The sequence below is a fragment of the Leopardus geoffroyi genome, chromosome C1, assembly GCF_018350155.1.
Source record: "Leopardus geoffroyi isolate Oge1 chromosome C1, O.geoffroyi_Oge1_pat1.0, whole genome shotgun sequence".
Classification (NCBI taxonomy): Eukaryota; Metazoa; Chordata; class Mammalia; order Carnivora; family Felidae; genus Leopardus; species Leopardus geoffroyi.
The window spans coordinates 218,528,108-218,670,872 of record NC_059328.1 but is presented as its reverse complement, the minus strand read 5'-3'; the positions used below and the strand labels follow the sequence as shown (position 1 = coordinate 218,670,872).

Genomic DNA, 142,765 nt, shown 5'->3' with positions numbered 1-142,765 from the left:
AGCCGCTCCAGACCTGCCACCTCCCTGCCGTTCCAGCCACACAGGAGTGCTTACAGCTCTGTGCACCCGCCGAGCAGTTCCAGACCCCGCACTCCTCTCGCTGTCCTCTCTGCTTGAGAGGCCCTCTCCCCGACTGCCTCCCCCTTTGGACAACTGGCTCTCCTCGCTGCAGACCCTGTGCACCTGTGCAGTATCTTCTCCTCCGGGAAGGCTTTCTATGGCCCCGCCGTCTTGGCTTCTTGTCAAGGGTGCAGGTCCCCAGAAGCGACTGAGTTAGACATTCAGGGGTGAGAGGTGGCATTGGAGGGGAGCTAACGTTTTTAATAAGCTCCCAGGCGATTCTGACTGGCAGCCGTGTTTCCAATCACTGCTCTGCTCGGAGCAGCCTGCAAAGGCCGTGTGGATTTATGTACTTATTTCTGGGGTAAGCTTCATCTGTGCTTTGTGCTTTCTCCCTGGAAATAAACGTTCAGCCTCAGATGCAGGCTAAGAAAATGCCTAACACATGTGCTTAACGTGAAAAATAGCTACACGGCTGGTTTGACCACAACGTTCTCTAGGGAGAGGACTGAATGGGTGGCGGGTGTGTGACACATGGCTCCGGAAAGGTCGCCTACACGTCTCAGAGTGAACAACCGACTCTCAAAGGTGCTTTCTGTAGGCTGGGGTTTGCCCCAACCTCTTCCCGTGTTCACACACACACACACAAACACACACAATCTGCACAGCAACTGTGTCCCTAATTTATAGAGGAGGAAACCGAGTCTGCAGAGGTTAAGGACCTGGCCCAGGTAAATCTCTGCAGCTGGGATTTCATGCAGATACCCTGGCTCACAGCTGTTTTGGGTCTGGCTCCCTGCATGTGGGTTCAGTGACGCCCCTGGAGCACACGTAGGGGCTGCTCTGGAGTGCTTTGCACCCCTGCCTCCATCACTCTCTGGCTCTGGGTCTCCCCTCTGGAGGGGGCACGGCTGCCAGCATTTCTGGGCAGGTGACTCCCATTCATCGGGGACAAGCCCGCAGAGATGCTGCAGGTGACAACCTTTATGAGCTGTGGCTGCTGCTTTTTGGGTGATGGGCTTCCCCCGGGATCCCAGGGGCTGGGTGGAAAGCCCGATGGTGTGGCTGTCAGAGCCCTTTTCCCTAAGCACTCTGCAGAAATGTACTCCATCCCTATAGATCTAAGCAATTGTGCGCTGGGAATGCTTCTGGAATTTTTCCTGGGCTCCAGCACCTTGACCGCGGCAGCCACCAACATGTCCTATCGCCGGCTGCCTGGAGGGGATCCTTCCCTTGCGAATGAGAAGGTGACAGAAGGGTGTCCTGAGAATCCGTAAGCCTCCCTTGGTGCTGAGAGCCACATACATTTGTCTGTTTTGATTCTCTGGCTCCTGGCAGGTCCCGACAGGTAAAAACCCTCAGGGGTGGCTTGCTGGTATGAAGAACGAATGGATGAGCGGATGAATGAATGAATGAAGCAGCGAATGAGTGGATGAATGAATGAATGAATCAGTGAATGAGTGGATGAATGAATGAATTAAGCAGTGAATGAATGAATGAATGAATGAAGCAGCGAATGAGTGGATGAATGAATGAAGCAGCGAATGAGTGGATGAATGAATGAATGGAGCAGTGAATGAGTGGATGAGTGAATGAATGAAGCAGTGAATGAGTGAATGAATGAAGCAATGAATGAGTGGACGAATGAATGAATGAATGAATGAAGCAGTGACTGGGTGGATGAGTGAATGAATGGAGCAGTGAATGAGTGGATGAGTGAATGAATGAATGAAGCAGTGACTGAGCGGACGAATGAAGCCGTGAATGAGCAGATGAATGAATGAATGAAACAGTGAATGAGTGGATGAATGAATGAATGAAGCAGTGAATGACCGGATGAGTGAATGAATGAATGAAGCAGTGAATGAGTGGATGAGTGAATGAATGAATGAAGCAGTGAATGAGCGGACGAATGAAGCCGTGAATGAGCAGATGAATGAATGAATGAAACAGTGAATGAGTGGATGAATGAATGAATGAAGCAGTGAATGACCGGATGAGTGAATGAATGAATGAAGCAGCGAATGACCGGATGAGTGAATGAATGAACGAGGCAGCGATGCCCCCATCCTGTTGCCACCGGTCTCCCCGGCCATGCGGCTGCTGGGAGTCCTGCTGGGGACTTCGACACCTCCATTTCCGCCCCTTCTCCGTCTGTCCGGGAAACGGGCTTGCAGCCCACCCCCTGCCTCTGCTTGGCTGGCAGCGTCGACCTCCGTCTCCGGTGCTTCTCCAGGATGCGGCTGCGGCAGCGGGGCGAGGAGCCTCCGCTCGGGGCCGGAGAGGTCAGGCGAGGGGAGGGCGCGGTGGGGACCCACTGGCACGGTCACCGTTACTGGGCACAGCACCTAGTCTGTTGCAAACAGTGGAAAAAGGACTTCACCGTTGCTTGTACACCATGAATCAGCGGCCGCCCTTGCTGACGGCGTCCTCGGTGAGTCTCCCATTACCGAGCCCTCGGAGGAGGGCTGGGGTGGCAGCCCAAGAGGGCGTGGCGGTGCCAGCTGCCATGAATGGCTGGCTGGCAGCCTGCCGGCTCCTCTCGGGACGCCTCGTCCACCCCGGCTCGGTGCCCGGCCCCTCCCGGTCTGTGGCTGCGGTGGCCGGGCTGGAGGTGAGCTGGCTCCCCACGCCTGCTTCCACCCTTACTCACTGCCGCGTCATCTTCCGGGAGCGTCCCCACCCACCTGTCACCTTCCTCCCCGTCACCTCCCACCTCTATCCGCCTTCCCCGCGGAGGGTGCCTGGCACCTTCTCCCCCGGTGCTCACCCTCCCCTCCCAGGCCTGTCCATCAGCAGCGAGCCGGGTCCCTTGGCCAGGGCACAGAGGTGACAACGGGGAACGTTGAACACAAACCCACCGGGGTGCCGTGGCGGGGGAGGGGGGGGGCTGCCCTGTCGGGTGCTAAGAGGAGGTGATAGTTGCAGGTGTTCTGGGCAGAGAAGAAGGGAGAGGTAAAGGCACACTTCCAGGCAGGGAGAGCAGTAAGAGAGGCTCTGAAACGCCAAGACTACTTTCCTGTCACTTCTGCTAGACCGAACTGCAGCCTTGAGAACTCCCTCACAGACTCTTGTCAACCAACCTCCACGGCAGCCCTGCGGGACCGGAAAGATGGGCGAATGACTCTCATTTTACCACAGAGAGAACTGGAGCTCAGAGACAGTAACCGGCTCAGAGTCCACGGCCACAGTGGTGGAGACCGGTGCCTACGGTCTGAGTCCCCTCGTCAGGTCCTCTGGTTCTTGCTGGCCCCTTACTTCTTGATTGCTTGGTCAATACAGGGCCGGTTCTATCCTATCCCATTCCATCCCATCCCATCTCATCCCATCCCATCCCATCCCATGCTATTCTATTCTATTCTATTCTATCCCATTCCATTCCATTCCATTCCATTCCATTTGGTTTTTTTGAGGACAGAATATTTTTTTTTTTAATTCATTCATTTATTTTGAGAGGGCGAGGGGCAGAGAGAGAGAATTCCAAGCAGGCTCCACACTGTCAGTGCAGAGCCTGACGTGGGCTTGAACTCACAAACCCTGAGATCATGATCTGAGCCAAAATCAAGAGTTGGACGCTTACCTAACTGTGCCACCCAGATGCCTCCATTCTATTCTATTCTATTCTATTCTTTTTTTATAAGAGAGAGAATCTTGTTTTTTTTTAAATCTTTTAAAAATCTTTCATATAAGTGGAATCATACAATACGTGGTCTTTTGTGATTGGCTTCTTTCATTTAGCATAATGTTTTCAAGCTCGAGGGGTGCCTGGGTGGCTCATTCGGTTAAATGTCCAACTTTGGTTCAGGTCGTGATCTTGTGACTCGTGGGTTTAAGCCCCACGTCGGGCTCTGTGCTGACAGCTCGGAGCCTGGAGCCTGCCTCGGATTCTGTGTCTCCCTCTCTCTCTGCCTCTCAAAAATAAATAAATGTCAAAAAATATTTTCAGGCTTCATCCATGTGGCAGCTTGTATCAATCCTTCATTCCTTTTTAAAAAAGTTTTATTTATTTATTTTTGAGAGTGGGAGAGGAGCAGAGACAGAGGAGAGAGAGAATCCCAAGCAGACTCCACCCTGCCAGTGCAGAGTCCAACCCGGGGCTCAAACCCACGACCTGTGAGATTGTGACCTGAGCTGAAATCAAGAGTCGGTTGCTTAACCGACTGAGCCACCCGGGCACTCCACCTTCCTTCCTTTGTAATGTTGAATAATATTCCATTGTATGCGAAGACCACATTTTATTATCTACTCATTGGTTGGATTGTTTTTGCTTTTTGGATACCATGAATAGTGAACATTTTGTGTGGATGTATGTTTTCATTTCTTTCTGATATAGGGCTAGGAGTGGAGTTGCTGGCTCATAGGGTGGGTAACTCTATGTTCAAGCTTTTGAGGGGATGCCAGACTGTCTTCCCAAGCACTCAGCAAAGTGGTGATGTTTCATTCCCACCAGAAGCGCATGAACATTTCACGTTTTCCACGTTCTCACTTCCTGTCTAAGCCATCTTTGTGGATGTGAAGCGGCATCTCACTGTGGTTTTGATTTACATTTCCAAAATGACTGATGATGTTGGGTCTTTTCATACACTTATTGGCAATTTGCATGCGTTCTTTGGAGAAATGCCTATTCAGATACTTTGCCCGTTTTTTTAAACATTGAATTTTCTTTTTATAGTTGAATCATAAGAGGTCATTATATATTCTAGATACAAATCCTAGTTAGATATATGATTTGCAAATATTGTCTCCCATTCTGTGGGATGGGTTTCCACTTAAAGGTGTTTGTTTTTCAAAGCATGAAGGTGTTTTCAAATCTTTTTTTAAAGATTTTATTTTTAAGTCATCTCTACACTGAATATGGGGCTTGAACTTACAACCCTGAGATCAAGAGTCACATACTTTACAGAATGAACCAGCCAGGAGCTCCTCAAGGCTCAATAACTTTTATATTTGATGAAGTTCAATTTATTTTGTTGTAGTTCTTATTCTTTTAGCGTCATATCTAAAAACCATTGCCTAATCCAGGTTGTTAAGATTTATCCCTAGTTTTTTTTTTTCTAAGAGTTTTATAGTTTTAACTCTTACATTTAAGTCTTTGGTTCATTTTGAGTTAACTTTTGTAATATGATGTATTATGATGGGAGGTAAAGGTCAAATTTAATTCTTTTGGATGTAGATATCCTGTTTCCTGACACCAATGATTGAAAAGATGACTCTTGGGGCGCCTGGGTGGCGCAGTCGGTTAAGCGTCCGACTTCAGCCAGGTCACGATCTCGAGGTCCGTGGGTTCGAGCCCCGCGTCGGGCTCTGGGCTGATGGCTCGGAGCCTGGAGCCTGTTTCCGATTCTGTGTCTCCCTCTCTCTCTGCCCCTCCCCCGTTCATGCTCTGTCTCTCTGTCCCAAAAATAAATACACATTAAAAAAAAAATAAAAAAAAAAAACTCTAGGGATGGGACACCTAGGTGGCTCAGTCTGTTAAGTGTCCTACTCTTGATATCAGCTCAGGTCATGGTTGTGGGATTGAGACCCATGTTGGGCTCTAAGCTGAGCGTGGAACCTGCTTGGGATTCTCTCTCTTCCTCTCTCTCTCTGCCCCTCCTTTCCCTGCTCTCTCTCTCTCTCTCTCTCTCTCAAAATAAATTATTCCTTTAAAAAGTGAAGCCTAGGGGCGCCTGGGTGGCGCAGTCAGTTAAGTGTCCAACTTCAGCCAGGTCATGATCTCGCGGTCCGTGAGTTCGAGCCCCGCGTCGGGCTCTGGGCTGATGGCTCAGAGCCTGGAGCCTGTTTCCAATTCTGTGTCTCCCTCTCTCTCTGCCCCTCCCCCGTTCATGCTCTGTCTCTCTCTGTCCCAAAAATAAATAAACGTTGGAAAAAAAAAAAAAAGAAAATCAATTGAACATAAATGTATGGGTTTGTCTCTGTACCCCATTCAGTTCTATTAATCGATATGTCCATCCGTATGCAAGTTCCATACCATTTGATTACTGGTGTTTTGTAGTTAGTTTTACAATCAGGAAGAGTGAGTCCTCCAGGTTTGTGCTACTTTTTCAAGATTGTGTTGACTGTTCCAGATCCCTTGCAAATATCTATGAATTTTAGAGTCAGTTTGTCATCTTCTACAAAGAAGTCATCCAGGATTCTGATAGGGATTGCACTGAATCTGTAGATCAGATTGGGGAGTAGTGCCTCCTTAACAATATTAAGTCTTCCAATCCATGAACATGGGATGCCTTTCCATTTATTTAATTCTCCTTTGATTTATTTCAACAATGTTTTGTTGTTTTCAGAGTATAAGTTTTGCACTCCTTTTGATACATTTATTTTTAAATATTTTATTATTTTTGTTGCTATCTTTAGGGTTTTCTACTTAGGTACTCATGTCATTTGTAAACAAAGATAGTTTTACTTTTTTGGTCTCAATTTGTATATCTTGTGTTTCCTTTTCTTATCTTATTAGAACTAGCTATCACTTTCATGAGATGCTGAATAGGAATGGTGAGAGAGGACTTCCTTGCCTTGTTCATGATCTTACTGGCAAAGTGTCTAGTTTCTCCCTACAGATTATGATGTAAACAGTAGGTTTTCTGTAGTTTCACATTATTTATAGTTTGTTGAGAGGTTTTTTTTTTTTTATCACAAAGGCTGTTGAGTTTTGTATAATTTTTCTCTACATAAATTGGTATGACAATGTGATTCTCTTCTCTAGCCTATGGATTTTCAAATGTTGAACATGTTTGCATTTCTGAAATAAAGCCTGTTTTATCATAGCACATAATTCTTTTTATATATTGTGTTGGGAATTCTTCATCTATGTTCAGGAGAGATACTGGTCTGTAGTTTTCTTTTCTTGCAATGTCTTTATCTAGTTTTGATGTTAGGGTCAAATTGACTCAATATAATGAGCTCCAAAGTAATTTCTCTGCTTCTATTTTGTGGAAAAATTTGTGGAGAAATGGCATCATTTCTTCCTTAAATGTTTGGTAGAATTCAACAGTAAAACTATCTGGGACTAGCATGTTCTTTTCTGGAACAATATTAAGTATTGAGTTCATTTCCTTAATAGATATAGGCCTGGTTAGAGTCTTTCTTTCTTTCTATGGAAGTTTTAGTAGTTTGTGTTTTTCAAGAATTGGTCCATTTTACCTAAGTTATCAAATCTGTGGGCATGGAGATGCTCAAAGTATTCCTTCATTATTTTTGTAATGTCCATGAGATCATTCCTGATGGCACCTCTTTCATTTCTGATATTGGTAATTTGTGTATTCTCTCTTTTTCATGGTTATCTTGTCTAGAAATTTACACATTTTATTCATTTATTCAAAGAACCAGCTTTTGTTTTGATTTTCCTTGAGTTTTTTTTTTTTCAAATTTCATCAATTTCTGCCCCAGTTTATAGTATTTATTTTCTCCTGTACTGAAAAAGAAAATTAAGTTGTTCTTATTCATTTAATTTCCTGTGGTGGAAACTCAGATGATTGATTTTACATCTTTCTTCTTTTCTAATACAGGCATTTAGAAGAACACATTTCCCTCTAAATACTGTGTTTTACTGCATTGCACAAATTTTTTATAAATTATATTTTCACTTCCATTTAGTTCAAAACATTTTTAATTCCTCTTGATGCTTCTTTGACCCATGAGTTTTTTAAGAAGTATGTTTAATCTCTAAATTTTTGAAGGTTTCCTAGAAAATTTTCTGTTATTAATGTGCAGTTTAGTTCCATACTTGGTACGATTTCTATTCTTTTAAATTTGCTATGGTATATTTATGGCCCAAATAAATGTGGTCTATCTTTGTGAATATTCCATGTGAGCTTGAGAACAATATTTATTCTGTTGTTTGATGGAATATTTTTAACATATCAATTAGATCAAGTTAGTTGATAGTGATGTTCATCTGTATCTTCACTGATTTCTATTACCTACATCTTATTATCTGTTTAAGTGATTTATCAATTACTGAAAAAGGGGCTGTAGTCTTTAATTATGATAGGGGATTTAGTTTTTCTCCTTGCATTTCTATTAGTTTTTGCCTAACGTATTTTGATGCACTGCTGTTGGGTGCATACATGTTAAGGATTGTTATCTCTTCTGGGAGAACTGGCTCTTTTATCATGCAATGTCCCTCTTTATCCCTGAAAATTTTCTTTGTGTTGAAGTCTACTTTGTCTGAAATTAAGATAGGTATCCCAACTTTCTTTTTGTAAATGTTAGCATGGTATATCTTTCTCTATTCTTTTACTGTCAATTTATCTGGATCTCTATATTTAAATTGGGATTCTTACAGAAAACATATAGTTTGGTTATTTTGCAATTCACTCTGACAATTGCTATCTTTACTTGGCACATGTAGACTATTTCTATTTTTTTAAATGTTTATTCGGTTTTTGAGAGAAAGAGATATAGAGTGAGTGGGGGAGGGGCAGAGAGCGAGGGAGACACAGGATCTGAAGCAGGCTCCAGGCTCCAAGCTGTCAGCACAGAGCCTGATAGGAGGCTAGAACTCACGAACCATGAGACCTTGACCTGGCCGAAGTTGGATGCTTAACCTACTGAGCCACCCAGGTGCTCCTAGATTATTCCTATTTTAAGTGATTATTGACAAAGATGGATTAATGTCTACCACGTTTTTAACTGTCTTCTATTTATTGTACTTGTTCTTTGTTCTCGTCCTCTCCCTTTTATGCTTTCTCTGGCTTTAAATGAGCATTTTATATAACTTAATTTTCTCTCTTCCCTCAAGATATCAATTATACTATATAAAAAACAAACAGTGGTTGTTCTAGAGTTTGTCATGCAAATTTGCAAATAATTGGCCCAATTTCAATGAACACTAAACTGTTTCACAGACAGTGGAAGTATCTTATTTCCAATCTTTCCCTCCTGCACCTTACAACTTTGCTGTCATGTGTTTCATATCCACAGGCCATAACCATCTCATCCATTGTTGCTATTATTATTTTGAGCAACTATCAGTTATATCCATGAAGAGTAAGAACAATAACAGATTTTGTTTTACCTTCATGTATTCCCTCTTGGATGCTTTTCCTTTCTTTATGAAGATCCAGGTTGCCAATATCCTGGCCTTCTTAAGCCCAAGGGCTAAGGTCAGGCTGGCACGGGAAAAGTGTTAAGGAAGTCAGGTGCTACGGAGACTGAGGGATGGGCAGGGAGGGCAGGAGGTGATGGACTCCACTGGGGCCTTGGGGTCATGCTTGTTTTGGTTGAGTGGGTTAAGGACTCTGACAACCCCCAGAGTCCAATAGGGCTGTTCAGCAGCCTTTGCTAGAAGTTCTCACCAGTTTAGGACAAACTCATGCTTATTTTGGGGCTGATTGGAGAAGAGAATTTTTCCCTCGACCCTCCACTTATTCTGCCCTCAAATTTTGCACATCAAACTTGGATAACATACATGCTCATCATCTTGGAGGCTTGTGACCCCGAAGAACATTCTTAACATTTGTATGGAAACTTCAAGTTGTTCTAATCTTGGATATGAATCCAGGGCTGGCAAGCTAGCAAGGATGGGCAAAGGAAACGTCTCTCTTTCCCCATGAGGCTTGCAGAGATGTGACTCAGAGCCACTTAAGTGATGTGGGTGACATGAGGAAAAGTCAAGGTTGATTTGTTATGTGGAAGAAAAATCTCATTACAGTATATCTTCCGACAAAGACCAAAAATAGTGAAAACTGCCTACATTTTGAGGCTGAAAATAGACAGACTAGAGAAAAACTTGATGTTCTTTTCAGGAAGATGGTGGTTAGGGGTGAGAGAATAGAGCAACCCCTAGGGGGAACCACAGAAAAATGAGAAGGGCGTTAAGGGAGACCCTGTGACTTGCAGGGCTGGGGAGCCAGCTCGTCCTGTGCCTGATGAGTCATGATCTTTTCCTGCCTTGGTTTCCTCATCTGTAATGTGAAGAGTTTGTACTAGATGCTCTCTCAGGGAGCCTTCGATTCTCAAATTCTCTACTTCTCTGGATTGACACATTCTGACACAATATGAGTTTCTCTTCTTTTGTTGCAGCAGCTGGAACGGACTCATGGGGAACGAGAGGCATCTATTGGACTGAAGGGCAAGCTGACTTAACATTTCTCTCCTTTGCCGACTCACAACATCCAATTAAACCATGAGAGAAGTGGTTTTGGTTGGCAAAGCGTGTGTTCCCTTTGTAGGTGTTGAGGAAGCAGACGTCCTTCGGGTCTCTTACAGAATCAATCAGGGCAGACGTCGTGGTGTTTGAAGAGAAGGGAGAAGTGAGGAGCAGCGGGAAAGTTATGAATGGAGAAGGAAAGCAAAAGCCAGGGCTGGGTTCTTGGTACCGTCTGCCTGTCCCAGTCCCAGGTGCCTTTAGGGCTGAACTCTGGACCCAGCTGTCTTTCTTCATAGCCTCACCTTGCCATGATGTTCAGGGCTCAACTGTCTGGGTTCACACCTCTTCCCTGCCATTTATTAGAAGGGTGAGCTTGGGCAAATGTCTTACCTGCTCCAAGCCTGGGTTCCCTCACCTGTAGATGCCAGAGGTGCCGGGGTACCCGCTGGAGTTGCAGTGAGGTTAGGTGAGGCAAAACATGTGATGCCCTTGGCATTGGGCCTCCATTTGATGGTGGTCATTATCACTTGAGGGTGATGGCAGACGTGCTCAGAGAGCCTATGGCAGATGAGGCTTCCTGACCTTGGGCGCCCCTGTCCAGGGACCAGGCCCCCCAACAGAGACTCAGAAGGCTGAGAAAAGGATGAAGGCTCAGGGAGGCTCCTGAAGGTAGATGAAGAGTTGGCATCATTGGGTGGTGACCAACACCAAGATCAAAACCAAGCTTCAAACTGGGCCTAAGACCTGAAACTCAGCCTCCCTTACATCCTCCATTAACAGGGCAGAGCAGAACAGTCAGGACTGTGTCTTTATAGAAGACTCCCAGCTGTGCTGAGGGCCCAGGAGAAGCTTCTGGCACTGAGAGGGAAATTTGCTTTGGGAGGAGGTAAGAAAGGGGCTCAAGTCAAAGGGATGCATTAACCCCCCCGGAATGGCCAGGAAGGACCACTGTGCCTTTGAGTCGCAGAAGCCGTGAGAGCCAAAGTACAGATGTCACTGGAGCCAAGTGGTAGGGCATGTGGGAGGGTCTGGTTGGCACAGCCTCCCTGGGATCCAGAAGCTCAAGCGTGGGGACTGGCACTGAACGTTGATGAGCTCTGAGTTGGTTTGCAACTCTACATTCTAACTCCCTCGCAGATGGATGGCATCCATGTCTGAGGAGTGGTGGGTCATGACAGGATGACTCCTTGACCTGTCCTCCCTTCGGGGCTCTTAAATATATATGGGATATATGTACATATTGTAAAACACAAATTAAATCAAAAGTTGCTGATCTGGAAAGTTACTATGACATAGAGTGACTGGTAATATCATGTGACAAACCAGGGAGACTCATTTAAAAAAATTTTTTTAATGTTTATTTATTTTTGAGAGAGAGACTGAGTGTGAGCCGGGGAGGGACAGAGAGAGGGCAGGGGGAGACACAGAATCCGAAGCAGCCTCCAGGCTCCGAGCTGTCAGCACAGAGCCTGATGCGGGGCTTGAATCCACAAACCGCGAGACCATGACCTGAGCTGAAGTTTGTTGCTTAACCGACGGAGCCACCCAGGCGCCCCCAGGGAGAATCATTTTCCAGTAAATAAGTTCTTTTTTAAAAAATTATTTGTTTTGAGAGATAGAGGGCAAGTGAGCGGTGGAGTGGGGGGGGGGGGGGGAGAGAGAGAGAGAGAGAGAGAGAGAATCCCAAGCAGGCTCCAGGCTGTCAGTGCAGAGCCTGATGCGGGGCTCGAACACACAAACTATGAGATCGTGGCCTGATCGAATCAAAAGTCGGATGTTTAACTGACTGGGCCACCCAGGCTCCCCCAGTAAATAAGTTCTTTCGTTGGAAGCTTTCAAAGAGCTCACCCAGAACAGGAGGTGCAGAGAAAATGTGACGGGTAACATTTGACTTCGAGGAACATGAAGCCGGACACATTTAAGGAGAAGGGGGCATACGGGCAGATAGAACACTTTTATCTTAGGGAATGGTCTTCAGCCGTCTTTGCAGTACGTAACTGTTGCAGTTACTACTAACCTAGTCTATTTGGCCGTTGTGTTATGATAACAACCCATCCTCAGATCTCAGTGGCTTTCGACACTGAACGCTTATTTCTTTATCATGTTGCATAAAGGTGGCTGTGGGTGGCCTGCCGAGGCTCGGTGCCACGCATTTTGCAGTCTGGACGAGCCTAACCTGGAGAAACGGCAATTTTGGGCCCACCGGTTTTGCAGCAGAAGAGAATGTTTGGGTGTTGCAAAACACACTGATGCGTTTCCGTTCTACCTTAGCTACTCATGCCTAGCTCGTCACCCCCGACAGTGGGGTGGGGGTTACAATCTGCGTGAGAACAGGTGCTATAAGTCAACGGCAGTGGGAGGGAATACACACTCTTCTCGTGGAGAAGAGAATGAATATCGGCGGGGAAAACGATACGCTCTGATGGACCCAGCAGTTTTCCTCTCTTCCTTGTAGACGAGGGAAAAAGAGGAGACTTCTGGAAATTTCAGACTGACTTTGCATATGGCGGAAAGAGTGGATCATTAGCTGGAACCCTTAAGTCAAATGCAGCGTGTCCTCTTCTCTAAGCAGCACCAGTTTCTTGGAACGCAGAAATGGCCGTTCGTTTGGAATTAATGAAGACCAGATATTTTTAGCCATGTTTAGAAGCGGAACTCTTCCCTAAATAAGCGCTTTGTCTCAGAAGGATGATCGAAACCCTTCTGGAAGGCCTAATGGCATGGCTGACACGTCTCTGTCCATGTCAGTGTCAGGCGGGGTTTGCAAACCGCGTCGCTGTCCTGTGCGCACCACGCGCCCCGCCGGTGTCCCCAGCAGCCACTCCCCACACCTGCTTCAGACGAGCCTGAAGTTCGCTTATCGGTTTGTGGTAAGGTTGGAATCTGTTTCACGAAACACAGTCTGTTTGAATCGGGACAGAGACTCGGTGGCAGAGGAAGCGAGGAGAGGAAAGTCTTTTCAATGAAGATTCTCCCCGCGTCAGCCTCCTAGAGGGCAAATCCCCGAAGCTGAGACACCAGGTCACAGTAAAGCATTCCTTGGCTATGTTCAGGTTGTCTCTCACGATTACCTGCTTCTGTTTTGCAGGGCATTATGGGCTTCAAGAAAGGGTGCCAAGCCTTCTTCTCCTTTTCCTTCCTCTCTTCTTTTTTTTTAATGTAAAAACATTTTTTGATGTTTATTTATTTTTGAGAGAGAGAAACAGAGACAGAGACAGAGCATGAGCAGGGGAGGGGCAGAGAGAGGGAGACACAGAATCCGAGGCAAGCTCCAGGCTCCAGGCTCCAGGCTCCGAGCCATCAGCACAGAGCCCGACGTGGAACTCGAACCCACGAACCGTGAGATCATGACCCGAGCCGGAGTCGGACGCTTCACTGACTGAGCCACCCAGGTCCCCCCCCTCTTTTTTGTAATGATGAAAACAAAACAACTATGTTTACATAAATTTATGCCTGGAAGTTTATTTTTTAATTTTATACATTTGAGAGAATCAGAGAAAGTGTGAGTGGGGACGGGGCACAGAGAGAGGGAGAGAGAGAATCACAAGCAGGCTCTGTGTTGGTAGCACAGAGCCCGATGTGGGGCTTGAACTCACGAAACCGCGAGATCATCACCTGAGCCGAAACCAAGAGTCGGACGCTTAACCGACTGACTCTCCCAGACGCCCCTGTTGCCTGGAAGTTTTAAACTCTAAGCCAAAAGATCCCTTTCTCCAAACTGAAAAATCGTGCTTTAGGACGTATCAACTTGATGCTGTGGTTAGGAACCCCCTCCTGCTTCTGCCCTCTCACCGTGTTCAGAAAATTTGGAAGCTAAATCTTAAACGCAGAGCTAAGTTATTTGATTTTCTTTCTGATTTTGTTTTTATTATTATTATTTTCTTAAAAAACGATGTATTTTTTTTTTTTTTATAAATTAAAGTTCTTGGGGCGCCTGGGTGGCGCAGTCGGTTAAGCGTCCGACTTCAGCCGGGTCACGATCTCACAGTCCGTGAGTTTGAGCCCCGCGTCGGGCTCTGGGCTGATGGCTCAGAGCCTGGAGCCTGCTTCAGATTCTGTGTCTCCCTCTCTCTCTGCCCCTCCCCCGTTCATGCTCTGTCTCTCTCTGTCCCCCCAAAAATAAATAAACGTTGAAAAAAAAAATAAAAAAAAATAAATTAACGTTCAGCTACCCTCTGTCCCACCCTTCCTGAAACCATTTTAATTCATCGTATCCTTTCTCGTTCTTCTTTCATCCATCTATCTGTGTGCGATGCCTGTACTGTTCTCAGTGTTTTCAAGACCAAGTTCTGACCTCCTGCTGTGGACGTAAGTGCGTAGCGCCCTTACCCACGCCATCCCCTTTCCCTGGTTGGTAATCATGTCATGTGATTTGGTTCAACAAGTCTTCCATTATTATGAGAGTTATAATGGCCTCTTCTTTGGTTTGCTTCTCTGAGGGCTGATGCGTCTTTCCTCCCCAAGCTTCTTTCAATAACCATCAAACACTTCACTCATCTATGTGTTTTGTAAGTTCCTGGGACCTCCCTTTTGGAGACCCCCCACACTCTCGCTCTGGTCCTGGCCCGCTGGTTTCCAGATGGGCTGCACAAGTTGCTGTCCCTCATCATCTACTTGGAAATGTCCTTTTTCCCGCATCTTCTGTTAGATCCCTGCCTCCCGGAGCCCTAGTTTTCCTCTTTCTTGGTTTTCTTTCTCCACAAGGTAGAGCACATCCTTTAGCAGACTCCTGATAAAGGTACCGGGAAATAAGTATTTGAGATCTGGCCTAATGGTGTCTTTACTCTGCCCTTGTATTCAATTAATAGCTGGTCGTGTGTAGCATTCTAGGAGGGAGACATTTACTCTCGCAGATGTTTGAAGGCATCACCTTGTTTCCAACGTTGCTTCTGAGCAACGTTGACAAGTCTTCCGATCCCTAATGCTTTGTATAAAACTCCCCCCTTTTGTTCATGTTAGCGCTCAGTAAGCTTTTAGGATCTTTTCTCTTTATTGTCAGTGTTTGTGAGATGTCACCGTAAGGTGCCTTGACGAGGGTCCTTCTTCATTCACCATTTCATTGTTCAATCTCTCCGATTCAGGGATTTAAAAAAAAAAATATTACTAATCTGATAATTTCCTCCCTTTGGTTTTCTGTTCTTTCATGTTGTGATTCTGTTCCTCGGATGTTGGACCTCCTGGATGGGCCTGTAGTTTTCTTGTCCTTCCTGTTTTATTTTCTTTCTCTTTGATTTTTGGTTATACTTTCTGAGGGATTTCCTCTAGTTAACGTGCCAACATCTTATATTGATTGTTTTTGAAGTTTATTTTGAGAGAGAGAGAGAGAGAGAGAGATCGGGAGGAAGCACTCGTGCACACGAGCAGGGCAGTGGCAGAGAGAGAGGGAGGCAGAGAGAATCCTAAGCACTGCCAGGATGCAGGGCTCGAACTCATGAACTTCGAGATCATGACCTGAGCCAAGAGTTGGATCAAGTGTCGGATGCTTAACTGACTGAGCCACCCAGGCGCCCTTCGATTTCTTTTAGTTTTGCTATGACATTTTCCCCAGATTTTTGGCAAATAAAAATTGTATATATTCATGGTGTACAACATGATGTATACATTTGAAACGATGACCACAATCAGGCTAACTAACACATCCATCACCGAACGTAGTTACCACTGCGTGTGTGTGTGTGTGTGTGTGTGTGTGTGTGCGTGGTGACAATACTTAAGACCAACTCTCTAGCAAATTTCAAGAGTACTAGACAGTGTTAGTGGCTATCATCACCGTGCCATACATCGAATCGAATCCCCGGGACTTATCTTAAAACCAAGTCTGTGCCCTTTGACCAACATCTCCCCACATCTCCGACCCCCTCAGCCTCTGGTTGCCATTGTTTTATTCTCTGCTTTTCTGAGTCTGGCCTTTTTAGAATTCACAGAGAAGTGAGATTTGTTGTGGTGTTTATAACTTCTGAAAGATTTCTTGTTCAGTAAATATTCTCATTTCAAAACAAAACACCTTTCCTTGTTCTATGGACGCAACATATATATTTTTTTGCTTTCTGTGAGTATTCATTATTACCCCGTGAAAAGTTTCCTCTGCTCCCTGCATTATCTCTGTTTCCGCTAAGTTCCTTAATTAACTAACTAATTAATTTCTGTTTATTATTTAAGTTTCTGCTTCTGGGGTGCCTGGATGGCTCAGTCGGTGAGGCGTCCAACTCTTGATTTTGGGTCAGGTCAGGATCTCACGGTTTGTGGGATTCAACCCCTCATCGGGCTCTGCGCTGACAGCACGGAGCCTTCTTGGGATTCTGTTGCCCTCTCTCTCTGCCCCTCCCCTCCCCTCTCTCTCAAAAATAAAAATTAAAAAAAAGTTTCTGTGTCTTACTCCTGAGTTTCCCTAGAGACCTTGACTGGTTGTCCAAATTTAAGAATGTGACAATCTAGTTGGAGGCTCTATGTTCACAGGTGGGGCTTGTCGAATAACGAGCTTCGCGGGAGACTGAGGACTTACCTATTTCCTGAGGGACTCTATATATTAGCGTCCGAACATATTTCCTTTGGGTCCCTGAGTTTCTCAGTGGAGTCGCTTTCTGGTATCTGCTGGGACGGTGTTATGGGTTGAAATGTGTCTCCCAAAAAAAGGCATGGTCAAGTCCTAGTCCCCAGCACTCAGAACGTGATCTTTGGAAGTGGGGTTGCTGCAGGTGTGATAGGTTAGGAGGAGGGCACACTGGACAGGGTGGGCCGCTAGTCCAAAGTGACTGGTGTCCTTGTAAGATAGACATGTACAGGGACAGGCCATGTGACAACAGAGACAGAGACTGGAGGAACACTTGCCGTCTCTGGAACCTGGGAGAAGAAAGGCAGGATCCCCTCCTGGAGGCTCGAGAGGGAGGGTGGCCATGTGGACACCTTGATTTTGAACTTCCAGCCTCTAAGACTGACAGACGTTAAACTTCTGGTGTTTGGGGCCTGCTGTCTGTGGCTCCTTGTGACGGTAGTCCCAGGACACAGTTCCAGAGAGTACAGACGACTGACCGCTGCTTGCTGCGGAGGCTGAGGGGCCAGCGGCTCGGAAGGGACACGTCCTCAGGACAGTGAAGATCATACTCAGTGGCCCTCGTCCCTTCTGTTGGCACTGTAGGGTCTCACCTTGCCCTATTCTTTTTCTTTGTTTTTTAATAATTTATCATCAAGTTAGCTAACATACAGTGTATACAGGATGCCCTCGATTTCAGGGGTAGATTCCCGTGATTCATCGCGTCCATACAACACCCAGGGCTCATCCCAACAAGTGCCCTCCTCAATGCCCATCACCCACTTTCCCCTTTCCCTTGCCCGCCCTCGGTTTGTTCTCTGTAGTTAAGACTCTCTTATGGTTTGCCTCCCTCTCTGTTCGAAGCTATTTTTCCCCTTCCCCTCCCCCATGGTCTTCTGTGAAGTTTCTCAAGATCCACAGATGAGTGAAAACATATGATCTCTGTCTTTCTCTGACTGCCTTATTTCACTTAGCACAATGGCAGGATTTCCTTCTTTCCCATTGCCAAGTAGTAGTCTGTTTCGCCCGATTCTGCGCCCCGTGTTCCGAGGACCTGCAGTTTCTTTGGTTCCATGGCTTTTGGGACGTAGCCTCCTGGTTCCTCTGGAGTGAGGAAGGGGTGATCCTCACGGGGCTGCCGTCTAGGCACCTGCGTCCTTCGCACTCAGACTCCCAGCTAATCCTTGTGTTTTCAGCCTCAGCTCACTCCTGAAAAGTATCTGGAATCTCCTGTTCCTGAGCGACCCACAACCACATATCAGACGTCCTGTCCTCAAGTTCCTCAGCTGAAGGGAATCTGCCAGGCTTCTGGGAACCCCCTGGGTCTCCCCCACAGAATTGAGGGTGCCCTCTTCTGCCTCCCTCCCCCAGTGTCTACTCCATGCATTCTCCCAGACCTCTTCCTTTGGCTTCCATCTCACTTGGGGTTCATGCAGGGAGGTCCTGGAGGGACGTGTCCGTGTCTGATGCATCTGGGCATCCCCTCTACTTCCCGGCCCAATATTTTCACAAAAGAGCCCCTCAGCACACATGTGTGGAATAAATGAAGGAATTGAGATTGCTAAAAAAAAAAAAAAAAAAAAAAAAAGAACCAATCCACCCATCCTTTCTAAATGGAAATTTATATTTCAAAGTTTAAAAAAATGAGTCAAGATTGGAACTTTGGTGTAGTCTGATAATTGTAAAACCAAACATCTCCTTGCTCAGAGTTTTGAATTCCAATCAACTGCGAAAGTTTCTTGGCTCGTCTCACGTTTGGGTTTGACATCCTTAAAATTAATCGGCTGAGCATGGTTTATAGCTCACAAAATTCTGGGAAGAATGCTATATTTTTCACCGGGCAATTTTACACAGATTTTCCTAGAGCCAGCTCAATGCTGGCGATCTTTGCATTCCCCCTAGACGGAGGGGTCTAACATGCTCCCCCAAAGTTACCTGTTCAAGCTAAATAGAAAACTCTTTCTGGAGGGTGTTTCTTCGCAAGAATGCACATCGTTTCAAGGTATTTCCTGGGCACTGAAAGTCAAAGACTTTCTGGAGGAGTCAACGATCTGCCTCATGTCTCGCTGGGCAGATGCTTTAGTGAATGTCTAGTTTCTATTTTTGGCTTTTGGGTCCATGTGCCATGAGCAACGAAGACTTCACTTCCTCTCTGTTTGATTCAAAAACGGTTTTAAGAAAAATCACGGGAAATCAGGATGGGGCACATTTTGACTATTAGCAGAAGTCGTCATGGAACGACCTTGGTAAAGATGCAGTGGGCCAGACTGATCAGCTAGCCCGGGACTCACATTACAAAGTCACCCTGTGGGGGCACCCGGGTGGCTCAGTAGGTTGAGCGTCAGATTTCGGCTCAGGGTAATGATCTCATGGTTCATGGGTTCGAGCCCTGCGTTGGGCTCTGTGCTGGCAGCTCGGATTCTGTCTCTCTTTCTCTCTCTCTCTGCTCCTTCCCTGTTCATGCTCTGTCTCTCAAAAAATAAATAAACGTTAAAAAAAAAAAAAAAAAAAAGAAAGTCGCCCTGTGAACCGTTTTTATTTCTGCATCAGGCAGGACTCCTTTGATTACAAATGTGGGAAACCTGACTCAAATTAGTGTAAAAAATGAATAACTTTTGGCTCACATCATCAAAGGGAAAGTTGAGACGGATGGGGTGGGACCAAACTGTGGGGTAGACTTGGTTTTAGGACATCTGGAACCGGGAAGCTGATGGCACCCTCCCTCTCTATCTCTCCCCTCTGCTTTGCTCTCTCGGGCTGGCTTCCTCCAATGGCTTCAAATACGGTGGCTCCTGGGCTCATAGCAGAGAAAGCCTGAGACTGGCTGGCTCTGGGCACAAGCTGGAAACCCCTGAGAAGAGCTTGGTTTTGACCTCCCGTGTCCTGTGCCCATCCCCGGATCAGCCAGTGGAGGTGGTGCTGGAAAGTTCTGCAGGAAAACGACAGCTCTCTTTTGAAGCACGTGATGAGAGGGCGCATGATGAGAGCACATGATGAACACAGGGTTTTGCTTCCTAGCCTCACAGCCTGGTGCTCGCTAGTAATTGGAGGTGAGATGTCTTTTCTCTTTAGACCCTCAAAAATTGTTGCAACAGCATCGTTTCAACAGTGGGTTGGAGCAGCGGGAGGGTCGCGTCAGTACGCAGGAGTCAGGTGCATCGGGAGCGCGGCAGGGGGTAGCCAGCCCAGCACATCTTTTCTATCATTGCCCTTGAGCTTGGGGTTGGGTGGGGCTGAATCTGGAGCATCAGACGTTTATGGCCTGGGGCAGGGAAAGAAGTGGAGGCTAGAAATCAGGTAGAGGCGACTGTGGTTGAGAGAGCCCTGGCTCCTGGAGGGTCGGGGCTAGACCTGTCCTGATGTCGCCCTGCACAACTGCCACGCGGTCTGTAGGCGAGGAAACTGGGCAGCAGAAAGCTGAGCTGACTGGTCCAGACCTGTGGGGCGTTAGTGGCACAGAGGGCACTAGGGCATCATTCTCACTTCCCGCGATGCTGCTTGAGGAGGCTTGAAACCGGCTCGGGGTGGACGGAGGAAGCCCAGCTACCGTCCGGCCGTGGGGTCAGTGGAAACCTCAAATCCTCATCTTTAGTCGGTCTCACCATCCTTCTTCTCTTGAAATAATACAGCTGCGTCTCTGGAGCATTTGACGTTAAGCTGCCTCTGGAACCTCACGCACCCCCTGTCCAAGAAAGTAAACTCCAGCCCCGGGGGCAAATCTGGGCGTCTAACTACAGGCTCTTGCCCTGAGCTTCGAAAGTGCAAAGCTGTGCAGGCAAGCCGGGAAGCCTGGACGCTCTCCCTCCATCCACCCTAAGTCCCTTCTAGGAATCTGATTTTTATCTTTAAAAAAAATTTTTTTTTAAATGTTTATTTATCCTTTCGAAAGAGAAAGAGTGTGAGTGGGGGAGGGGCAGAGAGCGAGAAGACACAGAATCCGAAGCAGCTCCAGGCTCGGAGCTGTCGGCACAGATCCTGACGTGGGGCTCGAACCCCCGAACTGCATGATCGTGACCTGAGCCAAAGCCGGACGCTCAACCGACTGAGCCACCCAGGAGCCCGCTGGTTTTTATCTTAAAGGCAGAAATGCCTGTTAACTTTCCTTTTTGTCCTTTTTCGGTGCTTTCTAAGCATTGGCAAGAGCAACATTTAATGCGCAGGACTGTCTGTCCTCAGGAACGCTCGCTTCTCTGGCCGGGGAAGAGGTGCTCCCAGGAGAGTTTTGACGGGAAATGGTCGTCGACTCTGTGCCCTGACCCCCCACCAAGGAAGATGCAACTATTTGCCCCTCTAGTTGATGTCTTTGTGGAGGTGCGTGTGGAGCTGATGGCAATGTGATCATCCTTTCATTTTAGGGATCTCGTGATCTTAAGATCAGGGCAAATTATGCCCAAGTGGGACTCCGCCTGCAAGGCTGTAGTCTTCCTGTCTGCTTGTTGTTCGCCGAATCTATTGATGCTTCTTGGGAAGATCCTTTTGGTCTCGAGCAATATCCTTGGGGCTGAGGAGTTGCGGGTGTGGGCTGTGACCCAGAAAAGGCCTTTGCAAGTGTGGAAGGCAGTGAGGCACCTTGTGACTTGCCAGGGGACCAGGAGCTCATCTCTCAACCGGGGACAAAGGTCATGGTGATGGGCTTCTCTCAATTCCCCAGGTGTTAGCCCGACACGTTTCTTTAAAAAAATTTTTTTTAAGTTTATCTATTTTTGACAGAGAGAGAGAGAGAGAGAGAGAGAGAGAGGGAGTGTGAGCCTGGGAGGGGCAGAGAGAGAGAGGGAGACACAGAATCCAAAGCAGGTTCCAGGCTCTGAGCGGTCAGCACAGAGCCCAAAGTGGGGCTCGAACCCACAAACCGTGAGATCATGACCTGAGTTGAAGTTGGACGCTTAACGGACTGAGTCCCCCAGGCACCCCAGCCCGTCACGTTTCTGAACATTCCCACAAACTAAATGGGTCTCCATGTCAACTGAGATACAGCATTTACCACCTCAGGGTCACGTCCGTTGTGTTATTTACCCTTTCTTCTCCATCGGCATGGACTTACTACGTTGAATTAAAATGGTTTTTGAGGGGAAATCATTTCACATTAAAAAAAGAGAAGAATTACCATTCTACTTAAGGGCATTCTTCCACATTATATTACCGCATAGATGTGATGGTGCGATTCATTATAATAGTCTGGACCTCTGGGCAGATTTTACGTGTTTGCTGGTTTGATGGGGGCTGCAAACGGCAGATGGAACCGATCAGAAGAAATGCCACGGGAGAGGCACCAAAAGAACAGTGAGAGAGGCCGTCTTTTCAAGAGAAGAGGCTCAAAGCCCGAGAGGCAACCAGGACCAGGAGTCCTGTGTGTGACTGAGCTGGACGCTAATTAAATACAATATGGCGTCTTCAGTCCCGTGTGGGTCCAGCAGTGTTTCTTCTTTGTGTCTGTCACACGATACACATAAACACAGCTGTTGGAACTGAAAGAAACTTCAGAGCTGATGTACTAGGTCTGCACTGGTCGGGGGTCTGTACAGGGAAAAGAAACACTTCTAGCTGTTATGGGCAGAAAGGGTTCCATTGTGGGGAAATTTGGGAGGGTCAGTGGAGTAGGCTTGGGGCTGGGCCTCCTGGAATGATTCCCAGGACTCCCTAGTCTCTCCCCTGGCCCTTTCTGGAAGGTGGGGACACAGGGGCTTCCCTGGAGAGCCTGTGTGGCCACCGCCTGGGGTAGGAACGGACAGGGGTTGGGGAGGGATGTGGACACATCTTTGGCTATTGCCTGGAGGCTGGAATGTGGACTCTGTGATGCCCAGCCCAGCTGCCCCTGCACCCCCACCACCCCTTTGCACCTGGGAAGCTGGAGTTTCCTTTAGAATTCTGTCTACCCTCCACACTCTGACATTTCCTAAGGAGACACCTCCCAGCAGCCAAGGACAAGCCTCCAAAATGGGTGCAGGTGTGAGCCATTAACGGCTGACACCCGCTTTGGCTGAGGTGGGGGCCCCAGGCCACGAAGGGTCTGGAGGAGGCTCCCTAGCGCCCGCACACTCTGCTTGCCAGCAGAAAGTCTCCGGTGTGCGTCCCTCCGTTTTTCCCACGTCACACCAGAACATCCACATGGGGAAGCCTAGCTCCCACCCAGAGCCCTAAAAACTAGCAAACCTGGGAATGGGATGTGCAGCTCTCTAACTTGTACCGAAAGGTATGGGGAGAGGTGCCGAGGTCAGTCCAACGCGACCTTCAGTGGGAAACTGAACTGAGAGCTTCTGTGGCTTATGAGGTCCCTCAGGTGGCCGGGACCCAAGACCCTCGATGTTCGGGTCAGTGCTGACATTTGAGATGGTTTCCTCCTGGGACCAAGTGGGGGAGAGCAACTTAGACATTTGAGTGACAATCAAAAATCCCAGTGATTAAGGGAGGAAAAAAAAAAAAACCCATGGAGCCTGGGTTGAGTTGCCATCACCTGCCACCAGCTTCTAGAAGTTTCTCTAGTCACAAGCAGTGTTGGAAAGGGTCTAGATCACCTGAAAGTAATGTAACCTTGCGTGTCAACTATGCCTCAATAAAAAAAACAAAAAGAAAAGAACCCCCACTAATTCCTAAGACCAAGCAATATTTGAAAGGAAATGGTTGTATTCTTTTAAAATTTTTTTTAATGTTTTTATTTATTTTTGAGACAGAGAGAGACAGACCACGAGCAGGGGAGGGGCGGAGAGAGAGGGAGACACAGAATCCGAAGCAGGCTCTGGGCTCCGAGCTGTCGGCACAGAGCCCCACGCGGGGCTCGAACTCACGAACCGCGAGATCATGAGATGAGCTGCTGTGGGACGCTTACCCTACTGAGTCCCCCCCAGGAGCTCCGGAAGTAGTTGCATTCTTAATTGCAAAGAGAGAGTGCTGAAAGGGAACATCTAGGACAGGCTTGTCCGGTTAACCTCTGCGGGGCCACACTGCTTGGGACAGGAAGTCTTAATCTGAGGTCGCCTTATTTGCAGCAGGTGATGGCCTTGGACCCAGGGATCCCCCCCAGTGCTGAACTTGCAGACACCAACCAATGAGGTGCAGCCAATGTCCCCGCAGCATGGGGCCCGGTCCGCGGCTGCCCTGTGCGGTGGGGTCGCAGGTGGGAGCACCGGCGTCCCACGGGTAATGCGGTGGCCACGCTGAGCCTCTGCTCATTTCTTCTTCATCTACAGGCGCCGGGCAGGGAATTGCCACAACCCAGGCCCCCATCCCTGTCCCCTAGGCTGACATTTTGCCAGCTGAACCTTAAGCTGTGGAGGAGAGAGGCTGGCTGTGTGCATGGAGGTCTCTGTTCTTGGATGCCCCGCGGAAGATTTCCATGAGGATCTGGGCTCGAATACAGGCAGCCAGAAGGAAAGTAGCAATTGCACAGCTGCTTATAAAGGACAGTACACTCTCAAGGTGGGAGAGAGGGCAGGTCCAGAAGTGGCCACTGCCCTGAGGCTACAGGGGTCTTTTCTTTTTAGGAAGGTGGGGGTCTTGGGCCACAGGATGGAGTGATGTCTACTGGGGGCTCCTGCCAATCATGAGGGAGAGTTTTGGACCCTACAAGGTTTGCACTGCCTCCCTCCCCACAGCCTTCCCCCACGGAGGGGGCAGACTGAAATACAAATGCATTATAATGAACCTCGGGGGTCACCCTGGGGCAGAAGTTCAAGAGGTGAGCACAGGTTTTGCACCTGTGGCTCCTGGTCTGCCAGCCCCCTGGGGTGTTACAAGCCTCAAGGCCATGATGTTGAAAGCCACAAAGGCAAGATGTTGTACCCTCAGGCTTGTAAAGTGTCGCCCCGGGTATCACAGCCCAGGCCTCCCAGCTCCTGTCTAAGCTGCCTACTCTAAGAGGGGACAGGCTTGGTTTCCTCCAACTGTCTCCCCCTCTTCCCTACATTTAAAGGGGACAATCTGTGGAGAGGAGTTAATGATATCTTTACTCTCTACACTTGGCTGGACGAAGATCTCAAAGTCATAAGTATCTGTTAGACGTTTCTTCATCTTTCCCGTTAATCTCACAAAGAGCCCCATGATGCAGAGCAGGGGAGGCTTGGGGGTGTTGGAGGCCAGGGTTTGGGCTGAGCCCTGCTCTGGCCCCCAGGGTTTTCTCACCGATAAAAGGAGGCCATAATCTCGCCTGACAACAAGAAAAAATAACAAATATCTATTTAAAGGTGGGGCGTGGTGGTGATGTTTGAGATAACGGAGGCAATGTGTATTAAAGTGTAGTGAAATGTGCAAGGGGCGGCTGGGTGGAGGGTGGTGATGGTGGGGTAACCCAGATAATGTGTATCAAAGTGTAGTGAAATGTGCAAAGCCTGGCAAGTTGTTTCTCAAGAATTTTCTTGCAGCTCTGAGCAAGGAAAGCGCCCTGTGTCCCCTCGGATGTGTCCTAGAGTGGCACCATCGGCCGCAGAGTCAGAACCATTATGTGGAGAACTTTTAAAAGAGAAGTCGTCCCATTTTCTTGCCTTTTCACTGGCGAACAGAGCTTTGCTCAGCAGAAGGCCCGGGGGGGGGGGGGGGTGGGGGGGTGGGAGATGTTGATTGCTGGGTTTTCTATTTGAAAGGGAAGTTATTAGGAGAAGTCCCGATTCAGAAACTTCAAGGAGAAACGGGAGGGCGTGGTGAGGGTGGAGGGGGGAGATTGCATTTCCTGTTTGCCTTCCAGATGGTGTTGGAAAACACTGCAGGAAAACCATGGATACCCACGGAAAGAAAAAAAAAATTCCAAAACTCATTCTCTTTGCCACCAGAGGCCCAGCCCTAAAGGTGACGAGTGGGAGAGGTGGATTTCTTTTCGAGTCGGCGTTTGCGGGAGTCCAGCTAGAGGCTTGTAGGGTGAAGACCGCGTTGGGAGGGCAACATCAGCCTGCAGCAGGGGCCAGAAGCAACAGAGCTCAGAGAGTCTGGTTTTCATTTACAGTTGGGTCAGGCCCCGCGGTGGGGAGGGGGAGAGGAGGGGTCGGGAGGAGGGGAGGGGAGGAGGAGGGGGAGGAGGAGGAGCTGGAGAGAGCCCTGACTGTATCCCTGGATCGGGTCCAGTTTGGAGCTCAGTCTTCCACTGAGGGCCGCTGAGTTCTCCTGCACTCCAGCCTCCAGCGAGGACCCGGAGGGCTTTTTCCTCCTCCGCCCGGAGCCCCTCTCCGGCAGAAAGGAGAGCAGACACAGTGAGCGGGAGAAACATGCATCAGATTCGACCATAAGTGAACGCGGGAGCCCAGGGACACACACGTCTTCAGGTTCGCTCAGGGTGAGTGCGATTGCCCCTCTGCTTTCCCGAGTCTGCGGGCAAGAAGGAAATGCTTTAAACCCGGGGATCGTCTCCAGGAGGCTCTCCTGTTCGCTTGAGTCCGTTTTCTGGACGCCTTCTCCGTCTCTGGAAGATTCTGCTGAGTTGCCTTTCTGGCTTGGTGGCCCCTGGGTTTCTCCAGCTTGGGTAGGGCCGCAGCTTGCCCGCGAGCTCTGGGCTGCCGTCGGGTGGCGCCGCGGGCTTTCTCTGCCTGTCCCTCGCCAACCCCCCCCCCCCCCCCCAGCTGTGGTGGTGCCGGGCTCACTGCCGTCTGTTTTTGACGGCACTCGGTGGAGACCTGCTCTGTTTTTTTCCTTCTTTATTTATTTAATTAATTATTTATCTTTAGCATGACATTTATCGTCAGATTGGTTTCCATACAGCACCCAGTGCTCTGTGAGCAGACGTGTCTTGGCTAGAGGATTCAAGAGCTACCTGTTGAGCAGCTCTCTGGGGAGATTCTCTCCGAATTCTCCCAGCTGGGGGTGCGTGTGTGGGGGTGCTTTCCGCCCAGGGCCGGGCGTGGGCGGGGGCTGGTGGAGCACATCTGTGGCCTTCGGGGGTGATGTTGGTGCCCAGGCTCGGGGCGAGTCAAGAGTTCCCCAGCTGGGTGCCGCTGGGCTGACCTCTTTTGAGGAACGTGAGGTCACTATTGCAGTCTTTACCCTTGGGGGCTGCAGAAAGGAGCTGCCGAGGTCGAGGTCGGAGGAGGAGAAAGCATTTGGTGTCTGGGCTGCGTGCCCACTGGATAAGGCAGGTCTCCGGGGGCCGTGGGCCCGGCCCGTGGTGCCCACATGTGCTGCGGGTGCCTGACTGGGACGCCCAGAGGCCTGTTCCCTGGCCGGGAGGGCGGGACGTGGGTCCTCGCTCGCCCACGATGGAAAGTGTTTCCTGAGAGCTGCCAGCCAGCTTTGGGGACCTGTTTCAAGAGCCTGGTGTGTTAGAAAGTGGGCCGGGGTTGAAGCATGGGTGGGGTCCCTGGGCAGGCCCAAGGGAATACTGGGTCTGGGGTGGGGGGAGCGTAGAACAAAAATCAGCAGCTCACAGCCTAGCCCCAGGAGCAAACTTAGAGGCTGGTCCGGACACCCAGACTGGCCTGAGTGTAGGGCTGTGTCCTGCACCCAGAGGGAGCACAGGGGTGCTGACCCGTGCCCGCCCCTCCTTGCCCTGCACACAGCTATCCCCACACGAGAGCTGTAGGATCCGAGAGCCGCAAAGGTGCTCGGAGCTCATGTGGGCAGCTTTTTCCCCTGCCTGGGATCCCCCAACCTCCCAGGACATCCATTCTTAACAGTTGCGAAGCCTGAACAGAAATGGCTTCAAAAACCAAACATTCTTTGTTCCTAACCAGCATTCTATTGGAAAGCAGTTAGCTGTTGGACAGTGTACCAGAACTTCTGAGTTCTTTGCTGGGCGAAAGGTAATGGCAGAGATTCTTGGTTGGAAGCCACTGAGGTGTGGCCCGCGGGTTTTAAAGATGCAGAATCAGGGGCGGGGGCCCTGAGGTGCCAAATTATTGCTTGCAGAGGCCACAGAGCCAGGACGTGGTTGAGATGGTGGGTAAAAGCATCACCATTTCAGGAAAGCAGATGTCCGAGCAATGGAGGATCCCAGACTCACTTAACATCTGAACTGGAAAGGGCTCTTTGATTTGTTTTCCCCAGAGGATAGTGTCCTTCTGTCCTGTTCTGTTCTAAGTAATGGGACAATGGGTTTAGGCCCCCTAAGGCTCTCCCGGCCCAGCGGAGGGAGAAGGAGGTGCTAGGAGCCGGCAGGGACGTTGGCCGTTTGACCTGAGAGCCTGAGGAGGCCTCCTTCATTCAGGTCACCTCTGGGGCTGGGGCCCAGAGGGGTGGGAACTGTATTTTACTTGGTTCTTAATGTGGGCTCGGTGCTGAGGGTGAAGGCACAGGGGTGGGGAGGTGAGGGGCTTTTGTAGGAACTCTACGTAGAGGAATGGCCGTGTGATCTTGACCGTCTATGTGGAGGCAAGGGATTGTATTGCCGTGAGGCTGAGTTTTCTCTTTTCCTACTCCAGCAGGGAGATAGCCATTAAGAAGACACTGGGTGGAGAGCAAGACCTGGGAGGGGATGGCACACAGCAGGGTGGGGAGGTGTGGTCATCCTGCTTTTTTCTTAGGGGGGAATTGGAGGGTGTGGCCGCCCCACCTTCCAGGGAGGTGGCCGGAGAAACCTCTAGACAGTTAGCCTGTGGCCCAAGGTCTTCCATTTCCTGGGAGGAAGTGTGCCCCTCTCCACCATGCCGTGGCTGTCCGCTGATGGCCTGTATGGCAAATGTCCAAACGAGGGGTTGTAAGGACCTGTTTGATACCAAATCTTTCTGAACAGAAAGGTCTTTTCTTTCTGCACCTCCCTTTATAACAAAGTGTTTAGCATTCATACATTTGACTCTGTCCTCAGGAGCCCCTTTTGTCCTTTTTTGTTGCTTAGAACCTAACACGTCACTGGTGATAAAGCAGGAGGAAACATCTCTAATCGATGATCAGTGATTGATTCCTACGAGGCTCCCCCTCCGACCGTAGTTTGGGGTTAGGAGGCCACAGAGGCCACCGCTGTATGCCAGCTTGAAACCAGTCTTGTGTCCCTTTTGAGAGTCGGAGAGGGTTCCCGCCCTGGGAGCTTGCTCAGCGTGTTTGGACAACCGGATGAAGTATGGTCCCTCCCAGCAGCCTGTACCACCCGCCACTGTTATGTGAAATTCCACATTTAGGGTTTAAAAGTCACCGACAAGCCACAAATTCTGCCCCGTGAGACCGTCTCGCAAGGCATGCTGATGGCCTCAGCCTACACTTGTGTCTGACCATTGGTTTTGTCGTTTTGTCACTGTTCTCTTTGGAACAACCTGGGGATCTGTTATCTTTTGGAGAAGAATCCCAGGCTGTTTCCCCATCTGAGTGGGACATGGTGAGGCAGTCCCTTAGGGTTTATGTGCCACGGCTGCGTAAACATCCACTGCCAGAGGCGTGACCTGACATTAAAAAAAAAAAAAAAAAATCCTATTAGTAGCTCTAGCCGAGGAAACGAAAACCTGACATAATTCAAATTTTAAAGTAGGGAAGCATCAAAAAGTTCCTGTACATTCAGACAGCTTTGAGCAAGACAAGGACGGTTCTCTTCATTCCCCACACTTCCAGACATGGCTTCTGTCTTTCCAGTGTGAAAATTCTGGAAGGTTCTATGCTTTAAAGAAAAGATGCTCTTGGCTCTCTCTGCGGCATGGGCAATGGCCCCCGACACCTCACACTCAGCACACACTGTGTCCTGATTGACAAAGGGGGGGGGTCTCTTCATGATGTTAATCTTTGGAAGCACAGTTTTGAACACCTTCTGGTCTCCTGGGTCTGTTCTGGGAGGAAGACGAAATTCTGGCTTAGCACGTTCACCCGGGTGTAGCCTTTCCTGAAAATGCAGTGTGGTTTTCTTTCCTCTAGAGGGCGGTGTATCTTTCCGAGCCCCAGAAAAATCTCGCAAGGGGTGGGAGTCCTTCAGGGTGGGGTTTCTGGGTTTGCAAGGGTTGATAGACATCTCAACAGGGTTCATGGGTAACTTTACACGGTTTAAACACGTATATTTTTAAATGTGCCCGTAATATCTGAAGTAGATACAAAGTTAGAATTTTATTTTATTTTTTTTTCTGTGCTCAGGTATTGAAGTGAGATTATGTGTTGAAACGAGGCATTCTGTACTCTAAAATAATTTCATTACAAGGGCACTAACCATATAAGAACTTACAAAGAAAACATTTTACCCACATCTCCTAAGAAAAGTTTAAATTAACAGTAAGTTGTTTCAGAACCCAAGTGAATTTGCATGTTCGTGCCTTAATGTGCCCACATAGAATTTTTGAACGTAAAACAGGCAGTAATAATGTTAAGGTAGTAAACTGATCCAGTAACTCTCAGACTTCTCATTATCCGCCCTTTGCTGCTTCCCCCCAAAGCGTGACTTGTTTGAACATATTTTAAAAAAATGCACACAGACTACGATAATTATGAACGTCCCATTTTAAATCTTGGTTAATAAAAAAAAACATATATTACTGACTCTCAGACTTCTCATTTGCCGAGCTATCCACTGTTAGGATCCCGAAGGACAGGATCCCAGCTCCGAGAGGAGGAACCTACCCTTGTACTCTGTCCATCTGTTCTCCTATTCATTCAAGCTGGATAAGCCTTGCTGTGCTCATGGCATGGAGCTTTGGGGTTGAGGGAGGGCCCAAGGGTGACTGAGACATAGACCCTGCCCTCTGGTTGGCAAATATGTGATTGCCATTGGGCTATTTTAAATATCATAAAATTGGGCCTCTGGGTGGCTCAGTAGGTTAAGCACCTGACTTCGGCTCAGGTCATGATCTCACAGTCCGTGAGTTTGAGTCCCGCGTCGGGCTCTGTGCCGATGGCTTGGAGCCTAGAGCCTGCTTCGGATTCTGTGTCTCCTTCTCTCTCTGCGCGCCGCCCCCCCCCCTCCCCCCCGCTCGCACTCTCTCTTGAAAATAAAATAAAAACATAAAGGGGCGCCTGGGTGGCGCAGTCGGTTAAGCGTCCGACTTCAGCCAGGTCACGATCTCGCGGTTTGTGAGTTCGAGCCCCGCGTCGGGTTCTGGGCTGATGGCTCAGAGCCTGGAGCCTGTTTCCGATTCTGTGTCTCCCTCTCTCTCTGCCCCTCCCCCGTTCATGCTCTGTCTCTCTCTGTCCCAAAAATAAATAAACGTTGAAAAAATAAAAAAATAAAAAAAAATAAAAAAAAATAAAAACATAAAAAAATTAACAAATAAATAAATATCAAAAAATTACCACCTTGGTGGATACTTTCTCCACACCCTTGATATTTCAGATGAAGGAATGGGGCACAGAGAGGTGAATTACTGGTCTGAGGTCACAGTGCTAAGAGTAGAGCGAAATCAGAATTTCTGGGCGCCCCTGCCCACGGTGATGCACGCCCGTCAGCAGGTGTCTGGGACCAGGAATATCCAGGGAGTAAAAGTTGTTGGAGAATATTCTAGAACATCATGTGAAGAAAGGCACTTCTTCCCATTGACCCGTCTTCCGTGGAGTAGCATATTATCACAAGTTTAGTTGGCAGAGGGGTAATTGTTACTTTAAAAAAAATCTGGAAAGAAAAAGGAGAGGAGAAAAGGAAGACAAACATGTAAAGTCCTGCCAAACCCTTTCCCCAAGGCAAATTATTAATCTTTTGGAGGGGTCTGGCTGCGTCTAGCATAGCATAATCCCTGCCGTCCTCCTGAATTCGAAGACTCAGGAAATAACCGGGAAACATTTGCGGGTTAACAGCGGCCAGGGGAGAGCACAGTAGGAAATGGTTCGGTAACATTTCCCCAGTGTGTGCTGTACATTTAGTTTTCATGGACCCAGAGCATCGAGAGTTGGCCGCTGGACGGAAGAGCCCCCCGGCTGAGTTTAATTTGAAAATTAAAAATCGAACAACAGCTGGAGATGACTCAGGTCTCAAGGGAAGCCATTCCAGGAAACTGGTTTTTCTCTTCTGGAATCTTCATCAGTTGATTCAGCAGCCCGGGGCCAGCCACCAGAGCAAGTGCCAGCTCAGCTGAGGCCCACAGATTGCCCAATGTGTCCCTGGGGGACTCTGTGTTTCTCGTGGGGGCAGCAGGATCCCCATCACTGGTCCCGCCCAGGGAAACAGAGGAGAGGAAATAGTCTCCGAACCTTGTCTGTCAGAGCATCAGCAGTTAGCCTTATTTTACGCCTAAGATAAGTGAGCCTGGAGAGATCAGCTGATCATTACTGATCGAGAGGAAAGGAAGTAGGAGTTTTCCAGGCTCTTACACTAAATCTGGTGTTGAGGATGTCATATCAGACGTCTCAGCTTAAGGTTTTAAAAAGTCTATTTTAAGTGACTTTCTCTTCTAGACTTGATCGTGAGTCGGAGTAGAAAACAAACAATGTTGAACTTTTCCTTTCAATCTGAGAGTGCTTTAGCCACTTCGAATAACCCAGCAACAGAACGCCATGGGTTTGGAGAGGCCAGTAGCCTCAAAAGTCCGTGGCCAAGAAAGGAAGAGGCAGATGGAACCCGGCACCACGCTTCACGGGGCTGGAATGAGATGGGTGTTTGCACAATTTCTTCTGAAGCAATTTCTAAGGCATTCTCTTCCTTAATGTTAAATCCAACCTAGTCTCTACTCAACGTTTATAATTAGCAGTATAAATGGAGAAGTCTCGTCTGGCTGCCTTCTATGTTTGCATGGTGGTGCCTAGCTCTCCCATCTACAGCAGATGTAGAACCTTCTGCTTCACGGTTATTGCCTTGGACCCTAGGAATATGTCTTCAGATACATTTCCAAGTATCTGGCACTTAATCTGAAGGATCTTCAAGCTGCCTTTATGGGGGGAAGGACGCGAACCCTGACGGCACTCAGCACATGCTTGCACGTGACCTCCATGAGGGAGGAGGCTGCTTGCAAGGGGATGTCCAAACCCCCTCCCGCTTCCTCTCTTGCTCTGTTTAGAATTCTTTAAATATTTTTTCAAATTTATTTTTGAGAGACCGAGAACGAGTGGGGGAGGGGCAGACAGAGAGGGAGACACAGAGTCTGAAGCAGGCTCCAGGCTCCGAGCTGTCAGCACAGAGCCCGACGCGGGCCTCGAACCCGCGAACCATGAGATCGTGACCTGGAGCCGAAGCTGGTCGCCCAGCCGACTGAGCCACCCAGGCGCCCCTGTCTTGCTCTGTTTAAACACAGGAGCTGCGGAACGGGTATCGTTTTACTTGATTTTGCCAGGAGGGGCCAAACATCAAAGATCTTGAGTTGGCTCTTCAGCGTCTGGCAAGGACACTGTGGGTGGCAGTGAGGCCAGGCCAAAATACATAATCAGAAGAGTTAAAATTTTGCTATCACAGGAAACATGTTCAGAGCCTGGGTCAACCAGATAATTGTTTGCAGACGTGGATGCGTGGCTGATAATTCTCTTCTCTGGTGCATTTTCATAGAATGGAAAGAAGAGGTTCAAGAGGTTGTAAAATAAACAGTGAAAAAAAACCACCTCCTGAGTTAGAGGGGCCTTCTTAGTGTTCTCCAAATCGCTTGAGGATCCCCCAAAGCTCTTTTAAATGGCAGGCATATAGTAAATTCTATCCTCTTCCTTCTCTGGGAACCTAATGAATCCTTTCAGTTTTCTCCCTGGGGACAAGGATGGGGACTCCTTTCCCAGGATTCAGGCAAGAAGGGAAGGGGAGTAAGGGAAAGAGAGAGAACCAGGGTGGCAGCCAGCTCAAGGTCCCTGGGGTTTCCTGAAGTGTGAGTCACGGCAGATAGGATGCACTCCCGCCCCCGCGTCCTACACTGCTGTAGCTCCCCTGTGAAACGGGACACCAGGAGTTAACAGAAGTCCTAGGACTCGTAGGAGCACCAGCCTGATTTTAAAAAGCGGTAGTCGGAGAGGATGGAATAAATGCCCTCAAAATGGAGCCTCTGGAACTCTGGAAGTATTTAAGCCTTTGTTTCAAAATGATTTCCTTGTGTGCATGTGTGTGTCTCTTTCTTAAAAAAGCTTTCCAGACATGGAAAATGAAACAGCTTTTGAGTAGACTTAATGAAAACGAATTTCACGGGGTTGCTAAATAGCTCGGGAGAGTCTTTGGAGTATGACGGAATACGATTGCAAGTCGGAGGTCCGGGGAAGGCAATCTTTGTAATAAGAGCTATCTTTTTAAGTTTCAAATGGGCAGCTACACAAAGGAAAAAGGCACCTTGAATCTTTTTCAGAATGAGGCGGAGTGAAAAAAGGAATTACTAATGCTCAATAGAAAGATGAGAGTGAGAACTTAATGAAATTCTATTATTGAATCTGTTGCCCTTTGGACACAGACTCTCTGACCCGAAGGAGCACCTCACTCCACCCAACCCAAGGGGCTCAAGCAGCCGGTTGGGACTTTTTTTCATATTTAAAAGAATGGCAACAGTCAAATGGATTCTGTCGACACAGAATCTGTTACCAGAGAAGTCTATTTTTGACCCCAAAGGGATGGGGAGTTTCCTTGAGATCTGGGCCAGGCCTGGCTCAGTCTCTCCGGGTTTCCTGGGGTCCTTTCCATGGGCTTTGCAAATGTGGACTTTGGTTGGGATTCTGGGTCTATCTTGTTGTATCCATGTGGCCTTGGGCACATCGCTTTGCCTCGCCTGGTTTTAGTTTCCCAGCTATAAAATGGGGTCAGGGTAGGGGGGAAGCAGCCACTGGGCCATTGGGAGGAGGGCATGAAATCCTACCGTGAGACAGACAGACGCACAGTAAACCTTACTTGTGCTCTCTTGTCTCCATTTCCTGGGGGGTGGGGAGAGGCTGGCGCAGAGAGGGGTGGGTAATGAGGGCGTGGCTGCCTCCTTCCCCCTCATTGAAATGAGCAAGCTTGGTGATCACCGGAGGAGACGACGTTTGATGTCTTTCAAAAACTTCAGTTTTAAAAATTGGGACTCCATGGCATGATAAATAGAATAGATTTAATTGCAAACGAAAATATTAACAAATACTCAGCAGCTGGGCCAGGAACACTTGAGCCACGAGACTGGCTCCCAAGCGTGATGGCAAGAAAAAGTTTTCCCACCTGGGAATTCAGCTCAGCCAAGCCACGTGAGCTCATCGGTCACGAGCGGAGCTTGGATGACTCCTTATCGTGGCCCAAGCATCGTCTCCAGAGTGGGAAGAGCTTTTCCCTTCTGCCCTCGCTGCCCTCCTCTCCCCACCCTTCCCTTCCCTTCCCTTCCCTTCCCTTCCCTTCCCTTCTCTTCCGTAACAGGGCACATTTTGGAAAAGAGAATTCCTATACGCTGTACTTTGTGTCTCAATTGGGTAGCACTTTGTTTAGGGGGCTTCTTACCCTTAAAGATTAATATCTTGGAAATAAACATTTTTACATGTCACTTTCAACCAACTTAAAATTCCTTTTCCTTAGAGAACGGGTGAAGTAAGTTATGCCTCCGGAAGATATTACAGATTTCATCCCATTTCCATTTAGATGTTATGAGCTTTATCAAAGATGAGAAAATTATATTTTAGAATTTCTCAGTAGAGGGCCCACTCAATGTTTACCCTATGAGAGGACTGGTGGATTCCAAGAAGTCAGATGTGAGGCCCTGTGAGATACAGAGATGGTTAAAACGCCATTAGCAAACTGCTGACCGCACAACACATCCCATGGGTCCAGGTTGCCTGCAGGGGCCTGTGGCTCGCCCGTCCAGCACCCAGCAGTGGGTGGGCAGATCTTTGTCTCACGTCCTGGTTTTCTCGGCATGCATTACACAGTCTAGTGCTTTCCAACGAGGCCCTGTGATATTCTCTCGCTCTAATTCTTGAACAGAAGTACTCCTTAGAATGTTACGTCTTGTGCATGGATCAAATCTTTCAAACCATTGAGCTGGACTCCCCAGAAGATTTGCATCAAAATTTTTTGTGGAAACGGTACTGGTTACACTTTAGGGGGGAGGTAGGATGGATGCTTTTAGAGTCACACGCGAATGTGGATCCTACATGTACACAGATAGGGTTTTGTACACATTTGTGGGAGGTTGACAGACCCGTGGATCCCATATTTAAAAAAAAGTTCTCGACCAATTGTAATATCACAGGTTTTCTTTTTTTTGAAAGGACTTTATATTTTTGGAAAGAATCCAGTAAAATTTAAATAGTGTGGACAGTTTTCCCACAAAACAGTTTTCTAGTAGGATGCTTACTGCTGATAAGAAAATCCAGTGTTTGCTGTAATCAGGAGACTCACAAATAGCATGTGTGCAATGTACTTTTACATTGTTCTAAAGCGTGTATTCTCAATTTATTGAGAACACACATACACAAATGACAGACATTGCGTTTACTTCCTCCCCCTGCCCCCAAAACTCAGGAATAGACCTAGCAGAGTGTGGGGGAGGGAAAGTATGGCTGGATGGAAAGATCTGGAAGATTCCCAGGGTGGAGCATGGGCTTGAGGGATCTCTAGAGCGCGGAGGCGGTGATGCTGAGGCTGTGTTAGAGGGTCATCCTCAGTAGAGAAAACAGACCGACCAGCCAAGCGGTGCCTGTGGGGACTGTCCTGAGCACCAGCCAGGACTCAACTAGGACTTGGGGACATCGTGGAACCAAAGCACTGGGCGCTGGGGACTGCCCTTCTCGGTTGTATCAATCCGTGTCTAACGTGTGTTCACCGTTTCAAGCCAAGGTGGTTGGGCTGTGCCTTTGAAATGTTGCCATTCTCACCACTCGCTGTCACCTTCTTGTAAGAGAGAAAGATGTCCTCTTGATGACTGGCCTTCCGATCATCGTTAGAACATGTCCTTGGCAGCTGATACATTTCCAAGAGAAAGCTGGATCGACAGGTGGCTCTATTTTAGCTGCCGAGAATGTCTTCAGGCTCTCAGGATTGGAGTCACAGGGTGGTCTTGTCACAGGTGATACTTTTTGTTGACTTTCCTTGGAAATGCAGAGGCACAGTGGATCTTGGAATCTCCTCTCTTGTTTATGGTTTTATCTTTCTCGAGTCCTCCAACTTTTGGCAGGCTGGCCTAGGGCCCACGCTCTGTGTCTTGCTGTTCCTCCCAGCTGGGCCATAAGATTTGGACTCCAGCTTCTCCCTCTGGGCCTGACCCCTGGCAGGCACGACCGTGGGCCTGAGCTCTGGTTTTCTTTGTGCCCCCTGCACCCATGTGCTTAGGTGGCAGACTGCATAAGGGGCTGTCTCTTTGTTCCCCTTGGCCCTCGATGCCGTCTCGCTGAGCAGTTCAGTCGGACATTGGTCCTCTGCCAAGGCCGCATCACTAATCAGTCAGACTTCCCTCTGCTATCGTGAGTTGTGTTGTTCTGTACGACAGCATTGACAATACCAGACCGTCCTTAACGTTGGCTTCATTAGCAATGTGGGGAAGGGGGAGCTCCTGCCTTGTACAGCGGACAGCTGTGCAGAGAATCTCTGGGCCCATGGAGTGCCTAGGGGCAAGAGGAAGGTCACGCTAGAAAGGTCAAGCAGGTGCCAAAGCTTGGGCCTTAGGTGGAGTTCATTTCATAGCTCAACTGGGACTTAGGGCAGAGATAATTTTTGCACCAGGTCTCCGTGTTACATCAGATTTTTTTTTTTTTTTTAAGTTTAGAGAGGGACAGAGTGTAAGCTGGGGAGAGGGGTAGAGGGAGAGAGAGAATGCCAAGCAGGTTCCATGCTTAGCACAGAGCCGGATGTGGGGCTCAATCCCACGAACTGTGAGATCGTGCCCTGGGCCGAAACAAGAGTCAGATGCTTGACCGAATGAGCCGCCCAGGAGCCCCTGTTACTTGTTTCTAATCGTTGGCTGTGTCCCGGAAGTGGAGTCTCGCGGTATGTGTCTTTTTGGAACTGGCTCATTTCATTTATCCCAGCGTCCTCAGGGTTCATCCACGTTGTAGGGATATGATAGGATTCCCTTCTTTTTAAAGGCTGCGTGAGATTTCATTGTATGCGTACGTCGTCTTTATCCGTATCCATTCACCCGTCGATGGGCATTCATGTTGTTTCCACCGCTTGGCTATTGTGACTCGTGCTGCAGTGAATTGGGGTGTTGATGTATTTCTTTGCAATCCTGTTTCATTTATTTTGGCTATATGCCCAGAAGTGAGATTGCTGGTTTATACAGGAATTCCATTTTTGATTTTTTGAGGAATCTCCATGTAGTTTTCTCTAGTGGCTGCATTGTTTTACATTCCCACCAACAGGGCACCAAGGTTCCAATTTTTCTGCCTCCTCATCGATAATTATTGTTTACTATTTTTTTTTCATAGCCATAGAATAGTCATTCTAATGGGTGTGAGGTGATAGCTCATCGTGGTTTTGATTTTTTTGCATTTCTCTGATGATTAATGATGTTGAGTATCTTTTCATATGCTTAACGGCCATTTGTGTATCTTCTTTGGAGAAATGTCTGTTCAAGCCCTTTTCCCATTTTTATTTATTTTTATTTTATTTATTTATTTTTATTTATTTTTTTGAGAGAGCGCGCGCACACACGTGCGCACGTGAGTGGGGGAGGGGCAGAGGGAGAGACGGATTCTTAAGCAGGTTCCATGCTCAGTGCAGAGCCTGACGCGGGGCTGGATCCCACGACCCTGGGATTGTGGCCTTAGCCGAAATCAAGAGTCAAGACGCTCAACCCGCAGAGCCACCGAGGCGCCCCTGGCCCTCTTCCCATTTTTTCAGATTATTTTGTTGTTGTTGAGTTGTGGGAGTTCCTTATATATTCTGGATTTGAACCCTCATCAGATATATGGTTTGCGAATATTTTCTCCCATTCTGCAGGTTGCCCCTTTCACTCTGTTGGTAGTTTCCTCTGCCACACAGAAGTTTTATACACTTGCTACAATCCCATTTGTCTGTTCTTGCTTTTGTAGCCTGTGCTGTTGGTGTCATATCCGAGAAATCACTGCCAAATCCACCATCATGCAGACTTTTCTATTTTCTTCTAGGAGTTTTATAGTTTCAGGTCTTACATTTCGATCTCTGACCCCATTTTGAGTTCATTTTTGTGAGTATTATAAGGGAAGTGTCTAATTTTGTTCTTTTGCATGTGGAGATGCACTTTTCGCAGCACCATTTGTTGAAGAGACTATTCTTTCTTACTGTGTCACCTAAACACCCTTATGAAGGATCATTTGGCCATATAAGTGAGGTGAGAGTTACTTCTGGCATCTCTGTTTTATTCTATCGGCCTTCATGCCTGTCTTTGTTCTATTACCATACTGTTGTGATTACCGTAGCTTTGTAATATGTTTTGAAATCAGGAAATGTGAAACCTCCAGCTATATTTTTCTTAATTTCTCAAGATCACTGTGGCTCTCTGGCTCTTTTGAACTTCCAAATGATTTTAGGATGTTTCCCCCCGGATTTCTACAAAAAAGGCCATTGGAATTTTGACAGAGGAGGGCGCCTTCTGGTTTGGGGTGAGGAGAGGGTTTTGTTTGTGGGGCAAAGATCTGCCCATCTGAACATGAGCGTGGCTGGTTGGAAGTCACGCTTGCGGCCACCAGCTGGTGCGTGGGGACGGCGGTCCGCCCTCAGGTCTGGCTTCACAGGCTTGTTAATTCAACGGCCCTGGGCTTCTTTCATGCTGAGATTGGTGGTTGGCACACAGCAGGATTTTGCTGGGAAAAAAGTGCTAAACGGGAACAAGGGCGGGGCGCCTGGGTGGCTCAGTCGGTTAAGCGTCGACTTCAGCTCACAGTCCGTGATCTCACAGTCACGTGAGTGACTGTGACATGATCTCACGGTCCGTGAGTTCGAGCCCCGCGTCGGGCTCCGTGCCGACAGCTCAGCACATGCTCTGTCTCTGTCTCAAAAATAAATAAAAACATTAAGAAAAAATTAAAAAAAAAAAAAAGCAACAGGAACGAGGGCAAGATTTGCAGTGGTCCCAGAGGCCATGGCCGTGTTGGCACACGCTCTGATTTGGGCAAAGCCCATTCTCTCTGTGAACTGAAGATTTCCTGGGGGATTCTTTCAGACACGAGCTACAGTTAAGCTGGGTGTCGCAGGCCCACCACTTTCTGCGGCCACAAATACCTTTACCCTTGACTCTCTCTCTCTCCCTCTCTCTTTCTCCGCCATTTTCTGGGTGACATGCTGTTGGGGCCTGCCTCAGTCTGAGAGGAACGAAGGTTTAATTACCCATTTTGTTTGGTTTTGTTTTAGGTACGACCAAAGGAGTACCATCACGGGATTCAAAGATTTTCACTGACTGTGTAGTCAGCGCTCCTTTTCGTAGAAGGGCTAAATCCTTGGTGCAGTGGTTTGTAATCTGAGCACCAGAACTGATCGTTTTGCCTCCACCCTCTTTTCTTGTTTAGGTTCCCACTTGGTGCTTAGACACGTTCAAAATGAGGAAACATCGACATTTGCCCTTGGTGGCCACCTTTTGCCTCTTTCTCTCAGGCTTTTCTCTTACCCGTGCCCAACAGCAGCAAGCAGGTAAGATCCAGAAACACTTCTTACTTTTACTCAGAGGAAGGTGCTCTCTGATGTTTTGATCTTAGACCTCGTGAGTTTGAGCCAGAACTTAGATGTGACGTAGGGGATGGTGGAGCCCTTTGTCTCAGGATGTTCGTTCAATGCACAGACTTCTCCAGATGCTCTGTATCCAGTGAGAGATGGCCTACTTTTACTAACCCTTGGGTTGATATCTTGGAGTTGGTTCGCAAGTGGTTTGTTTTCACACTGGGTATGAGCAGAACGTTTGTGTCACAAACATTTCACCAAAATGAAGGGCTTTTCCGCACTCCTGGCCCTGGTTTGATCTCACGGCACCTAAAGCCAGGATGAGACAATTATTGAGAGTAAGCATTATTTTCCTTGAAAACAAAACACCCAGATCACCCTCTTTGTGTAATTCTGGATACAAAAAGACATTTTTCATCTGGAATCAAGTCTGGAAAAAAAACATTTCCCCAAATGATGAAAAAAAAAAAAAAAAAGATCCAAATGAACCCTCTTAAGAATTTGCTTGCAGAGTTTTAGAAAACTTAGAAATGCTTCACGCACTATGAGTTTGGAGGGATGGCCTTGAGTCTCTCTCTCCTTTGCCTGGAGAGTTGGGTCTTGGGCAGGGATTCTCCCACTGGACGCGGTGGTCCTTAGATGGTGGGAGGCGAATGCCACCTCAAGGAAAGGGGAGCATTGCTTGGGGCATCAGGGAAGCCTCAGGTAAGTAGAGTCTGGGAGCTGGCTGCGTACAGCCAGCCTGGCCCACAGCTGCAGAAGGGCCCTCCTCGGGCACCCCCAGCCTGGCGCCCTGAGCTTCCTGCTCCCACTGTCTTTGAGAAAGATAAATGATATCCCACATCTGCAAAGACCCTTCTGGCCCTGAAACATATATAGTGACTAGTTAGGGTGCCTTTCTTCATGCCAAAAAGTCTGGGAACAATGAGACCTTTCCTTTCTCTCCAGTTATTGAAGTCTTCACGTAAGGAAGACATACTTGCCATGTGTATTTTTCTGGCAAAGTACGCCAAGCATCGGACGCTAGTTAATGTAAAGCGGTCATTTTCACTGTTCCTTCTTCTCGAGGCCCCGTTTCAGAGCCAAAAGTGAAGAAGGAATTTTTAAAATGGCGGTTGGTTATCTCTGATGGAGTAGTCTGGTCTCATCAGGTGGGTGTCGGGGCTCAAACTGTCACAGAGAATCACGCTTGAGTTAAGAGACACGCCAGGGAATGTTTTCTCCCCCATTCTGGAGCCTGCTACTGGTTCATGGATGGGGTTCATTGCATATGGAAGTTGGGCCAAGGGTTGCTGACCAACAGCTGTCCCTGTGCCCAGGTCCCTGCCCCTCAGGTAAAGTCCTCCCGCCTGCCCGTAGTGCAAGCGAGGTGCGGGCTGCTCAGTTAACAGCACAGCGTGAGCCGAGTTAGGTTAGGAAGGCTTTGCGCCGATAGGAAGTAATTGCTGAACAGGAGAAAAATCTAAACCAATGTCTTTTTTTAAAGATGTCAAAAATGGTGCCGCTGCCGATATAATATTTCTAGTGGATTCCTCTTGGAGCATTGGAAAGGAACATTTCCAACTTGTTCGAGAGTTTCTATATGATGTTATAAAATCTTTAGCTGTGGGAGAAAATGATTTCCATTTTGCTCTGGTCCAGTTCAACGGCAACCCACATACCGAGTTCCTGTTAAATACATACCGTACTAATCAAGAAGTCCTCTCCCACATTTCCAACATGTCTTACATTGGGGGAAGCAATCAGACTGGAAAAGGATTAGAATACGTAATGCAGAATCACCTCACTGAGGCTGCTGGAAGCCGGGCCAGTGACGGAGTCCCTCAGGTTATTGTAGTGTTGACCGGTGGACACTCGGACGACGGCCTTGCTCTGCCTTCAGCGGAACTTAAGTCTGCTGATGTTAACGTGTTTGCAATTGGAGTTGAGGATTCAGATGAAGGAGCGTTAAGAGAAATAGCGAGCGAACCGCTCAATATGCATGTGTTCAACCTAGAGAATTTTACCTCACTTCACGACATAGTAGGAAGCTTAGTGTCCTGTGTGCAGTCATCCGTGGCTCCAGAAGGGGCTGGAGGCACAGAGACCCTTAAAGACATCACAGGTAATGGCACCATTGCCAAGCTGCTGCCTGCCTCGCTGTTCTTTGGAGATAAGCTTGGCAACTGCTGGCATTAGAGCAACACTGTGGCTAAAAGACGGGGGGGTGGGGGGGGCGGGACCGGGAAGAGATGGCTGTTCACAGGTGTAAAAACAAAGGTTTGACCACGCTGTGTCGCCTCCTTCTAAGGTAGCGTTTTCACCTGCATCCAGGAAGGTGTTTTCTGAAACAATTAAATTTTATTTTATTTAAAAAAGGTTTTTTTTTTTAAGTTGACTTGTTTTGAGAGAGAGAGAGAGAGAGAGAGAGAGAGAGAAAGAGACAAATCGAGCAGGGGACGGGTAGAGAGAGAGAGAGAGAGAAGGAGAGAGAGAATCCCAAGCAGGCTCTGCACCGTCCGCACAGAGTCCGATGTGGGGCTTGAACTCACGACTGTGAGATCATGACCTGAGTCGAAACCAAGAGTCGGACGCTTAATTGACTGAGCCACCCAGGCACCCAGAAACAGATTTTAACTCTAAAAAACCCCATTCTCATATTATGACCCCACGGGAGGGACTTCTATGATCCTTAGCCAAGGAAGCCTCAGCGTGGCCAGGCGGGCAGCTCACAAAGATCCCTCCCATCTGTTATTGGGACAGAGAACCCGTGTCCTGGAGAGAGAGCACCGTGTTGTGAACGCACGGCAGGGCTTGCAAAGAGAGAGTGATGGAGGGGCAGGAGGACCTTCTTGGGAAGGAAATCCAGAATGGTGGCAAGTGAGTTCCTGCAGCAGCCCACGAGGGGGTCCTGCCCAGTGGGGAGGAGGGGGACGAGCCCACGGGAGCTGGGAGGGGGAGGAGTCCTAGAGACCGCTGGTCATGGGACCTGGGGGACGCTGCCACCACGGCGTATGGAGGGAGACCAAGGGCACATCATGGGGGTGCAGTAGTTTTGCGAGATGCTCACGGGGTGGCCCTCACGTGTGTAGGGCACGGTGGACAGGGGGCCGCTGGGGCCCTGGGAGGCCGGTGCTCAGGAAGGTTAGCCACATAGACGTTAAAGTCTCTGGAGAGGAGCACAGGTGTGCCGTGTGGTCGCAGGCTGAGTGGGATATAAGGGAAACCCAAGGAAGGCTGGAGGTCCCTTCAGCGCGCTTAGCTGGGGAGGCGGGTGATTGTCTGAATGCAAGGGGGTGGAGGGGACAGGCAGCCTCCGCACCGGCCCCAGGAGGTGATCACAGGAGCGGGATTCACAGCCCGCTTTTCTCCTACGCTTTCAAAAGTGGTTGCCCCCAGAGGGCTCAAAAACAGGAGGCGGGAGGCAGGGTGACATGTTGGATGGGGCAGGGAGAAGCAAGACTGGGGATTTTGAGACATAAATTGGCCAATCTAACTTTTTAATGTCTATTTATTTTTGAGAGACAGAGAGCATGAGCTGGGGAGGGGCGGAGAGAGAGGGAGACACGGAACCCGAAGTGGGCTCCAGGCTCCGAGCTGTCAGCACAGAGCCCGACGTGGGGTTTGAACCCATGGACCACGCGATCATGACCTGTGCCGAAGTGGGACGCTTAACCGACTGAGACCCCCAGGCGCCCCTAAATCGGTCAATCTAAAGGGCCACACAGGAGGGGCTTGTGGAAAGACAGAAGGGGCACGTGGAGTCTGGAGAAAGGGAGGGCTTTCTGGACTGCAATCAGGATAACGGGGGAATTGTAGGTAAGCGGTATGGACGTCAGGTTTTTGTAACAGATTCAGAAAGCAGGGGTTAGGGAACAATATGACTAGAGGTCAGGAGAAGGAACCAGTCGTCCTGGGCAGGCAGAGCTTGGATGGGAGAAGGGTTTCAGAACTAACCACCCACAAGGCGTGTCAGGAGGCTGTTCATAAAATGGTCCGCCCAGTGGTTGCCCATGATTTCAACTCTGACAGCGGTGGGAATGCTAATGTCCTGCCAGCGGCTCTGCTTCTGACAGAGGAGCGGGTGACAGTCTGGATTCTGCCCGTTTAACCCCAAAAAGTGTTCTCTGCTACAAGTGACATGCCTCACCCGTGTTTCATGATACGTGTGTTGATCCTGCCAGATTATAGGAGAAGAAGGTGGGACCCCCCCCCCCACCCCCAGAGCATCCCAAACCAAAATCTCCGGGAAACAAGGGGATGCTGTGAGGCTGCCTATACTGACTTTTCACCGATCATCACATTTCTGAATATAGGGATGATAAGTGATCCATGTCAGAAGGGTGAAGGGGTCAGTGGAGACATAGGACATCTTTTCTTTATTGCTGTTTTGGCCAAGTGAGGGAAAAGAGCGGACGAGTTTGCTTTTACGTTTAAATGAACAATCGTATTCTTACATGAATGCTAACTGAGCCTTTCAAGATGGTACGTTTCCACACAGATGAAAAAAAACCTTTGTTTTTATGCCAAGAAAGCATCTCTGTCTTCTAGTGTCCAAGCCACTAGCAGCTCCGCGGTGGAAAATTAATCCGTTTATGTTGTCTTTTCTGATTAACTTCACTCTGCAATTCCTCCGGTATCACGTACCATTGCATGTTCCACAGCATAAATGTAAAATAATAATAATCCTCTGCTTCCAGAGGGCATTCTAGAGATTGCTAGTGAGTTAGGGCCATTTCTTCCCATTACCTGTCCGCCGGGTAACTCTTCCCCATAGAGTGTTCTTGACCGAAATCTATGGTGTGTATAAAACGTTAATGGTCCCCCCTGTTCTAAATGAACTCTACTCACATAATCAGTCTCTGAAGGTGGTGTTCTTTAAAAATCTCTTTGTCATCCTTTTATAAATGCATATCACTAAAATGCATATCACTAAAATGTGCTCTGAAGTGAAAGCCCAAAGTGGTCTGTATTCGGTGAGGATTTCAGTGTGAGCCTTCTCTTCTTTGCAAAAGATGAACATTTAAAGCACTCATGAAATCAATCTACAGTTTTGTGTTTGCAGAGGAAACACACATATGATCTCTTTAATTTTTCTTAAAAAAAAAAAAAAAAAGGAAGCATCCCACGAGCTGAGGAAGGCATTGTGCCCACATCAGTATGCTCCAGAAAAGAATGTTTCCAACAGTGTTGAAGGAGCCTGACTTTTCCATGGACACGGTGAAAGTTTTCTATGGAAAATGCCACAGAAGGGTGTGTGTGATACGTTAGCCATGAAAGCGGAAAACCAGGCAACTTCACGTTGTAAATTTTAGTTAGAGCTGATTATCCTTAGACTTAAAACTGGTCATCGGTACGCCTTGCTGTACACAAGAACCCACAGCTCTTGTGTCTGTTTGAGGCTTCAGCTCACCTGGATAACACAGCATGCCAATGTGTGTCCCATCATTGTGTGCGTAAGAGGACAATGTTGTTTTTTCAGTGATGACAAATTATCCAACATTTTTCTATGACCTGCTGCAGTTCAGCCTTTAGGAGGAGAAAGGGTCAAGGGTTTTCCCACAGGGTTTCTCTTAATTTGTACACTATTATAAATTGCGACCAAGAAAGATAATGTAATAAATTAATTAAAAATTAATAAACGAATAAGGAATGTGTCATCCTATGTATTAGGTTATCGTTTCTCTCTTCCCGAGGACCCTAGGCTCCTAGCTAATCCTTCGTTTATTGGTATGCACATCTTTTCTGATCTCTCAGGGTCATTGGTTCACGCCTGGGAGAGGTTGAGGGATACAGTGGTGTGATGGACAGAGCCTACGGCTCATATGATGATGCGGGCCATTTCTATGGCACTGCACCCTCCCAAAGATCCTTCAGGAATCTTATGTTTTGGCTAAAGAAAAAGCAGATGCGTTGGGATTCTTAGCAAAGGCCCACTCTTATTTCATACTTTTGTGTGACACTTATTAAAAACACAAGATCTTAATTACCGTAGCAAAAAATTGTCCTTATCATTAACCCTCATATTTCCAAGTTATTATCTTTCCCTGTGCAAGGGATTCACCTGCAAGAACGTTGTCAGGGATTGTGTGTGAGGGGAGGAAGAGTTCTTCTGATTCAGGCAACCTCTGGCTCAGCTTTCATATGAGGGAACTTGAGTAAGAACATAGTTTCACTGTAGCAGAATTCTTTAATTTTATGAGATAAGATTTGTATCCTGTTTCCACAGTGAAAATGGGAGCAACTTTTTTTGGCACAAGGAAAAATTAATTTTAAACATAAAATGTTCACTGTCACGAGAAAGATCAGAACTCATGGTCTTACATACAATGTTGTGATTATATCCCAAATATAGCTTCCTAAAATCTCAGAATATAAATATCACATATGCTCACATACAGTCTTTTCCTGTTCCTAACACACACTTAAGTTATTAAAAAACATTCACCAGAATAATTTTTCTTTTCCTCTAGTTTTAAATCAGTCAAATTTAAATTTTCTAGAGGAGCCTTTGAAATATTTCACTCAGGCTTATAGATTATTAATTGCTACTCCTTACCCAATGCTTCTGTGAAGTCCCCATTTTCCATAGTGGAATGGAAGTTTCTAGTTTGCCATCGTAAGGAGGAAAGAGGCCAAGGTCCCCGTTTTTTTGTCCATCTGTATAACCCCAGAACTAATTCTGATCCAGGGTTTATTAGAGGCTCATGGTCTCGCTAGGCAGTCAGTTTAGGACGTCATAAAAATAAGGTTGGATAATTATGTCATGACTGGTTTCATATCACTCTGCTTAACATTGTTCTGCATTATGTGATTGAATACAGAGGCAATAAGAAAAGTACGTGAACAAAACATCTAGCCTAATCCTAGACCTGCATGTGAGTTCCACGCAACTCAATATCCTATGAGAAGAGAAGATCAAACCAAACATTTATCAGATATTTTTAAGATTAAAACTTGAAGCATAGCTCGAGTTCTTCCTTTCAAATTCACAAAGTTGCATGCAGGCCGCCATCTTGGTTTTTAAAGAGAAGAAACAGTAGTCATTCCAGGAATCAGGTGCTCAACACGCTGGGATGATAAGTCACCAAACCCTGACTCTGAGCTTCTGTTTCGTAGCTGTGGATTTGGGCAAAGAAAATTCCTATAAGCACTTGAGGATTATGAGAGAAACATCCAAAAATTAGAAATCATGTTTGGACCTCCTGTAGGTATGGTAACGCACGATTCCACGTAACAACATTTCCCTCCAAATTTAGGAGAAATTTCTAGAACACGTACTCATGATTCTTCCCCCGGAAAAGTGAATATGATGTTTTGAATTGTAACTACAAAGATGGTACAAATGAACATTTGATATAAATGTTCCTATTTTACGCCACTGTTCCTGAGGAGTTGCCTCTTATCCATTCAGAATGCAGAACTAAAAGAGAATTTCACATTCCTTAATCAACATGTGTTTTGTTTGTCTGTATTTCGTGTTTCTTATTGGTTTCCAAAGAAACATGTCAGAACACTGAACAATGCATGTGGTCACTTGTTCTAACGCTTTCACATTTTTTGCATTTCTTTCTTTTAAAGCACAAGACTCTGCTGACATTATTTTCCTTATTGATGGATCAAACAACACCGGAAGTGTCCATTTTGCAGTCATTCGCGACTTCCTTGTAAATCTCCTTGAGAGACTCGCGGTTGGAACTCAGCAGATCCGAGTGGGGGTGGTCCAGTATAGCGATGAGCCCAGAACCATGTTCTCCTTGGACACCTACTCCACCAAGGTGCAGGTTCTGGATGCAGTGAAAGCCCTTGCGTTCACTGGTGGGGAGCTGGCCAATATCGGCCTGGCCCTGGATTTCGTGGTGGAGAACCACTTCACCCGGGCAGGGGGCAGCCGAGTGGAGGAAGGGGTTCCCCAGGTGCTGGTCCTCATAAGCGCCGGGCCTTCTAGTGACGAGATCCGCGACGGGGTCATAGCACTGAAACAGGCTAGCGTGTTCTCGTTTGGCCTCGGAACCCAGGCCGCCTCCAGGGCAGAGCTTCAGCACATAGCTACCAGTGACAACTTGGTGTTTACTGTCCCGGAATTCCGTAGCTTTGGGGACCTCCAGGAGCAATTACTGCTGTACATTGTTGGCGTGGCCCAAAGGCGCATTGTCTTACAACCGCCAACCATTGTCACAGAAGGTACGTATGCTCTCCTCGCCATCTGTGTGGGAGTGGGGTGTTTTGTGTGTTGGTTTTTGTAGAAGCAAGGCAGGCACCTCCAGAACGCTTCGCCTCAGGAGAACCTGTAAGTACCCACGGCGGGGTCCTTCTGAGATAGGCTAGCTCTCGGGGGTGCAAAACAAAAGATCCATGAGTGAGTGGAAAGCTCTCGTTACCACGTGCGTTGTCGAGGAAGTGTGCTTTTGAGGTGAATTCAAGAAAGCCGGTACTTGGAGACTATTCAACATCGTTGTATTATTCACTTGCGATCCAGTCATCTGAAAAATGGATCTCAGGGGCTCATTACAATTCTGAGAAAATTAGTCCAGGACGATGGCACGGCCTCTAAGCCCGCGTGTTACAAGCGCCCTTGCAGGTAGGTGAGGGCTGCCCCGTGGGGCCCTTTCTGTGCCGGGTATTGAGAGCTGCGCTTCTGAAGGTAAGAAACCACACGACGCTCACTTGGTGGGATATTTACGAGAAACCGTTTTCCTGTGCTTCTCAGGTTTCGGAGTAGTTGCGTTGAGTCGCGAGGTCATGACGTACATCCATTCAAACTGAGGGCCTTTGGCAAAAGAGCCCAACGGGACTCGTTTATAAACATCAAACGAATCGCATCACGTAACGAATACGCATTTAACAAGTGTGGGAGGAGAATGTGTTTTTCAAAATGGAAATAAGAATACGGTTTTGCCTGGCGCTGAGGCAGCTGAGCCTCAAGGCAGATCCGGTTGTGCCAACTTACATTAGTTGGTGATCTCCCCTGTCTGCCAGAGGTTACCAATGGCCTTCTGCATTATCACCGGGTAGGGAAAATCAGAATTGATGCAGAATTACATCCTGAAAATTCGCTTGATATTTCTAGACCTCCCTCTCATCGGACTACAACTTACCAAGGTTGCTCCAGGCTCATGTGCGTGTGGACACACACGGATGGTTTCCATAGCTTTTGTAAACGATGAGGGAGCAACAGGGCTGTAGCCGGGAGACCTGGCCTTCGGTCCCCGCTCTTACGTTAACCAGCTGTGCGATCCTGGGCAGGCTACGCAACCACCCTGGGCTCTGATTTCTTGAATGTATGAGAGAGGAGTTCCCCTGGATGAAGAGATTTCTGTTCCAGGAGAAGTTGCAAATTCTTTCTCCTTTTTATTTGTGGCAACACGTTGCTCCCATTTCAGTTTTCCCTAGCTAACTCGAATATTACCTCCTCACGTGCAGACAGCATCTTTAATCCTTGTGACCGATTTGTAATAGTTAACAAATGTTCCTGGCGATCTGGTCTGAGCTGGATACACAGTGCTTGCTGGTGGACGAGAGAGACGAGGCCGCCGGCCTGTTGCGGGATAATGGGGAGGTGGTGGAAATGGGGGCCAGTGTCCAGACGCAAATATTCCGAGGGTCAGAAGTTGTGTGGGCTGTACACAGAAGAACAGGGGGAGAGAGCTTTGGACAGGGTGGCCGGGGAAGGCCAGTTGGAGAAGCTGCAAGATAGAAAGGGGGCAGCAGGTGAAGAACAAAGGGACGGTGTTCCAGGTGCCATGGCTCTGGGGCACCGAGGAGCCTGGCTGCTTTCCAGAACTTTCAGCAGGCCGTGGGGCTGGAGCTCGTTTGATACATGGAGGCTGGAGAAGCAACCAGTTTAGGGGGTGAGCGTGAAGCCTAGTGCCGACGGCGTGTCTCAAGGGCTGGAGAGGTTGCCAGGGCCCCGAGCTGCTAAGAAGCTGAGGAGAATGAGACCAAGAGCCCCACTGCGTGTGTCCACACGTGCAGGTCACTGTGGCCCTGGCAGATCAGTGTCACTGCAGTGCCGGGGGCGCATGGAGAGGAGGGGCGGGAGAAGCGGGTGAGGGCAGAGGACGCACCCTGCAGGGGGTAGTGGTGCAGGTGAGGCCAGCAGCCCACTGACTGGCAGGACCTTCAGTTTCACCTCCCAACAAGGGTGTTTCAAACCCAATCCGAGCAGAAGACAGCTCTGTTTGGGTTGGCATCACATGCCAGGAAGGGGGATGTCGCTTACTGGAGGTGGCGGGGGGGGGGGCTGCCACTCAACAGCTGAGTGAGTCAGCCTGCTGGCCGGGGTGACAGCTGACCTGTCTTTTTATTCATCTCCCATGTATATTGCATACATATATGTCTATACAGGCATGGGATGCCGGAATCTCAGTAGCACTTCTACATCAATGGTGTAGGAGGGCTGTGTGTGTGTGTGTGTGTGTGTGTGTGTGTGCCTCCAGGCAGGTTCACTATCCATGTGTGCATGAAATGCCACACATGTGGTTAACCGTGCATACACGCATATGTGTGCATATATGTATGTCTTTTACGTACATGTTGAGGGAAGGAGAGGGCAGGGCCGTGTGGCATTCCGTGTCTTTCGCACGTACATAGAGGGAGAATCCCGCGTGTATGCACGTCTCTACGGAGAGCTTAAGGACTTGGAATTCATTCTTTGTACCACAAGCTGATGTCAAAGCAGTGGTCTCCATGTGCCTGTCCTTGTGTGCTTTGCATCTATGTGTGCATTTACGTGTTTTCTCTTTTCGTAAAAATTCTTTTGATGTTTTATTTATTTTTGAGAGAGAGAGGAGAGAGAGAGAGAGAGAGAGAGACTGAGCACGAGTGGGGGAGGGGCAGAGAGAGAAGGAGACACAGAATCTGAAGCAGGCTCCAGCCTCTGAACTGTCAGCACAGAGCCCGACGCGGGGCTTGAACTCATGAGCTTTGAGATCATGACCTGAGCTGAAGTTGGATGCTGAACCAACTGAGCCACTGAGGCGCCCCTACGTGTTTTCTCTTAAAGAGGAGAGTTTGGACTAGTGATGTCCGTATAGTCAAATGTCAAGGTATATAATCCATCCGACAGTGTGGAGTATTGGAGGCCTCCTCACGTCCAGATACTTAATAAACCGTAAGCACTCCTCCCTCTGTATCCTTGTGAGTGTTGGAAGTCCTGGCAGGTTTTTGGATTGGGTGTCATGCCTGACACGGTGCTTTGTGCCCACAGCTCAGGTGGGCATACGGCAGGTGGACACAAGCTTAGAGTCACAAGCTAGTGACCTTGCCCAGCTGTCTTTGCTTTGTAGTTTATCGCAGTCCTGATACGTAAGTTGCACCTTCATGGTGCAGGTCTCTTAAATGAAAATCCTTCTGTGTCTCTTGCTGGTTTTGACATCGATTTCCTTTTTATAAGTTTTACGATGTCAAGGAATTGTTTTTTTTTTTTCTCATTGCCTGAAAAACCCAGGCACGGAGAAGAGAACGGAAGGCAACGGGGGTGTGCCTGCTCTATACTTTTGTACTTGGCAGTGGGTGTTTATGAAGTCGTAGTTGTGAGATGAAGTGCCCTCTGTGTAGACACTGATTGCTCCTTTAAGTATTTAAGATCTAGCTTCATTCTGGACCCTAAAATCTAACCTACAGACTTTTGGCAGAAAAGGGCTTCCTGGCTTTTTTACTGAGAACATGCTGCACAGGTGGTTGCTAAAGCTCATTTTGTTTTTGTGCAACTATTTTGTCAAAGGTACTAAGGGGGTGGGGGTGGGTGGGTCAGGACCCTACCTGCCACCCCATAGGGAGGATGCAGCTGTCACTGATGTGTGTTATGACTGGTTCTTCGGGGACTCCCGCTGACCTCACACTGGCCAGAGCAGATGGGAGTGCCCCTTGAGTAGCGTTAGCTGTAGAGACGGTCATAGTTGAATGTGACAGGTAAGGCCATTGTACTCACCTTATAACGTTGCTACCTACAGTCATTGAAGTCAACAAGAGAGACATAGTTTTCCTGGTGGATGGCTCATCCGCACTGGGACTGGCCAACTTCAATGCAATCCGAGACTTCATTGCCAAAGTCATCCAGAGGCTGGAAATCGGACAGGATCTTATCCAAGTGGCAGTGGCTCAGTACGCAGACACTGTGAGGCCAGAGTTTTATTTCAATAGCTACCCCAGTAAAAGGGAAGTCATTGCCGCCGTGCGGAGAATGAAGCCCATGGAAGGCTCGGCCCTGTACACGGGCTCTGCTCTGGACTTTGTTCGGAATAACCTGTTCACTAGCTCGGCTGGCTACCGGGCCGCCGAGGGGGTCCCAAAGCTTCTGGTGCTGGTTACAGGCGGTAAGTCCCTAGATGAAATCAGCCAGCCTGCCCAGGAGCTGAAGAGAAGCAGCATCATGTCCTTTGCCATTGGGAACAAGGTTGCCGACCAGGCTGAGCTGGAAGAGATTGCTTTCGATTCCTCCCTGGTGTTCATCCCCGCCGAGTTCCGAGCCGCCCCTTTGCAAGGCGTGTTGCCCGGCTTACTGGCGCCTCTCAGGACCCTCACCGGAACCACTGAAGGTATGGTGGGGAGCAAGTCAGACGCACAGCAGGGTGGTCTCCAGGCAGAGCCTTTGAGCTTAGATGAGAGATGGCTCTTAAATGATGGAAATGAGAGTGATAAACAGAATTTATTTCGGGCTTCCTTTAGTTGGGGATTGTGTGACTTAAATGCCATATGATACGGATGTGTGTTTTAAAATGCCATATGATAAGAATTGTATGAACTTTCCAAATCATCAAGTAGAAATCTTATGACGGAAGCTATAGGACCAGGACCACTCGTCCTTACTGCTTCTGGCCTAGGAGGTCACTTCTCAGTTGTCACCTCTTGTCAGATCCCAGGGCTCTGTGTCTCCCAGTGACTCCTGTCCAGCCTCCTTCTGCCACCACCAAGATGTGGCCTGGCTCTTGCTTTCCTGAGCTGACAGTCCCCTCTCAGTGGCCCAGCCCCGAACGGTGCAGAACATTAACCCTCTCTCCTTTTTCTAAGGGCCTTTCCTTCAGTCAGTGAATGGGCATGGAGACAAAAAGCCCAGTGGTTTCTAAAATCTTTCATTTAAGATGATTGTCAGGGAAAAGTTATTTTGAAAGACACGATAGCGGTCTATGAGCTTACAAGTGGATGAGTACAATTTGCCGTCCTTAATGAAGATGAATATCATGGCAACCAGCTTTTCCGCCACACAAGTGCACCACTCGAGGACTGTTGGATGCATGACTCACGTTGCATGATGCATGCTTTCTCCCCAGGCTCTCTGCTCTTCCGAAAGCCTCCTTCTCTTCTCCTTACCTCCTGCACACTTCCGGTCCACACTTTCATGGCCAAAGTTGATGGATAGACCGTAGGATGAAATTAGTTGTTAGGTTTAAATTTTAGTGAGACACCAGGGAACAGAGGGGAGATCATTTTCCTAAAGGCATGTTGTACTAAATGTGTTGCTACGTATCCTCTAATTTGAGCACTCTACTTGTGATTCATCGTGTGTATAACCTCAGCCAGACGTGGCAGCTAGTCTTTTTGTACTTTAATGTGTTTCCACGATGCTATTATCTCACCTTGGAGGAATTCCTACGGGCTCTCCATTGGCTTATTGCCCGACAATGCTGTGACTCCCCACAGAAGAAGGGTACCAGTAGAGAATGACAAAGGGCTGGTCCTAGGAATGCTTCAGGATGAGAACGTTCCAGTTTTATTATTTTTTTAAACCTTCAGGATCTCATGTTCTCAGGTAGACTCGGGCTAACACTCGTAATCTATCTGTAAGTGGAAATCTCCCTGCAAATACGTAGAGGTGAATCCCGGGGACCCCCATCTCACACACGTAAACCTGACCGTGACCGTGGTCATAGATAGGACTGAGGCAGAAAGGCACAGGTCCCTGGTAGCGTTCGCTTCTAGGGAAGGAATGTTCCACTTGGAGGATTCTGATCATTTTTGTTGGTTGCAAACGTCCTAACTTTGGCACTGTATCTTTCCGCGAGCCAACTTGGTTTCGTCAACTTGGCTATCGATATGCCTCACAAACACCAGCCGCCACCGGTGGAAAATATGCAGCCCTCTGCCATATTTTACGAGATGGACGTGCTTTGCCTCACCGACTGTCTGTGTGTTCTGAATGTTGGCATGTGTGCCCCGTGTCGTAGGCACACATGGCATGCCCTCCGCGGTTGTCTGTGTCTCACTTTGTTTTCTGTGCTCCACTGCAGTTCACATAAACAAAAGGGATATCATCTTTCTTTTGGATGGATCGTTCAACGTTGGCAAGACCGATTTCCCTTATGTGCGGGACTTTGTAATGAACGTAGTTAACAGCCTTGATGTCGGCAGCGACAATATCCGTGTCGGTTTAGTGCAATTCAGCGACACGCCAGTAACAGAGTTCTCCCTAAACACATACCAGACAAAGTCAGATTTGCTTGCTCATCTGAGGCAGCTGCAGCCCAAGGGGGGGTCGGGCCTGAACACCGGCGCGGCCCTGAGCTATGTCCATGCCAACCACTTCACCGAAGCTGGCGGCAGCAGGATCCGCGAACACGTGCCACAGCTCTTGCTCCTGGTCACAGCCGGGCAGTCCGAGGACTCCTATGGGCAAGCTGCCAACGCCCTAGCGCGCGCAGGCGTCCTGACCTTTTGTGTGGGAGCTAGCCAGGCGAATAAGGCAGAGCTTGAGCAGATCGCTTTTAACCCGAGCCTGGTGTATCTCATGGACGATTTCAGCTCCCTGCCAGCCTTGCCTCAGCAGCTGATTCAGCCCCTAACCACATATGTTAGTGGAGGTGTGGAGGAAGTTCCATTCGCCCAGCCAGGTAAAGCTCCCCAGCTGCGCGGGGCTCCCTTCCCCCAACACGTCCCCGGTGGCAGGTGGCCCAGCCTGAACTCCAGCGTGCGGTGAACTGTAGAAGGAAGACCGGATTTCTGTGCTTGAAGTAATTTGGGGGCTTGAGACGCTGTACCAGCAAGTTGAGGTTCTCTGTCCAAGGTTCATTAATGAAAGAAAGGTCTGGGAAATGCAGCTTATGTCCCTCCCATCTTATCCCGGCTCCCCCCACCACCTTTTTTTTGCCCCAGTGCCCGTGAAGTTTCTGGAACACACATCCAGATGGAAGGGAGAGCGCGAGGGATTGACGCCCTCTCGTATCGGAGAGTGCGTTGGGGCCAGTTAGAAATATTAACTAACTCAAGTATAGGAAAAAAAACAACAACAACAAAAAAAGACACTGACATTATTTTATTTATGTGATTCTTTCATGTTCAAAATCTGCTGTATACACAAAGGTTATTTTTTACAAACCCAACAAGGGCTGCATCTTTATGTGATGATAAAATGATTTCCAAAGGAAGTCGGGAATATTACTGTTCTTGCAAATTAATACGGTGCTGAGGCCCAGATGCGTGGGACCTGCCAGCTTGTGGACACCACACAGATGGGGAGCAAGACTGAGCCAGTTTGAAACCTAATCAAATATCTCCAAGAACCGTTTGACCTGAAAGTTATGTTCCCGTTACATGCTACATGTGGTGGCCCCCGTGGGCCTTCAGCCCTGTTTTCTGTTGGCTTAGTATAGCAGATTCGGATGCACTGACAGACAGCTTGACCCACAGAGCAACGATGGGTGCTATTTGGGGTCCTGGCCCATAACTTCAAACTTCATGAAAAGAAAATCCATTTAGAGCAGATATGTGTCAACTCAGTTATCTATGGGTGGCTAACCCACATCAGCCTCTGGCGCTAAAGACTGGTCAATTTTTAAGACAAAGGACAACAAGGACCACATTTTCCGTAGCTTGATTTATAACGGCTTGAAAACACTGTTCTCTTACAGTGATTGCCACCAAGAATAGGACCCTCTGGGGCTTATGGTGTCTTGCTTTGTGGAAGAAGCACGATGCGGGATCGGGTAGACCCCTCCGGTTCTAGGCCTTGGCAGATATGAACTGCTCTGAAATGGGGCGTCTTCATGACAGCTGGTGCTTCAGGCTTTGACAGCAGGTTTTCTCCCCTCTTGCTGGTACAGTGATCATCAGATGAATTATGTGACCCCCCCCCCCCCCCATTACCAAATGCTAGTGGCGCTGGGCTGAAGTCACTCTGGTGCCTGTTAGGTTCTCATGCCTCACTGTGTCCTAACCTACTTCTGTTGTAGAAAGCAAGCGAGACATTCTGTTCCTCTTTGACGGCTCAGCCAATCTCGTGGGCCAGTTCCCTGCTGTCCGCGACTTTCTCTACAAGGTTATCGACGAGCTTGACGTGAAGCCTGATGGGACCCGGATTGCGGTGGCTCAGTACAGCGATGATGTCAGGGTGGAGTCCCGTTTTGATGAGCACCAGAACAAGCCCGAGATCCTGAATCTCGTGAAGAGAATGAAGATCAAGACGGGCAAAGCCCTCAACCTGGGCTACGCGCTGGAGTACGCCCAGAGATACATTTTTGTGAAGTCCGCCGGAAGCCGGATCGAGGATGGAGTGGTTCAGTTCCTGGTGCTGCTAGTTGCGGGAAGGTCCTCGGATCGTTTGGACACGCCGGCACTCAACCTGAAGCAGAGCCAGGTGGTGACCTTCATACTGCAGGCCAAGAACGCAGATCCCGCCGAGCTGGAGCTGATGGTGCCGTCCCCCGTCTTCATCCTGGCCGCGGAGTCACTCCCCAAGATCGGAGACCTTCAACCACAGATCGTCAATCTCTTAAAATCCGTGCAGGATGGGGCGCCGACACCAGGTATGGCATGGGAATTCTGGTTGCTTCTGCGGCCCGGTACTGGAGGGTATGAGTGACAGTAGGCCGCTGACTCTTTCCCCACTTGAATTGTCTAACGGTCCTCAGGGCAAAACAGGAGAATCCGGGTGACATGAGAGTATTTCATAGTTAGGGGCACCTGGGTGGCTCAGTGGGTTAAGCCTCTGACTTTGGCTCAGGGCACGATCTCACGGTTCATGAGTTTAAGCTGTGCGTGGGGCTCTGTGCTGACAGTGCGGAGCCTGCTTGGGATTCTCTCTCCCTCTGTCTCTGCCCCTCCCCTCCTTGAGTGCTCTCTCCACCCCCCCCCCCACTCTGTATCTCAAGATAAAACTTCAAACAAATTAAAACAATAAGTTAAAAAAAGAATTTCTCATAATTAGGTACATGATAAAGATTTCGACCTATCAGTAGTTAAAAATCCATTAAAAAACACTGTTTTTACTATAAACACAATAAAAGCCACACCCATGGATACATTATAGCCAAAACTGTGTTCATTTGTATGATCTACCAATGTCTTCTTTTAAGCGGGTCTCACCGTGCTGGAATTCATCCACAGTCCACTTACCAAGAATACAAGGTGTGATGAGAGGGGGATAGATCCGCACCCTAACTGCTGACCTAAAATTTCCAGCTGCTACTCCACGTTACCATGACTTGGTGTTTAACCGCTTTCCGTTTATTGGTAAAAATGCGGTGAAGAAAGTCGTTAATTGCACCTATAACCCTTTGGAAAAAAACCCGAGAATTTCCAACTTCTACATTGACTATGGGGCCCACACGCTGTTGGCTTTGGATGGTAACCCAGACATCTGGTCTATACGTTTCCCTGTTGCTCCGCTGTGACTTACAACAAATCATTTGAAACCCCCATCTGTGCCACATGCTAATGGGCAGGCAGGATGTACCGTCCTGTTTCTCCCCTGCCCAACACCGTTTCTTGAGGACACCTTGGAAAGTTGACAATGCTGCACAGGCACCGAACGTTCTAAATTAAAGGCCTGTCCTTCTATCTACCTACCTGTCTGTATTGCTGTATTCATTTTTGATTTCCTCTCTGCCAAATTACCATAAGTTTAGTGGCTTAAAACAAAATGAATGCATCGTCTTCCGTTTTCGAGGTCAGCAATCCGAAACCAGTTTCACTGGGCTAAAAGCAAGGTGTCAGCCAGATTGCACTCCTTTGGGAGGCTCTGGTGGGTCATCTGTTTCCTTGCCTCGTGCGGCCTTCGCTCCTTGGCTTGTGGACCCTTCCTGCATCTTCAAAGCAGCAGCGAACCCTCTTCTCTCTTCTCTGATCTCTGCTTCTACCTTTAAGTTCTTCCTTGAACTCTCATCGTCTCCTTTCCCTCTTATTTTATTTTATTTTTAAAAAAAATTTTTTTCAACGTTTATTTATTTTTTTTGGGACAGAGAGAGACAGAGCATGAACGGGGGAGGGGCAGAGAGAGAGGGAGACACAGAATCGGAAACAGGCTCCAGGCTCTGAGCCATCAGCCGAGAGCCCGACACGGAGCTCGAACTCACGGACCGCGAGATCGTGACCTGGCTGAAGTCGGACGCTTAACCGACTGCGCCACCCAGGCGCCCCATCCTCTCCCTCTTAGAAGGACACGGGATTGCTTACACTGGGTCTGCCTGGATAATCCAGGATGATTTTCTCATTCCCCAAGCACTTAATTCAGTCATACCCGCAAAGTCCCCTTCACCAGTTCTGGGGATTCTCGATCGGCTACCTTTGTGGGGCCATTCTTCAGCCCTCCATGATATGTAGGAGATGGTCCCTCTCGGGTCCTGTGTGTCATAGATGGTGTCTGTCTCCCAGTTTCAGGTGAAAAGGATGTGGTGTTTCTGATAGATGGCTCTGAGGGTGTCAGGAGCGGCTTCCCTCTGTTGAAAGAGTTTGTCCAGAGAGTGGTGGAGAGCCTGGATGTGGGCCCAGACCGGGTTCGTGTGGCCATGGTACAGTACAGCGACCGGACCAGACCTGAGTTCTACCTGAATTCATACATGGACCAGCAGAGTGTGGTCAGTGCCATACGCAAGCTGGCCCTCCTGGGAGGGCCGGCCCCCAACACCGGGGCCGCCCTGGACTTTGTCCTGAGGAATATCCTGATCAGCTCGGCCGGAAGCAGGATAGCAGAAGGTGTCCCCCAGCTCCTGATCGTCCTCACGGCTGACAGGTCTGGGGATGACGTGAGGGGCCCCTCCGTGGTCCTGAAGAGGGGAGGGGCAGTGCCCATCGGCATTGGCATCGGGAACGCCGACATCACAGAGATGCAGACCATCTCCTTTATCCCCGACTTTGCCGTGGCCATTCCTACCTTCCGGCAGCTAGGGACTGTCCAGCAGGTGATCTCCGACAGAGTGATTCAGCTCAGCCGGGAAGAGCTGAGCAGGCTGCAGCCAGTTTTGCTCCCCCCAACGAGCCCAGGTAAGGAGGGGATTCCTTGGGTCATTGTTTCTAGAAACATCCGGGGCTACTCGTTTGGCCCGTGGGCTCTGAGTGTTCTCTGTTGGTTTCCTCTGCCTTGTGGGGTGGGGGGCAGGGACTGGCTTTTCATGAAGAATTAGGAGCCGAGTGCCTTTGGTCTCAGTGGCCGGAGGTGGCACAGGCCTGGGGACATGCTGAGATTCATGTTTGGGGCCAAATTAAAGTTTCAAAGAGGGGCAGGTGCATGCTTTAGTGCAGACCCCCCACGTCTGTGTAGAGGCTTCTGCCCAGATATCAGAAGGGATGGGGCCATCTAGCTGGTGGCCCCAGTTCAATGTCAGTTCTATGCTGCCCCTGGCAGGTCCGGTTGGCAGCCTTCTGTGATCAGGGAGGGAGCTTGACCATAGGGTCCACCCAGCTGGGGGCACAGTCTCTGAAATATTGGTGTTTCTAGAGCCCAAGAGTGATGATTGCTTTTGACTTGCCTGGTGCTAAGAAGTAAATGGATTAACTGGCAGTATCCCAACTTGCTCTTATGACTGCAAGATTTATTCTATTTCGTTGTTCCTGTGCCCCTTTTCTAGGCCTGGTTACAGTAAACTAGAAAACAGTGGGAGCCTGGCCACTGAAGGGGCACTAAGATGTGTCCAACCCCCTCAAAATACCCACTGAGGGCCTGCCTCCCCAGGGTACTCAGGTGGGGAGGCTCACAGTGGTGGAAAGCCAGCAGCATCCTTGTTCCCTGTGGTTTACATCCTACAGAGTGCCATCTGAAGCCTCATGGCATGGAGAGGGGGAAAAGGGAAAGGCAGGGGGGAACAGAAGGAAGCCAAGAATAGCAGAAGCAAGTGAGAGAAGAGTCAGATGCCAGATACGGTGCCCTTTGGGTGAATGAAGGAGGTGAGGGTGACTGACGTAGTGTTGTTAAAAAGGACCGGCGTTTCCTCGCTGGTGTCCAGGACAGAGTGCGGCAGGCCCCACAGGCCTCCATGGCATGTTCTAAATGGTTTGTGATCAAATAAGTTTGGGAAACAGAGAGAGAGGTTCCCCCCTCTAATTGATGTGTTTTGCACATCTCCAGTCCAAGAATGACACGTTTCCAAAACTTATTTGGCTGCAGGGTCCTTTTATCTATGATGCCTCCTGAGGTACCAGTGTTCCCAAGAATGCACTTTGGAAATCTTGTCGTAGTGCATATGCAACTTCTTTATTTTAAACACAAACATATATGTCTATAGCATGGCTGCTCTCCCACACTTCAAAATGAGTATTTTCTACTTTCGCCTTCTTCCTTTCCCACGTCTTCTACACTCTTCTTCTTACCAGAACTGCTATCCATATCTCAGCCCTGACCTGTTCCCAGGTGAGCTGTCTCTGCCTCCAGGGCACCTGCCCCTCTGAGCAACCCAAGGGCGCCATTCACCATTCTCTGTCCTGCCTCACTGGCTCTCCAATGAGGATGGGAAGGATGATTCCCTTTACGATATAGACATACCACTTTTTCTTCTTTCTTAAAAACTCTCTCTTGATGCCTGCTCCCCTCTCCAATAGTGCCTGAATCTTTTAAAAGAATTCTCTCAATCTTTACAATTCCTCTCTTAGCCCACCCCCATCTGTCATTCGCTGTAGCCACTCCACAGAAAGTGCTCTTGTCAAGGTCTTTACATCTGGAAAACCCAATGGTCAATTCTCAGATGCCCTTCTGCTTGATCTAAGAGAACCTGATGCATGTCACAGTTAAGATCACCTCCTTCCTGAAACACCATCCCTATTTGGTCCAGACATGGCTCTTGTGTATCTACTCTCTGCCTCCCTCAGAGTTTCTCTTCTTTATCCTTTTCTGGTTCTTCCTCTTCTCCCTGGCTTGTAATCACTGCAATGCCAGGACTAACTACCGGGACTGGTATTTTAGCTATAATAGCCAGAATTAGGATACTTTTCCCATCAGGTGGTGATTCCATGACAGACTGGGAGGTGGTTCGTGAACACTAAGAATTTGGTGGCAACAAATGTGAAACCCCTGGTAACATGTGATTTGCAGGTGTCGGAAACAAGAAGGATGTGGTCTTTCTCATCGATGGGTCCCAAAATGCCGGCCCTGAATTCCAGTACATCCGCACCCTCATCGAGAGGCTGGTTGACTACCTGGACGTGGGCTTCGACACGACTCGGGTGGCAGTCATCCAGTTCAGCGAGGACCCCAGAGTGGAATTTCTGCTGAATGCCCATTCCAGTAAGGATGAAGTACAGAATGCAGTGAGGCGGCTGAGGCCCAAAGGCGGGAGGCAGATCAACATTGGGGGTGCCCTGGAGTACGTGTCAAGGAATATCTTCAAGAGGCCACTGGGAAGCCGGATTGAAGAGGGTGTCCCTCAGTTCCTGGTCCTCATTTCTTCTGGGAAGTCTGATGACGAGGTAGACGATTCCGCGGCAGAGCTCAAGCAGTTTGGTGTGGCACCATTTGCGGTTGCAAGGAATGCCGACCAGGAACAGTTGGTTAAGATCTCCCTGAGCCCCGAGTATGTGTTCTCGGTGAGCACCTTCCGGGAGCTGCCAAGCCTGGAGCAGAAACTGCTGACCCCCATCACAACCCTAACCTCAGAGCAGATACAGAGGATCCTAGCCAGCACTCGCTATCCTTCTCCAGGTAAGATGGGGTATTTATTGTTGCTCTCTGAGTATTTTTGATATAAAAAAATAACAGGTTCAAAGATCCCTAGTACTCATGATAAGTTAAATTAAAATAAAGGGACACCTAATATTGAGCCAGTTATGTCAGTGGCTTGTTGCAAGGAGGGAGGATACACATGACGGTGAACCACGGAGCATCTCAGTAGAGGGTGTTAGGTCTTAGGATAGGATCAGAGCCTGTGGTAGGCAATTTTGTGGGAGGCTTAAGGAAATACGATTTGGCCTGTCAAAGAAGTGGAAGTAATTCTATGATTTGGTATCTTTCTTCATCTTATGGCTAAAGCTGTAATTGGTGAAGAAGCAGTAGTCGTTCCTATTAGCAGGGAGGGCAGGTGTTTGGGTATTTTCGTCTTCTTTTTGTCAGTGTGGACCTATGATTCTGATGTTCTGTGAAATATTTTGGGTTCTACAGGAGAACCCAAGGCCTGGCGCTGTGTGCTGGGCCAGCTTTTCTCTTTCTCAATGTAAATGGCTGAGTTCTATGACTTGCTCAGCTTTTGCTGTGCTGTGTTTCCATTACAAGTAGCCCTACGATTTTTGAAGCAAAAGACAGGCCGAACTTGTTGCGTGGCAACATAGGACTAGTTGATAAAATAGCCTCCAAGAAGTACCTAGAATTCTAACGAAAAGGAAAACATGGCTTATCTTTCCCAGGACTTTTGGATTAGTTTTGCAGCTAAAAATAGACTCGCATAAAGAAAATAGGGGAAATAACAGTGAAAACAAAAAAATTGTATAAATGCTAGGGATATGTGGGCAAGAAGAAATACCGTGAGTCAAACACCTGGGGAGCTGTTGGGGCACACTGGGACACATTTGGCATTCTCCAGGTGTCACTACCTAAGTGGTAGCCTTGGACAGAGAGGACTTTTGACCTTAGCTGGCTCCCTCTTCTTGTACACCAGTGATGTTCTGGGAGATCTTGATCCCTTCTGGTAGTAACAGCTCATGATTTTGTAGATTCTGGTAATCCAGTTGCTAAATGCTGTTTACATTTTTAAAACTGGTTGTAACCCAGACTTCAAAGACATAATTAAAATAGAGTAAACTTAGAAACTTTTGGAGAACTTTGAAGATTTTAAGAAGTGGAAATTGTTTTGGTGAAAACTCAATTTTTAATGAGGAGTTAAAAAAATTTAATGCTTATTTATTTTTGAGATACAGAGAGAGAGAGAGAGCAAGCAAGCAGGGGAGGGGCAGAGAGAGAGGGAGACACAGAAACCAAAGCAGGTTCCGGGTTCCAAACTGTCAGCACAGAGCCCGATGTGGGGCTTGAACTCATGAACCGAACCGTGAGATCATGGCCCAAGGTGAAGTTGGATGCGTAACTGACTGAGCCACCCAGGTGCCCCTTAATGATTAATTTTAAAAAGCTCAAGAGATAAACACATGTGCGTTAGCTTGTAATTTTAATGCTAGTTAACACTGTGCAAGATAGTGCAAGATAGTTCCGAGTTCAGAAACAAAAGCAGAAACAAAGCCAAAGAAACACCAGTCACATACTGAGTTTTCCTCTTCCTTTCTTTCTATCCACAGATGTTGAGAGTGATGCTGCAGACATTGTCTTCCTAATTGATAGCTCTGACAACGTCAGGCCAGATGGCATCGCGCATATTCGGGACTTTGTTAGCAGAATTGTTCGCAGACTCAACATTGGCCCCAACAAAGTGAGGATTGGGGTTGTACAGTTCAGCAATGAGGTCTTCCCAGAATTCTACCTGAAGACCCACAGATCCCAGGCCCCTGTGCTTGATGCAATACGTCGCCTGAGGTTCAAAGGGGGGTCCCCGCTGAATACCGGCAAAGCTCTGGAATTTGTGGCAAGAAATCTCTTTGTCAAGTCTGCTGGGAGCCGGATAGAAGATGGCGTACCCCAACACCTGGTTCTGTTTCTGGGTGGAAAATCCCAGGATGATATTTCCAGGTTTTCACAGGTGATTAGCTCCTCAGGGATTGTGAGTTTAGGGGTAGGAGACCGAAATGTTGACAGAACAGAGCTGCAGACCATCACCAATGACCCCAGACTGGTCTTCACGGTGCGAGAATTCAGAGACCTCCCCAACATAGAAGAAAAAATCATGAACTCTTTTGGACCTTCCGGGATCACACCTGCACCTCCAGGAGTGGACATACCATCTCCCTCACGGCCAGGTATGACCTCTGGGACACATAACCACAGAGTGTGACATCTGTTATTTTTTAATTGAAAAAAAAATGCAATTAGCATGTATTTTAATAGTTTTCTTCTGTTATGGTCGTTGCTGCATATAATATTAGAAACTAAATCCTGGAAAAATGACTTAGTTGAAACTGTAGAAGGAAACATAACCCGGAAAGCATACGGTCATTAATTCTTCCGTGAGGCTTCTATGAGGCTAGGTGTAGCCCCACTGAAAGGTTCTATGAAGGTGCATTGAGGACTAACCACGGATTCACTGGCTCTCAGAATAGGACAGCATCTTTGAGGTTGGCCAATCCATACCCCTCTTTTACTCCAGTCTTCATTGTTTGATTATAATTAGGAAATTACCATCAAATGCCTTTCGTTTTTGGCGGGCTTCTATGGAGCTCTTAGCATGCTGGCAGGCAGCCCTCCAAAGGTGTGTAGGGTCTACTTCCCATTTCCAGTCTATTTCTCCCAGCCCTTTCTCGTTCTGCCTCTAGCATATCTCTCCCAACACCCGTCAGACACCATGGTTTATTTCTGACCAGAAGGATCGTGTTTAGTGGCATTTCCTAAAACATCTGAGCTCATGGACCGTTGAATCTGCCGTAATGCCATTTTGCATGGGCTAACCAGGACTCAGTTCTCGGTTTCCCTGAGTCCTCCTGCCTCCTAGCTTTTTGTTCAGGTGATTTATCATTTCTCTTCTTGTTTTTAGCATGATGGTGGCTGTGAATTTGGGCCCTGTAGAGGCATGGAATAAAGCAAAGGTGTCTGCTGTGAACGAGTTATAAGAATGCCTTTTTCCAGTTACTTTACACTTTGTGTATTTGTTCTGGATATGGAAACCAAATTTCTCATTTCCATTTTAACCGCTTTTAGAGAAAAAGAAAGCAGACGTTGTGTTCCTGTTGGACGGCTCCATCAATTTCAGGAGGGACAGTTTCCAGGAAGTGCTCCGTTTCGTGTCTGAAATTGTGGACACACTGTATGAGGGGGGCGACTCCATCCAAGTGGGGCTGGTCCAGTACAACTCGGACCCCACCGATGAGTTCTTCCTGAGGGACTTTACCACCAAGCAGCAGATTATCGACGCTATCAACAAAGTGGTCTACAAAGGGGGGAGACACGCAAACACCAAGGTGGGCCTCCAGCACCTGCGGCTGAATCATTTCGTGCCGGAGGCGGGCAGCCGCCTGGATCAGAGGGTCCCTCAGATAGCATTTGTGATCACGGGCGGGAAGTCGGTGGAGGATGCCCAGGAAGCCAGCCTGGCTCTCACCCAGAGAGGTGTCAAAGTGTTTGCCGTGGGCGTGAAGAACATCGACTCAGAGGAGATTGGGAAGATCGCATCCAACAGCGCCACGGCGTTCCGTGTGGGGAACGTCCAGGAGCTGTCTGAGCTGAGCGAGCAAGTTTTGGAAACTCTGCATGATGCGATGCATGAAACCTTATGTCCGGGTGTGACCGATGTTTCCAAAGGTAACCAATCCCCTTTAGGTACGTTTTCATCCTGTCATGCCAATGCGGAGCATCTGTTGAGAGGGAGAGAGAGAATCCCAAGCAGGCTCTGCACTATAAGCATGGGTACCAATGTGGGGCTTGAACCCATGAACTATGGCATCGTGACCTGAGCTTAAGTCGGACACTTAGCCGACTGAGCCACTCAGGTGCCCCTGGACCTAGTTTAGATATTTAGATGCCCGCTGCTGGCCTGTGGATTCCTTGAGCCTTTGGCTGCTTCAGGCATTCTGCTTACCCAACTGTGTGGGTTGGATCCTGGTAACCACTTAGCCCCTGTTATTGATAAGGATATCTTATCTTTCAGGGTAAGAGTGGAAGTCTGTATTTTCTTGATCTTATAAGATGTATTTTCCCCCTCTATTCTTGAATTCCCCAAATTAGTCAGACTTACTGATCCCTGTTTCTGTTCATGGGCTCCTTAGATCAACCATTTGAGTTCAGAGTATTTGAGTTCTCAAGTGCATTTCATTTAAAGCACAATCTTGAGATGGATGTAAACACCTGCTGTAGAGCAGGCCAAAAGTGATGAACACTCCAGAAAAGCAAACACGTTAAAATGGTCTATGCTTTCAGTTCCTAAGAGTCAGCACTGGTGTTCCCTGAGAGAGAGGCAGACTGAAGTGCTACTCAAAGCTCATACATAGAGGATCTCGTTTTGCCCTCGAGCGTGATGCCCGGTCCACATCCCGGGGCTGTGCCTGTGTATTGGACCCATCTCGGCCACCTCGACTTAGAGCTCACTGCCTCCTTTCCTTTTTGCAGTCTGTAATCTGGATGTGATTCTGGGGTTTGATGGGTCAAGGGATCAGAACGTATTTGTGACCCAGAAGGGCCTTGAGTCCAAGGTGGACACCATCTTGAATAGAATCAGCCAGATGCAAAGAATCAGCTGCACCGGTGGCCAGATGCCCACTGTGCGCGTGTCGGTGGTGGCCAACACACCCTCGGGCCCCGTGGAGGCCTTTGACTTTGCCGAGTACCAGCCGGAGCTGTTTGAGAAGTTCCAGAACATGCGCAGCCAGCACCCCTACGTCCTCACTGCGGACACGCTGAAGGTCTATCAGAACAAGTTCAGGCAGTCCTCAGCAGACAACGTAAAGGTGAGCATGGGCTCCCCCCTTGTTCCAGGTTCCTGTGCAGTTTCTGGACTTGTGCTGGTCAGGAGGAGCACCTCCGTGTCCAGAAGCCCCTTACCCCCAAGTGTTCTTCTAGAAGCGCTTTTCGTGCTTGATGGGGTTGGTGGTGCCTGAATGTAAAAGTGCTTTATCATCAACTGGTCATAAAAGTCCAAAATGTGATATCTGTCCCATTTCAATAGTTTTACTTATGCTCTAAAAAAATCCTGGAAATCAGTAATTAAGCTTGATTGAGCTGAATTTATGATTAATTCCTGTTTGATTATTGTCCTACCCGTTGAGTACATCACGCTCTCTTCTCTCATTCTCTCTGCGTGTATGTGTACCTACATACAGATACATACATATATAGCGTGAATACGCACACACACACACACACACACACACACACACACAGCAGTAGTCTTCTAGAGCTGACAAGACATATTACTACAGAATGGGTGGCTTAAACAACAGAAATGTATTCTCCCAGTCCTGGAGGCTGGAAGTCTGAGATCAGTCTCTGCTGGGTTGATTTCTTTGGAGGCCTCTCTCCTTGGCTTGCGGATGGCCACCTTCTCCTTCTGTCTCCATTCGGGCTTCCCTCTGTGTGTGTCTGTGTCCCAGTCTCTCTTAGAAGGAGACCAGTCACATCGGATTAGAGACCACATGGTCCCAGTGGCCTCACTGAATTTAATGATGCTTTAAAAGCTCTATCACCAAATACAGTCGTATTCTGAGGGACTGAAGTTTAGGGCTTGGACATATGACTTTTGGAGGGACATGGTTCAGCCCGTAGCATGCACGCACACACGCACGCGTGCGCACACACACACACACACACATTTCTAGAAACTACATCACATACGTAGGAAAATGAGATGAATACTGTTTTTATTTTTATTGTAATTTTTTTTTTAGTAAATCAAACACCACCATATACCCACTTCGTTTATTCCTCCTTTAGTGCATGGTATTAAAGAACCGTGAGTGGGGGTGATTGTTTCTCAACGTTGGCCCCAGTCTCCTCAACTGTGGATGGAGGGTTTGAATGGGCCTATCTCCCCGACCCCCGGGAGGTCATTTCCTTGTAATTTTGGCTGGGGTTTGACACCTCTTTAACTTTCAGGTGGTCATTCATTTTACTGATGGAGTGGACGGAGATCTGGCTGATTTACAAAGGGCGTCTGAGGATCTCCGACAAGAAGGTGGGTCGTGGGCTTTCCAAACAGGAGAAGTTGGCCTGGGTGAGGCAGGGACACCACGCTGCTGGAGTCCTCTGGGGGACCCGGGGGACTCCTCTCCGCAGCCTGGCCCTCTGTCGCCTCCCTGGGGCTACCGCGGTTCTCCTCGTGCCACAGTCGGCTTCCTCACCAAATCCTGACCCAGGACCCTCAGGCTCTCAGACTCATTCGGGTGGTAGAACGTCTTGAAAGCATGATGCTTTTGCAAAAGAACATGACTTTGTGATTACCGCTTGAAAACATTACAACTTAAAGCAGAAAATGCACTTTGCTCTAACATAAACAATGAAACCACATCTTCCAGATTTAAGGTAACTAGACAGACAAGGATGCCTATTATCAGATGTAATATCTGTTTATTTGGTTTGGAATCTGGTCGCACCGATTATCACAAAGTGAATGCCAACACCAGAGGCTCACAAAAAGCATAACTTATCCTAAGAGTGTTCTCTTTATTAGCTGGCTTTTCCTGAGCCAAGAGGACGAGATTGCTATTATCTGGTGTTGGGGGTGTGGTATGGCAACTCTCCCCAAGCACACCTGAGTTTTGTCAGAGTTGGAGAATCTACGTATGAATGTGTTTCATGGTGTCACTTCCTGTATTTCTGCTGATCAGTTTAGTTACTGACATTCCTTGAACAATTGCTAGAGAATTCCAAAGTTCCAGTATTTTAACTCTTCAGAGAAGCTAACTGGTTTGATTCAACATGTTTTAGGTAAAGGTCACATTTTATACTGAAGTTTTCTTTAAAGCAGTTTTTTAATGTTTATCTTTGAGAGAGAGCGAGAGAGTGCGAGTGAGCATGAGCAGGGGAGTGGCAGAGAGAGGGAGACACAGAATCCGAAGCAGGTTCCAGGCTCTGAGTTGTCAGCACAGAGCCTGATGCGGGGCTTGAACCCACGAACCGTGCGATCATGACCTGAGCCGAAGTTGGACACTTTACCAACTGAGCCACCCAGGCACCCCTGAAGTTTTTTCTTAAAAAAAAAAGTTAGGAGGGAAAAGCCATGGTGGTTCTGGAATGCCCAGCTGAGCCGCACCGAATGTGCCTCCCCCTGCAGGCGTCCAAGCTCTGATCCTGGTGGGCCTTGAACGTGTAGCCAACTTGGAGCAGCTGATGCAGTTGGAGTTCGGGCGAGGTTTCATGTACAACAGGCCCCTGAGGCTTAACCTGCTGGACCTCGATTATGAACTGGCCGAGCAGCTCGTGAGTTTTTGTGTCTCTACACACAAAGCGGTCAAGACACCAATTTTTTCTGTCATTTAAGATCACGAAGGCATTTTTGTTTGTTTGTTTGTTTGTTTGTTTGTTTGCGAGGTGAATGGCAGAGGGGCCCTTTGGGTGGGTAATTTGGTTTATTTAATTCACTTGGGACCTGCCTTGCGGCCATCCCAGGCGTGAGTCCAGAACACGGAGGTGTCCAAGAGCTGGGAAAGCAGCGAGCTGGAAAATGGGTCTCTAGGCATGCCGGTGGTGTTACCTGACAGTTTCCTCTGCACCCTTTCGTGAGAACCTTTCCGTTCATAAGATGGCTGGGAAGGCAAGACATCAGAGTGACTGTCCCCAAACAGGAAACTGTCCTCAGCATCCAAAAGTTACATGTGAAAATAAGACGATGCAGGAAAAAAGTCCATTTCTGGGCAGAGAGGCACCTCCCTTGTCTTCTCTCCTAATTTCTTTTGGAGCAAATAAAGTTGCCCTCATGAGGCATCCTAATGCCGGGGTTCAGCCTCTCTCAGCTGGAGGTGCTAGCCCTGGCGCCGGGAGTGGGTGGGCTTTTTGGGGGACGTGGGGCTGAGTGGTCAACTCGGACGTTGCTTTCTGGTGGCAACAGTGAGCTGGAGGATAAACTGACTGTTCCTTCTTCCCTCCTGCATCCTTCCTAGGGCTGGAATTGGGATTTTATTTTTTTATTGGGTGGAAGGAGGTTGCGTTAGTTGATGCATCCGGGCCATGGAGGAAATGAAAACTCTAGGAAGCTCGCTGTGAGAAAAGTGTTTGAACACCACGAGTTTAGCAGATGGAAATGTTGGTTGGGCATGCGCTTTCCCAATAAGGTCAGGGGTTAGGATGGGAAGGGAACGTCGAGGGTGTCTGATGAGTGTGGCCGCACTGGTGGCCCAGAGTGGCGGTGCTGGTGGCCAAGAGGCGGGGACCACTTGTGTGTCGGCCCCACACCGCGGCTGTTCCCAAGGTCTCCTCCCAGCTGGAGCCACAGTCTGTGCTCTGACCATGGTCCTGAGGAAGGGTGTATGGATCTCCATTGTGGAACCGCATTCTGTCCCGGCCGTGTGCAATTTATTTGTTAGGTTTTGCTCTTCGGGGTTTTAAAAATATGTAAGTTATGCTTAACATTTGAAATTTGGATACGTGTGTTGGAAACTTTTAGAAATAAGGCCGAGCCTGCGGTGACACCGTGAGTATGGTCTGTGTTACTTTGGTTGCAGTCCATGCTCCTACGTTGGTGGTTTCCCTCTGCCACCCTGACTGCTGAGCAGTCTTGGAGGAAATGCTCTGCGGGAAAAAGATCATCTCTCACCGTGAAATCCACGTACATCGATTTTGACCTTCACGGCATATTTATGCTTTTTTTTTTTTCCTAAGCATTTGTTCAGACTTGAACTTTCTTTTCCTTTTGGTAGGACAACATTGCTGAGAAAGCTTGCTGTGGAGTTCCCTGCAAATGCTCCGGGCAAAGGGGAGACCACGGGCCCATTGGCAGCATCGGGCCAAAGGTAGGGTGGCTTTGCCCTTCTCTGACGTCTGGGACTAGATTTCAGGAGAGTCCAAAGGGGTGCAACATGAGGCCTGAGGGGTGCTGAATGCCTGCTGCCTTCTCTCTTTCCTTGGGGTGAGGGGGTCTGTTTATCATTTTATAAAATAATGTTAAATTCAGGGGCCCCTGGGTGGCTCAGTCGGTTGATTAATTGTCCGACTCTTGATCTCACGATTCTTGAGATCGAGCCCTGCATCGGGCTCTGTACTGACAGGGTGGAGCCTGCTTGGAATTCTCTCTCTCCCTCTCTCTCTCTGCCCCTCCTCTGCTCTCTCTCTCTCTCTCTCTTCAGATAAATGTAAGTAAACTTAAAAAAATAATGTTAAAATTAGTGGGCATCACTGACTGGCATCCTCATTGTGGATGGTCAGCAGGGATTCTTAGTAGGTGTGTCTAAGTTACAGGAAACTGGCAGGATTTCTTGGTGGAGACAAGCCTTAAAGATTCTGATAAATTATGCTGTAACAATAAGAAGAAACCCCAATTCAAGGGGACACCTAAAGCTGTGCTACATGGTGGCATTGCTCTACCAAGAAAGGGGGGCAGGGCGATACTTGGAGAACAAAGAAAACTACGAGCTTTAACTGAGGCATGAACTTACTTTGTTCTAGGGTATTCCCGGGGAAGATGGCTACCGAGGTTATCCTGGTGACGAGGGCGGACCCGTAAGTACAAGATAGCTTGTTCTTTAAGCTTTTATTGCCTCCTTGTTCCTCACTCATTGGGGTTGAATTGTGGGGCTCATAATCTGTTCCATTTCCAATGACTTTCCTGCTGGGATAACATCAGTTTCTAACCTCCGTAGCAACTCCACTCAGATTTCTACACTGTGGAGAACAGTGTGACGTCCCCAACAGGACAGATATGGACATGAAGTGCAGGCACTCTGCTGGTCTTATTTCAGAGGGAGAGACTTAGTGGCTTCTGAGACTGGGGGCCACCGAGTGGGGCATACCCAGCAGACCCAGACATCCAAGCAGAGAGGGGAGTGAGCCGGAGCAGGGGCGCCTGGGAAACCCAACCAGGGTGGTCGTCGGGGTCAAGCCCTTTAAGGGAGGTTTACTGACTTGGGTCATCAGTAGCCAGAGGGTCCGGTTGGGGGTTTGAGAAGCAGTGCCTGGGACAGATGTGGTCCGAGAGGCTTTGAGACACTAGAAGGAAGCCCAACCCTGGGACGGGGATACAGGGTCCATGGGGAGTGGTGAAGTCACAGGGTCCCAGCTGGCAGTGCTGGGTGTCAGGCTGGCCCCAGGACCCACTGGAGAGCCGGGAACAAGGGACCATGCAGAGGAACTGTCAGGCCCAGGATTCTGTGGGCACCCGACACTCACGCACACCCAGGACCCAGTGACCTGTTCACCCTGGCACCCTTTTGAGCTGCAGACCCTCCCTGGTCCCTCCAGGGGCAGGAACTGCAGGTTCCGGGCCAGGCCCAGGGCCGGGGGGTGCAGGAATGCTGGAGGCCCCACCGGGATGGAACAGCATCCCCGCCAGCCCAGCGAAATCCGCTTTCTAGGCCACACCCTCCCGGGGCTGCGCACTCAGTGGAGGCGTGGTGGCCCGGAGCTCCACCTTGTAACGGCCTTCGTTTCTCCCGCAGGGTGAACGGGGTCCTCCCGGCGTGAACGGCACTCAAGGTTTCCAGGGCTGCCCCGGGCAGAGAGGAATAAAGGTACCCCCTGCGTGAGCGTGGGGACCGCAGTACCAGGGCCCCGCAGGCAGAGGCTTTCAGTGGCACGTGCAGAAGTGAGGCAGTTTCCCCAAATGCCTCCTTGGGGAGGAAGGCCCCCGGGGCCTTTGTGTCATCTGCGTGCAGCAGCCAGTGGCCTCGCATCGTGGCGAGCGGGCGCAGTCTGGCGGGTCAGCGGCACTGGCTGCGCTGGGAAGGGAGCCTGGGAATGAAGGAAGCGTTTTCTTTTTCTCTTTCTTTTTTACTTTATATGTCTTTGTATTTTTTTTGTATTTTTTTAAATATGAAATTTATTGTCAAGTTGGTTTCCATACAACACCCAGTGCTCCTCCCGGCAGGTGCCCTCGATGCCCATTACCCACCCTCCCCTCCCTCCCACCCCCCATGAAGGAGGCATTTTCTACGGCATATAGAGCAGCCAGGAAGGAGTCACAAGGACAGAGAACACGGGCCGGGGGTGGGGGGCAGCGGCTCCAGCCCCCGGGGCCCCCCAGAGGAGCCAGGGTGGTGTCCAGGCGGGGTGGGAGGAAGCAAGAGGATGGCTCGTGCTGGAAAATTCCTTGTGTGGAACACTTGAATGTGCTTTCTCCTCTGTTTGCTGAGGTTTGAAAGCAGGTGCTGAAGGGAAAGGGCCAGCATGTGGCAAAGTCACAAAGGGGTCTTGTAGCCAGGTCCCTGGCTTTCAGGACCCACCCCTCCTGACCAAGGAGCCAAGAAGGCCACCTGCTCAGGGCCAGGGCAATTAGCCTCAGGATCCCCCACGGGATGGAGAGGGGACAAGGCAGACAGATGAATCTCCGGCACTGAGTTTCAGACTCAGGGCGTTCAGGTGGGGTGCCCCGTCCCCCTGCTGCTCTAGCCTCTTCTCTTTGGCCTTCAGGGAGGAGCTCATGTTTCCCCTTTCCTCTCCCTTCCAGGGCTCTCGCGGATTCCCAGGAGAGAAGGTACCTACGCTGGTTTTCGTTTTTGAAATTTATTTATTTATCTTCAAATTTTTTTGGTGATGTTTATTTAACTTTGAGAGAGAGCAAGAGAGAATGGGTTAGGAGCAGAGAGAGGAGACATAGAACCCGAAGCAAGCTCCAGGCTCTGAGCTGTCAGCACAGAGCCTGATGCGGGGCTTGAACCCACGAACCGGGAGATCGTGACCTGAGCCGAAGTCGGACACTCAACCGACTGAGCCACCTAGGTGCCCCTCGTGTTTGAAATTCAAAGCGTTCCCCGTTTTGATCATTTTTCCTTTACCAGATGGCTTTCTCCCCTCACCGTGTGTCTTGTTCCCGTGCAGGGTGAATTAGGAGAAATCGGGCTGGATGGTCTCAACGGCGAAGATGTAAGCAATTTCATACTCTTAAGTCCCAACCGTGTCCGGTCCCGAGCATCCCTGTGACTCCTGCTTCAGTCTACGGTGGAAATTGTGCCAGGAGTGACGTTTTCTTGTTGTCTTTGACAGGGGGACAAAGGATTGCCCGGTTCTCCTGGAGAGAAAGGGAGTCCCGGCAGAAGGGTAAGTATGTTTTCCATAGTGTTTCCACTATGGAAAAACTAAAAACTTTTCACCTAAGAAAATTTTTTTTTATTCTTGTATGTAGAGACTGCTTCCTCCAGGCAGCCTTCCCTGATGTCCTCTGGGGGTGCTTCCGTGGCGTCTCCTGTGTCCTCTGTCCGTTGTGACAATTACATCGTATCTTTTAGTCTGAAGAGTATATCTCCTAGGGCAGGGACTGACTGTGTTCTGTTTAAATAAATCCCTGGTGCCTCATCCAGAGTAGGTCCTAGTAAAGATTTGGGATTACCTGAACAAATTGGAAATATTTGGAAGTAAATTTACCTTCATGTAAACGAGTAAACGGGAGATACTCTTCTTTTTAAGATTTATAAACTGAAGAACGTGATTTTTAAGGGGGAGATACAAATTTGAAACCTTATCTAATTTTTGTCTCTGCTGGTATTTTTTATTTAGGGTGACAAAGGACCCAAAGGGGACAAAGGGGAGAGGGGAGACGTTGGAATTCGAGGTGACCCGGTAAGGGAGCTTTCTCACGGACAGTTTGGGACCCAAGTCTGGGGAGGGGGGGGTCGTTGGGAAGTGAGTTGGGAGGAAGAGCTTTTAACCAGAGTTTTGAAATTGCTTTAGAATGTGTTGATAATGTACATGGCTTGTCCTCCTCCTACAGTTTTGGAGACACGTTTGCTCTCTAGCTGCAAAGATAGTGTTTGCAAGGCCGGTCATTCGAAGGCCTCAGGAATTTCCCTCAAAGGTGGTCTCGAGGCGCTTTAATCTAGCGGGGTCAGGTGCTCAGAAAAGTATCAGAGGTGACAAAAATGTAGGACCCTGAGGGGCCACGCCTTGGCCACATCCCCCATAGCCCACCCATCTCACTCTGACAGCCTGATCGTGGGGACCCAAACCACTCTCAGCCCTGGGCAGTGGGCAGCGGTCCTTCCTCAACAGGGAGAATAGTGCCTCACCGTCCCTCTTGCCTTGTTCTGGCCCTGAGGAAGGGGGCTGGCCGGGTGGGGAGGAGGGAAGCTGGCCCAGGAGGAGGCAGGCTGGCCCAGGAGGAGGGAGGCTGGCCTGGGAGGAGGAAGGGAGGCTGGTGGGGCGGGGGGGGGGGGGGGAAGGGGGGCGGTGGGGAGGAGGGAAGCTGGACCAGGAGGAGGGAAGCTGGCCCAGGAGGAGGGAGGCTGGCCCAGGAGGAGGGAGGCTGGCTCAGGAGGGGGTTGGCCTATAGGTTTTGTAGAGCCATAGACTGAGAAGGGTGGCAAACTCTTCTGTTTACCTAAGGTGAATTTGAAGTGCCTTTTTCTTGCACGCGTGGCTCATGTCCCTGACCTGTGTTGTCTGCAGGGTGACTCAGGACGGGACAGTCAGCAGAGAGGGCCCAAAGGAGAAACCGGAGACATCGGCCCCATGGTACGGTGCTCTGCATCCCCGGACCCCCTTTGCCGAGGGCTCACCCCCAGCCACAGGGGCCACAGAAGTGGTCTCCATGGCTATGGACACACGAGGTCGGGTGTGGACTGTGTGTCTGTGAAGGCAGTCTCCAGCTGCTACCCAGAGGGCCTCCTTTTCTGCAGAATTTATGCCCCTTAGGTATTTACGGAAAGCGCTTCTCAGGCTTGTGCGGATGGCATGACCCCCGTCTGAGGGGTCCCACCAAGCATCCCCCCGCCCCCTGCCATGCATACAAGCAACCCCCTTTCCCGTGGTCTCTGGCACAATATGCCAGAGTTGGATGAGAGTCTTACGCTGATTTTTTTCTCCGTGTCAGGGTCTCCCTGGGAGAGACGGGGTATCTGGAAGGCCTGGAGAAACCGGGAAGGACGTGAGTGCCTCTTGGGGCTCAGGGGGCTTTGTGGGGAGTCCCAGCAAGTGCCTCCTGAATCACCAACACGATCTGGGGCAGCGTTACTCAGCAACTTTTTACTTGGGGGCTTTGAGGGGGATTTTGAACATGTGGCTAGGCTCTGTCCCGCTAAATATTTAAAAAATCCAAACAGAAGCACAAACTCAGGAGGGAGTGAGGGAGTGAGGGGCAAGAAGGCTGATGGGTTGTATGCTTGTGGGTTTAGTCCTTGTTTGTTGGTGCGGCTGTAATTCAAGCGACGACACCAGATTGTGTTTTCTAGTGAATTGCATCAGGCGGTTGCCTTTTCGAGACATTTCGCGAATGTCTGTTGCAGGAGAGCTCACTGCGTCCCTAATCTCTGAGTCCCCTCGAAGAGCTGCTAAGACCAAGGCTATGTACACGACCCTTGGGAAACCCTTGGCACCTCCCAGGGCCCCGGGGAACACAGAGCGTGGCTCCAGAGGGGGAAGAGGGTCCCTGCATGGGGGAGGAGTGGTCTGGAAGTTTGTAAGGCGTCAGGGGCAGTCAGGATGGCTCTGCTCACAAGCTGAGAGAGCAGAGCGGCAGCAGGCTGGGTCTGGGCGGCCAAAAAACGGTACCTCCGCCGTTTCCCCAGCACCAGCCACGCGGTGAGGGATCCATCAGTGGCTGGACCCTCAGGGGGCTGTGCCCTGAGATGGGGGCTTTTGGAAGGGATGACTCTCACCCGTGATTACATGGTATGCTAGGGGCGTAAGTTTTAAAATTGTGCCTTTAGAATTCAGAAGAAAAACAAAATTTGAAAACGCCATCTTAGAAGTTCTGAGTGTTACTGCGAGCGAACTGCAAACTGACCAATGAGGAAAGACCCCGCTGTTATAATGAGCCACCCGCTCAGCGTGTGACAGAACCAAAACTTGTTTTCACGAAGTGACTTAAAATAGAGTCCTGCTTGCAGTTTGTTTTATTTCTGCGCGCAAGGTGGAGACTTCGGTTCACCCTTGATGGAGTCCAGGGCTCTTGTCGACCCGCTTCTTCCCTTGCGCTAGGGTGAGGCCTGGCCGGGGGCCTCCGGTTCCTTCCCTTTGGACCTCGCTGTGCCCGGCTCAGGCCAAGGTGAAACGTGTCCTTCCCGCCGGGCCACCTCACGTCTCACACAGCCACACTGGGGCTTCTGCGGGCTGCCTCTGGCCTGAGCACTGTGTCACTGAGCACTTAGCCTCTGGTCGTACTCCTAGTTGTGGCCTTTGGGGGAGGCCAGGCAGATTGTGACTCTGAAGGAGCCGCCTGGCCCGTCTCCTTCTCCACTTGTCCACGTGTCATCCGTAGAAGGAGGCCAAGGCCTTCCGTTAAAGAAGTTTCCACCACCGTGAATAATGTTAAAACAGTCACCCCAGAAGGTCTCTGGGCTGGCCCGTTGGGAGTGGAGAATGTCTTTCTTTGGTTGACGCCACAGATGGGCCAAGCCCCATAACAGAGCAGGTGCCTTACAGTGTCCAGAACACTAACCCTTCACCTCACAAAGATACACCCAGGACCTTCATGCGTTCCCGTCCCAAACCTTTCCGATGGAGAGGAAGCCATCACAGAATCGGAATGAAAGCATTGCTTATGCGATGGGCCCACATTTATTTGAACGAAGGGTCACCTCTGGAACATCGAGGAAGATGTTGCCAAGCCATGAGCCCAGACTAAGTACGGTTGGGCTTTTTTAGGTTCACGTATGTGCACTCCCGGTGCTTTACTTAGCTGAGTGTGTGTTATATTTGGCCAGGAGCGTGTGGAGAGTTTGGGACTCCCTTCCATTATAATTGACGTATTTCATTACTTCTGCCTGCCGTTAGGAAAATGGTTGAAAAACAGACAGGTTGACATTACCATTTTTACATCCTTTTTTGAAATTGGCTGGGATCGTGCAGCCAGAAGGAGTCATTATTTTGCTTGGCAGGTTGGAAGTAACTCTGAAAACTCCCATTTGGGTGGCTAACAGGGCAGCGTGGAAGCAAAACTTGGCGGAGAGGAGGGCAGGAGGAAGGGTGTCTCTCTTGAGTCTGCTCAGGGCCGGCCAGGCACATTGTCTGGCTCGTGGCGACTCATGTTGCAGAAAGCCCCGGGCTCCGTCCCCAGGCTCCCTCTCAGTTTGTGTGACTCCTCCACAGGGCGGCTTTGGCCGAAGGGGACCAGCGGGAGCTAAGGTAAGTCTCTAATTTGGTGCCTTTCTTCTGCCCTCACACCATGACTCACCACGTGCTCTCAAAGGGCAAGAATGCAATCAGCCTGGGAGCCAAAAGCTTTGTCCCTCTGCCTTCAAGGCGTGGGGCTCAAACACCAGCCACCACCTTCTGTACCGACTCCGTGCGTTTAGCCTCTTCCAAACGACTCGTGAAACCGCGTGGCTGTGGGGACCAGGGGCAGAGACTGAGGGGAGGAATGGAGCAGGGGGCGTCCGAGCGTCCCTCGTCCCTGACGCGCCCGCTGACCCGCTCGTCGGCCGGTCTCCGCGTCTTACTGTGTCCGTCTGCCCAGCTGCGCAAGGCAGGTTTGGATTCAAAAATCCTGGTTTCACAACCATCCTGAGCAGAGGTGAGGCAGATGTGGGGAACCATCGTAAGCGTGCAGAATGGCACCGGCTGTACGGGCTGAATGTCTCATCCTGGGGCCACTGCCCTGGTGGCCTCCAATCCCCTGTGGGGCTGCTCCCCTACCCCCTTTGTCCAGACGTGACTGTCGAATACACAGCTGACACTGGCCTCAACCACTCTGACCACCACCCCCCCCTTCATCTTCTTTTGTTTCCAAGGGCAACAAGGGTGGCCCGGGCCAGCCGGGCTCCGTGGGAGAGCAGGGCACCCGAGGTGGACAGGTCAGTACTCCCAGCGCGGCCGTGCGCCTTGTGATGTTTGCCCAGGTGCTCCAGTGTGTGTTTTTAAATTGTTCCACGTGTTTATTTTTAAATGTTTATTTGTTTTGAGAGAGACAGAGACAGCACAGGCAGGGGAGGGGTAGAGGAAGCGGGCGAGAGATAGAATCCCAAACAGACTCCACGCTGTCAGCACGGAGCCTGACCCAGGGCTTGAACTCACGAAGCGTGAGATCGTGGCCTGAGCTGAAATCAAGAGTCAGATGCTCAACCGACCGAGCTCCCCAGGAGTCCCCAGATGGTTTTCAATTTAAATGAGGTGACAGCCAGTTTTATATCATCGAACCCAGAATCAACTACTGAAGAGTTCAGTGGCACATAATACATTCACAGTGTGGTACAACCATTAGCTCTACATAGTTTGAAAACATTTTCATCATCCCCAGAGGAGCCCCCGAGCCCTTAGGCAGTCATTCCCATATCCTCTCCTGCAGCTCCTGGAAACCACTGATTTCCTTTCTGTCTTTGGCCTGATGTGGGGCTCAAACTCACAACTCCTGAGAGCATGACCTGAGCTAAAATCAAGAGTCAGACGCTTAACCGACTGAGCCCTCTGGGCTCCTTGTATTTTTCTTAAGCTAACCTCCCCCTTAGTGTCCTGGGTTGGAGCTGCTGTTAACAGCTGAGACAGAAGCATGGTCTCTAGCGGTCTTTTTGGCCGGCGGGAGCGAGGCTCTGGGCTCTGTGCAAAGTGCAGGTGTCACCCCGACGTTCCTCATGGAACGCCACCTCAACGCAGCACTTATATTGGCCTTTTACTTTTTCAGGGTCCACCTGGTCCCACGGGTCCCCCAGGCCTGATCGGTGAACAAGGCATTTCTGGGCCTCGGGTAAGTCCGCTTGATCCCACCCCTGTCTTTAGCTAAGCGGGAGCACGGCCCGCACAGGCTGAGGTCCTGCGGATGGTGTTACTGTAGACAGACTTCTCCCTTCGCCTCCCCCCTGCCAGCACAGACCCCGGGTCAACCTCAGTCCTCACGGCGACTGGCCAGTTTGCCTGAGGAAGTAAGAGACCCTTTCTGTTGGTGCTCCAGGGGCTTCTGAATCCCAGTGCTGGCTCCTTCCAAACATTGGCCAGCTGGGTGGTGAGGCCGTCCTGCACTTCCAAAGCCTGAGGCTGGACCTTTGTAAACTCTAAATCTGCCCCAATTCTCGGCTTATGCCAAATTGCTTCATATGTGGCCCCTGGAGTTTGCCTTGTGGTTCGGTATTCGGTGTAAGGCATTCCCCACCCTCAGGTTCAACACCGAAGCCGCTCCTTAAACTTGAACGACCACAGGCGTGGACATGCATCTCGGGGCTCGGTGACCATGAGCAGAAATGAGTTAGCTGTGTGGGGCCCGGGTCCCCAGCACTGCACACTTGGTGTCCGTCCTGTCTGACATGCTGTTCAGGGAGCCACCCTGTCATGTGTTACAGAAAACAGTAATAACCGAAAAGTGGCAAAGAGTTGGCTTGTTGTTACAGAAATGGACAAAAAGGTGTTGCAACCAAGTAGGAACTTTGTGAGATCCCTTGTTGGCTTAGACATTCCTTTCCTGGTTCGCCGTCTGATAAATAACCTATTTTCAAAGCTTTTGTGGGTTTTATTCAACATTATTTAAGTTCTCGTTAGTCAAGAGTTTAAGGTGGAGTGGGGGTGAGGTGAAACTCTTCTAATAGTCCCCAATGGCAAAGAGCTCCTACCACCTGTTTCTCGCGTGTTCGTGTGGGTCATTTCTGGGCTCTGGAGGCTGCACCCCGTTTTAAGAGCTATGTTTCTTCATTATTTACTTACTCCCTCAGGGGATACGTGTACAGGATTCTGCACCTGTATAATCAGGTGTCACTGTGGAGGTGTGAAAAGGGAGAGGAAACAAAGTCCCACAAAATCTGGGTTCTTCTCTTCTAGCCAGGGGCTCGGGATATTAACTGCAACACGGGTTGGTTTGTGGAGGCTGGTTCCGAGCGGTCACACGGATGTGTTAGATTTGCACAAGCCATGTCTGTGTGCGTTTGGGTCTCCGGCACCGCACTTGGCCCTGAGTGCTGCGGGGTGGGGGCCGAGTGCAGGACCTCTGGCTGGAGGGTGAATATTTCATTGACGTGCTCCTCTCCCTGCTCCAGGGAAGCGGAGGGACTGCGGGTGCTCCTGGAGAACGTGGCAGGGTCGGTCCCCTGGGAAGAAAGGTTTGTCTTAACCAAAGTAGAGCTCATTTCCTGAGGTCGGGGCCCAGCCATACCCTCTGTGGCCTTCCCCTCATCTGTCCGTGTGCTCACCTGCTTAGTCTGCATCCAGCCTCCCCAGCTGCCAGCCCGGCTTGGCCAGTGGGATCCCTGTCCTGTCCCACCTGAAGGGAACTCACGGGCTAGACTCAGCGGGTTGGCTTTCTTGCGGCCAGAACCTGCCAGCAGCCGGTGGATTCCCTGATCTGTTCGTGCCTGTGTATGTGACGGGAGTTTGGCCTCCTTGGAGTCATCAGAGCAGATGGGAGGCGCTTAGCACGGCCCCAGTGTTGCATTGAACACACATTCTGTAAACACTGGCACCGCACGCACAGAGCTCTGCTGGCCATATTTAGCTAATCCAAGAGGCCCCGCTCCCCGACTCTTTTGGATAACAGCAGCCTGTCATACAAAGACTGTCTGAGAACCGACTTTCCATAAGCCTTAAGAAAAAACACAATTTATCAGAACGGGCCTCAAAGGGCAGCCTTTTCTCAGTAAAGGAAATGTGTTCGTGTGAATCCACTGTTGTCTCTCGGTCTCTTGGTGGTGGGGGGGCGGGTTTCCCTGCTGTCGTCAACACCCACTGACTTTACCTTACCGCCGGCATCACGTAGAACAGAAATTGCTTGGAATCATGTTTTAAATGGTCTCAGCCCCACAGCTGTCTCAGCCTTGTTTCTCGTGTGTAGGGCGAGCCTGGAGAGCCGGGACCAAAGGGAGGAGTCGGGAGCCGGGGCCCCCGAGGGGAGACGGTAAGATCAGGATGTGCTGTGGCCAATCCTTTGCTGGAAGGTGCGAGGCAGGGGAGATGGGGCCTTTCTTTGGGCTAGCCTTTCTCTTGCAAGTTGGGTTGGTCCTAAACAGGTAACTGGATAGTTGCCCCTTGTGTCTTGGGGATGTGACCGAATGCAGTGAGACTGACTGCTTATAAATAGCAAATCAATTTCCAAATAAGTTTCATTACATCGGGGAAGAGTGGGGAAAGACATTTTTTTTCTTGTGTTTTTCCTGGTAAGTGAATGTGGGGACTCACTGAAGCTTGAACCGCCTTCATTATCGTCCTGCAAATGGTTTGTGACCGTGACTAGATGGAGTTTTTCTGCCGAGAAATAAATGTCCTTTGGTTAAAATGGAATCATACCTGATCAGGTCTCAATCCAGATTGAAACTGTTTCCTTTGGATGAGACATCCTAGGAATAGAAGTTATTACCTTGATAACTCATTTTTTAAAATATTATCTAAAGACAATCTGACTGCTCACGAACGATACTTTTTTTAATATACACTTCTGTACAGGGCAAAGAAATCTATAGACTTGTTTTTTTTTTTTTTTTTAATTTATTTTATTTATTTTTTTTTTCAACGTTTATTTATTTTTGGGACAGAGAGACAGAGCATGAACGGGGGAGGGGCAGAGAGAGAGGGAGACACAGAATCGGAAACAGGCTCCAGGCTCTGAGCCATCAGCCCAGAGCCTGACGCGGGGCTCGAACTCACGGATCGCGAGATCGTGACCTGGTTGAAGTCGGACGCTCAACCGACTGCGCCACCCAGGCGCCCCTCTATAGACTGTTTTAAGAAAGTTTTGAGAGCCCGGTTGATCTGATTTATAATCCCAAACTTTAAAATATTTTTGTGTGTGTGTATGTAACCTCTCTACAGAAAACTGAAGTTTGAAGGATCCGTTTCTGTTACTTTCAGTTTCAGAAGCAGAGGGGGGAAAAAAATCAGGCTTTAAAATCTGTTCAGACCAGAAGGAAATCTCTTGATGGTGTGTCCATAAATTTGGGGGCAATGGCTCTTTAGCTGTTGATGTTTGCTTAAAACTTTAAATTAACTAAATAGCATGCTCTGCGTATGTTTTAGAGATACCAGTGTATATATTTCACACATATTGTTCTGATTCTTTTGGAATAGTCAATGGAGTGCAGTTCTGAAAGTCTCCCGCGAGGGTGTGATGGGACAGATTGGAGAGCGTAGGGAGGGGGGGTGTTTGGAAAGAAGGCAGTCCAGTCGCATGACCTGGAAGGAGGGGGGGAAGCCATGGGGGGAGAGGAGAGAAGGTCTGAGCGCAGGAGACTCAGGAGGGCGTGAGAGACTGAGTCCTGCGTTCCTGCTAGAATCAAAGAGTCAAGGACGCACTTTGGCAAGGTGACTTTTGGGAGTCCTTTCTGCTCTAAGAGTCTCAGAGATTCCGCGGGCCTTTGATTCCACACCCAAGTGCTGTCTTTCCCGGTGGCTGTCAGATGTTCTTTTTATTGGTGGCGCACCAGCACCATTTTCCCGAAGGAGTCCATTAAGCCCGCTTACTTGCAGACGGCTGTCTTGTTTACACCTGGAGGATGGGGTGGGAGCAGGAACACTTCCTTGATCTGGGAACCCTTCAGGGACCCAACGACCCTGTGCTCCGGGATCTAGACAGAGTGGTTGTGGGGTGCCCAGCGTGGCGGCCTGCAGTAATGCTCCCTTTCCACCCCCAGGGCGATGATGGCAGAGATGGGGTTGGCGGTGAAGGACGCAAAGGCAGAAAAGTGCGTATCTGCTGAGGATTCCTGAGCTTCTGGCGTCTTGTGTCTTTAGAGAAGTATTTCTCAAAATTTTGTTGGAATATCATGAGTTTTTTTTTTTTTTTTTTTTTTGTCTTGGTGACTCCGTGGGTGTATTCGTTTCTGCTCAAGAATAATTTCTTTTAGATGCATGTGAAGTAGGACCCAAAACTGAGTTATTTATTTGTCTCTTACAGGGAGAAAGAGGATTCCCTGGGTACCCTGGTCCAAAGGTAAATAAACATTCCCCTGGTGGTGAAACGTCACCATTTTGGGGGGCTGCGTCTGGCATGTGCATGGGCTGAAAATCGGAATATTGTGGTGTCAGTGTGGGGTCAGCCGCTTACGAAGGCCCCGCCCTCTCCGAGATACTCCCTCACCCGTTAAGTGGAGGTGACAGTGGACAGTGTACTTGCCTTGGGCCTTGCGAGGGTTGGATCAAATGACACGGCAATCACACACTTTGTAAACTCGACGTGCTCTGATCTGTATGACATCGTCATCGTGGGGGCGGTAAACTAAGGCTGCATCTGTGGAGGACACGGACGTACTAGTAACCCAGTGGAATGTAAACCAGAGGTAGCCATTGGGCTGCCCTGGGGAGTGTGGCCCAGATGCCCGGGGGCCCCCTGCTGGACCCTCCGTTTCAGAACTTAATGTGCCTCTTCCTGGCTCTCTTTGCAGGGTGCCCCTGGCGAGCCTGGGACGGATGGAGGACCAGGACCCAAAGGCATCAGGGGCCGAAGGGTGAGTCTGCCCGCACCTGGCTGCAGGTGGGGGATGAGAACACGTGTGGTGAACATTCTCCTTCTTCACCGGCAACCTGGCTGGTGGCATGTGGGGTACAAGAAAAGGAGTCCTAGGCCCCAGGCCAGTGTCCTGAGGACAACCTTGTGGTTGTCTGCACTGCCTTCTTCAGCCGTGCTGCCCTTACGGGGAGGCCCCAGAAGCCCTTCTGCTAACACATCTCAAGGATCACCAGACCCCGCGCTCCCCGCCTCCAAAGCATAACAGTCCTCTTCCTGAAGCTGCTTTCGGCTCCAAATGACTGTCTTCAGTGGATGTTTACTCATCCTCTTAAGATTGCGCCGAGTCCTGAATTAGCATGTCGCGGTCTCGATGTGGGAAACAGTTATTTTTAGCTTGAAATATAGTTAAAATCGTCATACGGTCCTGTTAATTTGCTCAGTGGAGACAAACTGCATCATTTACTTTTCCAGGTGGTTTTACCACGTTGGATTGGTTATCTGCACCGAGCGCTGGTCTCACTGATTGCCGTTTATTGCATTCTTGCCCATCCGTGGATCGTCTTTTTTTTTAAATTTTTATTTAAAAATTTTTTGACGTTTATTTTATTTTTGAAAGAGAGAGAGAAAGAGAAGGGGGGGGAGGGGCAGAGAAGGAGGGAGACAGAATCCGAAGCGGGCTCCGGGCTCTGAGCTGTCAGCACAGAGCCCGATGCGGGGCTCGAACTCACAAACTGTAAGATCGTGACCTGAGCCGAAGTCAGGCGTTTAACTGAGCCCGCCAGGCGCCCCTCCATGGATAGTCTTCTTGATCGTTCTTGGGCAAGCATCTCACTGTTTGTTCTGCCTTTTCTAGGGAAATTCAGGACCTCCAGGGGCAATTGGGCAGAAGGGGGACCCTGGCTACCCAGGACCATCTGTAAGTACCCACCCACGCAGTTCCAGTCCAGCCATGGGCTGGAAGCTTCACATGTGTCCCTTTGTAAACTTCCTACAGCCTCCTTCCCTCCCAGAAAAGACGTGCTGCATTTTTGTTGTCATTGATTTTTTTTTTTATAAACCACTTTTCTTTTGATGTCACAATGGAGAAAAGAGCTTTTGAATTTGAGACTAACCAGAAACGTTCCAAAGAAGTTTCTTGTGGAACCTTGTGGTCTAGGGTATATTGTAATTTGCCTTTATAATTTCCTGGGGTAGGTTTGAGGTTTGTGTACAGGACAAAAAAAAAAAAAGAGAGAGAGAGGACAAGTTCTAATACCTCTTGGTTGCATCTTGTAGAAATAGTATAATTTATGTCAGACGTCGGTTTGCGAACTATTTCCTGTGGTCTATAAAATCCCCAAGACAGCTTCTGATTTATGGTTTAAAACCCACGAGTGCTGGGCCACCTGGGGCCAAGAGGGCGACCTTCTGCAGCTTTTCCCTTGCATTTCTTCATTATGAATATCTTCGTTTCCTTACTTGAATTTCTCCCTATCTTGTCTCCCTACGTTAAATTTCGTGAGGTTCAAAGAATGATGGACAATCACTCGTATAAGGAAAGGTGGAGGGATTAGGCTGGTCAGACTTGGGTAAAGGCTACGTCAGCTGACTTCTGCCTTTAAGAAAGTGAAGCATTTAACGGAGAAAGTTAAGGCAGTCTGTAGTCTTGTGGAAACGCACCTGACTGGCCCAGGAGACAACTGCTTGGCTGTCAGGGCGGCTGTGTATTGTGATAAGACCCTGAGAGCAGCCATGGGTCTGTCCTTGGACCTCCTCTGGGGTGGTATCCAGCCAGTGTGCTTTAGATCTGGAGCTGAGGCTTAGCTAAGTGACGCGTCGCTGTCCCTTCTGTGAACAGGAGAAGATCGCAGGTGGAAAGAAAGCTCTACTCTCAGGAGAAGTCATGTTTAGACTCGAGCCCAAATGTGTGATCCCTTTGATTTGTCACAACCTTCCAGGTTTTCGGGGTGTGGAGCTTTTTATTTTGCAGGGGAAACACTTCTGTCCTCAAAGTTTCCCCTCTCTTTTGTTCCTTGAGCAGTAAAGTCAGATTTACAGGGAGAGCCTGAAAACGGTCAAGGGCAGCCCAGACCCACCTTTGCTCCCTCAGCCGTGTTTCTGTCACGTTGCCGGTCCCGCGCATCTGTGGTGCTTCTCACCCTCTCCTTCTCGTTCCACAGGGTCCCAAGGGCAACAGAGGTGACTCCATGGATGTAAGTTGCATGTGTGTATCACCAGTCGTTGAGCTGTAAGCCTCTTGTCCGCCCCCCTCACGCTTCTTTCCTTTCTTTTTAAAGCAATGTGCCCTTGTCCAAAGCATCAAAGATAAATGTCGTAAGTACATGATCTTTGCTGTCTGTGACGCACGTCTGCTCTCATGTTTGAAATGCTCATGCGCTACCTGTGTTTCACTCCTCTCTCTGTTTCTTTTCTAGCTTGCTGCTACGGTAAGTTGACTTCAGCCGTCTGACTTTCTCCTGCGGGAAGAAGACCCCTTTCCCGGTAAGTAAAGTTTGTCTTTGAAAACCCACCACTTCCCACAGGGCCCCTGGAATGCCCCGTCTTCCCGACGGAACTGGCCTTTGCCTTAGACACCTCGGAGGGGGTGACCCAAGACACGTTTAGCCGGATGAGGGATGTGCTCCTGAGCATCGTGGGCGACCTGACCATTGCTGAGAGCAACTGCCCGCGGGGGGCACGCGTGGCCGTGGTCACCTACAACAACGAGGTGACCACGGAGATCCGGTTTGCCGACTCCAAGAAGAAGTCGGTCCTCTTGGACAAGATCAAGAACCTTCAGGTGGCTCTGACGTCCAAGCAACAGAGTCTGGAAACGGCCATGTCCTTCGTGGCCAGAAACACGTTTAAGCGTGTGAGGAACGGATTCCTGATGAGGAAAGTGGCTGTTTTCTTCAGCAATAAGCCCACGAGGGCGTCCCCACAGCTCAGGGAGGCTGTGCTAAAGCTTTCGGATGCGGGGATCACCCCCTTGTTCCTCACGAGCCAGGAGGACCGGCAGCTTATCAGCGCGTTGCAGGTCTGTACCCTGTGGGCACGGTTGACATCTCCTTCGGCTCTTCTTGGGCTCTGAGAATGTTCTCGGGCACCTGGTGCCTGCTTGATGGATTCATGCACCATAGTTTCCAAAAACCCCTGGATGAGGCTGTTGTGATTGGCAGCTACTTGAGCAATATTTCCGGGACAGCCGAGTGGCTCTGGCTCTAGAGCGACATCCACATGCCTGTGATTTATTCCCACTGGGTCCTTCCTCACCTGCTGGAGGAGACTCTCCCAGGGCTGACCCTGAGGCCGCCAGTGCCCTAGGGAGGTCCCCCAGACGTCCATGCACCCCTGTTCCAACCTTTCTTCAGCCAGGATGGTCAGCCTTCGCGGTGAAGCCGCAAAGCGCTCCCTTGTCGTTTGCTTAAATAGCTGGTTTAATTGTGACAATGATATATATCATAATTGGCTAATTCATCACTTAATATTTACTCAGTGCCAATGATGGCTGCATTGCTCAGGCCGAGTGGGCAGTGGGCATGATGGGAAAGAGCCCTTGTTCCAGCCTGCCCACTTTCTAGCTTGAAGTCACCGAAGTAATATGGTCATGTCACTTAACCTCTCTGTGTTTTAGGTTTCTCGCCTGTGAAAGGCAAAGTGGGGGAGGGATGGTCCCTACCGTCTTCCCTCCAAGACTGGGTATTCTATGGTTTTACCCCTGCCCACGTCAGCGAAAGACGGTCTGGTCATTGGTACCGTCCCTCAGGGTTTATTCTGCCAAACCACAGGCCCGTTTGAGCACACAACGCTGGGCCTGGGAATCCAGCTTGGGCTTTCAGCTGTCTGCCCTCATAAGGGGCTCATTTATGTACATTTTCCCTCGTGTGGGCTGAGTGACCCAGAACCACTTGTGTTTCTTAACAGCAGTGTCCCAGCAAGTTCGAAAAGTCAATTATTCATTCATTAGTTAACTTTACTTTTACACGCAATGAATACTTAGTGATGGGGTCCCAAGGCACCGTGATGAGCAGGGCTTCTTGAACCTTCTAGAAGCGATTTCACTACCTGCCTTGTGGTTAAATCCCCTTCTGGGAGAATTTGGAGCTAACGTGTGTCGGTGGCTGTTATTGTGGCTGAGAATAACTGTGCCATTCCAAGTGCCCACTATTTTCCTAGAGCTATAGCAGCCATTTCCCACGCATCATGTAATTGGACATGGGGAATTTAACATTACCCCCATTTTCGGCTCAGGAAATTGGACCTCAGAGAGGTTAAATAATTTTCCTTCGGGCCCAGCGGAAAGTGCAGGAGAGGGATCTGAACTTCAGCTCAGCTCCACAGAAGAAAGCCTGTGTTTTCCTATTAAGCTCAGCACCTCCTCCCAAACCCCACCAACACCACCCCCGAGAAGAGGGGGTGATCTGTTGGGAAGCTTATTTTATGGACACGACTCGACTCCCCTGCTCCATTTTCAAGTGGTTACTTATCACGGACACTCCTACCAAGCATTTCCTTTTGTTTGAACCAGATCAATAACACCGCAGTGGGACACGCGCTTGTCCTGCCCCCTAGGAGAGACCTCACCGACTTCTTGAAGACCGTCCTGACGTGTCACGTTTGCCTGGGTAAGGGCTTCTCGAACAGGACAGTCTGTTACAAGATGTACTGTACTCTCCACGGGGCGACATTGGAACGAATATTTGTCATCCATGTAAAGGGCCTGAGTTGCATGAAGATTCATCACGCCTTGCGTTTGCCAGTGTAATTCCTACATAAGTAGTTTCCATATTTAAAGTGGAACCCCTCAGGCAGAGCTTCTCTTTGATAGACAGGAAATAAAGGAGAAAGTAGGCTCTGCTTACATTTTGACCTTGGAGTCCAGATTTCAATGATCTGGCTTTGTGCCTTTCTAGAACACATTTCTTCAGCGTGGCAAAGAAGTAGTTTTCTTCCCTCCCCTCCCCTCCCCTCCCTCCCCTCCCCTCCCTTCTCCCCTAATTCTTCTTTCTCCCTTCCTCTCCCCCTCCTCCCCATCCTTCTTCCCCCTCCCTCTCCCCCGCTTCCTTCCCTTCCCCCTCCGTCTCCCTCCTCCACCCTTTTTTCCCTTCCCCGTTTCCCTCTCCCTCCAGCATCTCCCCTCCTCCCTCTCCCTCCCCCTCCTCTCCCTCCTCTTCCTCCTTCTAACACCAATACCATAGTATCAGAATAAGGATTTCAGCTTACTGATCTGTTTGGTTGAGTGTTAGGTGATGAAAACTGAAATCTGGCCACAAAAAGGCAGCAAGCTATGAATAAGCTTCTGTATTATGTGACGATTTAATTACCCCCGACTCCCAACAGATTAATGTACAGTCTTGCAGTGGGAGTCACAGAATAAACGGGCTGCCTGTCTTCTTTCTAGACATCTGCAACATTGACCCGTCCTGTGGCTTTGGCAGCTGGAGGCCTTCCTTCAGGGACAGGAGAGCGGCGGGCAGCGACGTGGACATCGACATGGCTTTCATCTTAGATAGCTCCGAGTCCACCAGCTTGTTCCAGTTCAATGAGATGAGGAAGTACATAGGGTACCTGGTCAGACAGCTGGACCTGAGCCCAGACCCCAAGGCCGCCCAGCACTTTGCCAGGGTGGCGGTGGTGCAACACGCGCCCTATGAGTCGGCAGGGAACGCCAGCGTGCCCCCCGTGAAGGTGGAGTTCTCCCTGACGGACTACGGCTCCAAGGAGAAGCTGGTGGACTTTCTCAGCAGCAGAATGACACAGCTGCAGGGCACCAGGGACTTGGGCCGCGCCATCCAATACACCATAGAGAACGTCTTCGAAAGCGCACCCAACCCACGGGACATGAAAGTCGTGGTTCTGATGCTGACGGGAGAGGTCGACAAGCAGCAGCTGGAAGAGGCCCAGGGGGTCATCTTGCAGGCCAAGTGCAAGGGTTACTTCTTCGTGATTCTGGGCATTGGCAGGAAGGTGAACGTCAAGGAGCTGTACAACTTCGCCAGTGAGCCAAGCGACGTCTTCTTCAAACTGTTGGATAAGTCGACCGAGCTCAATGAGGAGCCGCTGATGCGCTTTGGGAGGTTGTTGCCATCCTTCGTCAGCAGTAAGTCCTTCAGGGGACAGCATGGGCCCGGGTCAGGGTCTTCCTGCCAGCCCATACCCTCGGGCCATCAGGGACGTGGGGCCGCGGGCGCGGAAGAGACGTCTAGCGCGCTGATGCTGACTTGTTCGTTCATTCGACACACATACGTATGACACCTGTCGTGTCTCAGACGCACTTTAGGAGCCAAGGTTGACAGTGAACCCACAGCTGGACATCCTGTCCTTGTTGACTCCTATATTCAACCAAATTTGCTTGGGCGCCTCCCAGCCATAGACCCTGCGAGTATACCGCGGATCAAGTGCCCACTTATTATGCATGACATAATAAATAGGGAAGCTCCTAGAAGGAGTTGCATGGATCTGGGCTTAGCCGCTAGCCCCATACTTGGAAACTTCTGGGCCTTTGCTGATGGGACTCTCCTCCCTGGGATCTCTCTCCACCTGTGCTTTAGCGGCAAACCCACAATCATCCTCAAAGCATATCTCTAGTTGCCCCTACTCACCGTGAATGCTCCCCACTCCCAAGGCTTTCTCATCGTTAGTCTGGATGCTAATTACCATATCTATCCCAAGGCCTGCTGGTTATTCATTTGTGTGATCTGTGGTCCCAGTAGAATGCATGGTCCCTGAGGGAGGGTATCGTTCTCCTGATGCCCCAGGGCCCGGCCGCAGCTCATGGCCCCAGGTCAGCGCAGTTCATGGCCCCAGGTCAGCAGAGGAGAGTGTCTCATAAGTGAGGGAGCTGTCCTCCACGCATGTGTGGAGAGTTTACTATTCAAGGGAAAGGTGAGCTCTGTGAAAACAGCGTTCCGGTTTGTGAAGGCCTGTCCCTCCAGAGTCTCAGAGGAAAAACATGCAGCAAAGGTAGGCCAGCAAGTTCACACTGGGAATGCTGTCACTGCCTTCCAAAGATTAAAAACAAAAGTTTTATTAAACACAGCATTGAGAAAATATTACAAGTAATTCGATCACAATTTGATGTTCAGGAGCTGGGAACCTGTTAAACTCTGTGATTTTTCTTTGATTCCTATCTTCCCTTCACACTGAGTGAATCTTTTCTTCAAACCTCATCACCCAACTATTGCCAAACAAAAGATTTTGGCTTGAGATGTTTTATGGATCGAGGACCGGTAGGCTTACTGTTTAAATTGATTGGACTTAGCTTGTCTGGGGGAATGAATGAACTCAACAAATACACACGGACTGCCTGCTGTGGGCTCCACTGAACTCGTTAGCAGATTAATTTTAATTTGCATGTGATCTACAGGCACTTGCAAGATATTTTTTTCCCTCTCTTTCTCTGCAGGTGAAAATGCTTTTTACTTGTCCCCAGATATCAGGAAACAGTGTGATTGGTTCCAAGGGGACCAACTGACAAAGAATCCTGTGAAGTTTGGTCACAAACAGTTGTAAGTATCGTCACGATTGTCTTAAAAACTACAGTGCTAGAGAGAGGGCGGAGGTCCTCCAGACAATGTCTAACTTCATGACGGGGACATTGAAATCCAGAGACTGTGACTTCCAGAGACGTGGAGCATGCTCTGCAGAGAATCTGTTGTATCCCTTCGCTTTGGCTGCAGAGCAGACTGCCCGAAACGTAGTGGCTTAAAACAACTGTTTATTTAACGCGCGGTTCTGTGGGTTAGCAGTTTCTGCTTGGGCTCAGCTGGGCTCGCTCACATGTTTGTGGTCATGTCAGCTGTCGGCTGTGGACGGTGGTCAGGATGGTCTCGGCCAGTTGGCTCGCCTCGGCTCCACATGGCCTCTCCTTCTCCAGGAGGCAGTGTTGGGAGTTGGCTCCCAGGTGGATGGGAAGGGTTCCGTGAGAGAAGGCAGAGGCCGTGAGGCCTCTTGGGGCCGAGACTGGAGCCAGCGAACGGTTACTTCTGCCGCAGTCTGTTGGCCAAGGCATGTCCAGAGAGCCAGCGGGTCCAGTGGGCCAGCCGGGCTAGATTCAACAGCGGGGGACTAGACTCCATGGGAGGCCCTGTCACATCACACTGTGAAGGGCATGGGGACAGAGAGGGTGGGGAGTTGGGGCCATGTGTTTAAACAGTCTACAGCACCTGGTGTGAAATGATCTCGTATGGAAGGACTGAATACATTAACCAAGAAATGGGCTCCAAGACTTAAAACGATTAGTGCCATGATAACATAGGTGATGGTGGTGACATCGGGAGGCGACGTGCGTGTTCTTGCAGGAAGGCAGACGAGAGGGTGGGGGCTGGGGGGCTCGTACCCACGGGGATGCTGGCTCAGCTCTGTCTTTGGTGCCAACTCCAGGAGCGGAGAGGAGGGCCGGGTGGCCGTGTCACAGAGGGCTAGGCGATGGCCACGTGGTGGCAGGAACTGAGCCCGGCCGATGTGCCAGCAAGTTGTGCCCCTAAAGGGCGTGCCACAGACTGTCACGCTTTGTCGGGGAGCAGAGGGTTCTGCCTGTAGCCCCCAGAGGAGATGCAGACCTGACTTAATCCTTGAAAAATGAGTATGTGGCTTACTCCCGGCTGACCACCAGGGTGGGGACAGAGAACCGCCTCCCTCTACCAGCCCTTCTGTCCTTCAGCTCTTGCCCTTGTCCCTGGAGAAAGGTACTCCGTTCTCAGGCTGAAAATCACCGCTGAGGGCGCTGTGACCCTTTCTGGTGTCGTGCTGTGTGTCCTGCTCTGTCCAGGTTCAGGGGCTCTCTTTCCCTCGCCTTAATTGTCTTTCGGATTCCTCTCAAACATTCGTAACCTGATCTTTAGGAAGACAGAATGGGCAATATAGTATTTGAGGTTTTATGACATCAACTGAAAAATCTACTGCCGAACACATGGCGTGTGACAGCTCTAGGAATTCACGAGTGCCCATCTCGGGGCCGGAAGTGGACACAGGGTTGATCCGTGCAGCTGTTGGTGGATCCGTATCTCCTTATGTTGCCGTTCTTTCTAGAGGTTCATAATAGATCAAGACATTGTGAAAAAAAGAAAACAACCACCACACACGCGAAAATTAATGCAAACACACACACACAATAAGGTCTGGGAGTGAAAGTATACACCGACCTTAAAATTTTGAGCTCAGCACAGCATTTGGTTGAATGGATATTTTCTTATCATGAGAGTAGCTGTTAACGGGTTTTTTTTTTTTTTTTAATTCTTGGTGTATATGTTTCAGTTGGTCAATTTTTACATTTCGAATGTTGTTCGAGTATTATTACTGTAATTTTGCTAACAAGAATAATAATTAAAGTATTTATTATTGTCTCTTTACATTCTCCTGCCCTTATTGTATAAATTAGAATTAAGATGACAGATGTACGTATAGTACAATATAGGCTTCACTTTTTTTTTTTTAATTTTTTTTTTCAATGTTTATTTATTTTTGGGACAGAGAGAGACAGGGCATGAACGGGGGAGGGGCAGAGAGAGAGGGAGACACAGAATCGGAAACAGGCTCCAGGCTCTGAGCCATCAGCCCAGAGCCTGACGCGGGGCTCGAACTCACGGACCGCGAGATCGTGACCTGGCTGAAGTCGGACGCTTAACTGACTGTGCCACCCAGGCGCCCCTAGGCTTCACTTTTTAAAGGAATAATTTATTTTGAGAGAGAGAGAGAGAGAGAGAGCAGGGAGAGGAGGGGCAGAGAGAGAGAGGAAGAGAGAGAATCCCAAGCAGGCTCCCCACTGTCAGCACAGAGCCCAGCTCGGGGCTTGAACTCACCAACCGTGACATTACGATCTGAGCTGAAACCAAGAGTCAAGATGCTTAACTGACTCAGCCACCCGGGCGCCCCTGTGGGCTTCATTTTTAATGATTCTATTACTTTATATGCTTTTCAGTATCTTTTCTGTGGCACGATTCTAAAAGGAAAGAGTTTAATATAAGCAACACTGATGTGTAATATCAGAACTACTGCGTGCATTTTGATAAAGCAGCAAATTTCACATAGCTCGTGGGATTGTGTTTTTGTAAAGTGTAGATAGCTGGCAAAGACATGTAATGTTTAACAATAGTTAAATATTAAACAATATTATATTATATATTCTATATTATTACATTTATATATAATATGTATATATGTAATATTATAGAATATATAATATACATATTTTACATATGTATTATGTATATGTACATATGCATATTATAATATGTAATATTATATAATATATAAAATATTTTATATATTATATATTTATAATATATACTACTATATATTATTATTATATATTAATATATATAATTGTATTATATATTATTATATTATATATTATATAATTATAATATAATTAATAATATATATTATACATAATATAATATATTTATATATATTATATATTTATATTTATATATTTTATGTTATATAATATTACACTAATTTATATAAATATATAAATATACTTATATTACATGATAAATTAAATAATTAAATATCAAACAACAATAATATTAAACAGTACTTAATTTGTCTTAACAGAAATATTCCGAATAACGTGACTTCGAGTCCCGCATCCAGACTAGTGACCACAGCGAAGCCAGTGGCCTCCACAGAAGCGGTGACCACCACGACGAAACCAGTCACAGTAGTAAACCTGCCGGCCTCTAAGCCGGTCGCAGCAAAGCCAGCTGTGCCTAAACCGGCGGCCTCGAGACCGGTGTCTGGGAGACCCGTGGCCGCCAAGCCCGAGGCCACCAAGACGGCCACGGTCAGACCCGCAGTGGCTGCGAAGCCAGTGGCCGCGAAGCTGGCGGCCGCGAAGCCGGCAGCTGTGAGACCCCCTGCCGCAGCCAAACCAGCGGCCGCCAAGCCCGAGGCCGCCAAGCCCCAGGCCGCCAAACTGGCCACCAGCAAGACAGACGCTGCTAAGCCCGTGGGTAAGAAAGCACCGTGAGGGCCCAGCTGTGACATCCTTATTCCCTGCGCTCAGGGCACGTCCTTCGAAGCCTGTTTATAAAGCAGTTGAAATGCCGACACTGAGTTGGGATTTGTACATCTAGATGATGATGCGTTTTAGAAGGTGCCGGTCAGAGCGTGCGATTGTCAAAGCGTTGCTTTTTTTCTGTTAGGAAGCCACCTGTCTCTTAGCTCTGTGAGGCTGGGGAGCTCCTCACAAAAAGCAGATGAAATGGGTCTCCCGCCCTCTGCTGCCTCCTTCCCCCACTGCCCACCCCGGGCCCCGAACCCCATCTCGGGTTTTCCCGCGGGAAGGAGGCCCCAAGATGCACGCTGTGGCAATATTGGGATGTTTGGTGAATATTGCCAATATTGGGATGTTGGCAATATTGGGATGATTCCAATAGGGCAAGTCACAGCCTGGACGATCAACCCCCCTGCCCCACAAATGCCGTCCATGGGGAAGACACCTTCCAGATGGAATGAGATATGAGGGTGGGTGGGCTTAATGAGACCCAGAATTTGTTTTATTTTTTCCTCTGATGCTAGAAGATACTAGAGAGTCACAAACCATATAGAAAGGTGAAGGCGGAATGAGTGTGTCTGTGAAAAGGTAGAAATTGTCTTCATTTGATGAACAGAGAGAAAGCAGGGATTCCTTTAAAAGAATTTCCTGTCACGCCCTGGAGTTTAACACATTCTAAATTACGGAGCTCATTCTGTTTTGGATGTCTCGTTTCAGATTAGCACACTGGACTGTGTTTTCTTTTTCCTTTTTTTATGTTCATTTATTTTTGAGAGAGAGAGAGTGAGTGAGAGCAGAGGAAGGACAGAGAGAGGGAGACACAGAATCCGAAGCAGGCTCCAGGCTCTGAGCTGTCAGCACAGAGCCTGACGCGGGGCTCGAAGTCACAAACCGCGAGATCGTGACCTGAGCCAGAGTCAGATGCTCAACCGACTGAACCCCCCCAGGTGCCCCTGGACTGTGTGTTTTCAAAGTTTCTCCTTAACAGCACAGATTCTCCATAGAAAAGAAATAGTGATGCATCTTGCTGATGAATAATGAGATTATGAATTCCACGTTTCGTGTATGTCGGTAGCTTACGAGACTAACAGTTCTCAGGAGCTCAAACAAGAAATTAGTTCCTTGCTCCCCCGAATTCCCACCCAGTTGCCTGCTGATACATCGCTTCTGTTCTTCTGCTGCCTGTGTGCTACAGTCACGTGGGGTTTTAAGTTTTATCCCCACATTCTGCTTCCATCTGTTTTCCAGTTAAGGCGTCCCGGGAGGTCCAGGTGTCGGACGTCACAGAGAACAGCGCCAGAATCCACTGGGAGAGGCCCGAGCCCCCCAGTCCTTACTTTTATGACCTCACTGTCACCTCGGCCCACGATCAGTCCCTGGTGCTGAGGCAGAACCTGTCGGTCACGGAGCGTGCCATCGGGGGCCTGCTCGCTGGGCACACGTACCACGTGGTGGTGCTTTGCTACTTGAAGTCTCAGGTCAGAGCTGCCTACCAAGGAAGTTTCACTACAAGTGAGTACGTGAGCCACCCTGAGCAGCCAGTACCTGATTTCCGCATGGACTGTCAAACAGGACATAAAGGGGATGGTTCTTATTCACTGGATCTGAAATGATGAGGTTGTCCTGGGTGTTTTGGTTGTGCCCCGTTTCGTAAATTAATCCCGCGGAAGATGGGTTCCTTGTGAACTGTTGTCCTGCCGTGGGGGTCCTGGGATGCTTTATGGGGGGAGCCAGATCCGTTTGGCCTAAGGTGAAGTCCCTTCTCTGGGAGAAAGAAATCCATTCGTGGACCCTGACTGGGGCCTTGACTGCCCACCATAACCGTGTTTCTAAAGTTTGTTTGCAAGTTCAGTGAACAGAAAACACCCCCCAGAGTCACTGCTTCTCAGAGAGGAACCTAGGAGTCCATGCTTCTTAGCACCCTAAGACCAGGGGACACGCACAGCCAGGCGCAGAGGGCATCACATTCCATCCCCGGTGCAGCAGGCTGTGGCTCTGCCTTCCGTGGCCTCTTGTCTCCCTGGCTCCGCCTCGGCACCGAGGCCCTCGACCTGCCCTTGCATGTGTTTCCTGGCTCTGTTAGCTACAATCCCACCATCCCCCTCCCCTTTGAAGCTTCTCCCGGATTCCCCCACCCCCATGCCTTTCTATTTGGGCTAGCGTAATTCAGGTCAAGGAATTATACCTGAAGAAAGGGAATTCCCATCAGTCACCATGTAATCTGTGAAGATGTGGGTGCAAAACGCCTTCCACGCTGGGGCTCCATTTTCATGGACGGAAGCATGTGGATGGAAGAGGTTACCTGGGAAATGGGAGGATTTGTTCAGAGTTCAGAGATTCCCTCCATTTGCCCAATGAGATGAGTGGACCTCGGGAGTGTCTGCAGAGACTTGGCCTGTCTCTGTGTGTCGGAGGCTCGCCCTTGCATGAGATGGTAACCCAGAAAGGCAGCCTGCCTCAGTTGCTGAGAATTCCTAAGCCCTTCCGTGTCTGTGTTTCTTACCAGTCGCGTGTATTTTCTCTTTTCTAGAGAAAGCTCAGCCTCCGTCTCCACCACAAGCAAGGTCAGCTTCTAGTTCAACCATCAATCTGATGGTGAGCACAGAGCCATTGGCTGGTGGTGAAGCAGGTGAGTTGTGAAGTATTGGGTCCATTAACAACACTAAGAAAGCATTCTACCAGACATTAAAACAAATTTTGTTTATTTTTTTTGAGAGAGAGAGAGGGAGAGAGGGAGAGAGAGAGATGGAGAACATGTGCGTTTGCCAGGGAGGGGCAGAGAGTGGGAGAGAGAATCCCAAGCAGCCTCCACACTGTCAGTGCAGAGCCAGACTTGGAGCTTGATCCCACGAACCATGAGATATGACCTGAGCCAAAACCAAGAGTCAGATGCTTAACCAACTGAGCCAACCAGGCTCCCCTCTACCAGACATTTCAAAGCCTTTGAAGCCTCGACTCTGGGTCATCCACTGGGATTCTGATTCTCAGGCAAGTCTGACTTCTATGGGAATGTTCCACCTCGGCTCTTGTGGCCCAATGTGGTGTGATTCTGCGTAGTCCAAGTTGTAAATAGTGGCTTTCCTTTCCTGTCACCAGACTCTTAAAAGAAAGCCAGATGGTCGTTGCTTTGGGGCTATAGCCAGGAGTTCATGTGTCTGTTCATCAGGTTCCCCTGAGCCTCCTGTTGGGACTAGAGTTGATTTATGGTTCATGAAGCTGGAAGCATAGGGATTTGTCCACTCGGTGACTTAATCTAATGACAGCTGCTTAAAAGAACACAAAACAACCAAGATTAGAACCCGTGAAAGGCATGCGTTTGGAAGCGAACCACGGGAGGGATGTTCTGGTCCTCATTCCCTAAGCACACACCCTGGCTTACCCTATCATCCCACTGTCCGTGTGCCTGAGCCCAAGTGTGCGTACCCTTACGTGAGTGACAAGTTCGACCTGTTTCTGGAACCGACAGCTGATACGTGCTTTTGTTCCTGGGCAGTGGGATTCCGTGATCCTTCCAGACCTTCACCCTTGTCCAGTGGACCCTGAGCTTAGACTGTTCTCCCTTGAGAAACTGATTATTGATATAGTTGGTGTGCTTTGCGTATATTAAGTGTTCTTCAGAAGATGTTGGCACCGGTCTCCGAAGTCAACATTCCATGGGCATTTACCTATGGTATTGTTTTATAGACCCCCCTCGCTGTGAAGACAAGTCCTGATTCTTTGATATGCTGGCCGCCATCCAGAGAAGGAAGGCGTCCCTCTTTACAATGTTTATTTCTGCCGCGGACTCTGATAGAAGGCATTTGCCGAGGCACGCTGCCTTTGTTCTGGATTTAAAAGCTCATTGCTTTCTCAATACTCACGGCATTGTCAGAAGCAGCGACACATTGCTTTCTGAGCCATTAGTGAGGATTCTTCCTTCTTTTCCTCTTTCTTTCTCTTTCTTTCTTTCTTTCTTTCTTTCTTTCTTCCTTTCTTTCTTCCTTTCTTTCTTTCTCTTTCTTTCTTTCTTCTTTCTTTCTTCTTTCTTTCTTTCTTTCTTTCTTTCTCTTTCTTTCTTCTTTTCTTTCTTTCTTTCTTTCTTTCTTTCTTTCTTTCTTTCTTCTTTCTTCCTTTGAGAGAAAGAGAGAAAGAAAGTGCACAAGCTGGGGAGAAGGGCAGAGGAACAGGGAGAGAGTCTTAAGGAGGCTCCGTGTCCGGGGCAGAGGCCGACACGGGGCTCGATCTCATGAACCGTGAACTGTGAGATCATGACATCGAGTGTTGGACGCTTAACTGATGGAGCCACCCGGGCACCATGAGGATCCTATCATTTTACTCTTTGCTCTGCAAGTTTTGAAGATGATGTCTGTTTCTTCACCTCCAGTCTCCACCTTTCTGTAGAGACTGCATCCCATCTCATCTGTGTGTAAATAATATTGGATGATTTCTGTCTCCACACCCCCATCTCTTTGTGGCCCCTCGGGAGGAGAGGCCTCTTGATTCTTTTAGTTGTTTCTAGAGAGAATCTTCTCTATTGCTGGAATATTTTATGCCATCAGTGGACTTGCCCTATAGCCGTGTATCTGTGCACACATATATCAGTGATCTATATCTGCACCTTTATATATCTGTATCTGTATCTATATATGTATCTATACTGTATTATGTCTATATCCATCTATCTCTCTCTCTTTCTGTCATCCATTAGGACAGCCACAACCCCTATTGACAGGTGGCATTGGGAGTTTACGAGAAATAAAGTAACTAAGTCAATGCAGGAATTGTGGAACTATCATACACATAGGTGTGTAATTACTGTAAAGAAATGAATTACATATAGAACTGGAAAAAGTTTTAAAAAATCCGCTTTTGGAAGCAAGTTTAGGAATTGGTCTATGTTAGAGGCAGCCATGCATTTTTCAAACTCTTGCAGCCTTCTCACTGGAAAGGTTGGCTGAAAAATAAGACGTTCTCTCCTCTCGATATAAATTTATAAGAAAAGAGATCTCGAAGGAGATATCGAAGAGAAAGAGATGTAGAAAAGAGGCATAGAAAGAATTCAGGAATTCAGGGTAGATAGGGTAATTAAACTTGAACTTGTTCGAGATTGTATAAAAGGATTTTATAAAAGCTTTTAAGGTTGTAATTTTCAACTCAAACAAAAGGAGAAGTATGTGGAGAAGACATCTGTCTTTGCCTCTTTGATTTCTGCACATAAGGCGTCTTCTGAGTCTTGCATGAAGACACCATGGTTGAGCCTTTGTCCCTTGCACGGGGGTCCTTTCAGCTCCTGTCCCCCTTCTGCCCCCTTCCTGGGTCACCTCCATGGTGACTTGGTTCCCAGCATGGTGCTCGAGCTCAGAGAGAAGCGGCAAAGAACTCACTAGGATTTCCCCAAAGATTTGGGTCAGGGAAGATGAAATTCTGACTTCAAAGTAATTGAAATCTGTCTGTTATTTCCTGGTCACTGGTAACTTTACCCCTCATAGAGAGTAGAGATTGTAAAATTCCTGCAAATTCGGTGCTTCATTGAGAGAAAATGACTGAGAGTAAATTCCATGGCAAGACTTGGGGATGTTTTTGGTTCTTTTTTTGTGTGGCCCAGAAGGGACAGGAATATATAAACAATGTTTAGTTGATATAAACAACATAATCGTTAAACAAGAATCTGACTGGGCTGTTGTGTTTGTTGCTTAAGACTGAGTCATGGGTTCAGAGTTAGGAAAGTCCTTTTAATCCAGATATTTAATTTTTTTTTAATGCTTATTTATTTTTGAGACAGAGAGAGACAGAGCATGAGCAGGGGAGGGGAAGTGAGAGAGGGAGACACAGAATCCGAAGCAGGCTCCAGGCTCCGGGCTCTGAACTGTCAGCACAAAGCCCGACATGGGGCTCGAACTCACAGACTGCGAGATCATGACCTGAGCTGAAGTCAGACGCTCAAATGACTGAGCCACCCAGGTGCCCTAATCCAGACCTTGAACCCTTAGGTCTCCTTTCACCATGTGGCAGAGAAAAGGGATTTTGGTAGTGCCTGTGAGTCTTTGAGAACTCTTTTGAAGGAAATCGTTCAGATACTTACTTTAAAATGTTTAAACCTCCGAATGGGAAAGAAGAATCAGGAGACAAGAGCTTCCCCTGTCTCCCAACCTCCTCCCTCCCCTGTCCCCTGCCATAGTTAAGTCATCTTAGGAATTTTCTCCAGGGGGGTAAAACGTTTTTATGATACTCCTATTTTTGCAGGTAAAAAAAGAGAGACAGTGAATCACTTTATTAAGTAACTTTTAAAAATATATTCACTGTATTCTTACTCAGTAGCTGCATCTAAATATCAATTACTATGCATACTATAAATGATCTCTCCAAAGATGTTTTTTCTAGGCAGCGGAGGCAAAGTTAAGTTTAAAAACTGGTTTTTATAGGTAGTTGTGAGTACAGGTTAATTTCTCTTGTTTTTCGCAGTACCAGTTAATTAGAAACAAAGATGTGCCCCTTTCTTCGTATTAAAGGTTAGAGGGGCGCCTGGGTGGTGCAGTCGGTTAAGCATCCGACTTCAGCCAGGTCACGATCTCGCGGTCCGTGAGTTCGAGCCCCGCATCAGGCTCTGGGCTGATGGCTCAGAGCCTGGAGCCTGTTTCCGATTCTGTGTCTCCCTCTCTCTCTGCCCCTCCCCCGTTCATGCTCTGTCTCTCTCTGTCCCAAAAATGAATAAACGTTGGAAAAAAAAAAATTTAAAGGTTAGATACTTTTCCTTGCCTTTTTTTTTTTAACCTCCATGAATAAAAGATTCACTGGGGTTTGTTACAAGGAACTGTATTTTGTTACAGTGTAGCACTTTGGATTTAGAACACATGGCGATCAGTGTTGGAACTCATGAACCGTGAGATCATGACCTGAGCTGGAACCAAGAGTTGGATGCTTAACCGACTGAGCCACCCAGGTGCCCCAAAGCTGATAACTTTTAAATGCTACTCATAGACACTATAGAAATCTCAAATTGGGGGTGCCTGGGTGGCTCAGTCGGTTAAGCGTCCGACTTCGGCTCAGGTCATGATCTCGTGGTTCGTGGGTTTGAGCCCCGTGACAGCTCGGAGCCCGGAGCCTGCTTCGGATTCTGTGTCTCCTTCTCTGTCTGCCCCTCCCCTGCTCATGCTCTGTCTCTCTCTCTGTATCAAAAATAAATAAAACATTAAAAAAAATTCTAGAAATCTCAAACTATAAAAAAGGCAAGATTTTCAGTTGAACCCTTTATGTGTTTCAAAGAGTAGTATCTCTTTCTAATTATAAAATCATAGATATTCGTTGTGGAGAATCCAGAACTTACAAAAAAAAAAAACCTAAGAAAATATGACTCCTGTAGTTGAAGCATTGATGACCACTGTTAATGACCCCATGCATAGCCCTCCTAATTTTTTAAATGAATAGAACGCGTGGGCATGCACGCACACATGTGCACACGCACACATGTACACATGCACACGTCTTTCATGTTTCTTAGGGCACCTTCCACCCTGTGGTTGCTGTTCTAAGACTCCTAGGTTGGCTCCCATGGCTTCTGTGAACAGGTGGATTCCCTGGCAGGGTTTTCCAGATGCCCTTGCCTCAGTTTCCTCTTGTATTTGGATGCTCACTGGTGCCCATTGACCAGTTCATATTTCACCGGCAAGTGTCACCAGAGAGTGATCTGAATCCACAACCTTTCAGCTCTATCTTTTCAGATGGAACCTATTAAGTGGTTATTCTCGGCAAAAGTGAATCAGGAAAGGTTATTGAAAATGTCGCTCCCTATTGGCCTTCAGGCTCCTGTTGGGTTCTCAACAGAAGGAGGAGAAAGTTAGTGAGTATGCAGCCTGACCTTCCTCTCACATCAGAGGGGACTCCGGGCTTCTTCCAGGCTTGTGCCCAAAGGGCACACTCATTTTGGAGTGAAAACCTGGGCAACTGTTGTGTCCAAACACTTGTTCGGGGGAAAAGCTCAGTGAGGTCCATCTAATCAACACCTCTTTGGACAATAAGACATTTTTAGTTTTGTGTCTTTAAGATGGTTGTTTTAGCACAGACACAGCTGAGTCCTGTCTACATGGCACGTCTCAGAAGTCAGGATGATGGGAATGAAAACTACAAGGCTTCTTAGGACAAAACCTTTCATTTCCATGCTTTACGAGGGAAGAGTCCCATGTTTTTGTCTTCCAACAGTGCAGGGCCCTCATTAATATGTTTCTCTTGGTCTACCAAATATCTGTGTGCCCACGGTGCCAGCGCCCCTATGTCATCTTGGTAAAGCTACAGGATCTTAGCAGCGACTGTCACTGGCGTAAAGGTTGTGGAATTTCAGGAGTGATAGTTTGGTGATGAACCATTCCGATGAAAACCCTAGGAGGCTGGAGAAGCCAACCAGTCAGGGGACAGAGTGTCCTTCTGCAGGGCGGCCCCTGGGCTGTGTGGCTTCAGGTCTGGGGAGACTTCCCGTGTCTGCTTCAGAAGAGCACGGGGGAATGGGAACAGAATAGCTAAACAGAGGTGGCAAGGACTGATGACATGTGGAACAAATTAGATGGAACAGACGTGAGCCATGTGAGGGATGCTCAGGGGAAGAAGGAAGGGGGACGAGTCAACCATTTGGCCCAAGCCTCACACTCAAAGGGGAACCCACTGGCAAATGAGGGATAAATTTCGGTGGTTGAAATACTCTTGCTTTGCTCACTTCCCCGCAGGACATTTCTTGAAAGCCAGGCATTTTCCTTTGGTGGTAGGCACATTTGGGAGGAAGAAAGTTGTTTTTGTAATTGCCGTCATTTTCTTCTGGCTTCGTTGGGTCTTCCAAGGCTCTTGGTAGGGCCACTGGCTTTCTGGGCCCTTGAGAGGGTCTGCAACGAGGAGAGACTGTGGAGCCACCAGTCTGTGCCTAGGTGATGGCCTCTCCCATGTCCCCAGGGAATGTTTTGGGCCAATTCTGAGCCTAAATCCTGTGTACCTGAGTCTGGTCCATGACGGTTGACCCAAGCTTTGGTTTTTTACCTGAAGATTTAAGTTTTCCTTTCACTTCTTGGTACAATCAGACCTGCACGTGCTCACCAGCTCTGCCGCCGTGAGCAACCCACGGGGGTGGGGACGTCAGCCCGGGGTGGGGACGTCAGCCCTGCGTGGGGAGGGCCCGGTGACTCAGGCGTGTTGGCTACTCCCGCAAACATGTAGCACTGTCCCCTCCAGGGAGTTTTATAGAAGGAAGGATTACGTTTTTCAAACTTACAGAAGATGGTTGACATTAATGCTCCTCTTTCCCAGCATGACCTGGAGTTTGCCAGAAGACTCTGTAAACAGATGTTTTCCTGTGGAAGGGCTGTCAACTTTTCTTTGCAGGCGTTGTGCAATGGGTCTGACGTCGCCATTACTTTGCAGCTGGGCCACACCAGAAGTATGCATTGAAAACATAAACTTCCTTAACGGGACAAAGAATGCCTCCATGTCTTCAAAACAGCTTTGCAATGTGACATTTTTGCCATCGTGCATTTTACAGCAGCGGTAGCACTTTGCTTTGCTTGTTTAATTTGGCTGCTCTCGAAGGCTGCCAGCACACACACACACGCACACACACGCACACACGCACAGGCATACATGCACATATACTCAGAAAGATGTTTCTTTTCCACGTTGAGTTTTATTTCCCCTCTGCTCGTCTTGTAACGAGATATACAGCCTTCTGTTTAAACTAGAATCTGACCGAACTTACGTGCCATTTGGCCGAGGAGTAGAAAGTGCCATAGTTTTAAGAGGTAGTTTCTTAGCTGGGCTTTAGTGTTGAAGGAATTGGACGGTAAAAGGCCCCATGATGGGAAAAGGGGAAACAGTTCATTCCATCTGAAATTATCCAGTAACAGTGGCTTGCATTTGGGGTCCAAGTAAAATTGGCGAGGCCCTTTCATCAAGGCGACTGCATTATTGCTGTGGGTGAGATTCATGTGCGTCCGACAGCCAGAAGGTGGAGGCGTGGGGAGGGTGACAGGTTTCCCTTCTCAAAACTCTCCTGTTTGCCTGGTCAGCCTTGTGATAAGACCTTCAGCCCCTCGCGCTGGGAGCAGAGTCCTTAGCGTGTCCTAAATGATGCTCTGTTTTCATCCCGTTATTAAAGATATATGTAAGCTACCCAAAGAAGAAGGGACTTGCAGGAAATTCATACTAAAATGGTACTACGACGCGGACACCAAAAGCTGTGCGAGATTCTGGTACGGAGGTTGCGGTGGCAACGAGAACAGATTTAATTCACAGAAAGAATGTGAAAAGGTTTGCGCTCCCGGTAAGTGATTGCTTGTTCTTTTTGCGTTTGTGGCTTTTGCAAATCAGACAAGAGGTCCGGGCCGATGATTCACCTTTTTTAAGATATAAGAATTACAATGATTATGGTGGATAGGACAAAGGGGGTACGTTGTATCTTTAGATATGGAAGATGCTCAAATAGAACACGTGAAATTAATTTTCTGAATTATTACTGTTTCCTAAAAACATTCTTGTGTACTTGGGTTTTTGCCCACGAAGAAACACAAGACCAAACTATTCTTTCCTGCTCATCTTTAAATAATTTTGCTTCGTCTTTATACTGATGTGGACACTGGGGCCACCCAGTATCTCCGTTACGTTGGGCAACTCGACTGCTAACACAGAAAGAACAGCTTCTCCGGGTGCCCGGCTGGTGCCAGAATGGGAAAGTATAGGGTGCCCAGGGGCCTGGCTGGTGATGCAAGGTAGCAGATGGGCTCAGATTCCACACGCAGACCCAGATCCCAGGCCAGGGAGTGCCAGGGGCGCCATTAAAGGCACTGAGCGGGGAAGAAAGACTGGGGAGGAAAACTAGAAGCCGTGGGATCGTTTTTGTGTCCTTTTGGGTCAGTGATGTGGCTTTTTTCCCTCCTCTTCTCTCCCACCTCACCGGCCCGCCCCTTCCATCAATGCTCAGCGCTCGTCAACCCCGGAGTCATGGCTGCCATGGGGACCTAAGCGTGGCCGACCAGCACCACATACCTCTTGAAGAAGGAGGCAGCCATTTCCGAGTCGTCTCTGTAGAAGCTCTGGGTATAGACATCCTTGCACTGTTCCATTTCCCGCTTTGATGTACGTTCGAACTTGGGACGAACCGTTCTGCCGCATGACCTATCAATATGGTGCTAAATGTGTCTGTGGACCCAACGCTCTCTGTCTCCAGGCAGTTATATCATATACTTTGAACGTTGTGTAATAGTTATCCACTGCTGGTGTTTATGTGGACATGTCTGTAAGCTCAGATCCCCTCTGGAGTTTCACGCTATGCCTGTGTCGGGCAAGTGTAAGATCTAGAACGGAACTCCAAATTTCACTGCTACTCTATATACTTCTGCTTGGTTCATTTCTTCCCTCTTGCTTAATGAGCATGACTTAATGAGCATGCTTAAAGAGCATGACTTTAGATGGAAAGCCTGTGTACGGTGAAGAAACACGATTCCGACTTTTTAATCTCCCCCCCAATTTCCTAGATTAGACGTCAAGCTAATTTTCTTTTCCTAAAGCCTCTAACAAACGACCTAGTTAGAAGGAAGCAAAATCCCTGAATTTTGGTGCACTGTTGTGGGACCAATGCCTTCATTAAAGAATGAAGAAAGTCATAATAGAGAATATTTTTGGCATTCCTCTAATGTTGTGTGGTTTTTTTTTTTTTTTATGCAGGGTGGGGGGGTGGGGAGGGGGTTTAATTTTAATTTTAAAGATTTTAGGAAATTTATACAAAGAAACTTTTTAATAAAGTATATTGAAAGTGTTGTGGGCTTGGTGTCATTGGCCGTCTGGTTTTCTGTAGCACTTACTGTCACAGTGACCCCGGGCCGGGGAAAGGGGGCCCAGCCCAGGCCCGTGGTCCTGGGCACCACCCTGTGTTTGCAGTGGGGGATCAAGACTGCCCTGTCACCAAGTGTGGGGACACCGGGGGCTCAGCCCACTGGCACTGCAGTGCTCTGGGACCCGGTGGATCACCTTCCTTGCTTAGGCCCCCTTTCTGGAGTCTGTGATCTTTTGTAGCCCGGCTGACATTTATCCTCTGTTCTGACTTCTGGCGAGACCCAGAGTCATGGCCTCCTTCCCTGCCTGTTCTTTTTATTTATTTATTTTTTAATTTTAAGTTTGTTTACTTATGTATTTGTTTCTGAGAGAGACGGAGAGAGTGAGCGGGCAGGGGCAGAGAGAGAGAGAGAGAGAGAGAGCATCCCAAGCAGGCTCCACACTGCCAGCATGGAGCCCGATGCGGGGCTAGAACTCACAAACCGTGAGACCATGACCTGAGCCGAAACCAAGAGTTGGATGCTTAATTGACTGAGCCACACAGGTGCCCTCCTGCCACCTCTTTAAAGTGACTGTTTCTGGGGTTTCAGTTTGCTCTCACCCCACAACGACTGAGAGATGGGACACAGTTGGTCAGGACGACTCATTTCTGGTCTCAAAGACAAAACCTAAGCTTTCTTTCCCTTAAAGACCTTTTTCTCCCGTCTTCAGAAAGAACACGAGACCCAAATAAATACATATTTCGGGGGCACCTGAAACCCACTTAGGAGAGACCCTGGATTCCTTTGCCAAAACACATCTGCTCTGACAAGTGCTCCTGACACATGGCAAGGGCTGTGGGCATGGGCCGACAGGGGATGACCCTGTCACTTAGTCCACGGAGAGGAACGGGAGGTCAGAGAGTGTGCAGAGTTCCCTGCGAGCCACTCCCTGTGACTTCCACCCGGGTCTTTGGGTGACATCTTTAAATTCTCAAAATACGCTCCGAGTGGCCCCATCTGCCTAGAAACTGGTGGAAGAAGTGAGCTGTGTGCCCGTATCGGGGTGGTGGACACGTAGAAGCAGAAGGAAGGGGGTGGGCAGAGGAGACCTCTGTTGGGAATTTGCAGGAATTTGAGGGAGGACTCAAGACTTCACAGGACATCCGGGCTGTGAGTTTACCTGCCTTCTTTGGGACTGAGAGGGCCTGGATGGACACCAGGGCGGCTTCAAGGGAACCAAGAAGCTTTGGGAAGCCCTCGGACACTCTCACAGTCAGGGCATCCCCCTGACACCTCTACTCGCGTCCTGTGCAGAAGCCCCGTGGGGTTCCTCTCATGCAAGCAATGCACCACACCAACCCTTCCCTCCCATGGGCCCTCTCTGCCCTCTAGGTCATGCTGACTCCCCCCCGCCATCTTTAAGGACCCCTTTTTAGGATAAGGCCATCCCAGGGGACTTCCGAAGGAGCTCCCTTCACATGGATGTTCAACCTGGGTGGGAAATGTGCATTCTGTGACTTTCTCGGGAACAGCTGCCCCCAAAGTCCTCAACCTTAGAGGAAGAGCCCCCCCTTCCCTATAAATAGGCCCATGTGCCTCCCCTTGGGCTGCGTGTATTCGTCAAGTTCGTACCATCGGAGCAAAGAAATATTTGCAGTGGGGCCAGGGAGAGGGGACGTCACAAGCGCAGCGGATGGAACATAAGCCATGAGACGGTCTGTAATCGCTCGCTGGGGCCCCCGCACACTGGGCAGCTGACACAACAGAGATGTATTCTCTCACAGCTCTGGAGGCTGGATGTCCCAAATCAAGGAGATGGCAGGGCCACGCTACCCCTGAAATCTGTAGGAAATCCTTTCTTCTTCCTACTTTCTGGTGACCTCCTGGCTTGCAGCTGTATTGCTCTGGTCTCTGCCTCTGTCTGCACAGGCCGTCTCCTCCTAAGGACACCGGTCAGATGGGATTAGGGGCCCACCCTACTATGGTATGACTCACCTTAACTTATTATGGCTGCCATGACCCTATTTCCAAATATCCTAAGGTACTGGGCGTTGGAGTCCTGGCATATCTTTTGGGGGGAAGGGAGTAGAGAGTGCACGACTGAGCCCATAACACAGCACTAGCCGTTCCTGTTCCTGCTGCCAACCTGCTTGCTCCAGGGTCTAGCTAGCCCTCCAGTGAGGGCTTTCCGCTGAATCCGATCACTTCCTTTAAAAAAACATTTTTTTAAATGTTTTATTTATTTTTGAGAGACAGAGAGACAGAGCATGAGCGGGGGGAGGGGCAGAGGGAGAGGGAGACACAGAATCTGAAGCAGGCTCCAGACTCTGAGCTGCCAGCACAGAGCCCGATGCGGGGCTTGAACTCACGAACTGAACGGTGAGATCATGACCCGAGCTGAAGTTGGATGCTCAACCGACTGAGCCACCCAGGCACCCCTGAATCCTATCACGTTCTAGTCGCTTTTGGTTATGGAAACCATCGCTACTGGATCTTAAGGCTGGGTCCCATCCTTTTTAAAACTTAAAGAATATGAGTGGGGAGGGGCAGACACAGAATCCGAAGCAGGCTCCAGGCTCCAAGCTGTCAGCACAGAGCCCTAGTGAGGCTCGAACCCATGAACCATGAGATAATTACCTGAGCCGAAGTCAGAGGCTTAACCGACTGAGCCACCCGAGGCACTCCAGGACTTAAATATACACTTCACAGCCTTTCGCTGTGAACCCCGGACAGGCTGGATTCACCGCCCTGCGTGGAGTCAGGGTGGAGAAGTCTGTGGCTTATTCTCTTCCCCCATTCGTCTTTGTAGCCAGGCTTGTGAGGTTCTGTGCCGCAGCGCCCTCCTGGCTCCCGGGGCGAGGCTGGCCCTGGCTCCCTGCTGCTGCCCTGCTAACCCGCCCTGCCCTGCCCCGGCCTCCCTCTGAGTCAGGGTCCCCAGTCTGGCTTCTTGAGGCATATATTGGTTCTCTGGAGGAAACTGGGGGCCTACCTTGGGCAGTGTGGCTTCTTGCCACCCAAGGAAGTGAGTCCCTTCCCTTCCCCGTGGAAAGTGAAAGAAGCAAGCACTGCTTTGCCCTCTCAGGGCAACCATGACCTTGTCCCATCTATCTTGTTCTATCTCAGCAGTGACTCGGGCAGTGTGCTTTGAGCTGGGCCCTTGGCCGAGTCTGAGAGAGCAGGACCTAGCAGGTAGGTAATACCCGTCTTGTGGGAACTCAATGAGCAGAGAATTCTGGGCCCTGGCCCCCTTCGCGACAGGCTGAATACTGCACTCCCCCATTCTTGGCCTTCGGGGCATCAAGAAGGAAGACTTGAACCCAAGACACTGGAGAGAAGCTTCTCACACATTCCATGGCTTATGCCATACAAGTGCCCTTTAACAAGCTGCCTCTGCCCACCTCCAGCAGCTGCCTCACGTCTCCGCCTCCTCTTCCCTCACCCAGATGCTTAGAGCCCTTTGTGCCCACAGTGGTGCTGGCCCGCCTCCTGGCGTGGGCACTTCGTCTGGGAACGCAAAACCCCAAGAGATGGGGAATGGTGGACATTGTGCTTCCTGCGCTGTTCCCAGGACGTCTATTCAGCCCCCACCAAAAAAAAAAAAAAAAAAAAAAAAAAATCAACTTTATGGGGCATCTGGGTGGCTCAGTCGGTTAAGCATCCAACTTCAGCTCAGGCCATGATCTTGCGGTTCATGAGTTCGAGTCCCGCGTCGGGCTCTGTGCCGACAGCTCAAAGCCTGGGCCCTGCTTCGGATTCTGTGTCTCCCTCTCTCTCTATTTTCCCCCGCTGGCGCTCTGTCTCTCTCTCTCTCAAAAACAAATAAGGTTGCAAAAAATAAAAAAAATCAACTTTGCATACAAGAAAACACATCCATTTATGCATATTGTTTGCTGAGTTTTGACAGATGTTCCCATGGCATCCCACCCATACTCATGATATGTAACATTTCCCCATGTGCACCTTTGCTCCCAGTAAATATCCATGTGGAAATTGATCCCAAGGAAGAAATCAGGTGCACACAAATTTTTGTCCAAGGATATTCCATGCAGCATTATTTGCGATGACAAAAATGAATTTGAGGCCATCAAAATGGGTAACGAGAGGGGGATGCTGAAATTCATCATGCTTTGCTGACAACAGAAAAGGAAAAGTAACCATTAAATAGGTCATAATGTTGGTAAGTGGCCCAGGCCGCTAGTCAGTTGCAGTTTATGATAGAATATTAAAAAATGATACAAATCTGTATATTTAATACAATAATAGCACACACACACACATACACATGCACACACACAAATATCTGTTTCTTTCTAACAAAGGGAAAATATATTAAATAAGCAAATGCGGCAAAATTTTCCTGGCCAGCTACTGCGCTGTCCCTTCCCTCACATCCAGACCCTAATCTTCTAGATGTTTCTCACCCCCATATGAATTACAAGGTAGAGCTGAGCAGTCCTCAATGGGCTCAGCCACACCAGATTTCCCATTTTAGCACAAATATCTCCTTTCCAGATGATTCTGTTTTGTTCAACCAACACTTGGTTATGTTCATTCATCTTACAGACACTGAGCACATCGTGTGTGTCCCTGGGGGCTCACGTTCTCATGGCGGGAGACAGACAAGAGTGGAAAGTGGGACAAGAAGCGAATGCCAGCCAGGCTGCTGTGGGAGCTGGACCTGCTGGGGCGGGGGGGGGGGCACCCAATTCCGGCAGGGAGACCTGGGGGCCTGGCTGGGGAGTCCGCTGTGATGGAACACTTGGGGATGTTGAGGGAGGCGGCCAGGTGGCTAACTGAGGAGGGTTCTGGGAAGAGGGGACCGTAGAGCACAGAGTCCTCCTCTCAAGCAGAAGGAGGACCACTGGGGAAGACCATGGCAGGGCTGCGGCGAGGCAGGGGCGGGCTGGAAGGCACGCCAGTGGCCCCATAAGCCCGCTGGCCTATACTCTGTGCCACAGGAGGCGCCGCTCAGCAGCTCCATCAAGGGGCCTGCGTGCTCTGCTATGAATTTTAAAGGGTCCCCTGGCTGCCTTGCATGGACGACACATCCAAGCAGCGAGACGGTGGCAACGGTGACGATACTATGGCAGAAACTCAGGTGACAGTGAGAGGCAACAGTGGCCAAGACCGAGAAATAGTAGAGGAGGCGAAGTGTGGGCTCTGGGTAGCTTTTGATCTGAAATATGCAAGAATGGATGTAATTTCTGTGTTCCAGTTTTTCACATTTATTCCCACCAAGGAGCTAAAATAAATTCCTGCGTTAGATCATCTGTCCTGAGCTTGCGTTCAGCAAAGTGTGGTCTGAGCCGCAGGAGCCCTGACCCCTGACAGCTGTGGACTTCTTTCCAAGACCCATCCTTTTGCCAGCCCATGTCACAGACGCTGCGTCCTTCCTCGAACCCTGGTGGGCCCCAGATCCGAATGTCCACATGGTTCTTTCTGGGGTAGCGTCAGAGAACTGCCAGATCGGCCGTCTGGAGGTGGCTTGCCACACCTGTTTTGGATTTTGTGAGCAAGGACTAAACTTCTACAGGTAACGCACTGAGGTTTGGGGCTGTCCTAGCAGCTCGTGTGACATTAATAACAATGCGTCTCTATCCAGGAGCAGTTGTGTGTCAGGCAATGTATGAGGTGTTTCACACACACTAACTCACACACACTCCCTCGGGCAGTGCTGTCTGGGTGTGGTCATCACTCCAGTTTTCATAGATGATGCAGCAGGGGGGTCCCAGTGGTCCAGTTCACCCAGCTAATGATCTAATGGAGGCTGAATCTGAGCCAGACGTCGTGACCCAGATGCGCTCCAGAGTTTCTGAGGACATATTGGTTCCTGCAGGACCCTCGCCGTCTTCTCCAGGGGCTTTGGACTGCTTCCCTGGGGGTTGGATTTCGGCCGTGGCTCTGTCTTCTCCCAGCACAAAGCAAGCCCTACCCAGCACCCTACTCGAGACCTGGTGTCACTTTCCGTGGACAGAGGTTCTCTCTCTGTCCTGCCCTCTTCTTTGTGTTATAGTTGTTCTCATGTCTTTCTCATTATCCAGAGCTTCTCTGCTCAGGGAAGGACTCAGAGAAGCTAGACGTTCAGCTCAAGTTTAGGGCCTGAGTAGGGAGGATGGCCTGCTCAAGCCTCTGCGGCCAGGTCACTGGGACATCTGTTTGGACCCAACTATTAGCACGTTTCAGTCCGTATGTCGTCATCTTGGCTGGATTTGTGAATATAAGTGCCTTCAACTACCCTTCTCCAACAACTTTCTATATAACTTAAAAAAAAAAATCACAACAAGCATGAATGGAAGCCGGTCTTTTTGTAGGAAGCCAGTTATCATGAACTCGGAAGAGCAATCTTAAATTTCGTCCCCCATGGTGATTCATTTTTAGGGAACAGTTCAGATTTCCCTGCCAATTCCTTGTTGTCGAACTTCCAGCTGGACCTGGCTGCTCCTCAGGAGCCAGGTCGTCCGGGCCCACCCATCTGGGAGCAGCTTCCAGAGAAGCTGGGGGCTGTTGGTGGAGTGGTGCCACCGGCCACGGTCCAGGCTGCCCAGTGGCCTGCTCCTTCTCCAGCTTCAGTTTGCCGGTCTGAGCTTTAATGCCGTCTGGGCCTCCCACCTTCCCCCGAGCTGACATGATGGGCTGTTCTTAGCGCCACTGGGCTCTCGGAGGGGTGGGGGTGTCTTTCTGCTTGTTTGGAATCACGACTCCAGAGCTGGACAGTCCTTCAGAGGTTCGGAGGCCCAGTGTGGAGCCAGTCCACAGATGTCTTTCCACATTGTTCCTGATCTTGGAGGCCCACATGGGCAGGCCAAAGAGCGAAATACCGAAGGAAGGGTATTTTATTTATTTATTTATTAAATATTTTATTTGTTTTTGAGAGAGAGAGAGAGAGAGAGAAAGCTAGGAAGGGGCAGAGAGAGAGGGAGACACAGAACCCGAAGCAGGCTCCAGGCTCCGAGCTGTCAGCACAGAGCCCGACATGGGGCTCAAACTCACAGACCGTGAGATCATGACCTGAGCCGAAGTCGGACGCTCAAGCGATGAGCCACCCAGGCACCACAAAGAAGGGGTATTTTAAAGTTCAGTTGTTTTAGCCCAGAGACGTTTGGGGGGGCGGGTAATGGGGGAACAGCAGGGGAGAAAGGGCCAGTCTGTGCATAAGGGCAACACCTTCCAAGTAATACTCAACCTGGAAAGTAGATACTCTTTTCCTGCCTTAAGTCACGGGTGTCTGTGAAAACCCTCAGGCCACGCTGTTGCAAAATGTCATCTTGTGGAAGGGGCTTGGGCATCTGTAGATGGAACTCGCCAAGCAGGTTTGAATTCGACAGGAATGCTGAAGTACCAGGAGTGGCACTAATTTTCCGGGAGATGTTAGAAACAGAAATAGCACGATACAAAACAACAACAACAAAAAACAGTGAAGTCGCACTCGAGGAAGAATACTTCTCCTTGGAAAGACCCAAGTTAGAGCAGTTGCGCTTGATGGGAGCAATTCTGGTTTAAGAAGCTCGTGGTCATTTGTGCACCGGTCTTTGTTCAGGTGCCTCTAAGAGCAGGCCCTGACTGCTGGGTTGCAGGTAGTTGGTTCGGGAAAGGATGTGGGAAACGCAGCTGAGGGAATTGAAAGGAAGTACAGAGAAAAGTCAACAGAAGGTGCGTTAATTTTGGGCAGGCTCCCCCTCTGGGTGGGGTGGCCATAGACACCTGGGGCTTCATCTTGCCGGGGAGCCGCCAGGAGCCGGGGAGAAGTGTGATGAGGGAGGGGGGATGGGTGCTCGTCTCTCGACTCTCACCTCTCGTGGTTGGGGCTACGATGGGGGCATTAAGTCCCAGCACTTCTGGGTTGCCTAGGCCCGCACTGTTGCTACAGAAAGTCCTCAGGCCAAGAAGCAGGGAGACGTGGGCCCTTGGGGTGGAGAGCTGTTGGCACAGCTGGACCCGTCCACCGTGGCTGCGGGGGAGCTCACAGGTGGGCTGAAGAGTGTGACATAAACAGCAACGGCTAGCAGCCTGGTTGGACACGAACCCATGGGAGCTCAGTGGAGACAAAAAATCGAGCCGATGAGAGAGGATTGTCAGAGAGGACGGAGGGGATGCTCTATTCCTGGCTACTCTAGTGGGAGCAGTGATTGGGCACATACTCTGAGCTCTCCCCATGGACCCACATGGGCCCGGCACTCCACCGGGCTGGAGGCGGCAAACTGTCTCGGCGAAGGCCCATGTGGTGTCCCTCGGTGCGGGAGCTCTAGAGAGAGCCATGGTGCTTGTGGTCTGCATTCTGGCTGTGGCTCGGGCTGTTGGGGCTCCTGTCCGTTTTGGGAAATGAACTGGTTTTCTAAGTCTTCCCGTTGTTGCTGCTAGCTACTCGATATCCTTCTAAGAAAGTAGTTTTCTGTGTGTGTTCACCAGAGTGAGTTTCTGGCACTTGCAGCCTAGAAGCTGAAGTGGGACAGACTTTTGTGGAGTAGCTACCATGTGCCAGGTGCTACGCGAGGCCTCCAGACGCGGGACGGACGGTACACGCTCCCTGTCTCTGCAGCAGTCAGACTGTGTGGAAGTAAGGATGCATCACGGGGGGCCCAGAGGGTCTGTGGGGTTAGGGCAAGGCTTCCTAGCCGTTGGTTTATCAGCTCAAGCCCAAAAGGCAAAAAGGGAGCCAGCCATGGGAGGACCTGGAAGAACATTCTAGGTGGAGAGAAGGGCTGGGCCAAAGTCTCTCCTGAGTCTGGTGCCTGGACTCTGGTACTTGGGAGAAATAGCAGGGTGGCTGCTGTGGCTGAGGCAAACACGGGAGCGGGGGTCTCAGGAGCCCTTGGCCCCGGTTTAGAGAAAATGGAGGCTTGAACCAGGCGTTGGCCATGGCAGTGGAGAAGAGAGGATGGGTTCGGACTTATTTGGGGGATAGAATCCACACGACATGCTTACGACTTAGACACATGGGTCGGAAAAGAAGCTAAATGGTTGGTGATGCCTTTTACTGAGATGAGGAAAAACGGAGGGGGAGGGGGAGCATCAGTGTTGGTTATCTTCAGAAGTGCGGCTGGGGAGTCAAGAATTGTCTCAGGTTCATTTTATTTTATTTTCATTCCTTCCTTTAAATGTTTATTTATTTTGAGAGAGAGAGAGAGAGAGAGCGCATAAAGGGTGAGCGAGGGGCAGAGAGAGGAAGAAGGAGAGAGGGAATCCCAAGCAGGCTCCACACTCTTAGCGCAGAGCCTGACTCGGAGCTCCGTCCCATAGAGCCGCAAGATCATGACCTGAGGCGTAGTCAGGAGTTGGACGTTCAACCAACTGAGCCCCCCCAGGCACCCCCCCTCATGTGCATTTTAATTCAGGAAGCCCACCGATCTTCGAAGTGGTGTCAGGAAAATAGATGCAGCTCCAGGGAGCGGTTGGGGCGAGGGGTATAAATGTTGCAGCTTGGGAACGTAAAATCCTTTGAGCCATGAGTCCCGATAAATGGCCTGGTCTGCAAGTAGGTAAGGAAGGGAAAGGGAGTCAGGAGAGGTCTCTCGGCTCGTTGACAGTTCGGGCCGAGCGGAGGAAACAGGCCAAGCCCAGGAGGGACGGGGGTCATGGGAAGCACGAACGCAAACTGTTTCAAGGACACGGAGACTTTTGTTGCACTGAGTCCTGCTGAGACCGGGCAAGTCTGGAGAAGACCCGTGCGGATGCTGACGTGTGCAGTACATGTTCTCAGCGGCCGGGAACTGCAGCCCTGTCTCGAATTGGCTTGGGCCCTAGGAACAGCCTCTGCCTCCGCTGCACAGAAAATCTGGAGCCCGGACTGCGCGACTGGCCAGTCAGGTGGCTGGATGATGCCTCTGAGGGTCCAGGCTCTGTCCTCGTTGCGTGCTATTTTCAGTTTGGGCTCACCCTCAGCCTGGTACCAAGATGCTCTCATTTGGACACGGCACCATTGCAGGGAAGATCAGGACCCACGCTTCTGTGGCTTTCTCGGGAGCGAGGGAGTGTCTCCCCACAGCCCCCAGCAGACATCCCCAGTCATTGGCGGGACGACTGGCAAAGAAGCCCCCCACCCTTCAGGCCCAGGAGCCTAAAGATAGGTGGGATGGCGGTCAGGAGGATGTGGGTCGACTGTATCCACTACTGTATCTATCCATCATGGTGCGGGTCTGCGTGGATGCATCCACGGCTCATGACGGTACGTGCCATTTAAGAAACCGCATATAGTTCACCCACTAGTACGGTAAAACCTTGGTTTGCGAGCATAATTTGTTCTGGCAACATGCTTGTAATCCAAAGCATTTGTACATCAAAGCGAATTTTCCCACAAGAAATGATGGAGACTCAGATGCTTTGTTTTGCAATCCAAACATAGTTGTATAAAAATGATTACAATACTGTCATATAATCTGAAGTAAAAAAGAAAATACAAAATATAGAGAAAGACACAAATTAACTCACACTTTGAAAACCTTCGTGGCTGGCACGAAGGAGGCAAGAGAGAAGAAGGTTGTTGTGTAGGACGACTTTCACTATCACTAACTGATGTTGACTACAGAATTGTATTAATAAACTCGTGTCCTACTGTATTTAATGTAATTGGGAATAAAGCAGGAGAGAAAAGGGTCTGTGTCTGCTGGAAGCCTGACCTAGAATGAAGCAAAGCCTCGCTGAACTTACTCTCACGTGGAAAAGCAAAGGAGTGTCCATAGGTGTTTTGAAGTGACAAAAAATACACTCGTGCCAGTTATGGGCACCTTCCAACGGTCTGAAAAATCACTGATTTCCACCAAACACCGTGGCCTGAGACCAAGCATCTGAGCACGGGAGACGATCACCTACAGTCTTGGAGAGAGAGAGAGATAGAGAAGAACCATTGGCTCAGTTGTGATCATGTGGTGTTTGATGTCACATACTACTCGATTGCAAAAGACGTCACTCGTTTATCAAGTGAAAATGCATTAGAAATGTTTGCTTGTCCTGCGGAACACTCGCACAACAAGCTACTTGCAATCCCAAGGTTTCACCGTACAAGGTAGATTCTTCTCGATGAACTCTCTTGACGTTTTCCAAAGGAAGAGCAGAATAGCAGAAACAAAGCTTTATAACTTTTGTTAAGGAGGAGCACTTGAGCTAATGGGACTTATTGACATTTAGTTTATTGTGGCTCCATCACGGTGGCCCAGGAGAACTCTGGACTGTCAGCTCCACTGCCTCCACGAGGCACCTTTCACTGCAGGTCTTGATTTGGATGTCGGGGGTCTCTGCCCAGCACTCCAGACCACACCTAACTCCCCACCCTCTCAGTTTCCTGGCAGCCTTCACTAACTCCTGGGCCAGGTTTAATGCTTGTGACCTACAGCTAGGTTTGGGCAAACAATATGGTGGTTGAACAGGAGTCTAGGGCTGTACAAACGACTTCAAACATTTCCCCATCTATGTTTTTCTATATCTAGTGGGGCAACAGAGGGCTTGGCCTTACGCACAATAAATGGTTTGTTGAATTTCCGACCTCATCAAGGGAGTTAATACTACTCACGAGAAGACACAACTTCAGGATATCAAAAACAAAGATTAACCACTTCCAGAAACACAAACTTAGGCAGATTTCACTGTATTCAGAATTAAGGTAAAAAAGTTAGAAATACTCTAATCCTTGGACGCCTGGCTGGCTCAGTCGGCTAAACGCCTGACTCTCGATTTCAGAGTTTCTTGGGTCCGATCATGATCTCATGGTTGGTGAATTCAAGCCCTGCATCAGGCTCCGCCCCGACAGTGTGCAGTCTGCCTGGGGGATTCTCTCTCTCTCTCTTTCTCTCTCAAAATAAATCAATAAAAATTTAAAAAGAAAGAAATATTCTAATCCTAATTCTATTCTGTTTCTATTCTATTCTATTCTATTCTATTCTATTCTATTCTATTCTATTCTATTCCATTCTATTCGTCTTGGAACATATTCTGAAAACTATTTCCTTCTGTGACATTGCCCTGGGAAAGGCGTGAGCTGAGGACTGGGTCTGTTTAGCATCAAGCTCTAACCAACTGGCCGGGTGAACAGCTTTGATTTGTAAAGTAAATGTCTGAAGGGGATTTATGTGAGTGACTCTAAAGTGTCTGCCACAAGTGAATCACACGAGGATTGTCTTTCCTCAGACTGTCAGAATGCAACGTAGCTGTCGGCTCAACTCTTCCTCCGTATCTGAGTTTCAGAATAAAAACCTATTTTCACGTAAAGGATGCTCGTGCCCGGGCTCCCTTCCTGGGCCCAAAGATCCCTCTCGGATGGAAATCCGTCCTCTGCGCGGGGTCCGTGCTCCTGTCCCTGTGGCCACCCGATGTGACTTTCTCAGGCCTTTTAAGGAAATGGACTCAGCGTCTGGAAGCATTTCAGCCGCTCCGTTCCCGTTTGCACACATGGAACCCATCGCCTGCCTTTTAGCAGGAGAACATCTGCCAGCGTGGCAGAGAGGGGGGGCTAAAAATAGCCCGGGGTAGATCACTAGGCTTTGCGGCCGCAGCCCATTTATATCTACTGCGAAAATATAAGAACTGTCTCCTGGGTCTCGTTGGGACCCTAATTCCCTCGTTTGGCAGAAGCTGTTACTGAAGCCCCACCCCAAACTGATTTTTGTTTTTCAGAGAGGGGCCCCACCCCAGCATGGAGCCCCTCAGGTCGGTCGGGTCTATAAGTGCCCTGGCAGTGAGGGGGGTCATGCCTCCTTGGCGTCTGGGCCCCCAAATTCCTCCCCTTCCTCACTACAGGGTTTCCAAGTGGGCAGAAAAGACCAGGCCACAGCAGCTGCCGTGACCGCATCTCAGAGACCACCCTCAGGCTCTGCCCCTGAGTCTGGAGCTCACGGGGTGTGCCAGGTTTAGGCGTGGTCACAGACCCCGACCAGGGTCACAGATGACTAAGGTCAGAGGACAGGCAGATGGGGGGACTCGTCTCTCTCACAGGCACGCAGGTTTGATGACTTTAACACACGACTGCCGAATAAATGTCCTCTAGGCAAGAGTGGCCCTTGGGCCACCAGTTTTCAATCTCTGGTTCAGAGACACCGAGTTAAAATTCAGTTTTGCTGGGTCCAGTCTGTCGTATACGGACCGTGCAACATTTTGCAGCCGTGGCCTGGAAATGGAGTCCCCTCGACCTTAGGGTCACTGCATGTGACCCCAACAGAGGTACAGAACACATGGCAGGGCCTGGAGGGGTTCACCCTGTGCCCGACTGGGACGGTTGCCAAAGTTGTCCGAGAACTCATTACATTCGGCAACGCTGCTTTCCTATAGGCGCAGCAGGGTACCTGAGGGAATCCCCTGCTCGTCCTGGATGTGCTGGGCTTCGGGGCCCTGAGGAGAGAGAAGAAAACGCCCGCTATGGGAGCCAAATGCCGGAGACATTTTCATAAATGAAATTCCCGGAGGAAGAAGTTTCTGGAAACAAAGCTACAGACCAGGTCCCCCTTCTCAACCGGGCCTTGGGTTTCGTCTCCTTCGGTCACCGTCACAGCTGGCAGCTATAAAATCCATTCGGATCTAGGACAGTCCTGCTAGAGCACGCTGGGGGGTGGGGCGGGGGGGAGGTGTGAGTTTCACTGCCCGGCCCCTATTGCGGCTCGTGTCTGTGCTCCGTGCCGTGTGCCGTACGTGTGTCGTTCTGCTGGACTCGGCGTTGACAGCCTTGGACATGACAGAGCCTTCTGTGTCTGGTCTAGTCGGGGCGGCAGATAACGCACACGGCAGTCGCAGTTCCGTCTGCAGACCCCCTGTGAGCCAGGCCCCGTGAAAGGCAGCCGGGATAAGAAACAGAAAGTCTCGGCTCTTGCCCCACGTAGCCTTCAGAGGTAGACACATCGGCGAGTGAACACAGGTGGGGTTTGCTCTAGTCGAGGTGACAATGAAGAAGAGAGGAGCTAAGGAGAAGCGCGTCTGAGTCTGCCCCGGGCCCCAGGGGCAGGTGACAGCAGGGCTGGTGGCTCCAAAGGCCACGAAGGACGCAGCGTGGGCACCTGAGCGCCAAGCAATGCTTGGCTTTGGAGGGAGGACGGTGTTCAGGGGGACATGAGCTTTGTTATCACTGACCTTCTCGAGATGGTGGAGATAAGCCGGGACTGAGAGTCTCAGAGTAGGTCTTGAAGGGCCCTGCCTGTCATGCAAAAGAGTGTTTAATACGGAGCAGGTGAAGGGACGTCGACTAAAAATTTAAGCGGGCAAACGACACAATTACGTTTCATGATAGCAGGACAGTCTACTCCCCACCGGCTGTCATCATGAACTGTTTGGTTTCCGTCGAGGGAGGCAGGAAAGGAGGCTATGAATGGTCTGGCTGGAAATGACGAAGACCCTGATAAGGGCCTCGTGCCAGGGAGGAAGGAGTGGTGGATGGAGGAGACGCGGGGCTGGAACGAAAGGGCCGGGTGGCTGCTTCTATGGGGCTGGTGAGGACAGCGGCAGGGCCGATGGTGGTTTCCAGGCCCGGGTTACAGAACGGGATGCGAGGTGGAGCCATTCCTCGAGACGGGGAACACATGATGGGTTATGGAACGGTCGGGAGAATGACGACTCATGGTCTTGAGGCTCTTATGGTGCACAAGCTGCTAAGCAAGCATCGGCCACACAAGAGAAGCAGAGGAGGGAAGTCAGTTGGACGACAGATTCAGGAGAATCCCTGTGCAATGGAAACCTTGGGCACAGATGCTGTTGCCCAGAGAGACTGTGGATCGAGCAAAGGGAAGCAAGGCAGGTTTCAGGCGCTGGGCAACTGGGTGGGTAAGGAGAGACCTGGACCCAGAGGCGGAATCTTTGGAAGGCTTCACCGGGAATGGGGGATGGGAAGCAGAAGTCAGGGGAGTGGATTCTGCAAACGAAGGGTGACGGACGAGAGAATCTCAAAGGGAGAGAATATTTAGTTGTCACCTACTAAACAGACCACGATGGTGTTTCTGGTTACTGATCAGGACCCTGGAGCCTCCTTTTGACGCACCTGTGACCTTTCACACCTGTGTATGACCCACAATGATACCAGCTCACTTTTCCTTTTTTATGTTCAGTTATTCTGAGAGAGAGAAAGAGAAAGAGAGAGAGCGAGCATGAGTCGGGGAGAGGCAGGGAGAGAGGATCCCAAGCAAAGTGAGGCTCGATCTCACGAACCATGAGATCGTGACCTGGGCTGAATTCGAGTCGGATGCTTAATGTACTGAACCACACAGGAGCCCCCCTCAGCTCGCTTTTCGAAACACCCACATTGTTTCTGCTTTTTCATGTTAATAAATAACATGGTGGCAAGTAACCTTGTGCATGGATCTTAACCCAGCTCTCTTTTTGTTCCTGCAGAATATATGGTAAGAAATGGAATATATGGTCAGAGGGCCATTCTCCGTCTTGTTGTTTGGCATGCATCCCCAAATTGCCCACGAGAAAAGTGATACCAATTTGTACTCCTACTTATGGGCTTTGAAATGTTCCATCCGTCCGTTAAGGCTATGTTGATTTCATGAACTCTTTGCCCATTCGATGTATGAGAATTTATGTTGCATAATTTTAATTTTAAAATTATTAGAGAAGTTAAAATTTTAAACATTTAGAATGCAGTCTAAACAGTTGCAAAAAAGTCTAACAGTAACGGACACAATGGCTTTTCCAGGCCAGAGACTGTGCTCCATATCTGGAGCCCATTGCATTGCATTCTTCCAGTAAAAATGCAAGTTTTTCAGGGGCACCTGGGTGACTCAGGTGGTTAAGCGTTTGACTTCGGCTCAGGTCATGACCTCACGGTTCGTGGGTTCGAGCCCTGCATCAGGCTCTGAGCTGTTAGCTCAGAGCCTGGAGCCTGCTTCGGATTCTGTGTCTCCCTCTCTCTCTGTGCCTCCCCCCCTCGCACTGTCTCTCAAAAATAAAATAAAAACATTTAACACAATTTTTTTTTATTATATGAAATTTATTGTCAAATTGGTTTCCATACAACACCCAGTGCTCATCCCAAAAGGTGCCCTCCTCAATGCCCATCACCCACCCTCCCCTCCCTTCCACCCCCCATCAACCCTCAGTTTGTTCTCAGGTTTTAACAGTCTCTTATGCTTTGGCTCTCTCCCACTCTAACCTCTTTTTTTTTTTCTTTTTTCCTCCCCCTCCCCCATGGGTTTCTGTTAAGTTTCTCAGGATCCACATAAGAGTGAAACCATATGGTATCTGTCTTTCTCTGTATGGCTTATTTCACTTAGCATCACACTCTCCAGTTCCATCCACGTTGCTACAAAAGGCCATATTTCATTTTTTCTCATTGCCACGTAGTATTCCATTGTGTATATAAACCACAATTTCTTTATCCATTCATCAATTGATGGACATTTAGGCTCTTTCCATAATTTGGCTATTGTTGAGAGTGCTGCTATGAACATTGGGGTACAAGTGCCCCTATGCATCAGTACTCCTGTATCCCTTGGATAAATTCCTAGCAGTGCTATTGCTGGGTCATAGGGTAGGTCTATTTTTAATTTTCTGAGGAACCTCCACACTGCTTTCCAGAGCGGCTGCATTAACACAATTTTTTAAAAAATGCAAGTTTTTCATTTTGTAGGCAGGGCGATGGAGGCTCAGAGAGGTTTTGTAATTGCCCTGAGTCACATAGCCGCTATAAGGACAACCTGACTTTTGAATTCAACACAGTCTGAAAGTCTGCCTTGCTATCTCTGCTATTTTTCTTTTGGCTTATTTATTGTTCTATCTTAAAGATTTTTTTTTTTCACTCGTTGAAGGACTTTGACAAATATTGCACATTTTCAAAGTGTTCACCCTTTTCCTGATATTTTCATGGCTTTAAATTTTTATGAGCTCATACCTACTGTTTTTTTCCCCCTTGCAAACCTCATCCCTGCTGCCATGCATATAAACGTCATCTCTGTCTCCAGGTTAGAACACCGTGTAGCAAATGCTGTCTGGGCATCTGCCCAGGCCCCTGGCTTTTCTCCAGCAGCTGCCCCATAGCCCCACCTCCTAGTGTCAGAAGCCATGTCCTACTCAAGGAACCCCAGCAAAGGGCAGACTCCCTGGGGTCCGTTGTTAATCGTAGAAGCAAGGTGAGTTTCAATTGTCACATCCGGCAGGCAAGCGTTTAAGAGTGGTTGATTCCTAGATCTCGGGCTGTGGCCTGAGATCACCACGCGTATCGCAAACCGAAATTGAGAGGCAGCTCACCAAGGTTCTGTTGCCAGGGAAACCCCAACCAAATGGGGGCCTCGGGTTTCTTAGCATCTCGGGGCATCCTTGGGCCCCAGAGCCAATGGGCCGACCGTGGCTCTACGTGACTGCTAGTGGAGAAAGAGCAAGGCCTCTGAAAGTGGGGACCCAGCACAGGAGTGCCATGACACAACACCGCACCTGTGCCCAGCCCCGCCTTGCTCCCGGCAGGATGCCCAGACCAGGTGCCTTTCTTCCTGTCCTCGGTGTGAGGCATGGGAGAAATGGCCACTGGTGCCACTTCCGTCTTGTGTTTCTTGACAACATCCCAGGGTTTATTTCTTCGCCTTTTGTCAGGGTCTGGAAGAGTCCCTTATTTGGCTGAAACATGCAAAGGCTGGGAGTATTGAGTTTGGCTGCTTACAAGTTCTACCAGATCCCAGGAGCCATGCGGCAGAGGCCCTGGGCTGCTTGGTGGGAGGTTGACAGCTCGGTTAGTGGGAGGTTTGGTCATTCATCACTGCTGGAGACTCCTCCCACATGCTCTCTGCGCCTCCTAATTAGGCTCCAACCCCTATTTCTTCCCTCTTTTCTAGATCTTTCCACTGTGCCTATTGGATCACCTGTATCATGGCAAACTCCCCTTGTATTCTCAAAAAGTTTTCAGAATCTTTTTTTTTTTTTTTTCTCTTACTTGCCTTACCCTAAAGCTGGTTTTCTGCTAAGGGGAATGCTCTCTGCCTCCGTTCTTTCAAGGGTTTTTCTTTGAATCCCAGCCATACCAGGGCCAGTAGGATGGGTTTGCCTTCTCTGCTCCCCATCACCATCTCCCAGAGCTGCCCCCCACAACCTCATGAAAACCACTCCGTTCCATTTGATTGCCGTCATCTGCCCATGTCTTTTCACTCCCCTCACTGAAGCCTCCCCCACCCCCAAAACTCTGACCATCCCTGGAGATGACAGTGTTGCTCCCCAAAGCACGTTCCAGTGGCTTCCTGCATGCAGCTCTCCAACTCAGATGCTGGTTCCGTGAGCCTCACCTGTGGCAGTAAGGAAGCACCCGTGGCTTGCTGCCAGGAGAGAGATCTGGTGACCAGGTGTTTGGAGGGCACTTTTCTGGTGAAATGCTCTATGTGCAAGGCATTGCCTCCTATGAGCCCATACATTTTGGGTAAAACCGTAAAAAAGGGACACCATGAAGTTGATTAGTTCAAAGTTGGCCTGAAACCAAAGTAAAGTCACACCATGCACATGGGAGGACATCAAGACTAGAGGCCAGTGGGGTGCAAATAGCCATGAGCTTCATTAATTTTCACGTGTGACTTTTATTCCTTTTTTACTGCCTGAGACTTTGGGAGCAAGGGTTTGGATTAGTGTGCGCATATGTCTCTCGAAGCCTCTTGAGAGCCTCTTGCTTAATGCACGTGCACAGAATGACGAGTGCACGTGTGCATGTTGGCTATAGGTAACGAAGGATATGGGACACCTCTAGGGATGTTTGGGGTTGTGTGCCAAAGTCCTGCAGATGGTGAATTTATCTCAGCTATGAAAGTTGCCAGCTTCTACCTCCTTGCTTGGGTACGGCAGGAAGCCAAGTATGTGATTCAATGCCATCTTGAGAACATGGCCTGGTCTCCTCACCAAGCTGGGGGTTAGAGGGGTTGTGTATACCATTAGGAGGATTCTTCTCATATTTGTCTAGAAAAGCCCTGTAATTAGAATTGCTGAGTTATTGTGTTACTGCCTCTCCATTATTTGTATCTCGCTTCCATCATCCTCAAATTATTTTCATTTTATTCCTCTCAAATCATGTTAAGACGTTATCTTTTATAATCTCTGAATCCTTTTTAATGGCATCTTCCTTGTTCATACCCTCAGCGTATGCTATTTCATTCTGCCTTTCCGAATTTAAAAACTTTTTCAGTTGTTTATTTTTTCATTGCTTTGAAAATTAATTTTGTAAACTTCAGGATTTGTGTCTTTCAACATTTATTTTTACTGCTATTAGCTTATTTTCTTTAGAGACTTTTTAGTTTATCATAAGACAGACACTTGGAACAGCGCACGGGGACCAGCTGTGAGGCCCCTACTATTGCTTTGATCCACCACAGAAAGCCCCTCTGAGACTCCGTGAGGGGCCAGTGACAAGCCTTGACTGGACAGAGTCACAATGGAGTTCCTGTGGATTTTGGAACCCATCCACATCCCCTTGAGCACATAAGGGCTCTTCTTTTGGAGATGGCTTCTGTCATGCCAGGGACACGAGGTGGCCATCCCACGTAGGCTGCCAGTCATGGGCCAGGTGTTGCCCCGCCAACCTGCCACGGACTCGGGTGAGTCCAGCTTTGGCTCCATCCATCAGTGGAAGATCTGGGCTGGTACAAGCAGAGTCTGTAGACACAGGAACTTGGCACGAGCTAGTAGGCGACACTCTTACTTCTCTCACAATGTGGCCCCTTCTTTAGCCCACATCTGTGACTATTACAGAGGAGAAGAAAAATGGAGCATGATCTATCTATCTATCTATCTATCTCTATAGGTACATAGATAACTGCAAATTGTGTCAGTGCCTTGTGCCAGTGGACTGATGCTGTGTGAAGCTATTTGTTATTCAGGGTACCCTGAAGAAGGAAAGCAGAAGGGAAGAAGCTTCTAAAGGCAGAACTCTGAGCAACCATCTTGTCTACTTGGTGTGAAGTAACCTTAACAGGGAGGAAAATCACAACAAATGGTGTCATGTCCTCAACACCAACTCCATCCGTGGCAACCAGGGGTGAAGAAGTGGCGGGTGATGAGGAGCCATACTGATTAATGGACCATGACATGGAAGCCAGAGCCCCAAATGAGCAAGACTGGAGGATTAGAGACAAAGAGATTGGGGGTAAAAGGCTGGGCCTTTTGAAACGAGCCCAGAAGCTGAGAATAGTCATCTTACCTGAAAGGCCACCCAAAGATCCCCACTGTAGGGGGCGCTCTCAGTCATCAGGCAGATGGGATGACTCACGTCGGGGAGCTTTTTTAGCTTCTTTCTTCCAATGATCAATGGCTAAAAACACCGACGTGGCCCTAGAGCTTATGCTAAAGCCTATGATTGGGATCCATGGTAGAGACTCTGTTTTATTAGGGCTGGCCTGGCCATTGCTGCTGTTGTGTGGTTTACTTGCTGGCAAATTATGCAAACTTTATCTCCCTATATGGCGTCATGAGGGACCAACCAACAACTCCATATGGCAGGTTGATAACATTGGCCCATTGCACCATGAGGGAACAGTGATGGGTCCTACTTGGGACAGACCTTGACTCCGAAATTGGCTTTGCTTCTCCTGGTTACTGTGCTCCACCAGCACCACCATCCATAGACTTACTGAACACCTTATTCACTGCCTTGTCTCTAAAGGGAATCACTTTACAACGAATGAATTTCATTGGTTTTATCATGTACCCCATGGCCCAGAAGCAACTGAGCTTATAGAAGAAAGGGTGAGTTGGTGAGGGTAGGTTGGTTATGGTGAAGAAAGAAACAAACCCCAACACAGCCATGGGTTGTTTCTCACTCACATTTCAGGCCCAGCCCCGCCTGAACTCTGGCTGGTGGAGGCTTCATCCTGACAAATGTTTCCACAGTTACCAAGGTAAGAAAAAAAAAAGATAAGGCAATGCATTCCTTGCCAGGAGTTAGCACTGCCACTCCTATGTCATTGGTCACATTGAGGCACAAGGCAAACTTAAGTTCCAGGGAAGGAGGAAGGACTTTACTACTAGGTTGCTGGAAGGAGAGGAGAACCAGAATATATGCGATCATCCTAACGATTGATATAAACGGTGTGCTGAAAATGCAGATGTGAGCCAGCCGGGGAAGAACGCCTTGTGATGTTATGATGTTCTACAGGCTGTGCTTGAGACCCACACACAGTGCTGTTTCTTTCATAACTGACACATATGGATCTAAGAACAATGAGATGGAAAGGAGCGTGTCATTTTCCACAAGTATCCCTGATAAACTGATTACATTTTTCTCTTCGGTGGCCATGTTGCTGGGATCTTCTGCGTGAGAGATTTTAGTACTCTAGAAAGGATAGCTTCTTCCATCCACCCAGCAGGAAATAATACTGCTACTTGGCCATTCAGGGCTCCTCATGCTATGGAGCTAACCAGCAAAGGAGTGGATTATAGTGCCTGCATGATTGATCCCTCTCCTCAAGTGTGAAGGAATTATTCGCTCAAAGTGGGTGGAGGGGAATACAGACGAAGGCCCGAGGGTCCCTTGTTGTGCCTCCCTGGACCACCAAGCACACTGCGATTAAGGAAAAATCATCACCATTCCACAGAGGCAGGACCACCAACAGCTCAGACTCCTTGCCACAGCGGGTAAGGCTCCTCCCTGGCTAAGAGCCTCAGCCAACTCCATTCACCAATGATCACAAATGTACCACATTAACGCAAGATGTTCAGAATAGGGAAGCTCTGTGTGTCTCAAAAGGGGGTGTAAGGGAACGCTATTCAGTACTTTCTGCTTGGTATTTCCACAACCTAAAAGTGTTAGGAAAAAAAAAAAAAAAAAAAGAAAGCCTACTGATGCCAAAAAAAAAAAAAAAAAAAAAAAAAAAAAAAAAAGAAAAGCAAATACCAAACCCCCCTCAAGACAAATGGGAAAAGATTAATCAGGGGGCGGTGTGTTCTTTCAAGACGCCCATGTAAAAGGCATTTGGACCTTGGGTAGCTGATGAGGTTTGCTCCCTGGACAAATGCCATTTTTTGGCTACTCAGCATTATCCGCTGTTCCAAACAGCATGCTTCTCTCTTTGCTGTTGGGATGGCAGATCCAGTGACCATCTCTCCCCACAGTAGCCAAAGGGGCAAGAATGCCTCCCTGACCTGGTTTGGTCAAGGGATGGCCATGATAGTCACAGAGGCAGATGATCGTGTCATGACCATGACAGAGCTGCCCCTCCCCACCCCCTGTAGGGTAGGTGGGGCCACGTGACTTGCTTTGGCCAATGATAATGTGAGTGGAACTTACACACTCTGCATTGGGATAGAAGTTTGAAGATGGCATGATGGCCCACACTCCCAGGAAGTGAGTAACAGTGTGGGCCTCCTTTGGCCCACATCCTGAGATCTAGGGCAAGCAGGACTCCCTGGGTGGACCTCAGGACACGCAAGAAATACAGTGGGGGTCGCAATAGGCGTGCTGTGTTGGAAGCATCAACTGCCACTTAACCCCAACCAGGAAAATGCGAACCTGAGAACACCTCTGAGTCATAAAGGATTGAAATGCAAGTCTGAAGGATGAAACTAAGGGGAGGGCATCACTCCCACTGTATACTGAGATGTGTGCATGTGTATATACTTTTATTAAAGTTTTTTAAAGTTTATTTAAAAGAGAGCGAGAGCCAGCACAAGAGAGAGCGGAGGAGGGGCGGAGGGAGAGGAAGACAGAGAATCCCAATCAAGCTCTGCATCATCAGCGAAGAGCCTGACTCGGGCTCAAACTCACGAACCATGAGATCACGACCTGAGCCGACATCAAAGAGTCATTCACTTACTCGACTGAACCACCCAGGTGCTCCCCCCCCCCCACTCAAATCTATACATTTAAAAGCAGGCAGGAAGGACTCACCACAGGAGTACCCCAAGCGATGATGGCAGGGTGGGTGATTTTTGCTTCTTCTCTGTAGGTTTCTGTCATCAGATTCTCTTTTATTTGGATAGTTTCATATTTTATTCATCATGGGTTGTGTTGGGTTTATTTTGATTTTTTAAAATTTTGCATTAAAATGCCGTTTACTGGATTGCTGAGGTGTTTGGGGCCCCCTTCAATCTTGTAACCAAGGTGAGTGGCTCACCCGCCTCCCCTGGGGTCCCATGCTCCCTCTGCTCAGCGCCAGGGTGCTGTCACAGCCTGTGTCTGTCCTTGGGGGCAGACTCCAGGTCTGTTTCACAAACCATCGAATAAACACCACCTGGCACAGTGCCTGGCCACTGTAGGAACTCAGTGAATCTTTGCCAATAAATGAGCATGTAATTTAATAATAATAAAGCACAGTGTTCAAAAGGCAGAGATGAAGAGGGTGATCAGGGCGGAATGAGCCGCCCCCCCTTTTTTTGAAATTGACCTTTTCTAGCTTTGCTCAGCAAGACCTCCTCCCTTGGAAGAATCAGTTCTCCTCCTTCCTGGGCCAGTTCTGACCAGGGCAGGAGATACGCCAGCATCCTTGGCTCATCACCTGGCAGGGTCCAGAATTATTCTTCTATCTGGGATCCAATTCCTGCTTCCCCAGCATGTTCTGAGTGGTATGACTGAGCCCCTCCCTAGTCCCTGCTGGATGCTGTCATTGACCCTGAGTCCAGAGCTCAGTTCTTATCCCAGTCTCCTTTTTTTTTTTTTTTTTTGAATGTCAGGACTTTTTTTTTTTAATATGAAATTTATTGTCAAATTGGTTTCCATACAACACCCAGTGCTCATCCCAACAGATGCCCTCCTTCATGCCCATCACCCACTTTCCCCTCCCTCCACCCCCCATCAACCCTCAGTTTATTCCCAGTATTTAAGGGTCTCTTATGGTTTTCCTCATCCCCTCTCTGTAACTTTTTTTTTCCCCCTTCCCTTCCCCCATGGTCTTCTGTTAAGTTTCTCAGGATCCATATATGAGTGAAAACCTATGGTATCTGTCTTTCTCTGTATGACTTATGTCACTTAGCATAACACTGTCCAGTTCCATCCACGTTGCCACAAAAGGCCATATTTCATTCTTTCTCATTGCCAAGTACTATTCCATTGTGTATATAAACCACAACTTCTTTATCCATTCATCAGTTGATGGACATTTAGGCTCTTTCCATAATTTGGCTATCTTTGAAAGTGCTGCTATGAACGTTGGCGTACAAGTGCCCCTATCAAAATTGGCAAAGATGAAGTCACGCCAGTCTCCTGGCTGAGGCCTGGATTCCTGCTTGATGACTGCTCCTCCCACCACCACAGAATATTGACTCCTCTGCTCCAGCCCCTGTCTGTGGATTACGGGGGCCGAGGAGCACCAGCTTCCCCCATTCGGGATGCAAACTGATTCACTTTGTGAATCCACCTGATGGCTTTTCCTTGGATAACCTCATCTGCTGGGATATGCCTCAATTTGGACACAGGGCATGAGTCTTCCTGGCTTTCTCCAGCCATGTCTGATTCTTCTTCCCTGACTCTACAGCCTGTGTGGGTAGAGATCGGAAGCAAATAGCTGTACTTCAGAGTCTAGGGTTAGAGGGAAGGCACACGGGCTCTGGGGTGTGGACAGTAGGGTAGGACCTTGGCACCAAGGAAGCCCCTTAGCATCTCTAAGCTTTAGTTTTATCACTGCAAAAGGGGTTCACTGAGCTAACGTACATGGAATGTTCTTTGTAAACTATGTAGTTCAATATAGTTTTTTATTTTAAGTCTTCTGTGAATACCTCCTTTTGTTAAGACAGAACATGATTTTTTCCTCATGGTCCAAAGGTGTTACAAATACTATCATTAAAGCCGGAAGCTACTTTGCATTTCTGCAATTTTTATCTTAACTCAGCGTGCTTCCACTGCTCTCTACTTTTAAATTACTTTTCATCTTAAGTTTGATAATTTTGTTATTGTGAACACTTGTCCAGTTTATTCTGAAGCGCTTACACATTATATAAGGTTTTCTAATACCTACAAGGAGATCTGTTGGGGCTCATGATATAATGACAGAAAACTCTGACACGCTGACAAATGTTAAGCTTGAGATCAAAGGCAATGCTAAGTCATCTGTAGACATTGGTCTTGTATGAATTAGCCTTGATTTATGTCAAAGAAAACATTTGCTTCTGTGTGAGTCATGGAAGATCTATGCTCTAGCTTGGCTTTGGTGTTGGCAATTTCACGTATGTTAATTATTTCACTCACCCTTCACAACGGTTTTCTATAGAAGGTACAATGGAGGAGAAGGTACGATGAAGAAGGTATGAAGGGAGAGAAGGGACCATAAGCCTATCTTACAGATTAGGCAACTGAGCTCTGAGATGTGGGGTGGCCAGGTCAAGATCACACACTTGATGAGGGTGCTGGCTTTTCCCTGGGGTCCTTGTTTTACCACATTTCACACACCTCCAACCAGCTGCTGTGTGTGTCTGCGTTGACCATTTCTTTGGTGATTGCATGGCACCAAGTAGCAGGTGTGGTCACATGAAGTCATGTAGTACATGAAGGAGAGGGATCCCTTCAGTGAGATTGGCTCACTCCTTTCTTTGGATGATCCATCCCAAGGGCACCAGAGCCATTTCTCAAAATACAAGTCAGGTTATCAAGTGTGAAACTTGTTCTGTTAAAACAAAGTGTGATTAACTTTCTTCTGGGATTAGTACTATGAATGTTTTCGGCTATATCAATTGTTCCGAACCTCTAAACTGTATGTGGTTGGTGCATTTTTAAGGAAGTTCTGCAGCTAGAACTTCCCCGAGGGTTGCACCCAGATGTATGGCATTCCTTAGCTGGTTGAGGACATTGAGATGCAGCCAGGAAAGGTGTGCTCAGATGTCAAGATTGTCTCAAGGGCACAGTGTTGGAGGACATGTCCGTGGTTTTCAAAGCACATGTTCATGATCTCAGCTAAATTGATACTCATCACAACCCAGAGAGACAGGAAGAACAGATACTGTGTTCATTTCATTGACAGGACACCGAGGACACTCGGGGGTACGTGCAAAGGTGTAGAAGTCACACCTGGTTATATGACCCTGCTTTTTGATTTTATGTATTTTCACAAAAGTAAGAATGATGATTGCAATTTTTGGTAAGGTGACTTGTTTGAACCCATTCTTATCACTGAGTTTCACTCAGTGGAGGATCTGGGGAACATAAGTACTCTAATGATAGCTGCCATGACCCACAGACATCATTTCCTGCTTTCACGGGAGTTTAGCTGGGAAATGTGGTTGACTTAGTGCATAATCTGTTCCTCATCAAGTCATTTGATGCGCCTTTTACGATCTGCTTGTGGACATGTTGGAGAATTATAGGGTGGAGCCTGGCATAATGAGGTGAATTACTAAGTGGCTAATGGTGTCCAAAGGAAATGTTGACTCAGTAACCCAAAGATTTTTGGTGTTTGTGTTGCAGAACTCCGTCCCCAGTTCCACACTGCTGAGCATTTTTTTTTATCAGCGCCGTGGACAGACATGCCGAAGTCATTTTCACATTTATAGGTGGCGTGAACCTGGGAGGTGAGACCTGATGGAAGAAGGGGCTGGATCTATGAAATCCACTTTGATTGGCTGGAAGGCACTTTTGTTTGGGTCTGCTCACCCGAATCCCACAAATAAACTACTTTCCAACATACAATAAAGTGATAGTATTTAGTAGTAGCATGTTAAAAATACCTTAAGGACCTTAATATCAGTTAAAGCTGAAGAGATGCTGTGGCATACCCAGCGAACAGGGAGTTTGATCTCAGAGAGTTTATAGAAGCACGGTATCTAGGTGAGGATCTGATTAGGCCACTCTCAAGGAATTGCCACTCTGGAAGGTGCCCATCAGTGAACAGTAGTATGGCAGGAGAGTGTGCCCTGAGTGTGGGGGTGGAGCGGGTCCCTGGCCTGGGAAGGTGGTTGAAGGAACCAGATCTCTTCCATGCGGTCAACAGAAGATGTGGAGGTAAAGAGGTCATCATTAGTCATTTCCTGTGTATATGTGAAAATCTTTCTCCGAGAAAAATTATTCTTGTTCTTTTTAACTTTAAGATTTAAAACCAAACGGCTAGATGGTATAAAATGAGGTGGGCTACACAGAGTTGGGATTGGTTTTTTATTCCAGATTCTACAAACCCACAGAAGGAAAGACTGAAGATGGGGTTTGACCCTATGATTTTGTTGCTCACTAGGAGAGTTTACTTGGGAAATATTTCTTAGCAGAGATTGAAGTCATGCTCAGCTTTGAGTAATGAGGAGGCTTCGAATTTAGGTTTTCTTTTTAAAATTAATTTATTTAAATTCAAGTAAACTAATATACAGTGTAGTATTGATTTCAGGAGTAGAACCCAGTGATTCATCACTCACATACAACACCCAGTGCTCATCCCAACAAGTGCCCTCCTTAATGCCTGTCACCCATGTAGTCTGTCCCCCCTCCACCTCCCTCCACAAACCTTCAGTTTTTTCTCTGTATTTAAGAGTCTTTTGTAGTTTGCCTCCCTTTCTCTCTTTATCTTATTCTTTCCTTCCCTTCCTCTATGTTCACCTGTTGTGTTTCTTAAATTCCACATATGAGTGAAATCATGATATTTGTCTTTCTATGACTTATCTTGCTTAGCATAATACCCTCTTGTTCGATCCATGTTGTTGCAAATGGCCAGATTTCATTCTTTTTCATCGCCAAGTAGTAGTATTCCAGTGTGTGTGTGTGTGTGTGTGTGTGTGTGTGTGTGTGTGTATTTACCTCTATCTATCTATCTATCTATCTATGTGTATCTATCTATCTATCTATACACACACACACACACGCACACACACACACATATATCATATCTTTTTTATCCATTCATTAGTCGATGAACATTTGGGCTCTTTCCATAGTTTTGCTATTGTTGATAGCACTACTATAAACATTGGGGTGCATGTGTCCCCTTCGAATCAGCATTTTTGTATCCTTTGGATAAATACCTAGTAGTGCAATTGCTGGGGTGTAAGATAGTTTTATTTTTAATTTTTCGAGGGATTTCTATACTGTTTTCCAAGTGTTCCCCTTTCTCTACATCCTTGCCAACATCTGTTGTTTCCTGAGTTGTTAATGTTAGCCATTCTGATGGGTGTGAGGTGGTATCTCATCGTGATTTTTATTTGTATTTCCCTGATGATGAGTGATGTTGAGCATCATTTCATGTGTCTGTTGGTCATCTGGATGTCTTCTTTGGAAAAGGGTCTTGAAGTACCTCCAGAAGTCACGCAAGCAGCAGGAAGAACAGCATACCAATAAGATGAGAGGTTGAAGAATGTGGCTGTTATGAACGGGAGTGTTATAGGCAGACTCATATTTGAATCCAGCTAGCTATGCACCCTTGCTAGCTATGCAACCTAGAGGTAGATAGAATTATGCACCCCCCCCCAAAAAAAACATCCACGTCCTAATCCTTGGAACATTGGAATATGTTACATTACACAGCAGAGGGGAGTTGAGATTGCAGATGGAATTAATTTTGCTGAACAGCAAATTGGGAGATTATCTGGGAGGATTCAGGGGGAGGGCAATATAATCACATGGTGCCTTAAAACTGGAAGAGGGAAGCAGAAGATCAGAGTCAGAGAGTGAGGAGTGATCATGGGAGAAAGGTCAAAGCCATGGCTAGCTTTGCAGGTGGGGGGTGGAACCAGAAAATGCTGGCGGCTTTTAAAGAAGGGAGGGGCAGAGAAACACTCTGTCTAAGAGCCCTCAGGAAGGAAGTCAGCCCTGCCCACCTTGATTTTCTCCCAGTGAGGTCCATTTTGGAAATTCTGACTTCTCAAACTGAAATAATATGTTTGGGTTTGTTACAGCAGCAGTAGAAAACTGACACATTTGGGTTAGCTCGATCTCTCTGAGATAGCTTTATTTAATGTGTAGAGATATTAATAACTAATAATATGAATCCTAGCATTCTTGCAAGTAAAGTATCTAGTACCCTATTTGACTTATTGTGTGTGTTCAGGAAAAAGATAGTCATCATTACTATTACGAAAGACAATTTTATGTGTGAGTTTCCCCCCAACATCATTTAGGGGCCACAAAAACCCATAATAGTAATCAAAATACTCCTTGCAGGACCTCCTAATACAATCATTGCTTCCCCTGTATCAGAAAACATCATCACTAAAATACAGATCCAGAGTCACCTGTCTTCCTCAATCCAGTTTTTGGAGAAAGATAACTTGACCCAGCTGTCCAGTTTGGGTCAAGTACCTACTTACCCACTCTTAATATGACTGACTACATGAATAACAGGAAAGGGTACTTTCCAGAAAAGTAGTACTAAGCAAATTGTCTAGGGTAGTCTGGAGTCCCGTGGCTGGCTGTCTAGAACACACATGCATGTGTGCACATGCACACACACACACACACACACACACACACACACAGTTAATGCATCCAGAGGTAGTAGCACAGAACTGCCCCTGCTTGCTAAGTATAGACCCTTTGGTCAAAACCATTTCTTCCCATGCATGCTCTTCGAATGTTGCAGATATAAGTCCTCACAGCCTGCAACATGGCGCTAAGTGTCCATCACATGTGATGTGAACTGATGGAGACAAAACAAGATGGAAATGGCGAAGCACCATCCACTGGTCAAAGGTTCAGAGAGCCCATTGTTTCTTTCTGGTTCGAAAAAGTAATGTATGTCTCTTTGTTGACGTGTTGCCCTGGAGGTGGATTGAAGCCCTTGGTAAGTCGGTCCAGAGGCCACAGCTTCTGTCTGTTGAATGATTTCCTTGTTCTAGGGCCCTTCTGGACAGACTTGAGAGAGTAAATGAGCAGATTTTCCTATGTTGTGGATGAGTGTGGACTACTCATCGGTCTAATCCCTTCCTGAGGTGCATCTTGGAGACTGAGGGGGAAATCTCAAGATTCTCTCAGTAAGCTTGTGCCCTACCTACCTAAAATATTGCTAAGATTCCTTTCTCTTGTTTTCGAAGGATACATTTGTAAATTTTCAATGCCAGAAATGTTGAATAATCGTGATTTTTTTATTCATCAGGGCCATTAAAGGAAACTGCCCATGCTTGGGCAACTTTTTAATCTTTTTCATTCTGAATTAAATCATCTATAGAGGTATGAATGGGGAAAATACACAGGGATGCGAATCCTGGGGAACGTATTCTCTAACATGCCCTGGACAGTAATCCCGGACTTCTCAGGTTACATTCAAACCTTCAGACCAAGTTTGTTTTTGTTCATTTTTTCCCCTTCATTTAATATGAATTTGTGGAAAGTCTATTATGTTCTGGGCATTGGGAATATAACCATGAACACAACAAAATTGTTCTTTTCAAGTAGGTTACATTTTAGTGGAAGAACACTAGATCAAAACTGTGAGCTCTTCAGCAAAATCCAGCCTCCCTTTCTTTGGATGCATACTAAAACTCTATTTCTCAACATTGCTTAAGGCTATATATGGCCCTAAAATTGAGTCCTTTCTAATCAAATGAGTAAAAGTGATATATCCTAATGTGGGGACAGTGAAAACCTCCTATGCACATCTCCCCGTGTTTTATTATCTTCTGTTTCCTGGATTTGGGGGATGATTGATGGAGCCACACAATGGAAGGAGTGTGTATCCCTGGACGACTGCAGGGGGGAGGATTGACTTGCTGACTTGAATACCTCCCCAGGTCTGTTATGCGAGCAAGAAATAAAACTTGTATTATGCGGAGACACTGTCTGTTTGAGTCTGTTTGTTATTACGTCAGTTTAGCCTACCCTAAATAATATACAGAGATAGGCAAATAAATATATAACGTGTCTGCTGATAAGTGCTGAGCAGAAAAATATAGCAGAGTAGGATAATCGACAGTGATGTGTGTGTGTCAGTGTGTGTGCATGAGTGTATTCTTTATAAATGGTGCTGAGGGAAAGCCTTTCTGGAAGGAAGTCATCTGAGCAGACGTCTAAAGGAAGTGAAGATGTGAGCCAGCCATGAAAATATCTGATGAAAGGAAGGGGTGTGGTAATTAGGGAATATCCTCGTCAGGAACAACCACAAACACAAAAGCTCTGGGATCGGCTTGGCATTAGAAATGGGCAGTTTCACATATGGCATGTTTATGTGAAACCGCATTATTGCATTGCCAGAAATAGAGAGAAACAACCTCCCTTAACAAATGATAAACTTTCTCTGCTGTTTTTTCTGCTTCTGGGTGATCACCTTGGACTGGAGCTTGCACTCTCTTTCGTCTCCTTACTAAGGCAGTAAGAGGGAGTCAAAACATCTTGGTACCATGATATTTGTTCCCAAGTACTCTAAAGCTCTAGCCTCAGTAGGTGATCTGAGCCCCAGGAGATAACAGGAATTCTCAGCTTTCCTTCTCAGGATGGAGGGGTCTTGAGGACTATCACCTCACCTCTATTTAACCAATTCCGTATGTCAGGATCAGTTACCTGCCATCAATTTCTGATTTTTCTTCATATAAATATCTTGCTAATAAACAGCAGAAGCCACTAAGCAATAGGGGAAGTTTTAATGATTATTGAGTTGGCTTTTGGAATTCGAAGACTAGAATCATAGATTTCGCACTATCTGGAGGCTGCCTGTTTATGCAAACAAACAAATAAATACCCTACTTTATTCTGCATGTGTTTATTTGACCATGATGTATGCATCCACCTGAGACACAGCACAAGTAGCACAGATTGCATGAAAGCAACCAAGCCAAAGAAAAAGATCGTTGCAAAATGAAAGAGACTGAAGAAAGAAAGAACAGGATAGAGGCAACAAACAAATTTCAAGCAATACATAGGAGAGAAGAAAGGTGGAATATGTATGTAAATACAATGAAAAGTTCACAAAACCTTGTACCTCACTTTCTTTGCACTGTGTGAGATGATTCTTAGCAGCATTGCATATGGGATAATGGCACAGGCTTTGGAATCCCATTGACTGGAGTTCCAATACAAGATGTACCACTTATGACCTGTGCCTCCTCGAGCAAATTATTTAGTTTCATAGAGTTGTTTTCAGGATTCAAAAATATAATGATTATAAAATACATGCCCAAAATACTTGGGATTTGTAAACTCTAATAATATACATTTAATTGCAATATATTTGAGAATCGATGTCTCCATCCAATTATCCCTCATAGGGTATCTGTTTCTTAACATAGGGTATCTGTCCCTCTTCTAAAGACTCTGTTATCTCTTGGGAGCCTAGGGAGTGAAGAGATAATGAAACTAGGAAACAGACTAACCATTTTCCTTATTCTGAGCCTGAGTACACAGTGGGACTCACCAGCTCCCACATATATCCCATCCATCTTACAGGTAGGGGGTCCAGATGATGAGTTCTAGCCAAGGAGAAGGGGTATGTGTTCTATTCTGTTGAGAGAGTAGGAAGGCACCCTCTTTAATCTCCCTATGATGAACCTGGCCTCATGTTTGTGATGATGTAGCTACAAAATTGTGGAAGCATCATTAGCCTGGGTCCTTCAATGACTGTGTGGGGCAGAGGCCACTGCTGCATCACACAGGACACGCGATGAGAGTAACAACTAACTTTTTGTTGTATTAAGCTCTTGAGATTTTGGTGTTGCTGCTTACTACACATGACCCAGCCCTCCCCAGCCAGCACCGCCCCACTAACGTGCCACATGAGTAATGATGGAGAAAGACTAGCGTATCTCTCACATACAAAGAATCCACATCACTACAAATCGCCACCATTGACGGGAATCTCACTACAGATTTTATGTCTGCTGCTACAGTGTCATTCTTTGCAGGGGGAGAAGTGGCCAATTCCACTTCCTTTCCCTTAGCACCTGGCACAGTGTTCAGCACCGACAGGACACCATGGATGGTCATTAATTGTCTCCTGGTCGTTGTCCAATATGACCCAAGAGCTAGAACAGGACTCGGGGCCCTTTACCTGAATTCGCATTTTCATTTCCTTACTTAATTCCTCTGAAATCATTGACGTCATGACCATAGGAAAAACATCTGATTGACTTGGTCCATTTTTAGGTTAAAATATTTTGACATACTCATTTTATTTCTTTGATAGCATATCCCATGCGTCTGCGAAAAATGTAAAAGTGGAATTAGGTTTTTAACTTTGTTTCCACAAAGAGGAATTAAAACACTTCTTGGGAGCTCACTATAAACTCGTAAAACACGGCACTAAAACCTACCAGAAGTTCTAAGAAAGAGACAGTGTTTGGAGAAATTTAAAAACAGCTATGATCGTTTCATTTACTTTACTTCTTTGGTCCTCAGTTTCTCCATCTGTGAATTGAGGGTAATTTTACAGATGAAGCAACTTGGAAGCAGTCAGATCAGGTGCTTAAGAGCACGGACTTGGTGCCAGGTCCCCCAGTTCCCATCGCAGGACAGGGCGGCCAGTCCCTACCTGCATGGACAGGTTACTGACCTTTCCTGTGCCTTGGTTTGCTTGTCTGTAACATAAGGTTAAGAGTACTTATTTTGTAGGGTTGTTGTGACTTAGGCGAGTTAAGATTTCCAGCGCTGCCTGGCACGTAGCTGCAAATATGTGCTAACTATCCCTGCTGCTGAAAGCTTTCTTTAAAATATCCAACACTGTCCCTCCTTAACATCATATGTATGTACTGCCAGGGTTTTCACTACGTGTATTATTGTAGACTCTTAGGTTTTACCAAACTCTAATTTTGATACAATTTGTTTAAATGCCTTATCAAAGAAAACCTTTCCCTTTTGCCTCCTTTTCAAAAATAAAAATCGAGAAAATGATCAACTCAGAAGATGCTGGCCAGCTCGAAACGGCGTGGAAGGGAGGCAGTTCTTCTAAAAAAGGAGATACGCTGAGCAAACAGTCCCCAAAGTGGTCTGGAGTGTGCTCCAGATGAGTAATGATTTATGAACAGGAAATCTGGTCGGCTGGGCTTCAGTTAAACAGTGTGGGTAGATGAAAACCAGATGTTTGACCTTCATCGCAGAGGCCCACAGAGCAAGCAGTGTGAAGAAGCGATGGGGGCGGGGGGAAGGAGAGAGCCCAACAGACGAGGAGACGACAGAGGACGTGGCAAGGGACACCGAGAAGAGGGACGGAGAGGGGAGCCAGGCAGGCAGGGACCGGTGGAAATAGAATTCCCTCCAAAGTCAACGCATTGGAAATTTCATCGGCCAGAAAACCTGGTGCTTGTTGAGGATATACGTTTTGTCTTAACCTATGTTTGCATGGCAACAGAAGGAAAAGTTCAGACATTTTTATTCACTTCAACTTCTTGGAACACAGGGGCCATATGTGTGCGAGCGTGTGTAAATACACAAGATGTATTTTGAAATGCGTTTCTTTTTTTTTTTTAAGTTTTTTAAAAAATATTTATTTATTCTTGAGAGAGACAGAGACAGAGCATGAGCAGGGGGAGGGGCAGAGAGAGAGGGAGACACAGAATCTGAAGCAGGCCCCAGGCTCTGAGCTGTCAGCACAGAGCCCGAGGTGGGGCTCCAACCCACTAACCTCAAGATCATGACCTGAGCCGAAGTCGGTCACCCAACTGACTGAAACCCTCAGGTGCCCCTCGAAATGTATTTCAATGAAATACCCACTTCTTTTCCAAAGAAATCTCTGAAAGAGTCCAGTTTCCTAAAAGCTGAAAACCAGACTTTCAATATGATTCTAGCAAAGAGAAGAGAATTCAAGTGTGTGTTCTTCTTGATCGCCAAACTAATGCAAAGGAAATCAGAGACCTGTAAGAAGGATCAGTAAACCAGAGCCTGTGGGCCAATTTTTTGCCCAGAGTCTGTTTCCCTACAGTTTACAGGTTAAGAGCTTTTTATGTCTTCGAAGGGTTGTGGGGAGGAAAAAAGAAAAAGAATGACAAGATGAAACCTGATTGTGTGTAGTCCATGAAACCCCAAATATTTGCTATCTGGTGCTTTACGGAAAAGTTTCGAGGCTCTGATCTGGAGCTCCATGCTGTTGCAAGGGTTGCATCTGTACAACACAGATAAGCTTGCTAAAAATCCCTGCGAATGGAATCATTCTTAGAAATATTTTCGTAGATCCGTGGGGTGCTGGTTGGGTTACAGTTCAGACGATCAAGTCACGCTAATCCTTTGCGGCCCATCCTCCAAACTGAGCAGAGCTCACAAGCGGTACTCATTGGGGGAAAGCGGGGATGGGAAGTTTCTCCGGCTGCATCACAGGGAAAAGCACAGGACGTTCTGGGTCTGTGCAGAGTCGTGTCAGCGTCCAAGCTCAGAGCTGGCGCTCACCTTTCAAACCTCGTAAAGGAGAATGAGCCATGAGCGTGAAAAGTCTCCGAAGAATGAACCTCGGGCTTTGGAGAGACCCAAAGAATGAGGTGCACAGAGAGAGGCAGTTAGCGGATCGTACCCTTGCTGAGACAAAAGTCACACTGATCAAATCATGATGTAATAAACAAAAAACAGTAATTAAGCTCAGGGCAACTAAAATTTATGGGGTGTTTATAGCCTGCCAGGTATTGTGCTAAGCACTTGCCCTGAATTCTATTCAGTTCGCATAATGACCTTCTGAGGACGAAGGAACAGACTCAGAGGTAAAGTAACATTTCCAAAGCAAATGGCTGTAAGGCACAGAGCCATAATCTGAGAACAGATTCTTCACTACTACCTTCATTGCTTCTTAAATACAGAAAGGCCCAACAGAAAGTGTTTGAATATAAACATTCAGGGTGCAAATGGAATGGAAGACGAATCTTTATTATCCATATTTTATCTCCCCCTTTCTTCTAAAACCACAGTAATAAACCACCTCGGATAAGCATTGAGGTGTCCCAAAGTTTCATTCTAACTTTTATTTTCCATGTAGTCTGAAACGTATGGTGTCAGGCCACCCTCAGCACTCTGTCCCCAAAGATTCTCCTTCCAGGAGATTCTGATGTGCCATCTTTCTTCCTGGAAAGTCTGCTCCTTGGTGCCCAGGTCCACTGTCTATACGATACATCGTGCCTTGACTATACTTGGAAATAAAATCTATTTATCAACATAGGCATCTCCTTCCATAACTGCTTCCGAATGGGCTCCTATCTGATAAGCGTGCAGAGGTCCCCATGCACCACTCAGCAGAGAA

General features: G+C 48.5%; 1 protein-coding gene across 8 annotated transcripts; it reads left to right on the top strand.

Moving 5' to 3' along the window:
• Window positions 1-25,503: 25,503 nt before the first annotated feature.
• On the top strand, window positions 25,504-106,730 carry COL6A3 (collagen type VI alpha 3 chain). 8 transcript variants are annotated; one of them, XM_045481845.1, is made up of 44 exons: window positions 25,504-25,935; window positions 39,828-39,948; window positions 41,462-42,079; window positions 47,536-48,138; window positions 51,909-52,493; window positions 54,183-54,782; window positions 56,121-56,693; window positions 58,540-59,148; window positions 61,190-61,795; window positions 63,376-63,990; window positions 64,886-65,485; window positions 66,290-66,627; window positions 67,772-67,850; window positions 68,949-69,094; window positions 70,531-70,623; window positions 71,276-71,329; window positions 72,265-72,336; window positions 73,272-73,298; window positions 73,643-73,687; window positions 73,808-73,861; window positions 74,318-74,380; window positions 75,206-75,271; window positions 75,630-75,683; window positions 77,846-77,881; window positions 78,487-78,549; window positions 79,374-79,436; window positions 80,713-80,775; window positions 81,504-81,566; window positions 83,296-83,346; window positions 83,559-83,594; window positions 84,046-84,108; window positions 84,964-85,026; window positions 86,270-86,302; window positions 86,387-86,423; window positions 86,525-86,536; window positions 86,633-87,126; window positions 88,618-88,714; window positions 89,491-90,189; window positions 91,495-91,597; window positions 94,647-95,044; window positions 96,337-96,600; window positions 97,619-97,717; window positions 105,197-105,361; window positions 106,019-106,730. In XM_045481845.1, the coding sequence occupies exons 2-44, from the start codon at window positions 39,858-39,860 to the stop codon at window positions 106,057-106,059; spliced, it is 9,534 nt and encodes a 3,177-aa protein (XP_045337801.1). In that variant the 5' UTR covers window positions 25,504-25,935; window positions 39,828-39,857; the 3' UTR covers window positions 106,060-106,730. The 8 variants fall into 8 exon arrangements, with proteins under 8 accessions (XP_045337801.1, XP_045337804.1, XP_045337802.1 ...); XM_045481848.1 differs by lacking the exon at window positions 41,462-42,079; XM_045481846.1 differs by lacking the exon at window positions 54,183-54,782.
• Window positions 106,731-142,765: the final 36,035 nt, after the last annotated feature.

Coding starts and splice junctions, on each gene's coding strand:
- COL6A3 (XM_045481845.1), top strand. CDS start 39,858: ATGAGGAAACATCGACATTTGCCCTTGGTGGCCACCTTTTGCCTCTTT. Junction 56,694..58,539: donor GGATGGGGCGCCGACACCAG/GTATGGCATGGG, acceptor TCTGTCTCCCAG/TTTCAGGTGAAAAGGATGTG. Junction 97,718..105,196: donor ATTGGCTGGTGGTGAAGCAG/GTGAGTTGTGAA, acceptor CCGTTATTAAAG/ATATATGTAAGCTACCCAAA.